The following is a 144,179-nucleotide window of genomic DNA, read 5'->3' on the forward strand; positions in this document are numbered from 1 at the left end:
GAGGCAGACAAACTGATGGGCAGTGGGCACATGGCTTCCTGGTGGGCACATGGCATGAAGAGTGTATTGGAGAAGTGAAGCTGGAAAGCTGAACTGCAGGATGGAGTGGTGTAAGAGGCATTTGATGATTTCATGGGACTAAGCCTGTGCTGCAGCTGTGCAACCTACAGAAAGCCTACTGCTTGCATTTTGCAAGAAGCTGCATCTCTCTTAGTGAAAGCCTACAGATTGTTATTTTTCCTCTCTTTCCTTATTCTGTTTCTTATTTTATCTTAGTCTTTTCACTTTTCCTTAAAAAAAAAAAACCAAAGAAAAACAACAAAATCTTAAATGCCATTCAGTCTGGCAGCCCGAAGATGACACTACCAAAATCACCTTGGCAAGCTCTGCTGGGTTACAGAGACACATTTGGCAGCTTTTTGCTGCTTTTCTAAAGCAAAGGCTGTCCTTTTGGGTTTGTTAAGCACCTAAAATGATTGGATGAGATTGCAACACTTTCTTTTAATGATTCCATTGGAGGCTGATACAGTTTTCCAAGGCATATGCTACCCATGATGTAACTGGTAGTAGATGATAGACATGCAAGTGTCTCATTTGGGGGAAATTGCAAATTACAATAGTTACGATGCTGCAAATTAAAGAGAGATGACATAGCTCATTATTCCTGGTCCTGCTTGTATGACATCAGGCACTGCTGAGGCATGAATATCATTGAGGCACTGCAAGTAACATCTTCAAGTCTCCCCTGTCTGCAGCTAGAAGCTGTGTGTGAGAGGCTTGGTCTGGTCTACAGGCTTCATACACGGCTGTGTCAGCCCAGAAGAGCGGAACTGTATTAGCTTCAGAAGGGGAAGTGAGGTGCAGCTTTTGCTCCCCATCTTGGCTGTCCATCAAGAAGAAAAACAAGTGCTTGAAGCTAAAGGGCAAGGCTCAGAAGAAAAGAGGACACCTAGTTTGAGGGAGCTCTGGAGCAGGCTGCCACAAAGCCCTGAGCATTTGGGTGGGTCTCGATGGACTGATTCCTCAGGAATTGGGGTCCCCACAGTAGTAACAGGTTGGGTCCATGGAGCCAAAAGTTCCCACAGGACACTTCTATGACCGCTAATGCTCACAGTGGCCCCATCAGGGCATGAACAGACTCAATGGCATTGGCTAAGAGCTGTAATCACACTGGGAACAAAATTCTTGGCAGCGGAAGGGGGACTTTTAGACGCCTGTTCTGCCAAGCAGAATCCATAGGCTTCCTTTTGGCTAGTGCTGATCTCTTCTCATGCTAAATCTCCTCTCCTATTAAGAGTTTAAGCCTAATTCCTCATTTAAGTTTATCTAGCATCTGCTTGAAGCTGCTGTTCCATTTTATGCCTTTGTGTGTGAGATTAAGACATCTTTTCACCACAGAGTATTTTCTCCCTGTGAAAGTATTCATGCAGTCTAATCAACTCCCCTTTCCTCTTCCTTTCTGACAAGTGAAAGCTCGGTCTTTCTGAGTGTCTTCTCTAATGCACTCCCCCAAATGTTTAATCATTTTGGTAGCTCTTTTCTACATTGCCTTTGAATTTTCCATGCTTCCTTCCATCTCCAGATGCCAAAAAGCTGAATAGTATCCCAGGACTTGTCTCCTTGTCACAGCACGAAAAGTCATAGTCATGTGTCTGTTATAGCAGTATTGTACTTCTTTGCCAAACCCTCACTCTGGGAGGTCACATTCAGTCCTTTGGCTTTTATGACACCCATTTGCTAAGTCAGTACTCCCTTCTGGGTGCAGTCCCTGTCCTATGTGTTTCTTCTCTCTAGACACATGGTTTTGCATGTTCAAGCAGACTTTGTATGAGCAGGCCTGGCTCTCTCAGTGATCCAAACTACTTTGTACAGCAGCTTCATCCTCATCAGTCTGCTAGGCTGCCAGTGTGTGTATCACCTGCCAATTTTATCTGTGTCGACTTGCAGATTGCAGCTGAAAATAGCAAACCATTCTGGGCATGGTCCCGCTTCTTGTGCCACCTCAGTAGAATCAGTCCTTTTTAGTGCTGATTTGCCATGAGTGGTTGCTGCTTGATATCTGTCAGGTAGTCAGTGCTTAATCTGTTTAGTGCAAGCTTTATTGAGGTCATACAGTACGAATTTTTTCTTGAAACCAAATGACATTCAATACTGAGTCAAAAGCCTTCCAAATATCTAAGCCTATTACATCTAGACAATTTCCTTTATCAACCAAATTTGTAATCTCATCACAGACTGAAATAAGATTTGTTTGACAAGCTCTATTTTCCATAAAATCAGATTGATTGACTTTATGGTATGCCTATCTTTAATTTTTTAGAGAATGAATCCTGTATGGAGATGTTCACAAATTTATTGTGGATTGATATCATCCTGCCTGCTGTTCTGGAATACTTGCAAGACGTTACTACTCTCTGAGGGCCACCTCTGCATGGGCTATATTGCTCTGTGATGACAAAAAGAGGAGTTTTCAGAAACTAGGCTCCTAACTGTGTCTCAGACCAGAGGAGCAGGGAATCCCATGGAAGGGGGCAGTCTGAAGGGCAAAGGAGCTCAGGAAAGACCTTCAAGGACAGTATCCTTGGGGTAATGGCTTTCCTGGGACAACCTTAGGTGGCCAGAGCAAGGATTCTGGTCTCTGACTGTGTTATTGGAGCTCCTCTGCCTGCTGCTGTGCTCCTCGTGTGTGAGGAGAGATGAGCTTTTGATAGGCTGGTCCTTCTCCTGTTGTACGTCTGGGAGGAGCTGGGACTGGGTCACATTTGGGTTGCCCAAAATGCTGCTGTTCCTCTGTACCTGAAGATGAACTTTTTGTCATATAACCCCCACATGATACATGTGAAGACAAACAGATACATTAGGAAATTGGCTTAGCTAAGCAAGGAACTTAGCGTCAGCATTAATACTTGTTTCATTTCTACCAAAAATAGGATGGAACCAAATTGTCGTTTTGCAGGAAGTGCAAATTCAAAGCTATGTTTTTATGGGACCTAGCACTCCTGTGCTTTGGGCTGAGATAGGAATATTAGGTTTTTGCTGCAGTTATAGACAGTTCATTGACTTGCCTAGTTTATAGCAGTCCTGTGATCTCCTAGAATGGGTGAAAAAGGAAACCCAGATGAAGGTGCTCCCGCACTTTGGACCTTGACATGAGGCACTGTATCTGGCTTCTTGCCATCCTTGCCTTTGTTATCTGCCCAGAGTAAAGCAAAAACAAACACATTAACAGTGGTATTGGGAAGCCAATCTTAAAGAGCCCCACTCTTCTAAGAGCTGTCAATAAAGATTGCCTTTTGTAAGCTTCACAGGTAATCTGCTCCCTGCCTGTCTGCAGGATGGTATGGCAGCATATGGAAGAGCACAGCATATGAGAAATTAATTCCTCAAACAATGCAGATTGCCTAGCTGTTTGATGCAGGCAGTATAGGGAGGCTTGGTGAGAGTGCATATCCCTGTGTTTTTGTACCAACTTCTTTAAGAGCAAGAGACTTCTTTTTTCCAGCTTTCCCTGGAAATCTCTTGTTATCCCAACCTATTCCAATGTGCTATCTGGTTTACATGTGACATTTTCCTCTTGGAATTCTATATAAAAAGCAGTCAGAAAGGCATGTCCATCTTGCAGGCAGAGCATGGCAAAAGGTGCTATGGGGGACATGGAAGCCTGGGTAGGGATGTCTCCCATGGAGGAACCTCATATTCTATTTTTCTTGTTTATTTGTTTGTTTTCCAGAAGAAGGTTAGGTTCTGCCTATCTTATTTAATGGAATGATAATATATATGTTAAAACCTTTTTGCATTCCTAGTGAGCTGCCAGCAAGACAGCTTAGGGAAGGAATAAGGATCATGGTGGAGGAGACATTGGAGAGCAACACATCGCAGCAATGCTGCACTAGATGCTAGGGCACAGCAGCCACAGGCTGCATACTTGTTGGTGCTGGAGCCAAATGCTTGGCTGTTCAACAGCTCAGTTACTCCTGAGCTGGGCAGCTCACCATGCTGCCAATGGTCTTGGCTATGTCTAACTCTGAGCAGAAAGGTTAAGACCTCAAAGCCTGTGCAAGAAGGAGCTAGAAAGCAGCAAAGCTTCCCGCAGGGCCTGGGGAGAGGCTGAGGGAGAAGAAAGGTACTTGACTGGTGCAGAGGACACCTTCTCTGTAGCATGAGACATAACTTGACTATGACCGATTACTCTTCATCACTGATGAACATGGCCTAAATTACTGTTGGACAGTTTATATTGATGACAGTGAGCTGAGTTTCAATGACTTGCTCTTAATAACTTCAGAAGTCAGCAGCTGCAAACATCAGAGCCATTCTTAAGTTAGAGGACATGTGAGAGGAAAACACACTGCCAAGAAAATCTAGGATGGGGTAGCAGCCCCTGAACCACAGGACATTTTACTTCCCGGGCCATCTGTGCTTGCCTCCACCTCCAGAAGCTGTAGCATCATCCCTTCCAGCAGCATGATGCTTCACAACTTCTACCTCAGCCTCAGCCCAGGGTTTAAAAACTCATATCCATCATATTCATCCTTGTTTGTTGATATTACTGAAAATCACAGGGTCAGCAGTTATTCCAGCTAGCTAACTCTGTAACGTACCCATTCACATCCAGGTTTCTTCTTTGGGCTTGTGGGGGGCTGGCGCTCTCTTGCCCAGCAGAAATATATCTTGCAGGAAGAACCAAGCTGAAGGGAGGAGAACAAGCTGATGTTTGTACACGAGACCTCTGAAGCCACCTACCTTCAATCTTAGAAGTCTTATTTTTTTGACACATTAACTGTAAGTTTAGCCACCTACCTACCTACACTAATTAGTCACCTACACTAATTTAGGAAAGGGGGCTGGAGGTGAATAAAACTCCTTGGATGACCTCTTTTTCTCAGCTCACTCCAAATCTCCAATCTTTTCCTAGCAGTAAATGCTTCATAAAATCATAGAATCAGTAAGGTTGGAAAGGACCTCTGGAGATCATCTAGTCCAACCTCCCATGTCTGTTTTCAGCCAGCCTTGGTACATGTCAAAGCTGAGTGTCACCACCACAGAGGGCACAGGTTTTCTCCTTAACACTCAGGCAGTGTGTGTGGGAAGGGGTCAGCCTGGACTAGCTAAGATGTGTTCTGTGTTGATATCTACATCTATATCTCTGTCTCTCTCTATATAGCTATCTATAATGATTATATGATATCTACCTCTGGACACATCTGGTGAATGCACTTGCTTGAGTAAGTCCCTCTGTAGTGATGGGCTTCCTTCCTCTGCACTGATTTGCCACAGCCCTTCCAGCTACTGCTGATGCACATTAGCTAACTTGTATTTTCTGAAGTGTTTTGTCTTTTTTAGTAACATTGACAGAGGGTCTATTCCTTGTTGTGTTTATGTACAGCAGCTGAACAATTACTGTGAAAAGCTGGAAGGGCTCCAGCTAGTCTGTATTATCTAAAATATTCCCAGAACCTCACCTGGTGCTTGAGCTAGCTCCATTTGGCTCTTGTCTTCCCACAATATTTATCTGCCAAACATCTTTTTCAGGTAGCTGGAATTGCTCATAGAGATCTCACTGGAGTTGAAAAATTGATATAAATTTCCTCTGAATGAGGCTTAGCTAATCTGCAGTGTCTTTTGGCATCGACAAGGCATGGTTTAACCAAAACAACAGCAGTTCTTGTTCCCCTGGCAGCAATATCCAGAACCTGGGTACTGGAGCAAGTCCTTGACTGAATTTGCATGATCAGACCTTTGTGACCTATCAGCAGAGCCAAGGAAAGGTGGGGGAATATATCAGTGCATGTGAGTGTGTGTTCAAAATGTATTTTCTTGTTTTTAGAAGTGGAGTTGTTTTGATTGGGAGTTTTCACAAAATGTATAAAGCAGAGAAGGAAAACCTGGGGGTAATGTTTTCGAGCAGAGTATAACTGACTTTGGAGACTCTTCCTGAGTCTGAGAGTGCCTCAGGGGTGTCCAAGTATCGAAGGAGGTAACTAGACACACAGGAGTCTTTTGAAAGTACATACAAAAAATTCTCAAGCCCACTGGATGCCTCATCCGGATAGACTTTTGGCTCTTGAAGAACTTAATATGACCCTAATGTGCTTAGGAACAGCTGAAAATACCAGTGGGAATTGAGCTGCATCCGTAAGTCCCCACAGCATTCAAAGAATTAGCTGCTATTTGCTGCAGGAACGGCGACAGAGGTGTCACTTGGGTGTTCTTTGAAACTACCTCCTGTTGGGAAAAACAAGTCTTTGGTTTCTAACTTACATATTTCTGAAAAATATATCTGTGACTGCTGCCTCCATGCTCTAGCTACAAAGTATGGGTGCTAAATCCCTGGATTTGTCACTATTTTGCCTTGCTTGTCTATTTAGAGGAAGAGATGGTCTCTACTTTACACATATACAGCTCAAGCACTCAGATCTTGGGCATTTCTGTCCACACTCCTCTCTCTCCTCTGCTGGTCTAAGCAACCAGGGAAGTTTGCAGATTTTCATATAGTTTGAAGTTTGGCAGCAAAACCACAATGAACTGTAGTATTCCAAGTATCTAAACTTTGAACAGTTACGTAACATTGAGAACATCATTGTTACTTTGACAGTCCCAAGGTCAGATATAGCTTGGCTAAAATTTGGGAAATACGTTATTATTTTTGGCAGGCTTTTGAGAAATATAACTTTTGGACAATATGGAATTACTGCAAAGATGACAGAGAAGAAATAGATAAGGATGTGAAATGTCCCTTTTTATTTAAAGGAACCCCAAGGCAGCTTTGACAGGCCCTTTGCTGGACTCTGCGTATTTTGTTCTGCATTTTCTGTTCATTCAGCTTCCCTTCAAGATTTATCCTCAGTACCTTCATTTACCTATTTTTTTTTCTTTCAAGAAGCAAAACACAGAAGAACTGAGATAAAACCAGACCTTCCATGTCTTCCTAGTTTTAGGAACTTTTGAAGTTCAGAATTTTGAATAACTCCTAACATACAACCCCTTAACACTCCTTTGCCATTTCAAAATAAAATTAAATATCAAAATATGAGAATTGCACTTGTAGCTTGAAATGGAGTTAGAAAACTTATTGTCACTTTTGGGGGCTAGCTTTTCAGCCAATTTAAAATGCTCTACCACAGTCAAAGCTATGCTAATTAGCAGTAGATGAAAAGCTCTATCTCTACATAAAACCTTGCCTGGAACTGATCATTGATTTTTAATGCTGCTACACTGATTTTTTAATTAACTTTGTCATTTCTGTTTCATTAGTTAAAAATATATACATAAATATATATATACATACATACAGAGATGCTTTCAAGAGAATAAATTAATTTCTTTATGGCTTTATCACTGTCAAGCAAAACCTATGTATCCTAGGAGATAAGAAGATTCTTCATATGACAGAATTTTTACAAAATAGTATTGGGATGAATAGCCATTATCTTAAAGAGAAAAAACACTCAGCACAAGTGCATGAAAATAAAAATGAGCATTTCAAAGTCCTCTGCAAGCGTGGGCTGTTTAAGATTTGGGATTTGCAGCAACCAACTCCTTCGTAGTCTTCAGTGCACTTGTCCTTGAACAGGTCTGGGAGATAGGGGAGAATTATCCAGAGCTGGAGGGCATGGAGAGACTGAACCCACAAACTGCAGATGTATGTAAATACTCAGCTCCCAACTATCTATGCATTGGGCCCTCTTTTGCTGTGCACCTCGCACAACCCAGAGTTGACCACTGTGTGTGCGTCAAAGTGCTGCAAGTAACCCAGCAGCGCGAAGAGCTTGACTGCAACCTCTGGATATTTCGGGGGAGGAGAGGGAAGGGAAGGTTGTGCCTTGAAACACGCACCTTGTGTGCCTGGCCCAGGAACCCATATTGCAGTAAGAAGTCAGTGCGTGGAGGAGTGCTCTTCCTCTTTCAAGTGGCACTAAAAGGCATCTGATCAAAATGTGTGCTTTTTCCTGTAGCTTCCCTAACCCTCCTCCCTTTCCCACTCCCTTATGTGTTGCACTTTCCTCCTGCAAATATGCATATGTGCTTTCCCAGCCAGGCATCTGCTTTTAAAGATGGTCATGAGTAAGGATACTCAAAAGAGTATTACAGCTATCCCTGTGCCTAGCATTAGATGGTTTACTCAGAGCTCCCAGAGCCCTGCTGTTCCATGGCAGTCTTTTAAATTCCCTCCCCCCCCCCAATGATACTTTGGGGTTCTGTGAAGTGGACTAGATTATATGTCCAAAGTTAAAAACCCAGAGGCAAAGTGATGTTTGTTATTTTTATTAGATTGACATGTGTACTTTTCAGGTTGATGTGTGGCAGAGCACCCATCCTTGTGGGTTTGCAGTTGGCAATCCTGAAAGTGCGGGGAAAAATGTAGGGAAGAGACCAAAGTGCAGAGATGGCTAAACGTTTTTTTTGGCAGCAAGCCTTAGTTTACTTTGGCCATGCTCAGGACTCCTTTCATGTGTTAGCATCTCATCCAAACTGAAACAAATGTAAAAGAGCCTCTAGTATTTCAGGTTGGTGGTGGGAGTGTGAAACTAATGCAAGCTAATGGCTTTCCAGCTAAGTGGGTACTGCTCAAGAAATACTCTGTTTTTATAACAAAAGAACATTATTTTTTGCCCGAAGGAAAATAAACTGCAGAGAAAAATGTTATTACAAAGAAAATCCTCTTCAGACCAAAGAAAACAAAGTATCATGGTTGATACACACTTATGCACAGCAAAATACTTCATGCCAGGCACGTGCATCCCACAGATACCTTGGTTTGAGGGTTTGGCTCTCAGAGCTCCGTACTGGTAGATTCAAAGCTTCCTTGATGATATGACTCACGTCAGCAATAGTGGCAGAAACCAACAGCCACAAAGGAAGAAAGAAAAAAATGAATTCTGGAGGAAGGAGCAAGGTACAGAAAGCGATAGGAGATGCTGATATTTCAAGTCCTGCCTGTGCTTGAGCTTTTTGAAATTCATAAGGATTTGGGCTGACACTCTACAAACAAAAGTACATTTCCCTTCACTCAATTTTTAAATTCTCCAGAGGTAAAAAGTGTTGCAAACAGACAGTTCTTACTATTAGGTCTATTGTACATGGTGAGTGCATATAGCGCTCCCACGCTTGTGGAGAAAAATTGAACAGTCAAAGCATAATTTAGTTATACATTCCAGATATATCTACTACTCAGTTCAATATATTCATTACCTGGTATTGTTCCATGGCTACTTTCATCAATATGCATGAACAGCCCAATATACAGTAAAGGTAAATTTGTGTTCATATTGTTATGTAGATTTGATAACTCCCTAAATAAAATGTTGACGTCTGTAGCTGGAAAGGACAAGTTTCCATGCTTCTCAGTTGGTAGGGTACAGATGGGGTTGGAGTGTTGTAAAGCCTGACCCTAGCACTGGGACAAACCGGGAGCCTGCTTTAGCTCTTCCTCTGGCTCCTGGGCTTAGGTCCAAAAAGTGCAGTTGGGAAGGGAGTCACTGAACTGCCCCAGTCTGAATGGTGGAAGACAGCTACTCAGCCAGCTGGTCCCATGCATGGGTTGCAATGTAGACCAGAAAAGAGGAGCCTCGCCCTAAGAACTGTTGCTGGCTACCTGCAAACAGGTAAGAAAGATACTCTCACCCACACCCTTGTTTTCAGCACTCAAGTGTTATTCAGTCCTGCAGGCCAGCCTGCCTATCATCTCCCCCATGCAAACCTTGCTACTGGCCTCACTACTGGGAAGTCTCTTCTAGAGATCTTTCTCCTGTATCTAAATAGGTGTACCATGAGTCCATTGTCTGCAGCTCTGTCTTTGCTATAACCCCACTAGGTAGCTGTAGACAACAATAACATCTCCCCTTCACCTTCTTTTCTCCAGGTTGAGCCAACCTAGCTCCCTCAACCTCTCTTCAAACTCAGTAGGCTCCAGCCCCCAGCCACTGTAGTGGCCTCCATTGGACTCGCTTCAGCTTGTCTGTATCTGTCTTGTACTGGGGAACCCCAATCTGAAAACAGCACTCCAGATGAGGCCTGAGAAGTACCAAAGAGTAATGATGTTGCCTTGCAGTGTGAGAGGAGGAGTATTCTGGCATATCCTCTCATCAGCTCTAGTCCTTCTGCAGCCACACCAGAGACCTTTGGCACCAGCACACCCTGACTAACACACACACACCTCTCATGACAGGCCTTACAAGCAGCTAGAAAGGTGGATTCAATCTGGCTCTGTCCTGCTGTCCCTCCAGCTTAGGCATCAGCCTGGCTGTTTTATTGCAGATGTTTCTGAAAGAAAAAAAGTACATGCAGAGCTCACACCAGGAAAAGCAATGAAGTCACCTCCTAGGCAAGGTCTAGCATTTATAACTTCCTCCACCCCAGGTCAGGAAAGCCTGCACTGGTCTTTGGTGGAGCTGTACCTTGTAATAAGATGTTTGACTTTTATATTTTAAAATAGGGAAAAAACTAACCAGTTCAAAAAGGCAACTTGATTTTGAGTGATGAGGGAGGGGAAAACAGGTGAAAACCCAGCTGGCCTTTGGGCAGCCAGCCAAAATGTTTAGATTACCCACCAGCCTTTATTAAGCTCAGACCTGCATCCCTAGTTCCTTCCTGAGCTATGCCGTAGGAATGTCTGCCTCTGGGCATGCCTCTTAACCCTAAGTTTGGGTGGTGTCAGAGGTGCTTGCAAATTATCGCAAACCCTGGTTGTGTAGTTTCAAAATCCAGTGTTCTCTATTGTGTGTTTCAGTCTACAATGTTGAAGTGAGATGTACTACGCAATGGAAGAGATCAAGGTTCCCTGATATTATTAGGAGCTTCAGATACTGTCCAGGATGTTCAAAGGATCAAGTGACTTACGGATTTTAATGAAATGAAACAAATAAACAGACCACTACACAAGGCAGAAAAAGAAAAGAAAGCTGCTGTCCTAGAATCATAAATAAGTCCACGCATGAAGTAGATCTGAGATTTATATCAGTATTGTTCCATTTCCCATGTACTATTGCTGCTTGATCGCTCTTCAGTGCAGAGGAGGTAGGATTGTTTAGTAATAGGTTCTGTGCTCTCTGAAACTTGTCTATGCTTTAGGAAAGGTTGTACCAACTTCGACTGTAATTTCTGGGAAAAATCTTTTTTTCCTTAAAAGAAGGAGTCAAGGATTCTGGTTGTTTCCAGACAGGCACAGAAAAAATATTTATAAGGCTTTCAAATAATCTGATAGCTAGCAAAACTAGCTACCCTTTTTGAAAACTGTTAATAAAGAGTAAGAGCCCATATCACAAACAGTGTGACAGTGGTTCTGCCATTTGCTATGTGGTACATCTTGGACTCGATCTAAAACTGTGTATGTTTCATGGAAAGGGATAATTGCCTGTTAGCTTTTATTCTTCTCATTTTGGATTCATGTTTTGTCTTTGCACATTCTGACTTTATTTTCTTCTCTATCTAGTCTTTTCAATATGCCCTAGGGTGCCATTCCTAGTCTCAGCTCCTGCCACTGTAGCAGTAAAAGCATTACAGTCTTGCCTGCCACAAATTAGGTCTGCTACAACTTGGAGAAAACCATAAGCAGGCAGTCTGCCTTCAACTTGGGTGGTGGAAGGGGGGACAGGTGAGGAGAGAGGACCTGGCTGAGCGCTCAGCTGCAGTACTGTTTTGTGATCGCTAATGAGCTATGATGGTGGGATAAGAGCTGCAAAAGGTGAGGAAGATGTCAGCTCCACAGTCCCAAGCAGTGATGGGGAAAGATTACTTCACTCACTGAGTAATATAGTTTTATGGCATCACATAGCAGTCGAAGAAATGAGTCTCGAGCAAACGGTGCTTCTTTGGTAGGCTTGATGTATGCCAGATATCCTTTCTTTAGAGTTTGTTTGTTTTTTCTTTAGCTTGCCAGTATATCAGTGGCTTTTAGCTGTCCTGCAGGAGCATTTCCACAGTTATGTGGGAAGAAATCTGTAGATATTTACATTTCCATTGTGGCAAAGCAAACCAGAAATCTGTCTTGCTCCAAAGATGCAACTGTTATTTTCTTTCACTTCATAAACTGTGACAAGAACAAGGTGGACAGATCTGCAGTACTGAAACAGTTCTGCTCCTCCTCTCTTGCAAAGACTCAGAAAGGCAGATGAAGCCGCAGAACAGCTACTGCACAAAGAAAAAGCCAACTTATATAGATCTCTTCAGCCTGGAAAAAAATATTTGAGAGAAGACCATCCTAGAGGTTTGACGAATGAGGCATGGCAAAGAGAGGGTGTGTAGGGAAAGGCTTATGCTTTTACTTCTAACAAAAACCTAGCTGTTATATGGAGCAAAATGAACAGAAAGAGTTGATTCTTCACAGATCAGATAGTTGAACTATGTGCTGCAAGATATTGTAGAGCTTAAACGGCGTACAATCACAGCTTTTCTTGTAAAAAAAAAAGAAAAGAAAAAAAAAAGAAAAGCCACCTTTACAGAAAGAATTCTTCTTAAATGTGCCCATGCTTGGGAACTGTGAACCTCTTTCCTCCATCTGATTTGGGAGAACTGCACATCTCTCGCTATGGAATGGCCTGGATCAACAGCTTTGCTCTCCTCCAAGCTTGACAGCTTAGACTACTGAAAATGGAAACCAGGCTCATATTAAAATGTGAGCATTTTAGTTTATGCATCAGATTGATATTATGCTGTAATTGAATTATATTCCCATGGTGCATATAAGATCAGGCTTGTAGTAATACAAATAATTAGCAATTAAATCTAATCAGATCAGTTAGCACATGGCAGACTCCACATGAAGAAGCTGGCCAAGCCTGTATGTGGTAGGAAAATCCAAGGAAGAATGAAAAAAAGCTAATATGTGTGGATGGAGAGGGAAGAAGTGGAAATAATAGGAAATTCATTTTCAAGGGACTCCCTCCCACAAAAAAAAATAAGAATGTTGTCTTAATCAAAGATCCTCTATGCAATATTCATCACTCTGCAGCTCGGTTCTTGCAAGATGCTCCATCTTGACCTGTCACAACCTGCCCTGAGTCCATCTCAAATACTTTTACTCATCTTCTTTTCATGAGAGGGTAATGCAGTGAGTGAAAGGCCAGTACCATAGCATATATAGAGATGCAACTTCAGCCAAAGGGACCTCCCTTAGCTGCCTCCCAGCTGACAACTGACAAACCCTTGCTGATGACACAGACACTTCAGCGTGCCAGTAGCATGCTGGCGTGGGTTCCTAAACTGGTACTCCCACTAAGCTCTAAGTAACTGCAGTGCTGTAGAGGCAACTTTGGATTGTAGAAATGTCTGTAACAGGAAGGTCCATGCATGTGTATTGGGAAGAGTGGCCTGAAAATGCACCCGGGCATGGGGCTCAGAAGGACTACAACACATGTCACAGGAAATGACAGTAAGTATCTTAATGGAGCTACAGACACTCAGAGCCTAGTAACTACTGCAGGAGTCAAGAGAGACTAGCGCTCCTCAGCTGAAGCTGACTGTCAGGAATCCCTTTCCTTGAATGAGTCCAGTGGACTTGTACTGTAGTTGTACAGGCCCCAGGGATACAGGCACAATCTTCTTATCTATTCTGAGGATGCTGAGCTGGCCCTTGAGTAACATCAGAGCTTGGCAAAAAATTGCAAGTGTTTATGTTTCAGGGGCTGGAGAGATCCCGAAGGCAAGGAAAAGGGTGCTGCCTGTCAGCCTAGGAGAGCTGGATTAGCTGAGGCTGTCATGCCTAGCCTTCAAGGCAAGATTGATTTCAGGACTGGATGGGAGCCAAGGGCTTGGGCAGCAGGAGCTGCAAAGAGGCAGGGTATGTCTTGGTGCCCACAGCCTTCCTTCTGAGAGCATCAATGTGGAACTGCTTCGCTGTGCCCGAAAGGGACTGCTGCTGTCCTTGTGCTGTGAGGTCCCTCCTTTGGGCCTTGTCATTGCAGAGTCTTTTGACTGACACTGAGGTCTTGTTTCTCTGAAATTGTCTTCACTCCTGACGTGTGGGAACAGCCTCTGTGGAGGGAGGCCAGTAAGTAAGGGGGTTGTAAATGAAGACAAGGATATAGTCAAAAGGACTTGATTCAGACGGGAGCCTTTCTCCCAGATCCAGGAACAGACATACAGATAGACTTCAGGCCCCTGCCGGCAGGGCTAGATCCTGCCCTTCAATCTTTGGTAGCCTTTAGAGCAGGGGAATTTTATGCAGGGAGTATGAGAGCAGGCAAAGAGGTCCTGCTATTGCATGTACCAATGAGTCTTTCCCAACAGAAGTAAATACTCCTTCAGCACAGGTAGCAGAGGCAAAATCTTTGCACAAGAAGCCTTCTCAGCCTCCCTCACACTGCTGCTGAATGGAGTCAGTAGATGTTGCCTAAAAATATGCTTGGGGTGGAAATAGCCTGATTCTTCTTCACATCTGCTAACTGAAAAGGTTACCCTATGGCGATTTCTTTCCCCTTAGACCCTGCCTGTCTCTCCACTGGGTGCGGGCTGAGCCTGGGCAATGTGGCTTGGACCCAACTGAAGTAACTGCTTCCAGGGATAGATTACTCAATGCATAGGGCTTAGGACAGCTATTCTTCATGTACTGTGGAGAATTTCTCTTCATACCAAGGAGAGGTAAAAGATGTGGAGATGGAAATTGCTGTGTGATAGGTAATACCACAGTCTGAACATCTGTCTCTGGCTCAAAATTGAGCAAAATACTGCGTTTTGGCACTTCCCTCAAAAACAAAACAAAATGTTTTTAATAATTTCAGTTTGGATCTGTCAAAACAAGATAACAAATAAAAGAAAATTCAAGATGTGCTTTTGCCAGCTGGACTTCGGTCTGATCAGTATCAGATATTCTGGAGACAAAACAATTCAAAATCAAAATAGTCTATGTTACATCTCAAAAAGGTCAGTGTGAAATATTCTGCTGCTGTGAAATGGTTTTACTTTTTATTTTCTCAATTATAAAATGTCCTTGAAACTGCAGCCAAGTTTTCCTCTTGATGGAATGGCATTTTCTGATGGAAAATGTTCTAAGGAAACATAAAGAAGATTTAAAAAATGTGACCAGCTCTAATTGCTGCTGTATGCAAAGAGTATGCTGACAGATCCTTTTTTTCCAAGGGAGCAGGAAAGGGGAGATTGCCTGGGCTTCCTTTTTTAATTTGATGATTCAAGAAGCTGCTCAAAAGTTACTGGTATGAATCACTGGCAAGATCCCAGAAATGGTCAAATGAACCAAGTGGTCAGATGAAATAGTAAAGCAAGGTGAGGATGGGTTTTGATGGATAGACTCTGATTTAAACCCTAATCTACACTGAGGTAATGTTCTCCATCTGAGCACCCACTCTTCAGGTCTGGTGTATGTCACAAAGGAGGTTGACTGGGACACACAGCATCTGGCTGTGTCCCACAGACATCCTATGAGGTTTAACTACCAGTGACTCAGCTGGCAGGGCACTGGCTCTGGGGTGCTTCTCATTTTATCTAAATAAGCTGTTTAGCTGATGTCAGTCGCTGTCCCTCAAAAGGCTTGAGAGGAGGAGGGAAATGTTCTTTTTCCCATGCCATGAGCTAAGGAGTTTGCACCATCAGTGACACCTAGACACACAGAATGGGCGAGTTGTTTCTACAGACCATTTTATTTTAAGTTCTAGTATGAAGTTTTTATATTTGACTGGCAGATCTCAGCCGGTCCTGGCTGGGGACACCCCTGAAGTGCTTGTTGCAGACCAAGGAATCACTGAACATACCACTGTGTGGCCAACTCCATGTTCTACTGACCTCAGCCAGAGCCCCCAGAGCCCCTGCTGCTTGTTGTGACTGTACAGCAGCATTTTTGTATGCATAGGGACACATACAGCTTCCTTTATGTCAATGTAGCAGTTGTATCTATGTCCTTTCTAGTTTCCGTGGTGGCTCATTTCCTTGATTAGACTATTATTCTCTCACAACCATAAGTTACTCATAATCAAAACACCTTAGTAATAATGCAAGCTATTGCTTTATGAATCTATTTTTGAAAGAAAATCCATATTACTTAACCTGCATATTGGCTCATTTGGACATTTCTTTTTTTGTGTGTAGACAGTCTTATATCTTAGGTATGTCTCAAATGAATAAAAGTAGTGAATGTGCCAGGACTATTGTAGGGGCCTTCAAAATACAATGAATAAACCATTTCTAGGACAATATGAAGAATGGAGACCCCAGTTCTAAATTTCAGGCAAACTCCTCTGAGTAGGCTGGTGAGCAAAGCTTTTCAAATAAACCTGGACAGGGTGGAAAAAAAGGACTGCCAGGAACCTCAATAAGCTCAGCAAAAGCAAATGCTAAGTCCTGCACCTGGGACCGTGTGAACCAGAACAGGCTGATGGCTAACTCACTAAGGAGCATCCATACTGGAAGAGACTTCCAGTGGGGTGAGTTAATGGGAAGTCTGCAGTGTGCTCCTGCAACACAGAAGGCTGACTGCATCCTAGGAGATATTAGCAAGATAGTGGCTAGCAGCAGGAAGTGAATGACCAGGCCTTTACATGGTCCTGGTGAGAGACCATCTGGAGTGCTGTGTCCAGTCTGGAGCTCCCCAGTACAAGAGAGAGAACAACAAACTAGAGTGAGTCTAGCGCAGGCCACCGAGCTGACTGGAGGCTGAAGCAAAGGATGTATGAGAAGAGGCTGAGGAAACTGATTCAGTTGATCTGGAAGAAGAGAAGCTGAAGGGTAGATTTTGTTGCCTATAGCTACCTAATGTGAGCGTGCGGAGAAGATGGAGCAGGATGAGAGAAGCGCCAGCAGGTAGAGGAAGGTAATCCCCCCCACCCCCGCCTTTCCTCAGCCCTGGTGAGGCCACATCTATAGTACTATGTTCAATTCTGGGCTCCCCAGTACAAGAGAGACATGACAGACTGGAGCAAGTCCAGTGGAGGGCTACTAAAATGATGAAGAGACTGGAGCATCTCTCATCTGAGGAAAGGGTGAGATAACTGGGATTGAATGCAGTAGGAGCAACAGAGCTACTCATAATCGATCAGTACAAGAGGTGTTGTCTTCACCATGTCACCACACACTTCAACAGTACTGGCAACTCCTGTCCACATTCCCTTGACATGACTGTGATCCTGGTGGCTGCAACACTGATTCCTGCCTGTGAGGTCTGAAGCAAAACCCAGTGTTCTGGATCACGCAGGAGAAAAAGGAGCGTCAACTGCAATAATCAGCCACTGGAACAGCACAACATTAATAGACAGAGGCTGTTAGCAAAACCACACAGCAGGCAAAGAGCATCTTTTCAATCAACATATAAGGAGAGCATAGGGCTGAAGGCCTCATGGGGAGAAAACTGGCAGAAGAGCAGCTTGAATTTAATTCTAGAAGGAAAAGCGTTCCTATTTTTTAATTAATTCATTCATTTGTCCAACCTCATTTCAACTCAAGATGAAAATTTTAAAAGCTATCTCAACCCTCCCTCTCTCCCCGCCCCCAGTGCTGAACCAATGTGGAAAGCATAGCTCACGCACAATACTGGGTTGGTTTAGTCAAAAGAACTGCCACTGTTCTTGTTTCTTCCTCTTCATCTCCATTTGATGCCTCTTGTCTTGGATTTGAAGCTCTCTGAGCTCAGGACTATCTATTCAGACAGCATCTTGCCCTGAAGAAGCCAGGCACATAGTGAGGTCTCCTAGGTACTACCCTAGTGCAAATATTATGGAATCACAGAATAGTTGCGGTTGGAAGGGACCTCTGGAGATCATCTAGTCCAACCCCCTTGCTCCAGCAGGGTTACCTACAGTGTTTTGCAGAGGGCTGTGTCTAGATGAGTTCTGAATATCCTCAAGGAAGGAGACTTCACAACCTCTCTGGGCCATTTGTCCCAGTGCTCTGTCACTCTCACACTAAAAGGGGTTTTCCCTCATGTTCAGATAGGGCTTCTTGTGTTTCAGTTTGTGCTTGTTGCCTCCCTTCCTGTCACTGAAAAGAGTCTGGCCCCATCCTCTCTACACCCTCCCTTCAGATTCTTATATGGATTGATAAGATCCACTGTCAGTCTTGTCTTCTCCAGACTGAGGAGTCCCAGTTATCTCACCCTTTCCTCACATGAGAGATTCTCCAGTCCATTGATCACCTTAGTAGCCTGTAGTGCTGCTACCAGGCAATTTTAACAAATTCTGGGACTAAAGAAGCCTGGTTTCCTACAGATGGTGTGTGTCACAGCTGGTTGTGCACTCTGAAACATTCCCACCAGTTGGGTCTTTTGGCAGCATGGGCATGGACTTTGTAACATGCGCTGGGCTCACTCTGTGCCCTGTCTTTGCAGGCAGAGATGAGGTGTCTCTCTTCTAACCCACTGGTTATTTTTATGAAGCTCGTAGGCACTGCACTGTATTAAAGATGTCTACACCTCTGTCACATTTGCTTGAAATTGGTTACTGAATTAAAAAGTCACCAAAGCACACAGGTCTCTCTTACAAACACCCTCCAGCCAGTCATCACTCTAAGTGCGGATGCAGGAAGAAGTAAGGGGAGATTATAGAGCTGTTGATTGCTGACTGCCTGCAAATTTCCTTTGCAGCTCACCAGCTGGCATTTCCAGAGTGATGCATGGCTGCGTGCCCAGGGAAGGTAGCTGTCTCTGCTATGTGCAGACAGGCTTGAGTCTGCCCCGATCTGTTCCAGCCTCAGTGTACACTGATGCTTCCAAGCATCCTGCTTGCCCTCTGTGTGCCTCAGCGGGGAGCTCCTGCAAGCTGACCGCATGTCAGTCCACATGCATGGGCAATGGGGGACATTCATCTGAGACTGACAGAGCAATAAAAATGCTACATTCCCAAATGAAGTCACCGAGAATCAATGGAGGCATCAAGGGGTTATGAAATCCCATCAGATGGCAGAAGTAATATGTAATTAGTCTCTGACCTAGCCTATGATTTGCTGTTTCCTTGAGCTCTGAGACTTTCACAAAGAGTTTTCTTTTTTTTTTCTTTTTTTTTTCCCCTTTCTTCTCTGTGAGTCTCTCCAGGGCTCTCAATGCATCTTTTGAGGCTAATCCACACTGACACCCTACATTATAGGATTAAGTTGGAGCATTCATGCTCTGAACTTTACAGGTTGATATTTTCCTAGTAGTGAATCTTGCTTGTTACTATAGCCTGTCATCTGCTAAGAATATCAGTGTCACTTCTTTGACACTTCCTGATTGAGTCAATGTGAGGTGAAGGTTTCACTTCAGAGAAGGAGGGAAGCAGTGAGGTAGCTGCAGTCTTTGGGAGAAGGGCTTTTCCTTCCTTTCTGGGATGGTAGAACCCTTTTACAAACTGAATAAGTGGCCAAAATTCAGGAGGAAAGAGCAACTTGTTACCCCAAAAGTGAAGCTTATTAGAAATGAAGCCTCTTTTAAACCTGGAGAGAACATAAAGGGACTAATGACTTCTGAATAACAGGTACATTCATGCTGAACTGAATGATAGTTTCAAAAAGCTGCTTTAAAAAACACCTGTAGTCATTTTCCTAGCATCCTTCTATAGATAAGAAAACTTCCAAGAATCTATCTTTGCTGAGGAGCTTCCTGTTGGTACTTTTTCCAGACTTCTGATCCATCATTCACAGCAGACTTATAATTCCTACCGCTTCTCCCAGCTCTCACAACCATTCCTTTCCCAAGGTAGGGATTAGACACAGCAAAAAGCAACTGTGTCTAACAATGAACTTGCATAGGGTGTTTTTGTAGTTCAGCATTTGGGCTGAAATATAAAGAGCTGAGAATATTTCATAGCCAGTCTTGAATGGTATAGCTCTAAACAGTGGGAATCATTTCAACAGTAATTTATGAAGATATTTCTCTGATTATGATTTCACCGTTCATATAAGTTTGTACACTGCAGTACTACCTAGAAATACTACCTTAATCTGAGTAAGGCAGGAACATAGAATAGGATTTCTGCCAAATTAGCCAGAGCACACAATAGGAAGTTTATGCCAGCTATATTCTGGCTTGTGGAGGACAGATGGTACCTGGTCTGACACAGAGCTTGCAGGTGGAAAGATAACATGTTGGCATATTTTTGAATGCATCTGAACCGGTGGAGTATTTGACAGATCATCCTCCTCTCAGCTCTTTCTAGCCGGGCTTGTCAGGACAGCAGGCCTTTACACATCTCCCAAACTGCTGGGGGAAAGAGGTATTGGTAGGCAGTAGAGGCCTGGCAAAAATTGTTTCCACATCTGGCATCTTTCAGGAGCATCACTGCAGATGGTGATATATAGTCACAGCACAACAAAAAATGAGGTGAGCCCCTCTTTCTCCTCCCAGAGAGGCCGTACAAGCAGGCAAACATGTTTTTTTGTTGTTCTTGATGTGCAGGCTTGATGTTCCTTGTGTGTGAATGTGCACTGACTTCTTGTGAAGCCATATAACTTTCTAAGTGTACCCCAGTCACTGTGTCTCCTCATCCAGCTGTGCAAGGAGGATCCTGCCTCTCTCAGCCGGACTGACCCTGCAGGCATGCTTGCCCAGAGCTGCAGGTCCATGACAAGCCACTAATGTAGAAGAAATTTGTTTGAGTTGTATACGACAAGCAAAGATAGACCCTCTGGTTTGTTTCTGCAACAAGCTGCTTCAGTTTCTTGGATAGGTAGTAGTTTATAGCTGCCTCCTTAATCTGGTTTGATGAGGTGACTTGGACACTGTTTTGAGAAGCAGTATGAAGTTCTATCTGTCCAGAAAGCGGACAGCAACAGCTTAAATGCTGTACAAGCTCTTCTCAGCCCACTGAAGACCGAACAGAGGAAGATGTTTTTGCAGGAAGAGAATCCTCCTTCCAAGGTAGATGTAAGCCATGAGACAGCCTCAGAGCACCTCATGCAGTCCTTCTTGCTCTTCCACCAGCTGCCAATATTCAAAGGAGCTCTCCTTAGATGTTTCCTCTGTCTCAGCCACATCACAGTGTGTGGCTACACTGAAGCCTGAGTCAAGAAAACCTTGAGTCAGATACTACTTTCACAGCAGTTCCTCTCAGATTTCTCCTTCCTTTATCAAAACTTCCCTGACATTGCGGAACCAACCCGTCCTCTGGAGCTTCAGAGGTCCTTTCTCAGCAGAAGCTCAGACTGTAGCATTTGTGTCAGTGCCACGAATGACTCGGTGTGAGTCCCTTTGGCCAGCACGCACCCCTAGGTAAGCACTTGTGCTGCAGATACTCAGAAAGTGAACCAAAACTAACACATAAAGCTATCAACAGGACTTTGATTCCCATCTTTGGGCTGCAGTGACGATCTCTCCCTGGGATGCAAGCCCCCTTTAGCTTCCCTGCTCGTCCTCCCAGTGTGGAACCTTGATTGCCATGCAATGTCCCAGCCCCGTGTTGCATCACGGGCTGCTCCAGCAAGCTCAGCACAGACATATCCTCACTTTTGAGCCAGGCAATGCTCCCAGAGCTGCTTCTGCTGAGCAGGTCTTTCCTACAGTACTGCACCCGTTTACAACCCCTTGGGGCTTTCTGGAGATATCAAAGCTTCCCCCCATTGGGGATGCTGTTTTTAAGGCTAGGTGTGAAGGCCTCTATGAGATTTTTAAGGCCCCTCCCCCCCCCCCGTGCCCCTGGGAAAGTTTCTTTTGGCTCCAGAAGAGGCTTTTTCCTGTGAGGTCAACATTCAGCCTGTACAGTCATCATCAAAAATCATAAGGCAGACCTTTCATCTGCAAGACTGATTTAAAAACAATGTAATTCTTATTATTTTTAGTAATATGAAATGATTCTGGAGTCTCTATACTTATTTTCTAATTTTTTAATTTCCATGTGAAACTCATGTAAGGGCCAGGAAAGACTGCTTTATTTTTAAAGAAAATTTGGAGTTTCTTCTTCAGTAGCAAATTAAAACAAAAGAACTCCAGTAGTAAAACCAGTATCTTTTTGTGCTAGATACAATACGGGATGGTCCATGCTTCTTCTGCAATTAGGTGAATCAGTGTACTGGGGCAAGTTTCACTCTAATGCCTCACATCCATCCAAATAAAGTATCACACAGAGCATCAGCAGCTGTATACCATGTGTTTTAATAAACTGTATAACTAGCAGAAAAATAGTTTTGGATGTGTTAGTCCTCCTCCCCCCTAAAAAAAAAAAATCAAACTGAAAATCAAAATAATGCCAACACCAAAACAGAAAGAAAAACTTATCCCAGAGCAAAATAGACACAAAATACAGAATTAGAACAAAAGGTCTTTGATGACATTCTTGGGTAAAGAAATTATATTGATAAAACACAAGGTAGTGAATAATAAAGTCCTCATTGTTTTGATCGTTTTTTTTTTTTCCTTTCTATATATGTATATACATACATACATATTTCTTCTGATAAACCCTTGGTAGGATGAAATGGTAGATCCAGAAGACAACAAAATGAAAGGAGCGACTGTGGGGAAGAAGTAAAGAAGAAAATAAGTGTGTCATTGCAATCTGTGAAATAAGAACAACGTTCAGCTCTCTTTCTTACAATATTCCATTATGGGGCAGCACAGCAAGATAATGTCACATATTATCCTTCCATGGCTACGCTAAGAATCTCTGGTCCATGTCTGAGCTGTGAGTTTGTAATCTGAGTGATCTCATTCACTGCTCTGTATCTAAGCAGTACTTCAAAATGGAGGAAGCATTCCTTCCTCTGGTTAATTCCCATGCTTTTCCGTGATTTTAAATTTTAAGTTGATTAGAATTTCAGTTTGCATTTTTTTCTTCTAGGTTTCTTGTATTTACTTCTGCGCAGGTCTCCACAGTAAGGTGGAACAACCCAAATAAGCAACGTGCCACAGGATGTGCCTTTATCATGGTGTGACTGGATGGAGAAATTCATTTCGCAACAGATCCCATGCTACTTTGACCTCACACTCAGTCTGTGGAGCCAAGTCATGCAGTAACCCCTGCTGTTCTGCTTTGAGTGGGCCTGTGGGTCACATCTTAATCCAAAAACAGGGAAAGGAAAGAAAAATATTTTTCTTTTCCTTTTCTTGTTCCATGGAAACCTACTAACACAAGAAGAGTAGGCAATACCATTCTATGCTGAGGTCTCTGCTTCACCTTTAGTAATTGAGTCCTGCATTCAAAAAAAAAAAAAAAAAAAAAAAAAGAAAAAAGAAAAGAAAAGAAAAAAGAAAGAAAAGAGAAAAAAAGAAAATATACTCTTCCTCCTGTTGTTGTATTGGTCTTTCAGAGAATGAGCCACCGTCCATGCTTTTCCAGATCTTGGTGCTGTGCTTAAGATGCAAACTAAGCACAAGCTCATGCTGGCTGTAAAGTTCAGGTCACTGAGAAGGTATTCAGAGAACAGCTAGGATGCCAGCTTCTTGTAAACTCCATATTGCAAAGAAAGCAAAGCCAAACCACCCCTCCCAAACACAAAACTTTCTTTCTTTCTTTTCTCTTTCTCTTTCTTTCTTTCTTTCTTTCGTCTTGTAGAGGTGTTCACGAAAAGATGCAAGACTTGTGCATCAGAAAAAGTGGAACTATCCTCACCCCAGCCTACCTTCCCACCCTACAACAACACACAAGACCATTTTATCCAGTACCTGCCCCCGGAAGGTGTGTGTTTGTCTCTTAATTATTTTGGAAAACCATACAGTCTGATCTGCTGGGAAATTCTGTAGTATGGGCACCAGATGGTTGGTTCTCCCCTTTCCTGAGGCTCATAAATGGTTGTTTTTGGATAGATAGGCAATAAGAGCCACAGCCACCCCAACGTAGATGCCAGTTCCAATTGTGATGGACAGCACAGCCAGGAAGAGTGCCCGCCGGGAGTTGGAGCTTGCATGGTGGAAGTCCCCCTTGGCTACTGCTTTGTTTGTCTGCAAGATATACAACAACAACACATTATATTTATTTGTTTCATCTGGAAATGAAGATGAGACACACATTTGGCTGAAACATGCTCCAGGGATATGACAGTAAACTAGTTGGAAATCTTTTTTGTCAACTTTTTTGGTTGAATTCGGTTGCCTGCCTCATTCGGATGATGACAGAAACAATGGCAAGCATCTAAAGTGGCTTTAAACTGCCTTTCAAGTTACATATATCCTAGTATTTAATACTACACTTTATGATGATTCTTCAGTATGTGGACAGATGGATCATAAGACAAGTGGTCTGAAGGGTCTGTCACCTTCAGGCACATCTGCAGCCCTGCTTCTGTGAGAGATGGAATCCTTATTCCAGCCTGACTGGAAAAGATACCACGAGAAAAGACCTTTAAAAATGTCACTAGGATCCAAATACTCCTCCAAGTCAACTGAAATGTTGGATATGTTCTTACATGCAAAAGAACAAGAGAAGCTGAACCTTTTCTTGCAGTGTGCTGTTCCTGAACATAGTGCGTAGGTAGAACAACTAGCCCAGGATAACCACCACAGAGAAGACAGATAGACAGCACCAATTGCCTTGCATCCACCTTGGATCTGAACTTCAGTACAGGACACCAAACACTTAGGAAGCCAGAGCTAGGAGACACTGTTTCAGCCTTTACTCAACTGAACACTTACGCATATGAGCAGGGCACTCCCCTTGATTGCCAGAGTGATGATGCATATGCTTAAGTGCCACTCTGAAGTGGGGCCACTAATGTTGGAGCCCGTCTTCTGCTTGGGAGGTGGTACATTTGACTGGATATGTCAACTGGAGGAGGAGGAGGTTCTATTTTGATGATGTCAAAGAGGATTTGGTGTCTCTTGCTCTGGTACTCAGTAGCTTATAAATGTTTCAGAAAGAAACAATGTCAAACAATACATGTTATGAGAGAAGGAACAGGCTGCAGGAGGGAGGGAAAAGATCATTTCCAAACAGCAACATGCAAAAAAACTCTCAGGTTTACACCTAGTGTCATGTCCCTTAATTTAGATGCGGAAGACATCCTATTTACTTTGCAAAGGATGTCAGACCAGGCTTTTTATCAAGGATGAACTGTGATTTCATGAGCTTCTTGTCTGGAATCTCCAGACAAACAAACAAACAAACAAACAAAAAAAAAAAAAATGCAGAGCACTTTCTGGAAAAAATCCAGAGGCTTTAGGTTTATGGACACATTTGTTAGGGCATCTTAAAAGTCTTGGCAAGGAAACCAGAGAAAGCTTTGCAAAGAGTTAGTCTTTCAGCCTTCCTCAAAGATTTTCTCCAAGCATCTGCTATCCAAAGCTCCTATTCACTGAAGTTAGGTTGGATTTATTAGACAAAGAGTAAATTCACAGGACAGGAGCTATTTGTGCCTTTGGATAAAGAGAGGTAAACAATTTCAACTCCCAAAATGGAGGGAAAGTTTGAAAATATTGTAATATTTCAGTTTGTCATTTCTGAAATATCAGGTTATAGTATGGAAAATTCTGTAATATTTTGAGCTGACCTCTTTTAAGTGAAATTTTGTATAGTTGTAAAACAGTGTTTTTCCCCTCAAAAATTGACCTAAATTCAAAATGAAAACAAATCATTAGCCAAAATGTCAAATAATATGAAAACCTGACAGTATATCTTGATTGGATTTAATAAAACAGATTCTATCTACCCAAAATGATGTGTTGAGCAACCCATAGGGATTCAGAAGGCTGTTTTGTTGAGCACTAATGGCTTCTTTCTCAGAGGATGTTCTGCCTAGGAATAAATCTCACAAAAACAGCTCTTTCCTTGATGAGCTCTTGAGGATGGTCCTGACTTTCGCGAAAAGATTGTAGCTCTGGTGAAAATCCAGCTTCTCATTAAAACACTCAGACCAGCGAAAGATAGATTTCATGTATTAACCATGTGTTGCCATAGAATTACTGAATTTTGCAGCTTCTGTCATTATGATACAGTTTGAATTTGGCCAGCCCTTTCCTGGAATTTCTCATTTCCCACAAATTACTGAACCCAAGATTTTTTTATTTTGGCCTAATGCATACTTTGTGATCTAGAAAAATCAAATTCCCAGTGGATTTAATTCAGGAGGCAGAGACCGTCAGCAAGGGCACAAAGGAAAGACAATTTGATATTCCTCCTTTAATCCATTTGAAAAGGCTTCCACTGAGATGGAGAAATCACAAATGCAGAAACCATTCTCCATCAGTGTAACTCCAGTCTGAAAGAGTTCACTTATGATTCGGAAAAATCTTTACTGCTGTTTCCTCATTAGTAAAACAATCCCGTTACTCTCAGATGACAGCATATGCAAATTATGGCCTTTTCTGCCGGTTTATGCTAGACAGATCTGGAAAATAGTTGGAATACAAAATGTAACTAACTGTGGCCAGTTATAAAGGACTAGCATTTGGCAACTATTCAAGAAGACATATTCAAGACATCATGGAAAAAGATATGAATTGCTTTATAGTTTTCCCTCAGTTTCTGATGACCAGGTGTATGTCTTTGTCTGGAAGTTGCTTTAATGGATGGATGATATCACCTGGCCACACACTTTTAGCCAATGGCTTCAGTGGAAGGAAACTGGCTTCTCTATGTCTCAGTGTGAACAGTTAGCCATTTTTTTTAACAAAACAGGGATCAGATCTTCAGTATATCAGTGCACTTTGAGAAAGTCCCTTGCTTGTGATAACCATCCAACAGCTTCTGTCCCAGCCCTTCTGATGCCTGGCTCAGAGAAGTGACACTGAGTTTTGGGGGCTTCTGCAGTGTGGATGCCTGTGCTCTAGCAAACACCATGTGGGAAATGAGGACAAGAAATGTCTCGTGTATATCAGAGAACTGAGTGAAAACCACTACCACTTCCTTTTTCTATAAAGAGCAGATCGTGGCATGGTGGAGAAGGTGAAAACAGTGGTCATTACACTTGAAAAGAAATGAAGACATCTACATGCAGACAGTGGTCAGGCTGTTCACTTGTCTTCATAGGGTCTGTGTCTCAGATATGTGTAGCTGAAAATTAAAACTTCTCTACTTAAAAGGCTTTTCCACCTAATCCCAGAATCAAACACCATAGGAGGACAGCAAGATGCAGTCATTCTAATCTCTGACATCTAAAAAAGATAGGAGTGCAGAGAGAAATATCTGCTGCAAACACTACTAGGATTTTGCTGCCAGCCAAAATATTGGGACTTCATGCACAAAACCAAATCAACCCTCCCCTTCTGAAACATATTTTTGCCTCAAAAGCATGATTTTTTTTTTTCACAATGCTACTTCTTGTAATTTTACACATCTGATTAAAATTACCCCAGAAAAAAAGACTGATGCTGTCTCCACTTTCATTAAACAGCCTCATCTTGGACACTCGCAGCACCTGTGATGGACATCCCTCGGCACCAAAGGCACCTCTGTTCAGAAGCCTTTTCTAAGATGACAAGTCTGTAAATCCATCCAGGAGTTTCTGCTCAATTAAAGGTGGAGATTGGGTAAAGTGCACCACTAGGGCCTTGCTAAGCCCCTGGGGATGAAGTGACAAATGGTAAAAGGCAGTGTTTGTCCAATCATTCATACCCGCTCTGGAGGTGCATTTGTGTGAACTCCTCATTGCAAACTCAGCTCTGGCCTCACTGAGTGAATGAGACAATAACTTGTTTTTCCTTTCCCCTGAAAAACAAAGCCCCACCTATGAAAATTCCTGGGCTGAATCCTTAGCAGGTATTAACTAGCCTAGCACAGTTGACTCTGGAGGGTAGTGCAGCAAGGACTTGTGCAAGAATAAAGATGCAAATGCTCTACTAACAAAGGCCTTGATTCACTAAAGCATCTCCAAGCTAAGCGCTTTAGTTTAAGAAAGTAAGGAATCCAAGCATCCATACCGATGGGTTAAAAGTGGGCACAGAAGTAAATGCTTTACCTAATCAGAATTATATCTGTGGATCTATTATTCCATCCATTTACTTCTTTCCTACATTGGCAAGATTGTGGCTGGCAGTCAGATGATTGATGAACCAATTTAATACCATCTTTGAGCAGCAGGACCAACAGGCTTGATAAACAGAGCAGGTGACAAGTGCAAGACATTGGATGAATTACAAGTGGGGAATAATTCATCATATCAGCATGAGGCAAGCTCTGCCACCGTGCAGCCAGAAGATGACATACATTTTCTACAAAGGGTTCATCTCCATCTGCCACCACTGCCTCTTCTGCCACCACTGCCTCTTGGTAGTCCTTTGGTCTGTGTCCCCTGGAAGCCCAGATATGACCATCAACTTGCCAACTACAGGCACAGGCTTTGATGAAGAGACTCCAAGACTGAAAGCAAGGGATAGAGCAAAGACTAGCCTTCTATCAATCCTGTCTTCTGGAGGCTTTGGAAGTGGAAAGGCTGTTCTCTTTTCTCTCAAGCCAGGGAAGCAAGGGAAGGGGAAGGATACCTGAAAAGGCTTTCTTACTTGGTTTAACTAACAAAATGAAGGTCTTCTTGTTTTGAAACACTTTCAAGGAACTCCTCTAGAATTTCCACTTGAGCTTCTGCAAAACGTGTTCATCATGTCTCTGGGTATGTTTTATGGGCTACGAGAAGTTAAATACTGTACCTCCATAGCTGCAAAGGTTAAAAAACACCTGCTACATCCCACAATGACTCATATATCATACCCACAAAATACCTTCTGGCAGGCTGTCTCAGGAAACAAGAAACATATTGGTCACAATTATTAATCCTACCTCATCTCCCTGAGACTAGGGAGCATGAGTTCCCCCATGCAGTGGGAACATAGAATCCTGCACCATTTGGTCAGTGATAGAAAAGTTTATTTTCATTCCATGGGAAGAAATGGCTAGCAGAAAGCAGGGATGCACAGGCTCCATACAGCTATGACCCCAAATCTTACTTCTTCAAGTGGCAGGCAACAAATGCCACAGGATGAGGTGTAACTCATGCAGAAACTGCTTCTGCTCCCATCTTCTCTCCTGCCTTTCTGCCAGGCAAGAAATTGGCCTTGCTTGGAATTTGTCCAACACGTACTTCTGCTGGCATCAAATTTCTGGGTGATGAAACCTTCCCCCTTCTGGCCTGTGCCACTTACTTTCATTAAGCAAAAGGACTCCAGAGCCTTTGCTAAACATGCAAGCGGCAGAAGGGTGAAATTGGGATTTGCCTCTGGGTCCTGAAGACAGAAGGGATGTGCCAGTCAGCAGGGAAAGTCATGGGACTGGCCAGCACTAGACACAGGGAAACAGACTAGGATGTGGCAGGAGTGTTTTCAGCCCTGAGGAGAGCTCTATGGCATCTGGAGGAGGGCTGTTCCAGTTCCATTAGACAGCTCTGCAGGCAGAAATATTGCTCCAAACAAATGGCAAACGGTCCTTCTATTTGTTGAACATTTGCAAATTCCATTATGTCTGTAGTATAATAAAAATGTCAGCCTGTTGTAACTTGCCTTTCAGGCACTGAAGAGCTCTTTTGCAGATTTTCACCATTTCTGCTGTGAAGTTAGCCCAAGAGATAGACATGATTCTCATGTGACCATTCCCTGTCTGGAACTTATTGTGGAAACAGTGGGGATCAGATATCACATGAAATGCAGACATTCCTAAATAGACCAAGATACATAAACCTCTCAGACTCAGTCCTGGACTTAATCTCTGCTGATACTTAAGTTTCTTTTCTTCCTCAAGAGAAGGCATCTGGTCTAGTCTAGCCTGGCCTTCTGAATGTGGTGTCCAAAACCAATTGCAGGATCATCTTCAGGAAATCCACACTCCAGTGCTGTTAGGTAGAGATTAGATATCTAAATTGGAATTTTTGTCTTTCCTGTAGAGAGGGATCAGCCCTGTCCTGAGCATTTAGAAGACAAAAAACATAAGAACTTGACCATGACCTGCTCTCACTGTCTGATAAGCTCTGAGATCCAGTTAGATGGCTTAGCATGTTGCTAAAAGGACTGTGTTGCAATAGATTTTCCCCTAAGGTGATGCTGAGATACCATGAGAGCTTCGGGAAGCGATGACAAGAAGGTGATACAGACGTGTCACCAGAGTTTCCTTGGCTCCTGAAACAGGGAAAAAATGGTATGTGCAACTGATGCTGCTGCTTTGCTCAAGAGCTAAGTGCTCTGCTGCACTGCAGAGTGACAAAACACAGTCTGGCATGAAAACTTACCCCTCAGGGATTTCTTTCTACAGTGAATCCTCCTTCTAGTGTATGGATTTGTGCCTTTAGTGGCCAGAATGTAGCAGTGTGCAATGTGAGTGCATTTCAGTGGGCGTTTGTTACTTCCAACTAACAGTCCCTCTAACCTGCCTCGCCCTTTTCCTGACTCTGACTGCACAGCAAGGCAATGCAATGAAAGAGCAGGCTTATCACAGTGAAGGCAGGAGCAGCTACCTGCATGCAGGCAGTGAAAGAGGACAGGCTGGTAACTGTCTTGTGTTTTGGAGCAGTCTCTTTTCTTGCACTTCAAATCTAAGTGCTTTTAATCAAATCTTTCTCCAGCCAAATCTTCAAGTTACACTCTTCTTTGAGTGAGTATCGCCTTCCCTGCCCTGCAACAGATAGGAACTTTCAGAAGAATACTACCAAGTTCCTGAACAGTAACGAGGCATGTGGAAACGAGTGGCCTGTGTAAAGGAATTTGTACTACTGCCTAATTAGCTGATGCTCTGTTGGTGGGAGGGGGTATACTGGGAATAATATGTATTTCTGGAAGCCCAGAAAAGGCTCAAAAGAAGAAGGTATGACTGGAGAGAAGAGGATGTGAATGGAGACCAGTGTGAGCCTGCTTCTACATGACCAACTTTCATAACATCTGGGTTTCAGCTGTCTGATCATTTTGATATCCATGTTTTCTGCTGGAATCTGAAAATATGACATAAACTAGGACATGACTCAGCCTCCAGATGGCACTGACTGTGGCGTTCGATTGTGTATTCAAGTGAAGATAAAACCATAAATGTCCGAGTGAGATTTTGACACTTGGAAAAACAAGAGAATAATAATGAGAAAGGCAGGCGTAAAAGGCCTGAAAGAGCAGAATGCAGAGAGATGTTTTTAGGTAAGTTCCACAGCAACAGTAGTTCATTTGATTGTGCTTGAGAGAATGAGGTCTCAGCCTGTGATATGGGGACATTTTTTTTTTTTTTGACAGATAAAGGAATTTGAATTCTTTGATGCTTATAGTGAAGAAATTTTCCCTCCTCCACTTTGCCTCTAGCCCTAAGCACAATTTTATGTTTAGTGATGAAAGAGAAGAAAATCTGGGAAAAGTGACATGTGGTGGATCTTACTTTTGACATACAGGCATGTGCTCATACAGACTTACACACAGTAGACAGGGGTTTGTGCCTGGACACATAGATGTGTACACAATCTGTCCAGAATTGGATGCAGCTACTCAGGTACCAAGTCCATTGAACAATTATTAATGACCAGTTTGGTCCCTTTATAGATTTGGACTCTTCTACCATCTGCCCACATATAACCCTGCTGCCCCATGACTGTTTAAGTGCACTGAACATTTGTATGAAAGTGAAGTGCATGGTCCCATCCTGGGTAACTGTGGATCCCAGATCTCATCCCTGGGAGCTTCTCTGCACATGAACCTGTGCCAGCCCATGTGGGCATGCCTCTTGCGTTGAGTGGTGGCAGCAACCCCCAGCCCAAAGCCAACTCTGAGAAGTGGCAGTGGAAGCTTCTTTATGCTGCTTTCATCCAACTGAGGACTCCTCATTTCAGCCCACTTCATTATCCCTTGTGGAAAATGAACAGGTCATTATGTGGGATTATTGTCAATCAAAATGTCTGTAGTACTAAGTGAGAGGGACATTATGAGAAACAATCTCTGTGCCATTTGGCATGATCTATCTTGATTTTGCACGAGTTGCTTCTGTCTGCTTATGGCCCGCTTCTTGATTTGTGGTGGGTGGAAGAGCATGTTGGTGGATACTTTATGTTCACTGCAATGGCCCTAGTCTCTCTCCCAGCCAACATGGGCCTTACCGTGGAAGAAGGAGCAGAAAATGCTGTGCAGCACAGCCAGAGAAGATCCTAACCCCTGACCCCCACATCTCACCCTGGGAAGAGATATGAAAGGGGGTAGTGGGGCAGGGAGAAAATGGGGGGTTCTGCCTTGAGCACAACAAAGTCTTTGTTCTTTACATAAATTATAAATTTCCTAGCTAACTGTTTAAGATTTTTAGAGGTAAGCTTAAAAACTTTTAATTCACCCTTTCTCTTTTAGTTGATATGAGTAGTATTCTCAGCTTTGTGTCACAACCATCTATTATTTCTTCATGTGTTATCCTATCCTTTATCTACTCCTTAGCTGACATTGCTAGAACATTTCCTCTTTCCATGATCTCCCTACCCAAGGCAATAATCTTTGGGCCCTTCATTCCCGTGCTTGCTCATGTTGTTTTGACATGCCAGTTTGTCCAGGGAGTGGGCAGTGACTGTCAGCTTGTGTGTCCATGCAGCTTGTCACATGGGGGAGAGCTGCCCAGCATGAAGACTGGCTGAGCAATGCTTTCCTCCCCTCGCTGGTGGCAGGGATTAATTGGGATTTTTCTCCCCTATTTATCTGAATGCTGGATGGACTGGTGAGAGCTAGACTCCTTCACAAAGAAAATAGGCCAACTGGTTCAAACCTTATCAGTGAGAACTGATGGACAAGAAGACAGACAATTACAAAGACCTCCCAAAACTAATTCAATCTGTAAATGTTACTAGTATATGGATTGAGAGATGTGCGTATTTTAACAGCAAGGAAATGTCCAGCCTTGGTTTGTTACTGATTGCACAGAGAAGGCTCTCACATACAATCAAGTGGTAAGATAGCTAAACAGCAGCAAGCTGTAAACTCAGTTCCTGAGAAATGCTGGTAGCTTGATTTTCCAAGGAAAAGTATGAAGTGCCAAGAAAGCCCTATAGAGCCCAGCTGCCTGGCAAAAAAAAAAAAAAAAAAAAAAAAAAAAGAGAACCCAAACTTCCATCTCCTTTTTCTCTGCCGTACCACTTCCTGACACTGGTGGCAACTCTCTACTGCAGTTGTCAGCACCTTCCTGTCTTCTTCCTGTAGCTCCAGACCAGGGTGACAGCAGCAAAACCTGTGGGGTGGTGTGAAAGCCACCACACCTGAGTATTTGTTTCAGGTCTCTCAAAGCTCTAGGATCTCTTGTGAGCAGCGACAGAGTTATAAGTAGCCCTAGACAAAATGAGTTCTTTCTGGCAGTTCTCAAGTGTCTTGCTTTGGTTTTCAAAATTTGATTTCAAAATCTAATGTTTATAATTTTCTTCCAATTAATTGTAACTCTCCTCTGCCCCAGTATAGATGTTCATAGAATGATAAGGTTGGAAGGGACCTCTGGAGATCATCTAGTCCAACCCTCAGCATAGCCCCATACAGGGATTGAACCCGTGACCTTCGCATTAGCAGCACCACACTCTACCCAACTGAGTATAAAATATTTTGGTTTGGTTACATAAAACATTTAATTTAATTATAAAGACTTGATACTCAATTCTCAGAAATGTTGAAGACCACTTCAAATTAACCCCAGATTTTTTTTTTTTTTTTTTTTTTTTTTTTTTTGGTAATAATCTTTTGAAACACTGCAGAAATGGAAGGAGTAGTTATTCACAGAGCTTCAGTACAAGATCCTCAGACTAAGCCCTACTTCCCAGTTCACATCTGTACAATGCCTGGTGCAGAATGGTCTCATTTATAGGATGTAAAGTACGTTAGTCCAGAGACTTTGAGAACCGAGTAACAAGGCACACCAAGGTGCTCAGGGGGAGCTCTACAGTCACTTTTAGTTATTCAGCAAAGTGCTTCATTTAGCAGCAAGGAAATAAGGAGTCAAGGACAGCATCTCTACCCTTCCACTTGCTAAATAAATGAACAGAGGGGACCAGATCAGATCATTGGATTTTGAGCTGCATTTGATATTAAAAATGATGGCCTTTTGCACAAAATAGTGAACAAGATGAATAGAAATATTAATTTCATTGAGTGTAAAGGAGTGCCATCCCCTTACATCGCTAACTCTGACAGAGGTGTTATGAAGCTGTACGTATTTTTCCTTTTGATCTCAGTAGCAAAGTGTTTTCCTACAAGGGGCATTTTCAAAGGTGAAATCTTATAAGAAGTGAATTCTTGAATTTTTAATAATTCAATTACTGTGGATATTATTGAAGAACAATATTATGAAAGTAATACAGAAGTATATGTCTGCCCTCCACATGTGTCTGCTCATGGAACTACTGGAGTGAGGATATTGAATTGGATGGATCCTTGATCTGAACCAAAACATGCACCTGCTCTTATGAGTGCTCAGCATTATGGATTTATAATAAAGGTTGATATGCTGAGTTAACCCATTATATATCCATATATTTCTTTAACAAAAGACCACTTATTTTGTGTCTCTGGGTTGACAAAAATGGAGCTTATTTAGAGTCAGAGATAAAGTCATCATATAGTAATCAAAACCCAACTCTTTTCTGAAATATATACCTATATAAATACATATAGTCTTCACAAATCAACAGAACTTTGGTGGACAAATTCTCATTTGGCTCTAGCATCGGTCATGGTGCATCTAACCTTAAACTGACTTTCAGTAATTAACACATGTTGCTTCTTCAGAAATTTAGGTCTTTCTGAGGAAGCTGTTCTCCTCATCACGGCTGGAATGGCCTGTTCCTCAAATGAACCAATTCCTGGGAGGTAGTGACTGCTCTTGAGAAGGGATGGTTGGGGCCTATGAGATATTTTGTGCCTGTTGCCAGATGCAAACCTAAAGTTGTCTCTGTCATCTTGGAAAACACCTGGGAGGGGAATAATAAGAAAAATTTTTCTGATTGGCAGCTGATATTGTGGTGGAGACTTGGGAACTGCATCAGGTGATGTGCTCACTGCAGCTCAGAGAAGACACTCTCTATCCCTCATGCTCTAAAACATCCTGTGGTGGAGAAAGAAAGAGTAAGAAAGAAAGAAAAAAAAGTGCGGTAAGACAGTCACCCTATCCTGATACCCATCAGCATCCTGATATCCTGATATCCTGATACTAATGCCAGCAAGGCACACCTATCCACAGGCTGAAGAAACTGGAGGGCATGCTCATTTCTTGTCCCAACTCCATACTCAGTAGAGGACAACTCAGTAAGTTCTCATTTTTAATACAGGGAAAGCTCATCAGATGACTTGGAACAATTCATTTGTATTTGTTACTGATGCTGTCAGTGTGGAAATAGGGGGCTTAACCTTCTATTAAGCTGTAAACACCCTGACACGACTGCTCTGTCTTTCCTATGACTCAACGTCTGCAAGAGAACTCCATGTTCTTCAGCAATAACATATCTCAGCGTTGTCATACCAGCCCTACTCTCCCACAAACACAAGTCCTCTCCTGCAATTACCGTGTTCCTAGGCAGACAATCCTCTGCTTCATGATATAGTGGCTTACGTGTGTGTTGTCTGTGAAATGGCTGTACCTCAGCCCCTGCTCTTCCGCTGTTGACTTCTTCCCCTTCAACCTCCTGTAGCTCATTTTTAGTCCTCTTATTGCCCTTTTGCTCCCAGTTCCCTCTCTCTTGCTTCCTCTTTTTAAACAGTGGCCCTGCCCTCGTCTTTTGGGGGCTTTATCTGCACCCCTTTAAATGGGTGCAAGCTGGTCTGAAGGGTGGAGGAGAGGGTACATTGCGTTATTATCCATACCATGTGTTTGAACAGGAAAAAGAGCTGTCTGAGAAACTGGGGTGTGGGTGTCTAAGAGGTGACCAGAAAGCAGCAGTCTCTTGCCAGGGATGGGCAGCTAGAAGAAGCCCAACAGCACCCAAAGAAAGCTGGAGAGAGTTGTCTCATCCTTTTGCCACATGGTGAAGAGGGTAGAAAATCAGTGAGATATCAGGGGAGTTTTTGCAGAAAAGCTGCTGCTAAGGAGTGAGTTTGCTGTCTAACACAGTTTCCTGACCACGGCTGCTGGTCCCACACCTGCAGTGCCTTAAGCAAAAGATTGACAGTAGCTGTTGGGCCTCTGTGGGCTGTCCAGCACAGCACAAGCTGCTGGTTTTCACCTCTATAAAGGTGAGAGCATCTTCATTATGTCTGAGTCAGCTTTCATTCCTGCCTGAAGAGATAAGGAAACTGGCTCGATATGTCATTCCCAAGCATTCTCCAGGTTTGGTACTCTTTTCTCCCCGGCATCTTACTAATGCCTAGTGTAACTAATTTATTAATTTGCCTCCTTAGCTGCAGGTTTGCTCCCTGAATCTCCTGGTACCAGACTAAGAGATAGCAGCTTCTGGCTTCCTGAGACGAGCAGAGCTGCAGCAATTCTTACACTGACATGCAGGGACAATTTTAGTTTTGAATCATGGGGCCCCCAGTCAGATGATTTGCTGCTTTGCTGATAAGTGGTGGAATGAAGAAGCCATCCCAAAGCTCTCTTTAACAAATTACTCTGCAGGCATGAGGCTCTTCCTCAGCAGAGATCCATTAACATACAAGTGTAAGTCTGGATTGTCTAACTGGGGCAGCACAAATTACTAATAAGGATCTTTCTTAGTGGCTCTAAGGGGTCATCAGCAACCTGGCGAAGTTTTTTAGGATCAAATTATTGCACAACATACAAACAAGAACATGAAGCGGGCCCACTCCTTCTGTCTAGTACATACATATAGCAAATACTTTGCTACCAGCCATTTAATTGGCACTGTTGTGTCTAACAAAAATAATGAAAAATGAAAATCAGACACTCCCCTCTCCAGCCATTTGGCTTGTTTGGCAAAAGGCAGGCCAAGCTTGAGCAATGGTTGCTGCATAAATCAGAGGGCAGCATATCTGCATGTGTAGCCCTGTCTACATTTCCCATGCTGAGTAGAGACGCCGTGGAGAGGCAGGGGATGCACACGTTCGCTGTGGGAGGATGTGACCATATGCCACTGTCTTTCAGTGGTGAAGCATAAAAGCCTCGGCAGGATGCCCTGGCTGAACAAAGGACTTGCTCTGTGAAATACCAGCCTTAAAAGTCAGAGCAGATTCCCTTTGGTTTGAAAGGACTTTGCCGCTTGCTCTCCAGTCTCTTCTCTGTAAGGGGCTGGGAACAGGGTATGTTACCTGAGCTTCTGGCAGCGTGACAGCCATTACAGAGAAAAATTCCTTTCACATGTAAATATGTTGAACTTGGCCAGCTCATGCCCAGGATTACTCTGTAACATACAGGCAAGCAGAGGAAAGCTATAAGTCCGCCCTAGCTTTTTCAGCAAAACCCAGCGGAAAACCCATCATGCTTATTAAATACAGGATGTCACTTTTCATAGTAGGAGTCAGCGCACTCTGCTATGACATGAGTTACCAACCATCAGCTGAGCATTGACAATATACAAGTGGCAGCAAGTGAGCAGGGTTAAGGACTGGATACAGAGATATAAACTGGGTGGATGCTGAAATACACAGTGCAATGGTGGAGCCATGAGAGGATGACAGCACTACTGAGGCACAAAACCTCTCCTAGCCTGAAATTCTTGTTGCATTTATCTATTAGAAGATTTCAGTAGCAAGTCACTCAGGTGGGGAAGGACTAGATAATAAATTATTTCAGAGTGCTATCTCTCTCTTTCTTTCTTTCTTTTGTCTCTTTACCCCACTGGGCAAAAAACATGGTTCATGATTCAAATACATCCTTTGTGAAAACATTCCAATAAAATATTCATGAACAACTGTTTTCATTATTTGCTCACTGCTAAATGACTTCACAATAGTTAAGCAGCCAGAATTCTAAAGCAACTGCCTGTGGTGGTGACCAACACTCCCACGCCGTCTCCTTCTGCTCCCTCTCCCTCACTTTCCTAACCCTTGGGGGCAGGCTCTCTCATTTTTCTTAGAAGTTTCAAGGTTCTGACTTTGATTTATACAGTACCTGGCTCAAGGGCGATCCTTGTCCTGGACAAGTGCCAATGGCAGTAATAAAAGTACAGACAATATCAAGAGCATCCTAGTGACACTAAGTTAACTGCACGTACTCTTCTCCTCCATTAGAAACCAGTGCAAGATCAGGATCTAACCCCTTTTAAAGTAGGATAAATGTTATTACAGGGTACTATCAGAACCTTTTTGTTCTTTCAATTCAGAGATGAGGGTCTTTGAGCAGCAACGATGCTAACAGAAGAAAAAGCACTGAGTATAAGGCAATTTATGTTACACCTTTGCTAATCTTTCTATCTCCCACTACAGAAAAACCACCTGCTGATGCAGGAAATATTTCTTTCTTGTATAATGGTAGGTAGAGCTATTCCTGCTCAGTGGTGTTACCTGATGGTTCCTCATCCAAACAACAACATCATATGGAAAACTTTTGAGATTGGGAAATTATTGTAACAGGGCACAAATCCGCCACTTATGGTGTGAGTGGATACCTGATTTTGTTCCTGACTGTCCCAGCAAGTGTCCCTGTGACATGTTCAGACCTCCAGCTTAGACAGATTTAGACATGCTCTGCTGTGTGTATATGTACACTCTTGAGGGTGAAAAGTAGTTGAGAGAAGCAGTAGCTTGAAGTAGTCCTTCCAGGGAGTGGGATCAAATATATCCTCAGGCTGATACTTGGCAGAAAGAGGGACTTTAAGTATCCAAAGGCCTCTAGGATGATGGAGAGGAAGCCCAGCAGGGAAATAACAGTGAAGTCAGCTCCCTACTGCCAACAGATGAGTTTCTTGTGCCTATACTTGACCCAGGTACACAGGGATGTGCAGATGATGAGGGGCCAGCAGTCCACTTCCTGGGAAATGAACAAAGTCAAGTAGAGACTGCCCTCCTCAGTGTTGAGGAGGGAGATGCATCTCCAGTTGTGGTTTCACAACACAATGCAGGAGGAGCTTTGGGCACATCTTCACAAGAAAGGGAACTTTGCCTTTTTCCCAGCATGGGTCCTGGCTCAGATGCAAACCTCCCCGCTCAAGTTCTGTGATGCCTTTAAATCAGGCTAGCTGCTGAAGCTGTCAAACTATTAATGTGTGGTTGCTAACATAATTTCTATTGCTTTTTCTTCTGAGAGGACTTGGGGGATGAGGGGTACATGTTTCCCTACTGGGAAAGATGTGTCTGGAGGTTTATCTTAGCAGGACATAAGGGATCAGAGGAAGTTCTCCCCAAGCTTATGGGCATGCGGACAGGATACTAAGCCCCAGAGAAGACCAGGGATGTAGCAATGGGCATGCATGATCAAGGTTTATAGATAACATCTGTTGGATGAAAAAATGTACACACTACTGGACACGTGGAATTTTCATGGGGAACAAGAGAGCACATGAGCATAGTTGGACTAGACGATCTCCAGAGGTCCCTTCCAACCTTACTGATTCTATGATTCTATGATTTTGTGAATCAGCTAGGTAGTGAAGAGACAATTCTAAGTTGTCTCTGGAGTGATAAATGATGAATGGTACAGCTTGAACCCCACATAAGTACCAAAGGAAGGCAGTCAGTTTTTGGCACACCTAGGTGGGCACTTTTCTGGCTTCCCCCACTTTTTGACTGGACAGGAATCTGCTGTGTGAAGTGTCAGTCAGCTGAGAGAGAGGCAGTAGCATGACTCCACAGACAGAAAAACCTATCAGGACTAAAAATGGAAGAAGCTGTGTCACCGATCTGGAAAGAGTTGGATTTCAAAGGTGCACTTCTCCAGGGAGATGGAGAGGTTTTATTATTTACAGGAGGTTGCTTGGAACAAAGTACCAGGTCACGACAGGAATCTTAGAGCGTGTTTCACTTGTCATCACTGCTGTAGGAGAACATAGGCTGAGTCATCTCAGTGCTATTTAAAAATCATCTTGCCCTCTCTTTAACCTCATGTGAGAGATAGCAAAGGCTCTGGGTCCTTGCCCACAGTAGTGAAAGTGATGGCTTCAGCAGTTTGAGGCTACCTCATTCTTAACTTTCAAATTCCCAATGCTTTTGGGTAGCCCTATATTATTTCCAGAGAAAAACACTGTTTTTCTGGAACATTAGCATGCCAATTCAGGAGCGTATCTTTTCAGACAGTTTTTAATTCTGTTTCTCTGTTTGGTCTCTAAAGGTGTTGATCTTGAAAGAACAATATTGAGAAGATAAAGCAAGGAAGCTGTGCTTATTTGAGTGGAACAAGACTGATGTACATCCACCATGGTGTTATCTCATCACCTTTGATGCAGCATCAGCTGACATCCCTATGATATTGTGGCTCTGTGAGTCGAATGGAAGGATGTGAATTTATACCATCACCCTCATGGCCTTTGAAGAAGGGTTGCTGTCCCGCAGATATCCTTTTCAGTTCTGGCTTGTCTGAGGTCTGATCTGAAACCAGCTGAAGCAGATGGGAAGCTTCCTAGTGATTTGGGAAACTTTGAACTGACTGCCTAGGGAGGCCCTTCAGATCTGATTTCTTTTACCTTCATTTGGGGCCTACTCTGTTGACTTTTCCTAGCTTCAGTGTGAAGCATTACTGTCTGGCAGGGAGCTATACATAGGAAATGATAATCCTCTTGAAGCACTCGTCCTCCATGCATGACTTCCTACAGTCTGGGATTATATGTCAATGGGAATACTTTGGCCTTCATCTCTAATGCTGATTTCTTCCTTCTTTAGTGCAGCTGCTCCTTTCTAACACTGGATTTCCTACTTCAGCAAACACAGAAGCAAATAAACTAATTCAGTTATAGAAGAGAGTAGAACTCACTCTCAGTTTTTCCCTTTCTTCTGAAGCTACTTTCTGTATGCTTTCCTTTCAAGGTAGCAAGGACAATACAAAGGTTAGCCATGGCTAAGCCTTACTAGAAAGGCTATTCAAGAAGGATGTTGACACTTTCATGTCATACAGATATTCCTCTAGAGATAACAGTTCTCATGCCCAATTTTTTTCAATACTTCCATTAGCACTTTCCTGTGATTTGCTTTGTGTTTGCAACTTCCAATTAAAATTCTGAGATATTCAATGCCTTGATGTTTGAGCAGATGGGGGACAGGGAGGAAGGAAGTCAGGACCTGACACATTTTCATGAACTCCTCCATTGGATTGGAAACGATGAAGATTTTTCTAGGCTGAACACTTCTGGTCATCACTTAGCTGACCTATTCCTTTTTGTGTCTGGCAAGAAAATGATTGCCTGAAGTACAGTAAGTACATCCATTCTTTGTGTATTAACTATGTGAAGACAGATGAAATTTAAACACAAAAAATGCAGAAAAGACACCTGAGCCTTTGTTCTAGTAAGGACCTGTGCTGTGAAGAGAAGGAGGTTATAGACCAGATACATTCTGCTTCCCTAGACCCCCACATAGTGGGGGCATACAGACTAATGACTGCACAGAAACATCAGTTCTAAAAGCAGTGTTTTTTAAGAAGAGAGAAGAGTTTATGATTCAAATTGTGATGCGTGACTACAATTTCAAGAATTTATTTTATCTTTTTTCTTTTTTTTTGTAGAGTTGTGGCTTTCAAGGGTAGAAGACATTTTTAATCAATGCTTGGTTTGAAGTGATAGAGTTTGCATGTTATAGACTATAGAATTCAGGCCAGCTACACACAAGATGAAATTTAGAAATATTCCTTGATCTGTATCTTACTTAAGGATCACAGTTTTGATACTCACTTTTATTACGTTGAAATGAGTGATGTACCTATGGAAAGAAGGCACAATGTAGATACCTCTAAAGGCAGTGATTTTCTTTCAATGAGTAGATGAATGATAGATTTATCACCAGTGTAAAACTAGAGTCATTGTAAATATTAGGCTGTAGCTTTAATAATATTTGATACATTGCTGCTATGACTTGAGTACAATTGATTTCCTTCTGCAAAAAGATATAATTATTTATTATACTTATATTACTATACTTATATTACTATTACTGTTACTACTAAAATTTTTAATTGTTCTAATTTCTTTATTAATTCCAGGTAAGCTCTCCTGTAGGTTGTAATGGGCCAGAGCATGAGATGTACTTTTCTTTACATGCTGCTGGAGCACAGGTAAGCAAGTGAGCAGTCTGTTGGAAAGGTTCCCGAGATTGTGTAAAGGTACACAATCTGTCAACTTTCAAAACTTCTGCTATTGAAAATAATGGTAAATCACCTCAGTAATAAGTTATTTTGCATGCCAAGTGCCACAAGGTTGCTGAAGAATATAAAGTAAGTGGCATTTTTGGAAGACCTTCCAAAGACCCTATGCCTTCCTTGCCTTTCAGCAAGTAAGTCATTTTGTCAACTTCTGAAAGCAGAGGTATGAAGTCATGATTCAGCGACAAAGCCTACTCATGCGGAACAGAGATCTGCAAAATCAAATTATGTGAAGGTCCTCCAAAGAAGTTCAGGGATTTATCAGCTAGAAATCAAGGCAGATATCCTGACATGGAAAAGCAGTGCCTTTTCCTATTCACAGAAGTTCTACTTCTAAAGTAGATGGGCCAGTTAATAAGGCAGATGGGTAGTAGTTACTGCTTTGGATCATTGGCTTGAACCCTAAGGTGCTTAAAACCTGTTGCCTATAAGCATGTGAAGCTTTTTCTGCTGCACAGGGATACCCACCTATCTAAGTTAGTGAGGTGGGTGACTGGAGAGCAGCTTCATCGTGACAGTGTGAAACATCTCTCAGACTGAGATCTCTGCCTTGCCAGTCCTTGAGTGGATCTGGGTTAATCAGTCCCCATATGTCAAGCCTGGATATCACCTATGTTTCTTGTAAGTAAAGAGTGGAAAGGCAAGGTTGGAAATCTTGCTGACAGATGTCTAACTAACTTATTGGCGGGCTTGCACTGTTGACTCCACTCTTCTGGGACAAATGGTGGCTGGACCTGAGTCTGTAGAAGGAGTAGAACTACTGAGCAAGAGAAGTCAAGGATGCCTGAAGACCAGGTCTGCATTTATAACAATCATTCAGGAGGTCAATTACACCTCACCTTTATATGCAGATGGTTAGGATAGCATTGATATTCTCATTTTATTTGTAGCTGTTCATCTGCGAGTTGAACTGTGTCAAATGCAGAGAGGCCAGAGGTGGCTAATTGCTTATGTCAGTCAAGCTTTTAGCGAAGGAGAGAGAAAGTGAGTGTGAGAGATAGAGATCAGTTTATGAACCACTGCACTGGGGAAGTTCTGTAATGGTAGGAGACTGAAAAAATTAAAAAGCCTCCCTGCAACTAAGCACCTAAGCAGGTGAATGCAGTAGCTCTCTTTGGTGGCCCCTTACTACTCTGGAGTTTGAAATTTATTGCTATTTGTATACCCTATCAAAAAATCTTCTACCAGCACATTCAATATTCTTGTTGGGAAGATCTCCACATTGTATAGCAGACTGGCAAGTGTGCTTTGATTCAGACAAACACTAAGCACTTGGTCATCTCTGACTTCTATCCTGCCTTATAGCATCCTTCCCAAGTGGTGGTTATACCAGTGCTAAGTCTGTCTCACTGGAGCCAGCAGCAGGGATGTTATCCCTGCTTGCCTCATTTCTGCTTCATTGATGCATCTGAAGGCGGAGAGGAAAGAAAAGCATGTGAAACTGGGTAAGAGCACACAGATAAATTAAGGTATCACACAGTGATGACAAACTGCTCTAAGAGCTACCTACTGACCGGCAAGCGATGAGGGCACCATCATGAAGATCTATGTAAGGGCAACAGCAGCCAGATACCCAATGATATGCATCTGTAATAGCATTAAATTGTTCTTGCTAATGTTCCTGGCCCTGGAAATTGACTGTTGACACTGTTAGATTAACAGAAAAGTCCTTGGCATGGTTTTAGCTGTGCCAGCCATCAATGTGCCAAATGTTGCCTGGGCATGGTGAAGGAGTTAGAACAGAGCAGGAAGACTCCAAATATTCATTTCTGATGCAACGACCTGATGGAAGAAAAAACACTATGGACACATGCCATTCATGTCCATAGGCTTTAGGGCCAAAGAGCAGCCCTGGATATATTTAATTTATTAGCAAAGGTATAGCCAGTATGGTCTAATTCACTGGTTTCCACTCCACTGGACCATGGATGACCACCCATCCTCAGACTTTTTGCGAAAGCTCCACATTAGACACAATGGTCATGACTGGTGTTGTGGGCAGAGTGGTCTGGGAGACGCAGGGCATGCATGCCAGGTTCAGCAGCCACTGAACTTGTGGGGAATTCCCTTCTGCTCTTCCTGTACTTAACTGTTGAGGCTGGAGCATGGGGTACTTCCAACCCTTATCTACATTAATTGAAATTTTGGATGCACACATGTCTATGCATACTTGACACATGTATATAATAGCTGATGTAAATAAAATGACTGTAAATCAGATGCCAGCCCTGAAAAAAGTTCAAAATCCTTTTCATCAAGTTTTGAGTGAGGATCATTCTTGTTTATAGAGAAAAAATTACAGCTTTCCTGCCAGTGTCAGCTGATCTCTATGTCAAGTGGAGGTGGCATTCGTATTTTGAAAATGGGCCTGGGTTATTTGCATGAAACTGCAGCTCTTCCTGCTGTTGTTAAGCTTCCTTTGAAACTTTCCGAATGAGTTTTTTTACACCCGCCCACACAGAGAATGACACACTCCCAGGGCTGTTTGGGGAACTTAGCAACACACTTCTGCCTGGAAGCATTAGCAGCATAGCAGCATGATCTGAGACATCTCTTCTTCTCTGCACCAGCTCTTCCCTAGTTTTCCATTAGACAACTGCAAGGGCACTAACACACCTTGTTATAGGACTTCCCTCAAACGACAGGATCTAGCCTTCACATCAATAATCTTAGAGTCCAGTGCACAGCAGGATTGGAAAGAAAAATCTAAGATCACACAGGATCTTAGGACCAACAGCCTTGGTCCCTTAGCATGCTCCCTATGCTGGGGCTAGCCTATTCTTGGACATGAACAGCTGAAGCTAGAGGCTTCTCAGAGCAAGAACACTTAGTAATGAGACACAGCTGTAGCCACGATAAGACACAATTGTGCCTTTAGGCATCAGCCTAAAGAGTCTAGTCTTTTGTGTGTAGCACTACTCCCCCTTGCCACAGAGGCATATGGCGGGTTTCCCATGTGCAGAGGTTAGACTTCTAGGTGGGGAAGGGAGGTGGAGGTCCAATATACCTCAAGTCTTTGAACAGGTTTGGTAAAGCCAAAGAGAGAGTTAGCATCCCCTGAGTTTAAATGATATTGGTAGACACATACAGAACAGATCTCTGTCATGGTCCATGCTAAGGGAAAGCATTAGCTGAATCCTTGTGGGGTAACAGAAGAACTATAAGGTGTTTGGGGCAGAGGGAGCTAAGATAGGCAGGTAGACTTTATAGATGCACCAGCCAGGACAAACCTCTTCACCCAGGCTGTGCCATAGACTTTCCTTTGCCTTCCCCTCACCCAGTTTTCATAGCTGATCAAGTGGGTGCCTGCTCCTTCTGAGGGCAACTGCCCTCAGACCTTTGCCAGAAGTCCCACATTCCCTGGTGGTAAATGTGGAAAGTGTCATCTGCAGGGCACACCAGAGATGGCCTAAGGACAGGTCACCAGGCAAGTTTGTTTCTGTGGTTCCATCTTGGTGCAAGCTGTTTTTTCTTTTTTTCTTTTTTTTTTTTGGCTCAAACAAATATCTGAAAGGTTATAAGAGGCAAGGAAAGACCTTAGAGATGGTGGGAAGCAGAAAGTTAGAGGCCTAAAAGGCTACCTGTTCTGCTAACTCTGACAGGGGACTGGATATGTTGTATCTTTCTTAGTCTCAGAGCCTGGAGTCATTTGACAAAATTTGACATAGCATCCTACTCTGCCCTTTCAAAAAGTCCTTATTTAGACACCTGTTGGTGGGAAAAGGATTGAAATGGGGAGTCCTAAAGCTTGAAAAAATGGGCACAAATGAAACAAATTACAAATCGTGTTCAGGCTGTTTCTTCAGTACCGAAGTACCAAGTACTAAAGGAACTGGATGCTAAATTTACCAGGACTGAATGTAGTGGTCTCATATGTGTTGGTTTGAATCCTTGGAAATGTCTTCTCTTGTGTTGCCATGTTTGGAGGAGAGACCACTCTTTGATTTTTAAGATATGAAAAAAATGGAGATTACTGCTTGCTCCATCAGTAGCACTGCTTTCCCCTCAATAGATATGAAACCAGGAAAAAACTAAGAGCTTACATAATATGAAAGAACAGACACACCAAATGAGGTAAGGCTCACCTAGTCCCATACCCAGTTTAGAGCAGTAAACAACAGATGCCTTGGGATGCATAAAAGGACAGGGCAAGGATAACATGCTATTTCCTCTGAATAGTCTCCCAGTCTTCAAAGAAGGCTGCTTGGAAGGTTGCTATGGAACAGAAATGGTGTAGGCATCTCTGATGCCTTTATTTATTTTGTTCCATTGTTCATTTCTTTTTTGACTGTGAAGATCTCAGCAGAAACATCAGCCTAGCTAATAGAGTTACTGACAGATCTTAAATATTAATAAACATATCTGCCTTCTGTAATATTAAGTAATGTTTCACTGTAATTTTAAGTAATGTTTCAGATAAGAGTGCTGTAAAAGCAGCTGCTTGCTTACAAGATCTGATTGAAGAGGATGTGCACTTCAAAGGGTGTGTGTGCGCAGTATGCAGAATTTGCAAAAGAGAATGACGAAAATAGCTGTGACTGTTAGTGCAGCATGCAGCAAAACTGCTTCTGTTTTGCACGGGTAAGTCACGAAGGAGGATATAGTTGTCAGCTGCACAGACATAGTCCCAATAGCCCAAGAACGTGGACCTGAAGTAGATTTCTCCATAGCACATTCTTCATTAGCGAACTTGCAAGGCTCACAGGAGCAAACAGCAGAGCCTGACTGAGAATTTTCTTTCAGTGGGTTTTGTGTTTGTTTGCTTGTTTATTCAGTTTGACAGAACATGATTACTCTCTCTGAAGATTTTGCTGGAGATGTATAAAAAAGTGTTGAGAAATGGAAATGCTTCAGTTACAGTACTCTACTGCAGTGCTCCAAGAGAGCTGCAGTTTGTCTGCCATATATCTCCTTATCAAAGGACCAACGTCCCCACCTAAATTGTCTCTCCATCATGATGCACTGTGACCAGGAGCTCCGTGGATGCACCTACAGGTAATCTTGCTAACACTCAGGAACAGCAGCATAAAACAGGGTAGTATTTCTGTATGGAGACATGTAGCTCTTTCAGGCTGCAAACATGGTTTTCAATTGTTTTGCTTTGCCTAGTGCCTTCTCACCATAGCATTTTTTCTTCTTCTTCAACTCTTTCTCACAGGGAGGGACAAAACAAAAAACCCAAATGTTCTGCTTTTGGACTAGCTGTCAAATCCTTTTTGACACAGTCTACTGGTATGAACTGATAATTATTCTTAATCATTCAGTATGGATTTACTCAAGAAAAATCCACATGACCAAACAGTTTTTCTCCTGCTGTTAAAAACTTTTTTCTTGTCTAATTATAGTGGGTTAACAAAATAAAACACCAAATAAGTAAATACTACTTCAAAAGAACACAGCCTTGAACTCAGTAATCCTTCAAAAACAGTTAGCTTGCCCTCTAGGAAAGACAGGAACATAGTATGTTATATACAAATCTTACATGATACCAGACCAAGCAAACCGGAACAAGTTACATATATGATTGAGCTGTTTTATCAGTTTGGTGAGATTACCTCCACTGATCAAAGTATACAAAGAGCAGAAGGAACAAAAGAAACATAGAGTATCCCGCAATACTAACACTATATCTGAAAGCAAGGAAATCAAATAATATCTGGCTGTGTAAACAGCACAAAAAATGATTGCAGATAATGAGAACTATTCAGAAGAAACCAACCCAGCAGCCTATTTCATCCCACTACTTAGAAATATTATATACAGGAAATAACCAGAAATCATCTCATCTTATAGTGGCAGTCTTTACACTTTCTATATCAGGTTACAATCATTTCCACTTTCCCTTACATCATTCCTAATTTTGTGGGCCACTGATTTGTTAAGAAACGCTCTCCTCCATAAACAAAACTCCATCTTTGAAAAGAGAAGGGAAATTATTTTGCCAGCTCTTTGTATTATTGCATAGTTCATTCCTATTGCTTCTTACAAAGTTCCAGCTAGAAGCAGAATGTACCTCAGCTTCTGGAAGCAATACAGAGGCCAGAAATTTCATTTCCAGGGGACTGTGAGAGTCAGATTCTGCTATAGCAAGGTGAACATGTCTTTCATGATTCTCCAAGTAGAACTCTACATTTAGGTGGAAACTTAGGCAAAATCCAAATATTCTATCAGTTCAGCTTTTTTACATTTTGTATCATAGTGTACAGTGAAAATGAAAACCTTTAGAAGTTTTTAATGCACTCTTTTTTTGCAAAGGGAGAAATCTCACATATCATTTTCTGGAAAAACTAGGTCTTCTGACTTGCAAATCAATTTTTAAACTGTCAGACCCATCTCTTTCTCATCCCCTCAAAAGCATTGAAATTTCAGAAATGGAATTTCATCCTAAGGCAGATTTTTGAAGTTCTGAAAAATCCCTCTGGATGCAAAATCATTTGTTGCTCAAGTGGATGGATAACCTGCTGGTGGAAAGTGGCAGGCACTGAGCGTGTACTGCAAACTCTGCCCTGGTCCTTGAAGAAATGAACTACTTTTCAGTCTCATTCACTTGCCCCTGTAGGTGGAAAGAGTGTTAGTATTCTGCTTTCTAATAAAGTTATCTAGCAACTCTGACAGGAGAGCCAGTAGTAACCCTCTCCAAGATTTGTGACTGGACTGGCTCAGAAAAAGCTGCAAACATACCAACATCAGGTAGTCAGTAAACTAATTCAAGATCGAGACAGATTGCTACTGTGGGGAATTATTTATTGGTATGTTTTTTCCTAAACTATGCTGAAATCAGTTACAGAGCACAGAGCAAAGGCACAATAACAGATCAGTTCAAGGTATATCAAACTGGCATCAGAGAGGATGTTACCAAAACTGATGATAAGGCTGCAGAAATCTCAAGGTTCTTTCAGCTTTCTATATGAATGCTACAAAGCCATTTCTGACTGTTCATCTAAACTGCTCACCATCCCCAACCTTGGTAAGTACAGCATTTCACTTTCTTTACCTCTAGAAGGCTTTTCCTAAAGTTTCACCTAAAGCCATCTCACTCAGTCTTGGGCCAAGGTTTTTTAACCATCCTGCAGTAGATAAGGGAAAGAGTTTATTCCTGCCTTGTTTGCATTTGCCTTTTACTTGGTAATTCTTTCTGCATTTCTCCCTGCTCATCTCTTCTCCAGAATTTTTTTCTACTCTGCTCTAAAATAGTGAGGAGTTGGCAGAATGTATAAGGCATTCAGGAGCTGATAACACTGCCACACACCAAAAATGCAGGCAACAGTAAGAAGGGAGGGCTGGCGCAGGCAGAGATAATCATATGTATTATGCTGAATTTTATGTCAGGACCAGAAGGCTCTTTATTACATGATTTTCTTCTTTACTGTTCCCAACAGAGCAGCAAATGCATATACTAGACTGTAAACCTCTACAATGCAATCTATGTAAATCACAAATATAAGGCCATGTAATGCTCTCTCATGGTGGTCCAACATCAGCATCATCAGCATTATCAAAACCAAGGGGGGCATTATTGCCTTTGCTGGCATAGCTTTGCTAAAAGAGCAGGAAGGACTTTTTTCCTTGCATGCGTTGCAACCCTTCCCCCTCCGCCAAACTCAGCCACCCTGGAGAGCCACTACTTGCTAAATGGCTAGCAGCTCATTTTATCGCAGAGATGCTGACATGAAAGCTGACCCACTGGGGCTTTCTAAGCAATGACCCTGTAAAGTCATCCTGAAAAGTTTCCTCTGTTCTCTCACGCTGAAGGTACCTTGGAGCAGTGAGGTTGAGCTAAGCCCTAGGGAGCACGATCCATACAATGGCTTCTGCTCAGAAATGTCCTTGCAGTTAGGGGAAACTGAAATGGATTTAGTGAAAGGGATTTTCTGAGAATGGGGCATAGCTGGTGGAAAGGGCCAGGTGAATCTCAGGGTATAGCCCTTTCCAACTTCAGGAGACTTACTCAAGAAATTTTAGAAGATGAACACAGGAAGTGTCAAGACAAGTGTTAGCCATAAAGCAGACACTCTACTCTCATACTCCACGGAGAATGGATTTAACAGTCCCAGAGGAATTGCCTTCTTCCTAGGCAGGATTTTGCATCAAAAATGAGCTCCCTGCTTCTAACCTGTACCTGCCCAGTGCAACTGTGTCAAAACCACTATGGGACTGTTGGAGCAGCTGCTGAAGTTCATCACTGCAGCTTTGGTTTCTCCTCTAGGTGGTTGGTTATCATAATCCGGTCTTGAGTGGAGGGCTGAACTGTCCTTTAGCCCATTTCTTGCCCATTGCCCCTTCAGAAGTTTCCAGGAAGGCGTGCTGGAGGCAAAACTCTGCTACACATACCATAGCACGGGAATACTTGCAGTCCAGGATGTAGCTGGTATTTTCTGGCCTTGGGAATCTTTGTGCCTCTTTCATCTCCCTGTGGAAACTGCTCACAGACAACTTTCCTCATGCCTGCCTCTGAGGAAGGGGGGATTTACTTGCCGTGAAACACACTGTTTAAAAAAGTTCCTCTAGAAGAAAACTAGTTTATGAACTGATCAGGAGCCCTCATTGGTAAAATGATCAGTAGTGCATAATTTCACATTAAAAGGCATTTGCCTCCTAAGGGCCATGTTAATGGAGTCTGACTGGGCTTTGATTTGGTTGTCCTTAGCTTCTAGGTATACAGCGATCATCTGCCACAGGAAGGCAGGCTGCATGTTAATGATCCTGCCGTGCAGGGAATCGAATGCAGCGAGCTCTCGCAAAGATCACCATGACAGACAGCTAATCAGAAAATTTAGTGCATCGCTGTAGAGGACCATGCCTCACCACGCCACTCTGCCAAACCATAAGAGACACGAGTAAATTTAGATAACTGCAGGGCTGTGGCTGAAGTTGCAGACCTAATAGCTTGTCTTTTCAGTTCTTCAAGTTGCTGGCCTGCTGAGATGGAGAGCAGCTCTCAGATTCACTAGCTACAGAGAGAAGGCTTCGCCCATATTCATGTGCTGCTAAGGCCATAGGAAAAGTGAACCTAGGAGCTGAGGAGTGAACTGCTCAAATGTGCTGAAAGCAGAATAAATGCCAGATGCAGAAGAAGATGTCAGCAGAATAGCTGACAGAGATCTCTTAGGCCTTCACATGGTCTCCCATGGATAATGATCCTTAGTGGATTCTCATGACATCAGCTATCATTTGGGGCCAGAAAACACCAAGTTGAAAAGGTTACTGTTGAAATGGATATGGTGATGCAAAGCTGTATTGCCAAGTCTTACACTCCTGCAAAAATATGCTCCAGAAAGCAGCCAGAGGACTGAGGCTTGTGGTCAGTAGCAACAGCAGAGAGGTGGAACAGCAGGAACACTTGTATATGGAGTGAAGGCAGAAGACGGAGGGAGTACAAATGGCTTGGGTGTGATTTCAATGCCTAACCGGGATGTATGGATGTACTGCCCCTAACTGGGGCAATGTATGGGCTGAGTAAATACATCACTCGCTTGTATTGCGTTTAGTATGCCAGTAGTGAGCTGGTATGCCAAAACTCTATTGCACTTACTCTTCCCCAGAGAAAGGTAATGATTTGGCAAGCATTCCTCAGACTTGTTGCAAGGGCATTAAGGTCCAGTTACGCTAGATTCTGTGCAAAGATGCAGTAACAAACCATTTCTCCTCTGTCAGCTTTTGTTTCAAGGAGTGTTCTTCATGTTGTTGATTTCCAGCAGATCAGCTTTCATTCCAGCAGCCAACCAGAAATAAGCTCTTTATTCTTAGAAACACTCTTTCAGCCCCAAAAGGCCCGAATCTGTTACAGCCTGATTTGACACACATAAGTGAGTCTAAGAAATACCTTACTACTACTCCTCATTCTTTCAGAGAACATTGTGTCTGTCTCTAACATGGTTTTCTTATTTACCATTCTAAATAAAAACGCAATGCTGGCAGACAGATGGACGAGATGAACTTAAAGGTCTTTTCCATGCCTGATATCTACGACTTTATGAGTCATTTCAGTTAAAAGGAGATGAAATGTTTGAATGAAGCTAAAAAGGCATGACATCATGGCTCTATTTTCCTTCCTTGGAATTATTAATAAATAGAATTATGCTGAACCACTTATCGTTTAACGAGAAATCTTTAATTTGCTTTTCCCCAAATACTTCCCTTCCCTCTTAAATCAATTCACTAGAGAAAAGCAGGTGGCTTTCTGTTACACACATGAAACAGAACAACTTGGTCATTGAACAAATGGAATTTCAGGCATCACAAATGAATCAGCAATGTCTCAGCCATACATACATCTCAACAGCAATATTTAACTGCAGCCTTTAGCAGCATTTTTTGTTCTGGCTGCTTAGTTGAACATTCTGTACTGCTGGGGTTGGCTAAAATGCCTTAGTGAAATTCTCTTGACACTAATGTTTATGCCTTTCAGAGTACCGCTTTCTCTAGCGTATTTCGTTATGAAGTGAGAAGTCAGGACTTTTCTCAACAGTGAAACTCTCAGTAGCACACAGTTTCACAAAACGACTGATATTCACCTGCTAAGGGACCTGAGATGGTTCTAGAACTCCCTATGGTTCATGAGTCTTCCATGGATATGGACTTCACTCCTCTCCCATCACCTACCTCTCCCTTCCCCACTGTCTTGCAACACAGGACCTCTTTCTTTGAATACAGCCCTCCTAACCTCAACCCTGCTCCAGGTGTTTACTGTGGAAAAGCAGACTCACAATGTGCCAGAGCAAAGGAAGAAGAGCATTACCCACCTTCTGCCTCTCCCACTCTTTGATGCTCCTTGTAGCACTGCCCAGTTATGAGAAGGTGTTTAAGACACGGACTCAACAGCAGAAGATGGTAACTGGCTACGAACTAACTATGAACTGCCATTTCATTGCTTGCTATGATGCTACAGGGATATTGTAGTATAATTCATTGCCTCTAGAAAGCCTACCTCTGCACTTTGGACAGCTCAGTGACCACTGAGAGTCTATATGAAGAGAAAGGAAGTCTCCCAATTCAAACTTAGGCTGGCATGAATTGGCTTGCCCCTTCTACAGTGGTTGAAGTGCTGGCAATGAGGAGTTTCCCAGATTGTTTCAAGGCTGCTCCTTTTATTTCCATTTTCTGTTTGTTTCCCAAGTCTGGGACTCCAAGGTTCTACTCTGCACATGGTGCAGAGAATAAATAACAAGGGTAATTATACGCAAGTATAACTGGGCATCTGTTTTTATTACAGCAGGTCTGTAAACCCAACCCTAGAAATGTCTCACCTAGACACTATACTTTACTTGGGCTTACTCTCTTTCCTATACTGCTTTCTTCCTGACTTTCCTCCTTCATCAAAATGGACATAAATCCTTTCCACATACATGGCTGAATTTAACTTTCTCTCTTTAGGTTTCCTTTGTCCTTGCTGCTTTACAACACCCACATCAACACCCTTCAGACAGACTTCCAACTCTGGTCCCTAAATGTCCCTGATCATTTAGTTACTGCACTGTCTGACCCTACCTTCTTCAGATTTTCTACCATAAACTCTCACACTTAAGCTAGAAGTGCAGTTTATTTTGGATGCCCACAAGTGGAGACTAAGGGTGAAAAAGCAGGTGCCAGACACTAAACTCTTCAAGGCATCATTTTAATCTTTCCCTGTGAAAGAGATCAAGTATGAGGACATGGCAAAGTGGCTATCTAGCAAGTAGATCTCTTGTTTACAAGAACTGCATGACCCTTTGCTCCTGCTCCTAAATAACTCTTCTGAGGGCAGCAACAGTTTTTCATGGGAACATCCTTTCATTTGACAGTAGAAATGATGAATAGAATTATTTTCTATTAAGAAAATCCTATGAGAGCTCAAAAGACCAAAATAGGATGACCTTTATGTAGACAGGATCTGTCCATTCGATGCTGCACTGCTTGGGGTTCCCAGCCCCAACTGATGTAAGATTATCTATCCTAATCCTTAGTGTTTGCTCCAATAAATGGCATTTTAAGGGATACTTCACACAGCTTGAGTGTCCTGTTTCATGGGATGATAATGAAGCAGCATCCCCTGGTGCAAAACACCCCCTTCTCAGGGTCTGGCTACCTGCGTTTAAGGTTAGCTCCAATATGATGCAGCTTTGATCGAATTGCTAGGAAAACAGCTAAGTTGTGAGAAAGAGCTATGTTTAAAAGAGTTGCGATAAGCTTTCTGTGGAGCCTCCATCCCTTGGCTCAGGATTTGTGTTTCAGCTCAGGATCTTGCCTGGTCTTTCCTTGTGCTATATTGTAGATAGGCCCGTGCCTGGCCCTGTAATTTGCTGATACTGACCTTGCCTTGCTGACTCTACCTTGGACCTGCCTCATCACTCCAGACTCGTCTGGTGATCTCTGGATTGTGGTTGATCCAGGTTACCATCACCGGCATGCTCTGCTGTCCTTGCTGGCTTGCTGAAGGACTGCTCTCAGTCATGGCCAAGACATTGCCCTGCCTTGCTCTTACCCTTGGCTCCCAGCTCCCCTCCTCTTGTGGCGTTGCCCTTATCTTGCTGTCCCTGACACCTCTGAGTAAGGGAGCTAGATCACTCAGAAATGGTTTTCACAGGATGAATGGAAATTTATGTGGGAAAAGGGTGCTGTCTGGTCTGCTGGAGTTTCATGAGAATTACCCATGCTAATGACAAAGATTGGAGGTTATTTTTGGTACTGAGACATTAGTATAATTCTCTGCTCCATCTGGCTACCCTAAAATGAAAGCTCTGGTATCTCTGATCTGGAATGCCTAAGACCCAATCTAGACAACATTTTTATTTTTATTCAGCAAAAGAAGTACAAGACAGAGTAGCTAGCCATCACCACTTGTAGTAGCACCACTCCCTTCAATGTCCCCATTAGTGATTAATCATGCAGCAATGCAGTGTGAAAATGGTTGTTCCCAGCAACCCCACAGGGGCACCAGTGTCCCTGCTGATAGCAGAGAAAGAGCACACCCTCCTGACTCTTATAACAAATGTCCCCAGTTTGAGCACCTCATACAAGAAGCAGCTAACATAATTACCAGGGTTTACAAATCGTGGCATTTGTACATTTTACCCTTGAACCTCAGTGCAGCAGTTGCTAGGAACAATGATCTTATTTGCTTTCCTAACAAATGTAATAATGTATGGTGAAGACTCCATATTGATAAGGTGCAAGCTGGTCGATTTGGAGAAAAGCTGAACACACTGGAAGGGTAATTTTATGCTAAAAATACTGTCACCACCCTGTGCTCATACTGGAGATAGCAGATGATGCACATTCTGCCAAAGAGATTTCACAGAGGTTGCAATTTTCCCTTGCACAGAGATATGACAGCAATCTCTCAGCTTAATTAGTGATTGCCAAAATATGTCACACTTGGTAGGAGGTAAATTATTTTGGCCTTATCAAATCATTTTCAAACATGCTGTTTCCTTTGTGGTCACAAAACATTACAGCCTCAAATCAGCATGGAAGCTGTTACAGAGAGAAAAAAAAGTTCTTGTGATAGTAATAGGGCTCTGTAACAGAACACTGCATGCAGGAAAAAAAAAAAGAATTTCTGCTCCAGGTTTCACTGTCATATTGCTCACTATGAGACTGTTCAGGTCTGGTGGACTTTCCAAAATGAGCAGAAGCAGCTGTTTGCCCCAAATCATGATACAGAAAGCAGCAGGTCAACGTAATCTTCACTCATATCTTATTTGAAAAGTGATATGGAAGTTCTCCTGTTCCAACCAGAGCTACAAGTATGAGCTGCAATGAGAAAAGTTCAGATTCCTACCACTTGACCCTTTTTTTCCAAAAGACATCTTGAATTCATGCCCTTGGTGCCAAACACTGACATCTTAAACATTTAAAGTGAAAAACCTCAGATATGGTGGACTGATCTATGTAAGAGCTGTGGGGGTAATAGGAAAGTTCTGCCTCCTCAGGAAGATGCTCTGGCACAGCCTCAATGAGCTGACCTTGTATTCAGAAAACCAACACTGTACTCTTGCCAATACCCCCACTCAGTCCTTCCCTCTCCCAGTGGCCTGGTTGCCAAGGAGGAGATGACACCACAGGCTTTGTCAGTAAATTGTTTCTAGTTACACAGAGTAAAGTGTCCTGGGATTATTTGGCTGGATGCAACAACTCAACTAACCAGTGAGTATGTTTGAAACTGGCTGAATCATTTAGTCTACATGATTTCCCATATTCTGCAAACTCTCCATGGAGGTAAATAGCCACTTTATCCCTTTGTAAGGAACCTTGTATATGTGACTTAAACATACTTATTCCTCATGAAGAAAACAGTTTGAAGCCTTGAATACCTTTGCTATGAATAAACTTTCCTGAATTCATATGAAATATGACACCACTGACTGGTTCTTTCCTCCTGCTTTTCTTAAGGTCCCTCTGTGCTATGCCAAGAGAGCAGAGAGAATAAAATTTCTCATTCTCAGCGAATTTGGCTTTGGAACTTTTTGTCTATGAACCAGCTGATGAATACAAGGCTACTTTTCCAGTGTTGATAAATAACTTAGAAACTCGAATCCTACTGGCTTTTAATGTGATTTGTGCTCTTGTGCACTTCTGGGGTTTAAAGAAAAGCTGGAAGGTCCCTGACATAAAATGACAAGCTTTGGTCTCAGCACTGCAAGAGCACAGGTCTGTTCATATGCCCTACAGTGACTGCTGCTCGTGGGGCAGCTCAGCTCCACAGGGCCAGTCTATGCGTTTCCTTTGAGAAAAACAAGGTCCTGTTCGCAACACACCATGGAAAGCAGGTTTATTTCGCTTCATAACCCAGCCACACTCTGGTGTCCTCATTTTGGTTCTTCAAATACCGAAATTTATATGATTCTCACCCATCACCCCAGTAACATCCAGGACAACACAAGGGGAAAGTAAGTTTGACCTAGAGATCGGTAGTGGTGTAACTGCACCCAGTAAGGCACATGTTTCTTTTCCAAGCCAATTGCAACAGTGTGCCAGTACATTTGTGTTTTCTTCAGGGGAGATTATTCCCTTCTGTACTTTCTCTTATATTTGGGAAGATCTTTTTTGGTATAAAACATATTGATATCAAATGACATTAGAGAGAGAATCTTTCTGAACTATACTGTTTTAATTAAAACAGTATAACTTCTGCTTGTAATTTATCCTTGATGGATTTTGAAAATTGTATCATTCATTTATCCTGGGCCATGGGAAATAGAAAATTTCCGGCTGAAGGAACACTAGGCAAAAGAAGCAGAGAGCAACTCCAAAGGATTCAGAGACTTACAGCAAAGTTAGCAAAGCAGGAAAAGAAAGGCTCTAGAAATGGCCAGGGCTTCTTAATCATGGTCCCCTTCCGACAGCCACCCTGTAAGATGCTCCTCTCTGCAAATCAGTAGGAAACAAGGCTCTATTTCAGCCCGTTTTGAACAAAATCACCTCAATGCTGAATCCAAGAGGCACCTGCAGCCTTCAAACATACTTACTGCTGCTTTATGCACTGACCATTAAAGCAAATGTAACTGAACCCTGTGCCATCATGAAATATATTAAAGGTCAAATCACCCTATAAATCTAGGAGAGTACTGTTCATTCCAGCAGTGAGTGAGTATAGTTTTTACAGTACTCCTAACACAGCTTGCTCTTGCAACCAGGAGGAGCAGTGAATCTCTCAACATAATGTCAAAAGTGCTTGATGAAGGAAGAAACCTCCAGAAAAGTTTGCTAGCTTTACTCAACTTACTCTTCTTAAATATTGGCACTGGTCATCTGCTCAAACACAAGGTGTTGTGTATGTCCTGCTGTTAAGGATGTGAGCTCTCACGGAGAGAGGCATCACCCATAGAGAGCTGAATCACCAGCAGGTGAGTGAAGGTCTTTCTGCTCCTGAGATCACCTGTTCCTTCAATGGAGGGTAGCCACTGTGGTGCCTCAACTATATGTAGCATGGATGAAACAATAACTGAGTAGGGCCTCATGTTCACAAAGGAATCCTGAACAGAGATACTCTGCGTTTCATCCCATGTCACAAGTAGAAGTCCCTTCTTGACCATGACTGTTGCTTATATGACACTTCATTCTTTCCTGTTTTCAATATTTCTACTAAGTGACTTTAAAAAACATATGGGGAACATAAATCTCTGCTTGCAATTCATGAGCAGAAAATAACCAAATAATATTATCTGTTCCTCTGGCTGAATCTAATGCCCTGAAATATTTCAAGATTTCTTGTTGTTAATAAAAAAATGAAGGGGAACTAATGCTGTTCATTCTTGTTCCAGACAGAGTGCATACATATGCTGGAAACCTCTAACATGATCCACCTACCAATTAATAAAAAGATGAAATATGTGTTATGGTTGGTTGTTATTATACAACAAAGTAGTTATTAGAAATGGGAGAAGGAGTCATAAGGCATCACTTTTACTGCCCTATGAGAATTTCTGAAGTCCTGAAACAAACTTCTGGAGGTTGAGAGGAGGAAAATTCTTAAAGCGTTGACAGAATAAAGTGAGATACAGTAATAATAAGAGCCAATGCCTATATGATTTAAATATTCATCATCCTAATGGAAATACTGCAGGCTCTGGCAAACAAGAAATTTATTTCCACCACAATTTACGAATAATCACTGCATGACATGTGGCAAGAACGTCTTCCCCAAGTTTAACTAAGGAAAGCTTTCCAAAGTAGGTGAGATGTCCTGAAGATGTATCAGGAAAGGGGTAGGGGATGCTCATAGTCAGTCCAGCCTAACCTGTCACAGCTGTGGCTCAGTGGATGCACTGAAACTTTAGCAAAGACAATTTGGAGAATATTTTGACCCATGCTGTGTCAAGGTCCCATAAGGTCACTTAAATGATTGCTTTACAAGAGCTTCTGTGTAAGTGCAAGCTCTTAATTAATTGCTTCATTAATTGTAGTCTGCAGAAGCCTGCTTAGAACAATGGCATATGTGCTACAAGGTCAAAGAATGAGGACACATTCAGAAGAGTTATTGAGTGTGGTGTCTTGAATGAAATCCAGAAAACTCAGACTGGGAAGATTAGTATTTAGTTAGTTCAAAGTCCCAGGTGTCTCTGGAGATCAAATCCCATTTTCTGGGATATCACACCCAGGGGCATTTGGAAATTACTCTGTCTGCCATTATCAGCCCAAGGACCATTCTCAAGTTTTGCAGCATGCCCTTGCCATAGGGAAGGAAAATGGTAGGAGTAGTTACGAAGCCTGGAACTGTGAACAGAGAATTCTCCTCTGACTTTTGGTCCCCACTGTGGGGAGTGGGCATGCTTCCTACCAGAGATTCCCCCAGTGGATCAGTGAGCAAGGAAATAGCCAGATCCCATGAAGAACCCTGGAAAGGAGAAAAAAAATTGGTCTTCCTGCTCCCACCATCACCTCTAGTCATTTCTATGCTTCTTGCCAGGGACAGAAGACTAAAGGAAAGGGTTCTCAGGGTAATGTACCTTATATGGGAATCCTGATGAAACTCTCCCTTCTTCTCAGGGAAAAGGAAGTTAGTGACTAGACAGGGAGATTGTTGCAGCTTGATTCTCCTGGGCATTAAATCCTTTTTGCATCTACACAACACTTTGGAGTGTTGGAGCCATATAACAAAAGCAAATCTACTGAGGGAACTGCCTGTACTGACCATCCTATAACTCCCTAGTGCCTTCATTCATGAGCAAATAAAGTGCTATTGCCATTTGGAGCATTTTAAAGTTGAGAAGGAACTCAAAGAGGACACAGAATGAACTAAAGGTATATGCCTATGCCTATGGTATCACCCCATCATTTATTCTCCATGGGTGATCTAGGGCACTTGGGCCTAGCAATTCTGGGTAACAGCTAGTTTGAACTGTGTCCTTATTCTTGGACTTCATGATGGCAAAGCATTCGGTACATCCAAGGTAGGCAGGATAAGGGATGCAGCGGAGCAGGGGTTCCCAACTGCATCCCTCCTGTCTTGTGCCAGGAGCCCTACTCTTTCATATCTGCTCTCTTCCACTCTCTTTGGAGGAAGCTGAGTCCCTCTGAGAATGAAAATGAATTTGCATTCACTCAACCAACCCTGACTCTTTCACACTTTTGGAAATAATACAAGAAATTACCTGTTGTGGAAATGTCATTCATAATCCATTGCTGATCATTCCACATAATAATACCACTCTGGCATGGGAAAAGTAAGGAGAAGAAAGATTTCCATGATATGAAAAGGTTGTTCCCCCCCCCATCATATAAAATATTGAATTAGTTTTACTGCCAACAGTACATTCAGACTATGTGTATTGATAGGTGCGCTTTAATGCCCTACCTCTGTGGATACACCTGAAAGAAAAGCATCCAACAAATGCGAGAGTTGTTTGTATTAGGAAATGACTCTTTGGGAACATTGCAGTAACATTAGATAATGAACTAATCTTTCACTTCTCAGTGAAAAATTCAACCACATTAGGCACAAGTGAACCAAGGGCTAGGAACAGGGTACTCCAGAGACAGGTAAGAGGTAGTATGAAGATTGTTTCAGACCAAGACCAGAGGTATTGAAGGAGGAACATATTTGTCTGTCTGAACACTCTTGGCAGCCTGAATTTCTAGTGGTGGCATCAGAGCATCAGTGGCTCAGTATTTTGTCCAGAGTTGTGGGAACAAAAAACAATCTCTCCATCTACTTTAATGGGATAGGTTTATCTCCTGTTGGCCTTGTGGCTCTCAATCTTTCTGGCTGACAGGAGTATAATTTTGTAGAAGTCCCCCTGGACAGTGCCACTAGCAACAGAAATCTGTCTTCTGTCATGTTGCCTCCCAGGGGCCCATGGTATGATTCTTCTTCTACGTCTCAGTTTTCACTTGAAGAAACCCTTGCGCTCAAAGGAAGAGTCTATAGGCTCACTGGGGGAACAGCGATAACAAGCATTTGCACTGCAGTAAAACCTCAGAGCGTAACCACTCTGGGGATGCATGTTGCTCAGGCACAATGGCTTAGAAAAGTGGCAGCCCTGAGGAATCTCTTCTTCTTTCAAATAGTGTAGGAGTTTATATGACAGCTGCCTGCCCCTCTTTAAGATTCTGCCCTGCAGTGGGCCTTAGATCCATCTACTTTGAATCAACAGGTAATCCAGTATTTATTTTAGGCTGGAGAGTCATTGCTCTTGAAAATGCAGTGTGGCATTTTAGGTGCAAATTGCACATCTGCAGGAAGATCTTAGTCTCTTCCTTTTTGACTTCCTTGTATTTTATACCAAAATATATAAAAAACATCGCTTCTGCTAATGGAAAGTCAGACAATCCAATGAGGAGTTAGAATTGTCTACTAGGCATCTTTGGAAAGAACAGTTTACTAGATTCAAGTAGAAGTGTTTTTCTGCAGCCCATTTGGAACAGATATGTAGATTGTAATCACAAGTGATCAATTCACTTTGCTGTACATCCAAACAAAGTAGTAATCCTGTAGCCCTCTTCAGAATAGCAGCTGAGAGATAGCAGGCTGCTTATTCAAGATTAGAATATAGCCCAGGGTCTCTGGTACACAATGTTGATTTTTCTGAGAGGAGAAAAATAAAACTGAGCATTCTGCAGACTGCCAAAGAAGTTAACCTTAAAAATCTTTGCTGTTGAAAACATCCCTTAATTTTACTGCTGCATGTATTAAACATCAAACATGCAAGCCTCCTTTCTTTTTTCTTTTCTTTTTTTTTTTTTTTTTTGAAAAGGAACCTGTCACTATGCAAGATGAAAGAAAACTCTGTTATATGAACAGCACCCAAAGAATTACTCCAGAAATACAGTCTGATTTCTTTATCATAGGAGAATTCAAGGAACATCACCTATCACCTTGGATGAGAGAACATTCTTCACTTTGCCTTGCCTTCTGATACAGCTGTTCAAGCAGCATCCAAAGTTGGATTTTTTTTGACTCCCCCAACAAGTGGTATGGGCAGAATGGGGTGGTGGGAGTTGGGGAATGGACCATGTTCCCTTCCCAGATTTGTAACTGATCTTTTTTCACCCTTGTTTTTGCAGGGAAACTGACTGGGGTGAAAATAACTGTCCAAACCCAATACAATGGGTTGTTTTGAGACCCATTGCTCTTCTGTGTAATATAGGTAAGCCCATTGAAAATTTATCAACAGATTATGATGTTTTCTATGGAAGCATAACATGGCATTTTTAGGCTTCGAACTGAAACAATGGTCACAGATAGGACTGAGATGCCATTTCATTCTGTGCATAGCCTCCAAGCATGGGAAGCTGTGCTCCTGAAAGTACAGAAGCCAGCAGCGACTTCTTCAGAACATCTCAAGCCAGTCTTTAGGAAAACTGCCTATCTTTTCATTTTGTGATGAATCCTTGGCATATGAAGTGTCTAAGATGGAATCAGTTATCAAAAAACATTGGAGAGCTCTGCTGGCAATAATTTTGCATTTCCCTCCACTTAGAAAAGCAAAGTATGAAAGCACAGAGTGGGCTGAATCTCTGTTGAAGCTGTCTGTCATAGCACCATTAACTTCTCGATCAGTAACCACTGACAGTAGCTAGGGAGCTGCCTTCTTGATTCCAGCTGCACTAGTGGTTGCAAAAAAATAAGGGCTGAACGACATTTCAAAAAAACACCTGAGGTGCTCAAAATACATTATCCCATCCATAAATCTGTCTGGATCTAAAGGTTAGGTATCTCAGACTTTTGCAGGGCTGGAAAGAGGTGCTTTTGTTTTCCAGGAGGAAACCAGTAACTGTTACTCCACAACTCCACAACCACACTCTCCTGGAGGGTACAAAATGTGCCCTATTCTTTTCCTTGGTCTGGAAGCATACTTCTTCTGCACCCTCTGGAATACCTGAGCCTACTAAAAAAAAGCCTGTGTTGATAGGATATCCCTGCTAATAGAATGCATCTTCACTGCCTAAGATTAAAAAAATGCAGGCCTAGACTAAAAGGTTGTTTAAACTCAGTGAGAGGTAAGTACCTAAACATCAGGGTGTCTGAACTCCCTAATTAATTGCTGTGGAAGATTTGTTACTCTTTAGATGACTCCACCAGAAATGGGAAAAAAAAGGCCTCTAAATGATTATGTCAGTTGTACAGACACACTAGGCTTACTGGTAAGAGCACAAGTAACCTGCTGAAGTTACATTATTCTGCACTGAAATAATCCTCACCATCTGTGAAATAATGAGCCAATACATGAACAACAAAAAGTACTGTCAGGACAAGAATAGGATGCCAAGAGGAGGTAATGTTTTACACTCTTGAAGCATGACTGCATTGACACATTCTGTAGCCCTGGCTGTCTCAGCATAATGTGCGAGGCATAAGTGTCTGATACAGAACAATTCAACCTAAAAAGTTTGACACTGGGCATGATGTTCTTATTAATAAAAAAGACCCCTCAACTCCTCAAGCATTTCAAATTGGTTTCATTTCTGGCCCAACAACTTCCTTGTAATTAAACACCTACATAATGAGCTGAACCCTCCTGAGAGTGTTACCTTTCCAATTATTTAAGATCAGCTTAAGGGCTAAAGTAATCAGGCCATTCATTAATCTAACCCCCTTTTGTATCTGTGATTTGTGACTTGGAAATGTGACGACAAGATCAAAGGGACAAAGAGAAGGAAGAGGAAATTATACAGGATATTTATAAAGTCTCATGACCCAAGACATCACCAAAAGCATGCTGAAATCAGCAACTGCTGACATGCAACACACTGCAGATCACCATTTTCAATGTGCACAAACCTCTTGCTTCTCAGGACATATCTACCCTAAAGGGAAGAGTTGGCAGAAGTAAAGTCTACTTGCACTGTAAGTGCTGTCTGGGAGCCAGCTCTAGCCTGGAAAGCAGCGAATTGGATGAGGTGACAGTTGGTAATCACCACTTCTCCATGGTTATAATAGTCTGAAGCAGCACTGCTTCCGGCAGCCCCTTAAGAGTCAAAGGACAATGAGAAAGACTCTGCAACTCCATTCTGGCTAGTTTTTCCTTCTCTGAAAGGAGCAGAAGTTGTAAACTTTGAATGTACTGGACCGTGTGATAACCTTTTGGCAAAGCCAAGGAATGTCACCCAAATGTCCTGAATCCAGGGCCAGGGATATCCATTGCAGAGCTGCTCTTCCAAGAATGAGAGACCCAGCACTTTCACATCATGACATATGTTCTTGGTACTCTCAGCAGATTTCTGTCTGCATCACTAATGAAAACAGCAGCTGCGTTTTTTAATGTTGGCACTGGCCGTGCTGTTCACCACCAACCTATGCCCAACAAGTCTGCCATCTGCATTATGGGAACAAGGGGAGGAGTGTGGACAAGTGGTCAGCAGTGACATCCTGCAGACCTGCTCCTTTGAATGAAGCCTTGTCCATGTCCTGGCCATGCAAATCCTCTGCTCCCTGCACGGTCTCTGCAGGCTAAGGCATGGAGCATTATGCTCTGAACACCTGCCTTTCAACCTGAGCCTTGCCCTTGCCCTTGCCTTACCCTTCAGGCAAGACCTAACTATAAGGGTAGGATGGCCTTATACAGGCTATCTCATTCCGTAACCTGCTCCTAAATTAATTCCGATAATCCTAACCTTCCTCCCCTCTGTTTCCCCACTCTAACCCAGCAGAGAGAAACTTCCTTCTCATTGATGCCATTTGTCCTTCCTAGTCTTTCAAAGCTTGTTGGATCCCCATACTTGCTTCTGCTAAACACCGTGAGATTGAAGCATCTTCACATGAGAAAGAGCCTGGACCTTGCTGCTGCAAAAGTGAGTGACCTGGCCCCATGGCTAATACTGAAGGGATAAGGGAGCACCATGATGCCACTTCTGTGCTGTCAGCCCTTGCTCTACAGTGTCAGCTCCCCACTAGGCTAGCTTCCAGAGAGGGCTTGAATCCATCACTGGATTCAAGTTACAGAGGTATCTCCGTGACTGCTGAGCACATTCTTTCACAGTCCTTTTCACAAGGACCAGGTCCCAAGAGTGTTATGTTGGACAAGTTGTAACTGTGGCCTGCTCTCAGACAAAAACCTGGTTAAATGCAATAACCATGTAGAAGTGAGCAGAAAGGGGGCAATTCACACCAGCTGAGAAGGTACTCTTAGGGATTTCAAGAAAGGGCCCCAGAAACTAGGAGTTGGATGGTCAATAAATAATAAGTATTAACTAAATAGAATCAATATTAATCAACTATTATGCTTGAAAGAGGCTCAGAGAAACCCACAAGTCAAGATATTGGTCATCTTTCTAGTGGCTAGGAAACAACTTGTAAGCATCAAATCTCCCAGGACCAGGGCCTCTCATGCAAGTACAGCAGATGTACCAAGGCCCTTGGCTGCTATGGCAAGGGACCTGCACAGAGCTCGGCTGGGAAGGTTTCTGCCACAGAATTCCTAAGCTCCTCTCACAGGATTTTGACTCGTGGATAATTTCAACTCCTTCCCAAAATAAAAGAGAGTTTGGTTGTCCAGAGGTTTTCTCATAACCTTTTACAGTTGCGCAACTTCCAAACCTGTTTCTTTGTTACTAGGATGCATGCATATGCATGCCCTAACATGCACACCCAAAGCCAACCAAACAATACAGGGATTCACTTTTGAATTATCAGGACAGATAGCTCAATGGTTTGTGTGACTGAAGGCAAAGAAAAGGCTGGGTAGCCCCAGAAAGAACATACAAGCGATTCTACATCCAAACAGTCTGACTGAGAGCAGCAGCCCTGCTTTACACCAGGAATTGTGTGATTTGATTATCTTAGTCCAAGACACCAGAAAAGGGCTTTCTCATATAAAGTTTAAGAAGGTTAAAGCTCAAATTTCTTTGAAAGTCAGCTTCTTTGTATAAGTGTCACTACTTAATCCAGGAAATGACACAACACTAAAAATCAAAAATTCTTTTTGAAAATATAAGAGCCTGGTGTCTGCTCATTAGCTATTCTCTTGCCTTAGCTATATTAAGGCACATCTTGCAAGTAAAGCTTGGCCTATTGGCTCATATATAGCAATTAAAGCAAAATACTTCAGGTTAATTTACTCTTTGCATGTGCCGTTCCACCTCACATACAAGGGAATGAAGCACCATACCTTACAGCCTTACTGTGTACGTAGTCTCATGGCCATGGATGCTGGCTTCTTGGCCATTCTCTGTCTTCCAACTCAGAAGCATGGAGCAGAGAGGATAAAAAGCCAGGATGGACTAGTAGAACACACACAGGTCTTACTAGCACCACCAGCTATTTGGTGGAATGTGGCAAGTCGCACCACTGTCCTGTATTGGTTTTCACACTTGGGTTGGGGTCCAAAAGTCAGATTTATAAAGAATAAAGAACAGATAACACCTGGCTGTTATTTCAATGTTATTTTCAGCAGTGGTTAGATGTCAAATTTTGAAGCAGGCAATCAAAGAAAGTGAAATACGTTAATGTGTCCTGAAATTACAGTCTCGGGTCTCTAATAAATGTTGAGGTCATACTGTCTTCCTCCTTCCAGTGGGGACACAAAGATTATCTCTCTGTTCTACCTTGTGATTGCCAAAACAGGTCAAAATACAATTTTTTAGAAGTGTCTCTCTCTGAAATTTGGTAGAAAGTAATGAAGAGGTTCAGAAGTTATCATGAGGAAAGACAAGCTACTGTTATGATCTGCATCCATAAGAAAGTAAGAAAAACTCTTTTCACCATTGCACAATCCCTACTTTTCCTTAAAGTCAAGCAATGATTTTTGGCACTTTGCCCACTTGAGAAATGCATGGGTGGTGGAAATAATTACAGAGCAGCGCACCCCTCAATCACTGTGTGAGGGGAGTAATTACCACGTAGAATAAGCACAGCAGACAGGAAGTGATTGCTTTCGTGCATTTGGATGCAGTGTGCTGCCTGAAAGATTTCACGTTCTGCCAGAGAGGAAAGTGGGACTGGATTTTGAAAGCTATTTAGGCACCTAAGCATGCAGAGAAATCCAGTGGGATTTTCAAGTGCATGTCTATGCCTTTTGAAAAACCCACTAAACCTGTCTCGGTCTCAGAAAGCCAGAGGAAATCTGGCTTCTGCTGCTTGCAAAAAATGCGAAGAGGGAGAAGCCTGTGAAAATTTACATTGCCACAGGCAGTGAGGTTAAGCAGGAAGGATTTGGGGATGACAAAAAAGTTACACTATCTGCAGGTTAGGAAGGACTTCCTGCTGGTCTGACACAGCTCTGGGGAGATTATATGGAAGCTGGATGGATGAAGTGTTACATGTTGCTGTTTCTGTTTCGGCCAAGCTGGCATCTCAGACTCTGTGGGGAGGACTCAGGAGGGGTAGAGGGCTCCAGAGGACCACCTTCACCCTTCAGGAGAGCAGATACAAAATAAACTCTAGTCCGCACAGGTAGACCCTCTACAGCTGTGTTGTTCAATACAGATGGGCTCCAGGAAGCCTTAAGTCAGCAGCACATCACTGAGAGCCTTGATGGAAACACTAAGTCCTATACAGAGTGGAAATAGCCACTACAAGAAGTACATTACTTTTGTGGAGCACAGGGAAAATTATTTTTTTAGTTCATAAGAGCATCTGTGAAGCCTTATGGCATCAATCCTCATGCAGTTCTTTTGCACCGTGACACAGATGTATGCAACATAACTGTATCGCCAGGTGCTGCGAGGTTTGAACTGAGAACACCTGTTCCTTTGGAGTGATGTGCACTGCAAATATATCTTCTGCAAATTAGGTCTAGATCTGTAAATGCATTGGGGTCCTAAAGAAGATCAGATTTTTGAAAAGAATTTGCCACAAATGCTAAGTTCTGGCCAAAAGAATCCAGCTAGTGCGGTTGCCTTTGCAATTCCTATGTGGTATTATTTTTCCCAGACTGGAATTTCCTATAGAACTACCCAAGAGATTTCTTGAAAACTTAAAATTTAATAGAGCTCCAGCAACAGCAAAAAAAAAAAAAAAAACCAACAAAAAAAAAAACAAAAAAAAAAAACTTTGAATGCAAATGCTAAGCTTTTATCATTAATTATAGCTCTGACTTTTGACAAAGGATGAGGAATGTTAGGCTACCCCTTTGTGTTAACAGGGGATCTCAAATACTATTCAGGAATTCAAGCTAAAAGATCTATATAAATAGAAATCACATGCTAATAAGACATAATATTTTACTACCTCACATATAAAAGATCATTCTGAACGCTACCTCATTTCATCAAGTCTCTCACCTTGTTTTCTAAAAGCGGAAATTAAATGCTTAGAACTGTCTTAATCCATCATTTTATCTGACAGTTTTAGAAATGTCCATTAAAACTTTGCTATATAGCAGTCATTGCCAAAACATAGGAAATTCCAGGAATTGAATGAGTGAATTACTGATTCTGACACTTTATTTGTGAGATGCCAACATCAAATACTACAAAGGCAGGCTGTCCTCTTTCTGGCCTACCTGACCTCCATAATGATTAATTATTCAAATATATTTCCTGGAGGCTGTTTCTTCATAACCCTGTAAAATTACTGTCAGGTTTATGGGTCAAAGTATGAATTTGTATGACTGTTAGTATTAGTCTAGTTGGGTGCAGGATTTTGTCTTATTTTAGGGATTTCTCAGCAATACAAGGTTTTGGTCTTAATTTGAGCTCACTAGCCTCTTCCACTGAAATGATCTTCCACTGGAAAATGCTGATTTTTTGAATGTGGGGCTTTGCAGTACTACCAGTTTCAGTGAAGCCTCATGGTTTCTCAAGGCCTTGATGGACTTTCCAGAGGGGAAGACACACAGCAAAGATACCTGCCTGGGAACTTTGGGAACAGACAGACTAATATGCTTGTGCTGGACCAGACTGAGTAAGGATTTGACCACCTTTCTGTACAAGATTTGAGAAATGACTTCTCAGCCTACTGACCCACTGCAGGGTCTCAGAGAGATGGGAGGAAAGGAGCACGCAGGGGTGGGATGACGATGACGACTATCTTTTTGTTGAGAAGGGAAAAGATTTCTACTTGCAATGCAAAAACAGAAATAGAAGTCAAAGTTTCTCAAAAAAGCAGTACCTTTTCCTCACTGGATCTAGCCAAAGCCTACCTTGGTGAATCCAAGGGGTCAGTTAATAGAGATTTATTCACTGTCTTGCAAACAAATATAAGCAAAGCACCTGCCTGACCTTTCTTGCTGATGGCTTCTAATTTTAAGCAACTACATTCAGCAGTTCCCCATCATTAGGCTAAACTAATCCAACTGTACATTTCCATTTTTTTTCAGTGCCTAAAACCTTCAGCACAATAAGATGATCTTTCCCGGCTCTCTTGTGACCTTTACCACCTTCAGTACGTTGCTACCAAGGTCTTCCAGATTCATGCAGCCACCGGGAACAGTTCACAGCTATTGCACGTGTCCTGTGCATAGCTTAGCCAACACACTAGGTCTCAGCGCATTTGACTTCTCAGCCATAATGCTTTTTAGTACTTTATTATGTTGTTTGTTTTCCTTTTAGTGGATTATGTTGTGTTCTTATTATCTAGATAAAACTAGCTAGCAATCTCTAGGCCTTCTGAAGGACACTACTTCAGGAAATCAATGAATGCACTATTTTTACCAACACAAAGCACATACAAACATTGTATTAATAGTGTCAGGCTCAGAACTCTTTTTTCCCTGCAGTATCAGTAAAAAATCCTGCCTAGCCCACATGTGCAAAAGGCATGGCCATTAAAACTGCTGATGAATAGCTCTGCCTGAAGGACCAAACTGCAGAATACCAAAGTGCATGGACTTCTCATCTATTTTTTTACTTGTTATTTTCATCCTTATCAGGCAAATATGACCCAAACCTTGAGAAGTAAATGGCACTCAGATAAGGAAATTTGTTATTTTCTACTGGACAAACTTTAATTGTCTCAGAAGCTTGGAAGTTCAATGAAAGACATTTCCTTTAAAGTAAAAAATGGTAGTACTATACCTCTTTGATATTAAAGACTAGCTTTCCTCTGATCTAAGTGCCTGGTCTGGCTTGACAAATACGCGGTGCTGGTAAATGTTTAGAGCAGGCAGATTAGAAAGGCAGGTTAGAAAGTTAATGATTTTGGTGCGGTGGAGTACAGACTGTAGCTTCCAATAGGCCCTGCCACTATCAGTAAATAGAAATATAAGTGAACATTTCCTTGCAGCCACTGATGAGACTATCAGATGAGACTCCTTTTCTGTCATGTTATGCTATCTGCCATGCTGAGAAAGAAACTCAATAATTACTCTGCAGGCACTGATGAAGACATACTTGTCGAAACAAATGATGAGGCATTATGTGGTTGTTAGGCAGAGGCTGGAAATCAGCAAGCTCTTCTTAGGAAGGAAACAAACTAAAGCACTTGTGATGGTGCCCTCCCTCCCGTCAATGTCTTCCTACTTCCTGCTCTTCCTACTCTTCTTCCTACTTTGCCATGGTCCTTCCCTCCCGCCCCCATAACCTCTCTCATAGAGAGGCCGTCAACTACCACTTCTCTTGTTAGAAGTATTTCTGTATTAAAATTGGACGAGAGGAACAAACTGAGTAATTTTTCACAGAGAAAGGTTTTCCTGGAAAACAAATCCACTTCTGCAGAACAACGTTTTTTCTGCTCCTGGAAGGACATTAACTGGTTTACTTTTCCAAATCATCAGCTCAGGAAATAACAGATTAATTTTTCCCAGTGAGAAACCTGAGCATTTAATATAGCAAGGTGTTTTCCACTAGAAAATCATGCCCACAGAAAATGCCTGGCTGGACATTGTATAAAGTGACATAGAACCAGACCATTGCAAATTAAAGCCTAAAATATTTTGTAGCTTTCTCTGTCAGTAAAATATCTCACAAGACAAGCACCATTATCATGGAAACATATCAAGCAGGGGACAGAATCACACAGAGGTCACCCTGCTTAGCCACGTCCTACCACCCTGAGAGAGTGTGTCTCCCATGTTTGGGTCTTGGTTTGGGTCTTGGTGAGCTTTCCTTGCTGTTGCGGAGTCATAGCCACTGCTTGGATGTAAAGCTCTGAATTAGCAGGAGACATTTTTGCATTACCTCATGAGACAGGTAAAAGGCAGCAATTCCCAGTGGCCAGAAGCAGCAGAGCATGGAGAATACAGTGAGGCCGAGATGGTCTCTTGGTGGCATCATCAGGAAATTGTCTTCACTCTCAGTGTCACTTGAGTAATCACTCTGGAATAGCAAGGGAGAGAGAAATGTAAGGGTGCTGGTTAATGATATTATTACTTCTCTGCCACAGGGAAAGGCTGTGATCACCTGTGCATAAAATTCTGTCCAGTCACTCTATGGTGTTTCTTCCACTGAGTCTCCAGTCCTCCTCTAATACTAACAGTGGAAGTCTTCTGGTGCCTTACTTATGACAACCTCACCCTGGGGTCTCTACCATGCAGGGCTCTTTAGATGGGTCCAGTTCTGGCCATTTTTATCCCTTTTTGGCAGAGGCTGCACACCCATTCTGCTCTGCTATGGCCCCACAGAAGAATGACGGGACCACAAGAGTCTCTGTGGAGACTACCTGTCTGATATTTCAAACTATCTTTTCTTTTAGATGAAGATGAAATGGAGCAAAGATTTTCTAGATAACTTTAATCGAGTGATGAACCAGAAAATTACCAGTTATGTTGCTTTCTAAAGGGATTAAATACTCTCAAGTTGGTGGAATCATGACATTTTTGAGAGTTTTCATGTAGACTTGAGAGATGTTTATCAGATTGCAAGAGAATAATAACAGGAGTTTTCCTAATTATGTCAACATAAAAACTCTGATCAGGAAAGATGAAGTCATCATAGTAATATTCTAATTTAATAGTAGAGTCACACTGTGAACCCAATTTCAATGGTTGAAGTCCTCACAGGAACAGGAGGAACAGGTACATAATTGATCAGATGACTTGACTGTCAATCACCAACAGTGACAGAATAATTTTGGTCAGAGGGATCTGGATTTTGTAGCTTAGAAAGAAACCAGAAGAGCTACCCCCCCACCAAAAAAAAAAAAAAAAGAAAAAAAAAAAAAAGAAAGAAAAAAGAAAAGAAAAGAAAAAAAGAAAAAAAATCATAAATCTCAAATCAAATAGCAAAAGGTACATCTTACTCCTTCCAGCTAAACATTCATTCCTTCAATCCAACCTTCCTCCCTAATGTTCTCTCTCTTACAACATGCCCCTTGCTACTCCCAAGCCTGAGCTTTTCTAATGGTCTTCCCTTTCCAGAAACCTTTGTAATATAGGGAAATTTTCAACAATTTGGCTAGCTAGTTGGCTGTCTTCACTTGCTCTTGGTTCTGTAATAGCTGTACCATGACACTGGCACAGGATTGGATGTTAGGCATGTTGAGGAGGCAGAATTACTGTTAGCAGTTACAGTCACCTCGGTTTAATCAACTAATCTAGCATAATCAGTGATATTCTTGTTCATAGCAGTGTTCTTTTGATGTTTAACAGCCTCCATATAAATTTACCTGGAACTTTTCATAGTTATGTCACAATTTCATTAACCTGACTGAAAGCTTTTAACCATTGCAGAATAAGCTAGAGAATATCATGACTAATAATTTTCAAGGTTCAGGTGGTGAGCAAAATTATACAGACAACTTCTTCTTTATTTATGTTGGTTTAGAGAAGTTTAAGCAATCTGAAATACCAAACTGATGCTTTCTAGACACCCACAGCCAGCCTATCCATGGCTCGTCATTAACTTGCAATCAGCATGTTGCTTCTGGAAGGGGATTACTGCAGAGAGCAATAAAGAAATCCATGCTAGACCAGGTGATCTGCCACATTCTCCTAAATTGCATTCTTTCTTTCAGAGAATAGTAATCAACAATATAAAGTAAATATTCCTTATCTTTATGCGAGTGACAAGGCTCCCAACAATCCCCTGAATTCATGTGAAAGGCACGTGTGTAATCACAGCATATTCATGCCTTGGCAGATGGGCAGCTGCAACAAAGTGGCTCTCAGCGGCTTATGCTGTGAACTGTTAAGAAGGGTGAAGCTGCTGCTAATGCAACGTACTTTGGTATCATTATTCATCATGTCAGCAGGGTGCTCACTGGGCCTTACTTTATAGCCCCTAGTCAGGGAGTGGAGTATTTCCACAGCAAGTAGACATCAAATTCATGCAAGGAGCTGTTCACAGCAGGAGCACAGCAGGTGTTCTCCACCCCACCTTCTGGAGGAGATGGTCTCACCGTTGTCTACTAAGGAAGAGTAGGGAAATAAGCCTCTTTCCTGAGATAATTTAGCTAGAAGAATAATAGTACACAGCTCAAGCTAGGGGTGGTGACCCTTAAAGCCCACTTGGGCTTTGAGTAACAACAATAAAGCAGAAGGTCTCTCAACATAGCTGAAAGATTGTTCTTTGTTTTATAGCTTACTTGCCTTTCTTTGTGCTTCAGGCTTCAAAGCAGTGTGCCCCTATCCCCACCTTTTGCAAATGGTACCACGCAGTTCATCCACAGTCCCTACCACTTACATGCTGTAGCCTGGGAATATCACTGTACCATGTCAGAGTGACAACTCAGAGGAGTCATGATAGAGAAAGGGAATTGTTCTAGATCCTGGCTATAATTAACAAGATTCATTGAAAGGCATTTGGAGGCTATAGAAGGTAACTTCCCAGCCATGCTCCCTCACCAAGGTCTGGATAATAAAGGTTAATATCCCTTGGCATGGCTCAGTATCTCTAGACTCCAGTGGCTTCTCCTTTAAGGGAGAAAAATAAATCAAATACTAATGAAGCATAATCACTCATGTAATGCATTAATATTGTGTCTACTGAGGAATATAGAGACATAAAGCATGTCCTATGAGATCAAACCAATGATCCATTGAACCCAGTGTTATGCCTCTAACAGCAGCAGCAGGACATGGCAAGTAAAAAAAGCACATGTGAACATGGTCACTTTGCCTGCAGCACATCCCCTGTGCTCGCCAAACATCCAAAACTCTTGTGTGAAAGATGTTAGAAAGAACAGCCTTGCCAATTCCTTTTGATATCTGCTTGTGGACTCCTTCTCCATGAATTTAAACCCCTTTGAACCTACTGATCCTTCACGACCTCCTGTGCAACAAGTTCACCAAATTTCACTACCTGCTGTGTAAAGAGTGATTTTCTGTTATTTGTGTTAAGCCAATCTGTTACTAGTTTCCCTGAATGTTTCCTGGTTCTACCTGGAGCAGGTTCGGTGAACAACAGTTCTGAATTCATTCTAACCTTCACCTTTTGTATTTTGTCAAACTGGCTCATGCGTCTCTTGGCCTTCCAAAATGGAGAGTTCTAACCTTTTTCACCACTCTTTTTGTAAGTGGACTGCTATATCCCTTTGATCATTTGTAGCTGCCCTTTTCTAACTCCACTATGTCCTTAAGAAGCAGGGACCACAACTGCACATGCCACTCACAATGTGGGTGCGCCTAGCTTTTATATAGTGGCAAAATGATGCTTGCCCTCTATATTGTTCTTAGTACAATTCTTCATGACACTCCCCATTTTGTTGGATTGTTAGCTCGCTCTGAACACTGTTCTCTGAGATTTCACAGAACCACCAATGATTTCTCTATAGTCTCTTTCTTGAGTTGTAGCTCCCAGTTACAAGCTCAGCATCGTGTCCACATGGATTATTTTTCCATAAATGTATTACTTTCCATTTATTTACAGTGGGACTCAACTGCCACCACTTTGCCTACTCAGTTTTGTGCAGTCTTTTGAGAGTTGTTCTCCACTGCCATGGCATCTGAATACCTAAAAGCTTAATAAAATCTGCAAACCCAGATATTTTTTTGACCACTCCCTCGCCAGGTTATTGATGAAACTGTTGAATAAAATCAGCCCTAGCAACAGCTCCCACTGCTGCCTCTTCTGTTTTCAGAAATGACCATTAAATCCTATCCTCCTCTGGAAGGAACTCTTTAAAAGAAGAAATTACTAAATCCAGAAACCTTTGGGCACTAGTAGATCACCTCTCCATGTGCAAATTTCATGGCCTTGCATAAGCCACATGCCTCCATCATGCCACACCTTTCACAGAGCACTGTTGTGACCAGATCCCCACAGCAAGATGTCTGAGCAGCTGCTGCTGAAAGAACCATTGCAGTAAAGCTTCTCCCTTGGCTCCATCCTGCTTGTGTACTTTCATGTCACTGTGGAGAGCAACTGGGAAAAAAGAGATCACCCAACCTTGGCCTGGGATGCTGAAAGCTGTATGAAGGGATCAGAACCATTGTATCCAAGTTTTAATTACTAGTCTCATCAGTTTTGATCTTCTAAGATACATGTGACTGCAAAAGTCTACAACTCATCATCAACTTACAAAACTGCAAAATTTTAAAGCAAAGCTAGTAGGGGGCACAAGAGGAATCCAGTGCTGCCTCTGGAATCAAAAAAGAATAAAATACCTCTAAATAAAAGGAAAAAATGTTGGAATGCCAAACATCTAGAAAAGAAAACTTCATTTCTCATGTGAGAGAACTAATGACAAGAAGGAACCATGACAACCAAATTGCAACTCAGAAGAATATAAGGATTCTGAACGAAGACTGAGAAGAATGAAATACTGCACAATTTGTTGTTCTGCAATGAAACTAGGCTTAGAAACCATCATATATAGCTGGGGAGTAATGTTATGCCTCGTAATTTTTGCTGGATCAAGCCTGTGTGTTTTGTGCACTCCTGTTTTACATTACTTTCCAGGAAATAAAACATCCTAGAGACTGCAGACTCCTGCTTCCAGCAGGTATTCTATTGCAATTTCAGCTGTCCAGAATTCCACTCAGATGTGGTTGTTTAGAAAGTCCCTTCCAAAATGGGATCTTCATGTCTGAATTTTATTTCTGCATAAGCATTACAGGAACATAAATGTAGCTCTATACAGTGTTCCATGCTTTATTAGTTAAAGTCCATTTTTCCCTGTCAGAGAAAAAAGGTGATTTCCCTACCTCAGACCAGTGGGTACTTCACTGTAACTGCTTCCAGAGGAAAGCTGTTGCTGGTTTGTTCTGGGCACGCACTGCCCAGACCATTGGCTCTTCCAGTAATGTCGCATGTTTATCCCAGCTTGCTCTTTGTCCACACTGCAGAGCTGTGCAGAAGCGGAACCCCACCATGTTCAGCACCCCAAGGGATGTTCAAGAAGTCTTTCTGGATGACTGGACCCTGGGGGGAGGTTTGGGACACAACAGCTCTGCTCTTCTCAGTACAAAGCAGGATATTGTAAGTCTATGCAAGACTTACAGCTGCTGGCATTAGAATAAAATATGCCTGTCGTGGGACTCAATGTGCACAAAGCCCCTTCAGGACCCTTTTTTCAAATTGCAGAAGAGACACAGCCAAGAGGTCCTTGAGAATGCTGAGAAGAGGGGTTAAATGGAAGAGAAAAAGGCTTAGGATCCACCTTCTGTTTCTTTGTATTCTTAGGCTCAGGCTGGAGCAGTGAGTTTCACAGCAGCATGAAGCTCTTTGCAGGGGAAAAAAAAGAAGGGAGGTTTAGCTTGAAAGCACTACATTTCCTTTCTTCTTTTACTTCCCAGAACATTCTGTTTACTTCATTCTGCAGAGGTTGTTTCAGACATTGCTCAGGAAAAGAAATAGGTTTTTAAGAGAGAACTCTGATGTATTCTTTTGTGCCACACACATGAATAATTCACCTTGTTGCAGTCCTGCATGTCATCAATAGCTTGGGTTTCTCTAAACAAGCCAGCTCTCTAGGGGTTAGGAGGACTAGCAGGAGTGTAGTATGACAAATGATATTTCTGGATACATGATGGCAGTGCATTTACACATGAACTCTAATAGGGTGGTATTTCAGCTAGGAACTCACATAATATTTCACTGGCATCACATTTGACAAGTTGTCTATCTATTAGTAGTGGCATAAAGAACTCATAAGATATTTATATGCATTCCAGCAATATCTAAATAGGGAATCATTTGATTCCAGGGATGGGCACAGAAAGGATAAGTTTAAACCTTTGACAGAATGTGCAGCCTTCTTCTTTCATCCCTGGTAATTGCTGGAGCAAAGTGGGGCAGGATATGCTAATGAGAGCTGTTTCAGAAATGTTCTTCCCTCTAGACAATTATAATTTTCATAGGCAGCCTGAATAACATTACACCAGGACCTGAAAAACACTGCTGGTAAAAACCATCAAGAAGTTAAACATGGTTAAACAGTTGTAGTAATGGGTAGGACACTTAGTTTGGACGTCTCCTGTTCCTCTGCCACATCTCCCAGGATTTTTTCGGGTCCCCAGGCTTGGAAAGGGAAGAAGATGTTTTCCTGCAAGCTCTAGTAACTTACTGAAGCACTGCTGAGCTGAGCAGAGCCATCCCGAAGGCAATGAGAGATAACAGAGCAGCAACCCCTACAAGGTGGCTGGGGGGCTATTCAAAGCCAAACCAAATCACTGTCAGTCAAAATAGCTGCTGTTCTCCAGAAACTTTCTCTGCAGCAGTTTTCTGCAAGAAAACAATTTTTTCTGGTTATAAACAGCCCAATTGTCTTCAAACAAAACTTTGGAAGAAACACATGACTGGCAGGGTCCATAAAAGTTGTTCCCTGCATGTGGTCATGGCTCCCCGTAAGTATTACATAGTGGAAATCTTACAAATGGGTGAATTATATTTTTCGCCATATCTTAAGAAATTAAAAATCCAGTCCTGAAAATCTGTGGGCAGGTGCTTGGCACTAACAAGTGCACTGTTAGGGAGAGAGAAAAAAGGCAAGAATGGGTACAGCTCACAACCCCAGGGTCTCATAGAGGGCATTTTATTGAAATGCATGAGTTGGTAATTCACTTGCCCTGCCCTGATGCACACATAATAGGAGGTGGCCTTAGGCTTTTGAAAGACAGTAGCTTTTCTGTACAAAGCTCCCTGCTTTTGCTAAGATTTACAAAGATATTCTTACTTCTTGCTTTTCCCAGTCAAAATTAAACCACTGTCATCACATTTGAGGTTGGACTAGATGATCTCCAGAGGTCCCTTCCAACCTTACTGATTCTATGATTCTATGATCACACAGCTCCCAGACCAACATGGGGCACTCAGAGGCACCCAAAGTCTTCCCGTCATTATCTGAATCCTCTGGTTTCACAGTGGCCTCAAGTCATCACTGCTCACAGCAAAAGTTTACACAGCAAAGAGCTACACTGTCTGAGGGAGCTGCTCTTCTTCAGCTGGTCACTCATTGCTGGCCTTCTCTCAAATGACCAGCAGATCCAAATATGGTACCACGCCCCAGCTCCTATCCAGAACAACAAACTTGTTCAGACCCTTCAAAAAGGGACCTGTTTTTACAATTTTCTCCCCCAAAGAAGTCCCAAAGCAGATAGGGATAAAGGCAGAAAAGCCTTACAAGAATTGAGCCTTGATCTGCTGTTACACTATGCGGCTCCCATCCTTCTATGAGCTGTGGTGTGGCAGGCAAAAAAACAAGATATTCAGCAATGTGCTGTGAATCCTGGATGGCAAAATCATTTTTTTTAAGTGTCTCATACTATGGATGCAAAAATTTGTATTACCTTCTCTTGCTGTTCTCTTTCAAAACACTTGATGAAGTCAATTTCCTCACACCTCCAGTTTTACAGGTAGTTTTTTAGGAGCACATGTTCTCTGTGGAAAGCTGACCCAAACCTCCTGTAGTACACCTTTGAAGAGGTACCCTGATTTAAGACCCTACTTTGTAAAGACTACTTAAAAAATCTCGCAGAGAAAAGGGAAAAAAATTTTGATAGGAAACTTTTTATTTCTCCTTGTCCTGCCTATTTTTCTGACCTTACTAGCTCATCCTCTGGCAGTTATTACAAACACCTTGCTGGATTTGGATTGACTAGAGCGAGACATTTTTTTAGCTGCCAAAATGTCAGGCCAATGTGTCAACAACACCATTAAGCAATTATATGCTTGCTGTGGTCACTCTCATGAAAACTACCGTGTGGGAGAAGCTAGAGTAAAAAGGCAGCATTTAGGCATTTTGTTTCAGTTAAAAAAAAAAAAAAAAAAAAAGAGGAAGCTTTTAACAGCCACTTCTGAAGTGTTGTAGAAAGGTGTGATTTGAGTCAACACCATCACAGGCCTTGTAGACAAACTTTTGGCTTTCTGTGAAGATATTGAGTACTGCATTAGTGGTACAAACTGGGAAAAACACTTCTCTCTCCCTACCTTATCAAAACAGAGAGAAAAGAGAATAAAAGAAACGTCAGGCTTTTGTGCTGCCCCTGTGCTGATCACAGGGTGAGATATCAGTATTATATGAGGTGAAAACAGAAGCTTTAAGTCTTGTTATGTCTCATTAGAGAAAATTCCTGCAAGAGTGAAACACAAGAAAATAGCCTCTTGATCTTGGACATTCAAACTACAATTTTCCTTCAGACAGGTGACTGGGTCTTTTCTAAGTTAGGAGCCTGTGACTAGTGTTGGACAAAGTTTGGGGATTAGCAGTATTATATATACCCTCCATCCCTACATACAATGCCAATGATAAATCTGTACAATAGTTGGGCATCTGGTTTCAATCAAAAAGCAAAAGATTTTTTTAAGTTAAGAATGTATCATTTAAGAAAGAATGAAATTGATTTCCACAGTGTGCACCATTTGGAAAACAAAATATGTCTTACTTTAGTGTGAACAATTAATGAAGCACAGAAAGCTAAAAAGAAACATTGCATTTGGGGTCTAATGAAGTGTTTCACTTCATCAGAACCAATTTTTTGATTTCAGAGGGAAGGGATTCATTGTGGCAAGAAACCCAAAGACTTTTGGTTGTGTTTTCATTCAAAGACAGAAATGTCTCACGGTTGAGCCAGTAAGCAGAACAACCAGCTTTATGCCCAACTCAGTTCAAGAGAAAGTAACAGATGATGTTGGTCTGCTATGTTAAGACATGCTCCATGTATGTGGACAGATCCTCCTGGCCCTGGCCTTAGGAAGCATTTAAGCACAAGTCTTTTTCCGATTGTGAACAGTCCTTTCAGAAGCAGGAGGGAAATGCTCATCCCCATTAGGGTAAGTGGGAATTTTGTCCTTAGTATTGGGAGAGTCAGGACTTTACCCAACAAGTAATGATCAGCACTCATTCGCTGTCCTGGCCAGAGGAGAGAGTTATATAGCTGATCCCATTCAGATCAGCATTTGGAAGCAGCACGTGTAACAACAGATTTTTCCTCCCCACCTGCCTTTCCCACAGATTCCAAATAACATCTGACCTCTAGCTCTTGGAAATCTTCTTCTTCCTCCACATCGTAGGAGAGAGTGTGAATCTTGATGTCATCTGCTGAGAGGTCAATGAATTTGCCATCTGGGTACTCCAAGCTGTCTTTGGTAGGGGAGTGGTCTTCAATGAAGGTGGTTTCACAGCACTCAGAGCTGATGTTCTCCCCCCACGAGCGCAGCATATTCTCCGAGTAGAGGATAATGTTGGGCCGGTAGTGAGACTCCACGGTGTGCTGCAGCATGTTGGGATCCAGGAGCTGTTGCACAGGGTCATTCCTGCCATTCTCCAGGCAGCTCTGTGAGGAAAGGCTCCCCACTCGGTGGCCTTGGTACTGGGGGGTTGGGTACACAGAGACCAGACCATCCCGACTCTCTGCCACTAAGTTCCTTGTATTAATTAAACCATTCCTCTTCCCGGTTTCAGCTATCTTATTGTGCGTTAGCACACTGTTCTGTTCAATCAAACCATCCATACTGGGAGATGTCTCAGGGAATGGGACGGGTTGTCCTTATTTCTTGTACCTTAGAAGCAGGTCACGCTGGAGCAGTGGCTCCCATTTTCCTAAGGAAGAAAGGAAATACATACTAAGGTGAGAACATAAGTGCTAAATAACGTATCAGGGCACCCAAATCAGCTTCTCTATGGTATCATCTCATGAGGAAATACCTCCCCACCTATGCACACACACTGCTCTATTCTCCAAATATATCCCCACTTACAGAGGTGAAAAAAAAATCCATGAGCTAGACTAGAGCAGATGACAACATATGGTGACAGAGGACTTCCTGAGATGCATTGCTAATGGGGGGGGGGCACTGCTAGAGAGCAGGTTTGATACCTCCTCCATCCTTCCACACATACAACACTGTCATTTTGGGGACAATCTCCCCTTCTCCTAAGCACTCAAAGGGGAGAAGTTTTTCTTTTAAAAAAGTTAAAAGGATAAAAGGACCATTTTCAGTTCTCTGAGAGCTGCAATTACAAAGGCCAGGCTGCTGATGTCTTTAACCATCAGTTTCTGTGGCTCAGGTTTCCTCTTGGCAAGTACTTTACTATCCTTTGAAAATCCAGCTAAAGGAAAAACAAGAAACCAGCTTTCTCTAAATTAACCGAAAAAAACACTATCTGAGGGCAACATCAGATCTGACCCAGAGGAATTAAAACTCTTCTGAATATGGCTTCAAATCCTCACTGCTGCTCTGCTTGTGCTACTTCCACCAAGGCCTCTGAGGCTGCTGTATGGTGACAGATTAAAGGGCTGTGATGGGGCTTGTTTGCGTGATCATCCCCACACAGATCCACTTAGAAAAAATGAATGCATGAACAGGTCTTGCCTGAGCCCTGAGACCTCTTCCTATCCTTGCTCACAGGAACAACAATTGTTTTCTGTCCCACCTGGCTCTGTTTTGTGTGACTTGCACTGAGGCATGAGAAATCAAAGGGATAACTCAGGCTAAAAGTACTTATATCTAGCCCAAATAACTTCTCCCCAGGACACCAGTTTTGCCCTCATGAAGCGAAATGAAACTGCTTTTTGAAGTATGGATGTATCTGTCATACCAACAATGAGCTCAGGATCTTGTTTCTATGCCTGATCCAAATCACAGAAATGCTCCTGGCTTTAAAGAGTTTCATATTTGATTTTCTAAGGCCAAATCCTTAATACGAGGTTAAATCTCCCCAAAGTCCTGCCTGGAGGAAAAACAGAATTATATACATGTTTGTATAATTTTATATATGTGTATGTAAACACATACGTATATAATATATGCACATATATGTATTGATATACATGTATGTATGTATGTTTATAATTTTGACTTGGTGCTTCTCTCTAATCTCTCTTCATATCAGAGATCCTTTTACACAGCAATGGCTAGTACAAGCCTGACTTCATTTCCTCTGGTTTTCCATTTGGCCCGCAGAAGATATTTAAACCATTGCTAAGATCTGGCCTTCTGTCCTTACTCTGGGAAGGAAGTTGGAAGCTTGTCTACTGTTCAAGAATGTTTATCTAAGTATATTCCAGTGTTTGTATTCACAGCACTTGGTTTAACATGAAGCAAAAACATTTTATGCTTTGGGCAAATAGCTCAGAGCATGTCCTAAGTGAACTGGGAGAAAAGCTGCACAAGTAAAAACCACCATGGTGGAATCCCAGGGAATTTACACTGTACTAGTCTAAGCCCTCAACCTGGGAAACCTGCTGACAAAATTAAACTAATTTGCAGATTCACTAGAAAGCTTGGACTCACCATAGGATTAGTTTTGATACCTTAAATCCCTTTGCAGTAGATACAAGGTTGAGAGCAGATGTCTTATCTTTCCAGTGAAAACTCATTTACGTATGCAATTACGCCTATGCTAAATGAACAGAGGACCACGTCTTTCCTCCCTCTGCTCCAAAAGAAACCAAACAAAAGTAGACCACTGACATGAGAAAGGTACAAGCTGAGGAAAACTAACGGGTATCCAGCAATCAAAGTTGTTTCCAGATTTTGCTCAGTTCTCACAAGCTGGCTAGAAAACATGCAATGGCATAAGCCCGCCTGCCATGTAGGACAATCTGTTGACGCCACTGAAGTCAGAGAGATATCACTCCGAACTGTAAGCTGCCTCAGAAGCATTCTTGGCCCTGACATTTGTCCAAGCAAACTGAGGTGGTCAATAGAAATGCCTTATGGGCCTGCTGCAGATATGGTAAGAATTGGTAGGAGATGTGCAAACCAAGCAGGTCCCTTCCCAGAAAAACAACTGAAGACATCAAGATTTAGTCACTACATCAATGGCTGCAGCAAAGCATGGGTCAGGCCTTCCACTTCAATGCAGTCACATCGCACCAACAATGGAATATTGTTTGGTTTGAATGGCACTCAGGAAAACACAAATTTATGCAGTTTTGTCTCTTGTCTTCAAGTGTGCTGTCAGAGTCACTTCACATTGTCTCTATACTCTTCTATTATCTGGATAACATTTGGTTCTGAAATTGCAGGTCTCATCCTAGGCATTTCATTGACAGCTGTGCTGCCTTAATGGAGAACGCTCACTTTGAATGAGTGCAAATGAGACTCCACAGACATGACACTCAAACTACCTCTTCAGGTATCTGAAGGGAGGCTGTCAAGGCGATGGGGACAAACTCTCTTCAGTAGTGCCTTTCAATGGGACAAGAGGAAATGGGCACAAGCTGAAACACAGGAAGTGCCCCCTGAATATGAGGAGGAATTTCTTCACTGTGAGAGTGACGGAGCACTGGAATAGGCTGCCCAGAGAGGTTGTGGAGTCTCCTTCTCTGGAGATTTTCAAAGTCTGCCTGGATGCAACCCTGTCTAACATGTTCTAGGTGACCCTGCTTGAGCAGGGAGGGGGTTGGACTAGATGATCTCCAGAGGTCCCTTCCAACCTTAATGATTCTGTGATTCAGCGAACTGGTGCTTGTTCTTCATGTAGTTTTGGGTGGTCATCTTGTTGACTTTGAAAGGGCTGGATTATGAGAAAGTATAATTCCAATCTCCTAGCCCCCTTTAAAGGTGTCTTGCAATGGGACAATTCAAAATCATGAGAAATTAAAGTTATCCTTCAGTCCTTCCCACAGAGGAACAAGAGGAGGAAAGTAAATAGAGGGAAAAATGCTTTAGTATATCTCAGTGACTTAAAACTTTACATAAAGTCCCTTAGATGACAGTGTGGCCAGGACTGCATCAAACAATCCCTTGCTCCCATTTGTTCACCAGCCTAAGTGACACGGGAGCCAATGTCTTGGAAAAGATTGACTGAAAGGAGGCCTGAGATTCAATGACATTTGAAAAGGTGATTTGGCTCCAAATTCTTTGGAGCACTGGCAGATAAGATCCTGCAAAATCCTGAACTTCAACTTCTCATGATGACTTTGGGTCTCTAGGACTGCTATCTCTACCAAGGAATTAAGGACAACTAGGTTGCAGGCTCAAGTATTCTCTCTAATCACCCACACTGCTAAGGTGTTAACACACTCTACAATATGACTTCAGCCTGTGCTCTCTCCCAGCAATATCTAGGCATAGTTTGGAGCAAAGAGGTGCCATAAATGTTCCTGAGAGGCATGATGTGCAAAGCAACCTTATTTTGGTGGGTAAGAGAGTTTAGCTGCATGGACATGGTCTACGTTTTACCATTCAGCCTGTGGGCAATAGGATGAACACTGGTTTGATTTATTTCCTAGAGAAGTCAGAGCCTGAGTTATTTACTTAGCCCTGCCATGGATCTAAGCATCTGTCTGGCTAGTGCCTACCTGCTGTACATTTAAACCAATCTTGTAAACCAGATCTTGCATAATCTTTTTGCAGATTATGAGTGACATCATCCCCTCAAGATGGGGGAGAGAGGAAAAAAAATCATCCAAAATGAGGCAAGGACAAGACAGGTAGCATCTTTCCCATAGCATGCTCCTTCAATAATTGGGCTAATAAGGTTCAAGACACCTTCTCCATAGTCCCACACAGCAGTGCAGCTCGTGTGCCTTGGGGAAGGTCAACCAAGAAAGAAGCAAATGGCCACATGCAATTGAGGAAATCTGTTTAACTCTAGTGTCATTTCAATCTGCAGCTGGCTGGCTGGTTACCTTATCGCAGCCTGATCCAACGTTCTCAGCCCTGCAAGTGTATTTCAGAGAGACCTGGACAGGCTGGAGAGCTGGGTGGAGAGGAACCTCCTGAGGTTCAACGAGGGCAAGTGCAGAGTCCTGCACCTAGGGAGAAATAACCCTAGGCACCAGTACAAACTGGGGGCTGACCTTGTGGAGAGCAGCTCTGCAGAGAAGGACCTGGGAGTGCTGGTGGATGACAAGATGACCATGAGGCAGCAATGTGCCTTGTGGCCAAGAAGGCCAAAGTATCCTGGGGTGCATTAGGAAGAGTATTCTCAGCAGGTGGAGGGAGGTGATCCTTCTCCTCTACTCAGCCTTGGAGAGGCCTGATCTCGAGTACTGTGTCCAGTTCTGGGCTCCCCAGTACAAGAGAGACATGGAGCTACTGGAGAGAGTCCAGCCTAGGGCTACAAAGATGATCAGAGGGCTGGAGCATCTGCCCTATGAGGAACGGCTGCAAGAGCTGGGCCTCTTCAGCCTGGGGAAGAGAAGACTGAGGGGGGATCTGATCAATGTGTACAAGTACCTGAAGGGAGGGTGTCAAGGGAATAGGGCTAAACTCTTTTCAGTTGTCTCATGTGACAGGACAAGAGGAAATGGGCACAAACTGAAACACAGGAAGTGCCCCCTGAATATGAGGAGGAATTTCTTCCCTGTGAGAGTGACAGAGCACTGGAAGAGGTTGCCCAGAGAGGCTGTGGAGTCTCCTTCTCTGGAGATATTCAAAAGCAGCCTGTATGTAACCCTGTCTAACGTGCTCTAGGTGACCCTGCTGAGCAGGGGGGTTGGACTAGATGATCTCTAGAGGTCCCTTCCAACCTTACCAATTCTGTGATTCTATGATTCTATTGCTTAATGGTAAGGAGTTGGTGAGACTCTGATGCCTTTTCATTGTAACAACTTAACAGCAGAAAATAATAATAATAATAATAATAACAACAACATCATCAACAACAAAGTAGCATTGATTTCTCTTTTCCAGGTGAAATCCCCAAGTGGCTTGGCCATTAGGCTTAAATCAACAGCTCCTTGATTACCAGTGCATTTTGATGCATAGCTGAAACAAGGTCAATTGCTGTCTGGAGAAACTGAGAAATCTTTGAGACACCCAGAGAGTTTTCATCAATAAGACCACAGACACCTAAGGATGTTTGTTTGGAACTGGATGTGTAGGATGGATGAGGTCAGTCTCCTTGCGGAGTAACACTGTACCTGTAAACCTCAGACATGAACTGCTTGATATTAACTTTTAGGTGAATAAAGCAAGTGAAATGAATCCCCTCAGGTTCAGCTGGAGGAACAGCAGACACAAGCGTGTGGTGGTGTGTGATGCTTAGGGGCCAAAAAAATGTAAAATTCTACACTATGCCTCAGAGCCTGAATCCTGCCTGGAAGGACTTGTTGGAGGATAGCGCAGTTGGTTAAAGTGTGGTGCTAATATGCCAAGGTCACGGGTTCGATCCCATACAGGCCACTCGATTGAAGGTTGGACTAGATGATCTCCAGAAGTCCCTTCCAACCTTACCAATTCTATGAGAAGGAGGTTGATCCAGTCACTACATTCCTGTCCATAAGTGAAGGTTCAGGTCAGAGTCACATGTTTGGGACTTCCAGGCAGATTTTAAAATGAACATTGACCCATTTTCAAGGCCAAACAGCAGCCTGGAGGATCCTGGGTGGCCACAGGACTGAGCGGATAACCTCTGACAGACAACTTGAGGCAAATGCGGGATGCTTTCCCAGCAGGGAGCTGACATTCAAAGAAAAAAAGAGTCACTCTTATTCCCTAGGACTCATAAGGACTCATTTCAAAATGATTCTGACAGGAAAATGAAACTCATCAGAGGTTCAGCCCTTTAAATAAGAGAACTATTCAGTCTGTTCCAAGATGGGGAGCTAATTTAACTGGTTTAATTCAGGTTTTATTTGTCCTGATGCAACTTGAATTACTCCCGACAAATTGCTCAGTGGTACTCAGGGTAACCTGAAGTAATTCTGCTCTTTCCAACTTGCAGCTGGAACAAGAAGGGAAGCCTAAGTTCAAACTACTGACAAATGCTAGATCCAGTTTGACCTATATTCTTCTCTGGGGATAAGACCCAAGTCCCTGTCATTAAAAGTGGAGTTATTCATTATTAGAATATTCATTATCCCCCTATTTCCTTCTCTCTCTCTCTCTCTCTCTTTTAATAAAAAGCTGCAACCAGTGCCAAGATATCTAGCCTGAGCTGCTGTGGTTTATTAAGCTATTGCTTGTGTTACAGCAGAGCCCAGATACTGTAGCTGAAATCAGGGTTGTGCTCTGCAGGGTATTCTGCAGACTCCTGCTACAGTGACAGCAGCTGACAAATTAATTAAGCAAAGGGTGTGAGAGAGATACATACAAGTTTTAGAGAGGGCAAGGAGAGAAGAGCTAAATGCTATGCCCCAGGCTCTAGGAGACAAGGAGCAGAAGCCAGCTCTGCTACTCCCCATCATTTTGCAATTCCTTTGGTCTTCTACAACCAGGTAGGATGCTGTTGTCCTCCTGCATCCATGGAGCTCTTTGCTTCCTACAGCTCTAGCACAGCCCCAGGTGTTTCAGCCTTTGGGGTGTCCATGTGAGGGACCAAAAGGTCTGTGTGAAGCAGTTCAGTTGCCTTTGAAATACCTTTCTGCACAACAGATCAGAAAAACACTAATTCAGGTAGAGTTACAACCTAAAGGCTCTCACCTGGCCATGTCAGACATCACTGCTCCACAGATACGGTTTATTTGTAGGGAAGCTTGGAGAGGAAGGCAAGCTATGGTGAAGGTAGAGCCTCCACCATAGGCTGTATCCCTTGCCATCCCCTGTAATTCAGGCAGAGCGTCAGCTGGGAGAAAGGGCTCAGAGCTGGTATTCCCCTATGTGGAGATCTACCCTGAATATAGGGAGAAACTTCTTCCCCATGAGGACAGTTGAGCACTAGGAGAGGCTACCCAAGGAGCCTGTGCAGTCTCCATCTTTGAAGTTTTCAAGATCCAACTGGATAAAGCTGGATAAAGGCCTGTGGGACCCCATAGATGACCCTGCTTTGAGCAGGAATTTGCAGTAGAGACCTCCTGAGGTTCCTTCAGTTTGAATTATCCTGTGATCCAAACCTCTATTCCTAGCAGACTCCCCCTTGCCTCCCATGCTTGCAACAAGACATTTACTGCCCCCTACCCTCCTGCCAACCCCACGGTGATTCCAAACCTAACACCAACAAGGCAGGAAGGGACAAGCACTACCCTTTGCAGGGCTGCTCCATCAGCAGAAACCAATAAGTCCTCATGAGCAACAGATTCAACAGACTGCTGCTGGGTTTGATGCCAGAATGCAGAAATCAGAAATGAGAAAGCTTTCTTAAAAAAATGAGCAAGACGAATGATGATGGCTGCAGCCTGATAAAAACCACAGTGTGAGAGCTCTAGACAGAGCTTTGGAGGCTGCAGGTTTCCTGCTGCAATCTCTCAGGTGTGAGGGTTTTTTTTAATGGATAACACAATAGGCTTCAATGTGGTTTAAGGTCTTTCAGACATCCAGAAATTGCATTATCACAGATAGACCTTTTGCTTGAGAGAAATCACAGACAATGTATGGATCTGGAGAGAGCATTACGACATACAATATTTAAGGAAAGGAAGGAAGAAACCTTTCCCACTTGTATTTTTCTCCTTTGATTTAGCTGTGCTCATTAAAAAATTCTGTTTAAAGGAAATGCTGCTATTTCAGCAGCTGAAATTCCTTTTGACCTATAAAGTAAACTACAGGGAGTTTCATAAGGCAGTTCAACTAATTCACACTGGGAAAGTTAGGAATGCATGCATTAGTGGCAGTTAAATGTTTAATTGCAAACAGTGGAGCTAAAATGACTTCCATGCTATTTTAGCATTACCAATAAGCATCAAATCCAGTGTGAGACATGGGCTTGTCCTGCCCTGAAAAGATATTATCATCTAAAGGGGGGATGGACTCACAGTGCAGTGAAGTGCCCAAGGTCACATCGCAGGCAGTAGCAGAGTTGCAAATAAAATCCAGGTCTCTTGATTGCCGACTCAGGGGTATATTTAAATGTGGAAACAATTACCATATGTAAAATAAGCCTGTCTGAATAACTGACTGCTTGGTCCATTAGCTGAATCAAAGAATGGGAGGGAGAAAAGGAGGAACCTTGTGTTGACCTAAACCAAAAAAAAAAAAAAAAAAGTTATACCCATGCAACAAAATATTTCCTTCTGGGCAGATGGAAGCATCTTATTTGAGCAAAAATGAAGTGTTATGTTTCATTTCTTTATTTTTAATCAAATGAACTGACTCTTAGTTCAATTTGCCTCAAGTTGTTTCCAGCAAAAACTCAGGTTTTTCTAGCAATACTCCTTCCCAACTGATTTTGCCAGTAACAGCTCTTTGCTGAGTTCAGTCTGAAATCACAATTCTTTTCATTCGATGATAAAACTGTGCTTTCTAGCTAATAAATGACTGACCTGAAAAACAGCACCTGGCTGTAATGTAAATAACCCTGCCTGGTGTGGAAGGCACCAGTATAAAAAACACCTTGCCATCTGCACAACTTACGGCAATTGCTTTGCAAAGTGAATGCAGTCCAAAATCAGGCTCCGTGCCTTTTTAAGAGAGAAATTCATTTCACCAGCTAATCAGGAAAGCCTCACTGTCAGACAGCTATTATCAACTACCTAACTGTATCTAGACATGTGAATGCTGCGAATCAGCTTTGACTAAGAATCTGGTGAGTTCATTGCGAGTGTACAAAAAGCATTGGATCCTGTCCTAACTCTGTACCTCCACATTAGCCATCCTCAAGAGCTGTTCTGTGCAATTCTCAGATTATGTCCAGCCCAGAAAAACTAACCTTCGTGAGACCAGAAATAGAAGCAAATGCAATGAAATAGCTCAGATCACTACCTTCACCAGTGCAGCCAGGCTGAAGGATATGTTTGTTAACTCTTAAGAGCAGAAAATTGTGCTGCCTTCTGCTTTTAAAGCAAGTGAATATAGCTGTTCTATGGGGTGTATAATTGCAGCCTTAATTGTCTGGAGTGCCCTCACTGCAAAAAAAAAAAAAAAAAAAAAAAAAAAAAAAAAAAAAAACTAATACAAAGTGAATTTCACAACTCCCCTACATGCAATGAAGAGCATTCCCAGCCTCTGCTTAAGAGCTGCTCCAAAGTATGGAGAAAGCTTGATGACCTCAGCTCCACCTTTATCAGACCAAGTTTGGGGCTGGAGCAGTTCCTCTTGCAGATTTAACCAGGACTCATGCTTTACATAGTGGAAACACGCACAGCTGAACTGCTTGTTTCACAACATGTGATTATTTATTTGGAGGATGGGTCATATTCTCAGGTGAAAATATACAATATCTCAGCCCGCATGGTTCCTACACCTCAATCTAGATGGTTTCTGAGAATCAGTCTAGTTTAAAAGGTCTGAGGAGGACTGAGTTACCCGCTGCCTAGTTTCTGTGATGCCTGATGTTGCAATAAATCCAGAACACTCCAGCCTAGAAGAAGCAACCTGATGTTATGGCCTGTAGAAACCCGCAGCATGGCAAGTAGCCTGGAGCAGAGCATCTAAATGAACCCAGAGAAGATAATCTGTCTTCACTCAAGAATATCAACCATATCATGATTTCCAGGCATGCGGATGAATTGCAGGAGCAATTTAACCCCAGACACCTGCATCCTGCCTCTTTTCCCATTTACTTTGATATCGACAGAGTAGCTTCAAAATTACCACTGCTGCCTCACAGGATCACCTGCCTATGGGCTGAGTCCGGTGCCTCTCCTCAAAATAAAATCTCTGGTTAACTGTATTTGTAACCAGGCTGGCCCATAGACAGAAACACCCAGATGGGGCTCCTGAGGTGGCTCGACTGATTCACGCAAAGCTGATTCCTCACCGGCAGCTGAGCCCCCGCAGAACCCTAGTCCTTGTTCACGCAGCTCCTCGGTCTCTGTTGCCCATGTATTCAGGCAGCAGGGCAGGATAAAACACATATTCAGTGCTTATTCTACAGGTAACACACCAAAGCTATGCTCTAGGCTGGGATTTAAGGTACTCCTAAAGCAAGAATGATAAATAAAGAGAGGATAGAGCAAGAAAGCAGTCTGGTGGTACAAACTTCACACAAAACTAAAGTGTCCTCATCTCCTGCCCCAAGCAAAGCACCCCAGAGTTAGAAGTCACTTTCTCAGCAAAACACCTTAGTGGTACTGTAAAATCGCTAGTGCCAGTTCATCAGGGTGAGCATGATTAGATTAAGCAGCCAGTGCTGGGGCAATAAAATCAAGCTCACTTCCTCAGGATCTAGAAGAATTGCAGAGACAAGAACACACTGTGGGACAAAAGCTTTGTGGAAGAAGTGATTTCAACATCGTGAGTCTGTACCTGAGGGCTGACTGGACAAGCAGGAAAATATTGGAAAGTAGTATTGGTGGGTTTAGATCAACCTTGAAAGTCCTTTTTAACCCCATATTCATCCCTTCCCTAGAAATCAGAGTTGAGATGACACTTGGGGCCCATTATGCTCAGGGCATTTCCAGAGTTTGAAAAAAAAAAGGACATACAGCCTGTTTTTCCAGGACTGGAAGGGGCAGAGGAGCTAGGGGGTCTCTATACAGGAGGTGCAGACATTTGGCTGCAGCAGATCCACTCAGCATCACCTCAGTAATCTCACAAGCAAAATGCAGTGGAGAGAAGGGAGATAATTTTGTTGAAGAGAGCACAAGTGTAGGAAGAGCAGGGTAGATGGGATGGTTGGGACACTACACATTGAGAAGTGACAGCATCTCCTAGGACTGAATCAGCTGTTGCATGTTGCAGCCAGCTGCTCTGAGAGATGTCCTGAAGGATCATGCTCTGCACAGACGTCCTACAGGACTGAATGTGGTCTGAATATCTCATGGGATCTAGGACGAGCGGGTCTCATCTCAAGGAGCTGAACTCTTCACTTATCCCATAATTGTCTTCCAAGAAAATTATTCAGTTGCAAGAGCAACTTCAGAGATTTTTCTGTTCCCTCTATGGATTTTTAAGGGGCCTGAGCTTTCCTCAATCAAAGCACATAAACCTAGATAAACCCCATCAAACCTGTACTCAAATTCCACCAACTTGATGTGAATGATCAGTTTATTTTTCCATATCTCAGTGAATAAGTCTCAGAGCTTAAGCACAAAAATACTTTACAGCAAGGATTTGGGCGGATGGTTAATGAGAGACCTTCACACATTCCTATTTTGTACAGATTCATATATACAGATACACATTAACAGAGATGTTGTGCTTAAAATTAGGAGTGCTAAAGGCATGCATGGACTCACACCCCTCATGTACTACATCACTATTTTAAAATGCAGTCTTTGCTGATGCAATGAAAATAACCATAGTCCATCACTTTTCCTATATTATGACACCAGACTTGCAGCATGAAATCCTTTGGGCCAGATTCTTAGATGGCATAAGCTGGATGGGATCTATCTAAATCCTTAGAGTCACAGCCAGGTATCTCTGCTAAGGAACAACATTTTGCGGTGATCTCATTGATCAAAGTAGTTTCCAAGTTCTACCAGAGAAAGGCTGTTCAGGAATGTTTGCTTTTATGGCCAGAGGATGTGTATTCAGGCAAGAGTGGACACACATTTACACACCCCCAGACACCATTCACTTTTGTAAAAGCAAAGTCATTGCACATGCAGAGTATTTTCCTCTTATTTAAATCTCTGCATTCTTTTCTTTTTTTTTCCCCCCAGTGGCAGATAATGACTTGTAAAAAGTCTAATCTCCAAATTGAAGAACCCCAAATTTGCAAGTCCGGATATTTAATTTGCACTTTAATTTAATACTAAAAGAATAACCGGTATTAAAAGCTCTCCTGGGCAGAGATCTTTATGGCTGATTTACAAATGTCTGCAGATAGGAATTTACAGTGGAAAGAAAGATAAAAAATCTTGCCTAGCTAGGCTGCACCTTTTCTCTACTATTATCTTTAGAAGCCAAAACATTTTAAATTCTGAAAGCAGCATTCATCAAGTTAAATGTGTGTGGTGGTACCCACACACACTAGTACTGCATTACATCCGCATTTGTATATTAGAGAGCCTTGCTGTATGAGTGAATTATTCCAGAGCGTATGGTGCCAGTAGTGTTGTGATGCTTGCTTGCCCACTTAAAAAGAGAAAACTTCATTTAATTCCTACATATGCATTCATCTTACATACATCCTGGCATGAACTGTAGTTACCAAACTGCCAATAAAATGTCACCTTGGCCAGTAAATGAGAAGTGGCTTATTCTTTGGAGTGAGGAAATTTGAAATTAATACAGAGAACATCTAAATGCAGCTACTTTGAAGATGATAGCTCATTAACTATAATTAAGAGCAAGTCATTTAAATACATGAATGTAGAAAAGTGTGTTCTCTGTGCTGACTGCATTTTGTAATACGCAAGAATCCCCCAGAAAGTACCATTTAACTCATCTGCTCGACTTTAAGAATATCAAAGCATCTTTTAATTGTTGTTAATGCCCTGTTTATGAGGGATTAATGTCTAATTATTTTTGATTTGAATATTTAATGTCTCTGGAAAGTTTAGATCTTCTTTCCTGGCTTCTTTCTTTCTAATTACATGCTAAAGCTGCAGCCTCTCCTCTAGTGATTTTGAACACACATTTCAACAGATTGCTCTCCAAAGCAACTCCTGCCACTAGGTAGCTCCATGTTTTTAGGGGTGAGAAAAGCCACCAGCACTGCAAGTCCTGGACAAACCTCTTCGTCTACAATGCACTTTGGACCTGAGATAGCAACTGGTTCTGTTTTGGGAAGGCTTGCAATCCTGTGGTGCCAGTTCCAGAAAGGTCTCAAAGCATTTGCCAGCCTCTTCCTACTTAAGGGTCCTCCTCCATCTCTTGCAGGATGCTTTGGTGATACCCTAACCAGGCAGGGTCAGGCAGGGGGGAATTGCCCAAGGTCACCCCTCTCTGCCACTGAATGGCAGGGACCTCTTACATCCCCACTCATGTCTCCTCACCTTAACCATCTTTCTCTCCAACTTAGTAGTCACTGCCTGAAAATTAAAGACAGGGGAGGGATGAGGAGAGAAGGAAAGGAGATTCATTCTGATGCCTCTTGGGCAGGGTAGTGAGGGGAGTGGGCAGCTATGACTGCGAGGGGCCCAGCCTGTTCCAGCCCCCCTATCCTCCATCTCAAGCTCTGCTCTGGGACCCCACATGGGGACCATGCATCTCCACACAGCCTCTCTTCCCCCTGCCCAGGGCATCGGGAGGGGTGATCGGGTGTGCTCGGAAGGGAGGATCACCTAATACAGTGAGTTGGAGGGGATTTCTCCTGGGCAAGGGAAGAAAAGGGAAAGATGGGTCCCACGCGCAGTTTTCCTTGCAGAAACCCCGACGGTCCTCCCAACCCAGACCTTGCCACGGTCTCGGGAAAAGCCCGCTCCCTCTCAGCGGCACCGCCGCTGCGGCTCCCCCGGGTGCCCCCCGCACGCCGCTGCCGGGGCCGCCCGGCGCGGGGAGGCTCGCAGCAGGCCACCGGCTGCGCCCCCCGGGTCCCCCCTGTACCCCCTTCTCCCCCCCCCCCCCTCCCCCCGGCTTGGCTGCGGCAGCCGCGGGGCCCCTCTGCGCCCGGCCCCGCTCCTGGCAGCCCTGCACACGCGGCGGGGGCAGAGGGGGACACGGATTTTGGTTCGTCTCCTCCTGTCCCCCCCCAACACATACACAAACACCGGGAGGGGATTGGGGGGGGGGGTCACTCACCTCCCTGCAAGGTGACCGCAGCGTGATGCGCCCTCCGGGGGCTGCAGGAGGGGCTCCGGCTCCGGCGGCGGCTCAGCGCCCGGGCGCGGCGCCCGGCAGCATCCCGACGGCGGGGGCAGCCGGGGGGCTGCGGGGCCGGGGGGAGCCCGCAGGAGCCGGGGTTGGGGGGAGCCCGGACAAGCCGGGCAGGGCGAGCGGCCGGCGGGGCTGCGCCGCCCGCACCGCCGGGCTGCACTGTGCGCTCCGCTCGCGGGGAGGAGGAGGAGGAGGAGAAAGGGGAGGAGGAGGAGGAGGAGGAGGGAGGCAGAGGAAGCCAGCCCTGCGTGGCGGAGCGGGCCAACTTTCCTCCTGCAGCAGGAGCAGCCTCAATCCCTTCCCTCACAGCGCCCGTGCCCAACCCCTGTCCCCAGTCGCCTCCTCCTCCTCCTCCCACCGGGGCCTTCCTCCCGCGGGGGGGGGGGGGGGGGGGTCTCTGCTGGCCTCTTTCCCCGGCACTCAGCACCCCTCTGAGGGGCACTGGCTTTTCCCCCTGCCTCCCTCCGGGAACCAGGCTACCTCCCTCCGCTCCTCTCCACTGGCCGCAGAGGCACCCTGGCAGCGGCACAGCCTCCTGCGAGCCCTGGGCTGGACACAGCCGCTCTCCAGGGAGCAGGGGAAGGCTCCGGCACGTTTAATGAACTTTGCGTTATTTACTTATTTTGCTTTTTGGTATAATGACAAGCATACTGCACAGCATGCCGTGGCAGTGAGAGGGTGTTCCCTGCTTTCCTGGTAAGCGTAAATAATACAGGGAAGCAGGGTTCATTCATTTCTTTTCGCATCCCTAGCACGCCTGCTAGCCAAGTCATTTGCCTAAAAGGTTCTCTGTCACTATTTCTTTCTAGATGCTTCAACATCTATGGCTTAAAATGCTATCAGAAGATCACAAGTCCAGTTTAGATCACTGTTCTCCTTTGCCACTGCAGAGAGAGGGACACAAAGCCTTATATTTGCTGTGCTTTTTTTGTTATCTCCACCTCTTCACTTGGGGTAAGGCTGTTTTCTCTCCTTGCTTGCTTATTGCTTGTTATTTGTATTCCCCAAATAATCCATGCCAAATCTTTGCCAAAGGTGAATGTTTAAGTTTTAAAACAAATAACTTGTGCCCGTCTTGGAGATTTTCAACAGAAAATCCCCCAACCCCGTTTTTCCCTCTTTCACAACTTTTAATTCTTTTCCATTGTGCTTACTCTTCAGCTTGAGCAAAGATAATTTCCCTTCTTCTTTAGCCAGCAGAGCCCACTCCCTAGTATATTTCAGTTTCATGCCAGAAGCAAAAAACAAAACAAAACAAAAACCCCTCAAAACTTTGTCTCTTTTGGAGCAACAAAACGTCCAGAATAATATCTGAATGTTCAGAAGAATTCAAATGTTTTCCTCTTTTTTTTTTTTTTTTTTTTGTTTTCTATAAGTTAATATCAGTTGTGACTTGATAGATTGATTTTGATATGCCTCTGAAAACAGTAGTGATTGGTCCTTTCGTTCAGCAGACAATCCTTTTGATAGAGCTCTGTTTCCCTGATGGAAAGATAAAAATGACCTCCTAAAATGTTTTCTTCTGCCTGCCCCCAAAACCTGTGTAGCTGAAAGGATCATGGCATCCAGGATCCTCTCTTGCACAAGGGACACCCTCATCTGCATCATTTCCACTAACATTAAAAATAAATAAATAAATAAATCTCTTTCCAAGCATGGGCCATGGAAATCAATAACCCCTTCCCCTGCCTGGTGAGATACCTTCCCTATAGCTGACAAGATGAAATCAACTCTGAAGCTGATGTGGCTCTTCTTCCAAACTCTCATTTTGTTTTTGGTATATCCCATGGTGCTCACAGAAAGGTTTTGTCTGTCTAAATATCTGGACCCTTGTTGGTTCCTGACTTGGTCTGGGCTTCAGCGAGATTTTGAGTCTTCCTCAATATAATACATGCCTCTAGTTTGTGAGATCAGCTCTTTACAATAGATACTTGGCACTAGGGCAGGATAAGTATTTAAGCAGTAGAACTTATAGCCCCAAAGTATGATCACCATGACTCCAAAATTCTTTTTACTTTCCCTTTCTTGGGAACAAAAACCTGCAAGTTACATTTGTTATGCCTCTACTAAGTAAGACTTTTAGGAAAAAAAACATCTTTCTGTTCTACCAGTACAGTAACAAAACTGGAAGGAGTGCTTGCATGCAACAAATAGCTACTGCAATGCACATTCTTACTGCCAGACATTAGTGGTCCTGGTTGGAGCTATCAGCTGGCTTGGACACCTAGTGAATTCCTAGTGAAATATGATTTCTTAGTGACTACATGTATTTTTGAAACAGGAGGAAATGCAGCAAAATTTTGAAAAGGGTTTGTTAGTTTCTTCCTTGAAAGAGAAAAATAGCATTTTCACAGAATGGAGCAGAGGAGGTATTTCTGGGTCATCAAAGGCCACCTGTTTCAGGCAACCCTATCCTGCGTCCTGTTTATTTCCTTCTGATGCTTCCAAAATGAAATGTTTTCCATGAATTTATCAAGCTGATGTTTGCTGATGTCATGGAACTAATCATTTTCAGTAACATTGTTTCCCCACCTTTCCCATTCTTCCTGCACCAAAATATGAGCATTCTTCATTCAGTTCAGAAAGACCTTTGGCCTTTGTTTAAGTGAAGAAATCAAGCCTAGTAGGGTTTAGTTGAGTTTGGTAGCAGAACCGAGAAAATGCAAGTAGTGGAGGAATCATGACCCAACAATCTTAATGGTTGTGACTATTGCTACAGGAGAGACTTCACCCTCTCTTCTCTGGTCAATCTGACCAAAAAAAAAAAAAAAAAAAAAACACCAAGGGAAGGGTCTACCATTACTCCAACTAGTGTTAATCATGCCACACCTCTATTTGCACTAAGCTTGCCATGAATTGTCTGTTCCTGACACTGGGAATCTAGAAATATATCTAGTCTGTTTTTTTCTAATTTTAACTCTTACTGTCCGCTCAGTGTGCTGCAAAAGGGCAATACATTTTGTGTTGCCTTGTCTCCTTTGCGGGAGGACTTTCAAAGATTAATGGAAAGGGACTTGTGGTGATACAAATAGCAGCAGACTAGTTTTATTGTTTGGGTGTTTCTCATCATGTTTAACAACATTGCTGAAAGTCCCTTTCAACACTAGCATGTTTACACCAGGCATGTGCCCCTACATCCTTCATGCATTTTGCTAACACATTTCACTGGCTCCTTGGTAGGTGCTGTGGACAGGAACAAATTGGGAAGCTTCATGTTGTGTGTCTAGGAATGGAAACTAACCCTTTCTTTCTGCTTTTAAGGGCACCTTTCATCCCTCCAGGGCTGATGCAGATGGGCCTGAGCAGGAGAGCTGCTGTGGCATGTCTCCCTTGTAGACAGAGGCACATAGCACTGAGGTGAAAGTGAGAAGGGTGAAGAGCTGTTTGAAAGGAACAAAGAGGGGAGAAAAAACCCACCTCCCTCAGTTGTGGTTTTTTGAAGCTCACTGCAGCTGCTCGCTAGTTTAAGTTTATGCCAGCATCCTGCTAGGATGAACTACTTGCCAGCCAGTGTATCCCACCCTGCTTTGAGAACAGGGCTCTGATTGGTTGCTCCCCAGGGCCTCTGAGCAGGGCTCAGCTATGGCCTGAGCTCCTGAGGACTGAGTAGTCCAAAGACTTGAGGAATAAAAAGAATAAGTAAACAGAGTGGAAAACAAGGCCATGGAGAGCAGGGGGAGAGAGATGGGGAAGGATGCAGGGCAGACCAGGTTGGCATGGGAGACTCCATGGATGCTGAAGTCCCCTGCTGGCCATGAGGGGTTAGAAATTTGGGATCTATCAAAGCAGGCTGTAAAGAGAAAATGCTACCTGGAAGCAGAGATTACAAGAGACACACAAGCAGCTTTTCCTATCACAGGTTTTCTTTTGCAGAAGGTAAGGAAGGGATGACCTTTTCGAGACATAGCTCCAGGTAAATCAGTTCACTACTGTTTGCTCTTATCAGGGCTGTTGCAAAGAATTGTACTGACTAAGCATCTGAACAAAAGCTTTGGTGAAATCATCCTGGATTATACTGCCTGAAGCACAGGTTCCTGACCAAAGTCACACTGTGCTGATTAATTGCTCACTCTTTGTGCCTCCAGATGCTCTGTACCACCGTTAGCAGTCACTCTGCAAGAGTTCTTGGAGATAGAGTTGCTCTTAAATCTGTCTGGGAAAATCCAAGAGAAAATTCACCAGGGAGGTATCACAGTGTGGGAGCTGGGGTGAGTCCCTCTGCAGAAACCACGTGATGAGTGCTGCAGGACAGGAGGGCAAACTTTGGGACAGTTGTAAACATTTTGAGAACATCATTAGCTGATACAGCTGTTGAACTGCTCGTAGGAGCTGGTGGGAGAAGTGTTAGTTTGTCGTTCTCGGCTCACCAAGAAAAGTCAGACGCTTCCAGGGTGGTGAGTGCTCTGGTAGAGATGCAGGACACCCCCTGTAGGAAAGTGGAAAGAGAGAGTCCTGAAAGTGCATCCCTGAACTCTAAGCAGAGCAACAGCACCACCTACCACCAGAGACAGAAGACAGAGGACAAACAAAATACTGCTCCTCCACACACAAGGTTGGAGGGTAGGTCTTCTTATTGGCCAAAGGGAAACATCATTCTTCAAGTAGGAGAAGCTAGCTCATAACCTCTCTTGCAAACTCTTTCTTGAAAGCTGCTACTGACTCAGTGGCTGACTCTTTAATTTGTCTATGATCAAGCATACTTCAGTGCAGAGAAAATAAAATGTCACTTACTGCCTCTAGAGCAACAGTTGGGTGGTAGACTGCCCCCCCCAAGTTATCTCAAACTCAACAGAAACAGAACCCAGCTAACATGGCAGTGCTAACTGTTTTAAACGAGGTAGCCTGGCTGATATGCTCAGGATTAGCAAATCAGACCTGTGGTTGTGGGATGATCTCACTGGATCCCACTAGAGACGAGAGATAGATGGAAGGGATGGAAAGGAGAATGCTTGGAAGAGAAGGGCTAGAGGGTGGTATTTAGAGTGATAATGACTCAGTAAAAATTAAAACAAGGCTGCAAAATTGCAAGATTTGTTCACTGTGTAGGGGACATAGTCTGAGACCTGTGCTTAATGTCAAAGTCCTACACCCTGTTTGCTTCGTCTTCCTACCAGATGACAGAAATGTGCAAGATCTGTGACTTGCAGATCAGCACCTAAGAGTTCTGCCTACCCAAAACCCTGACACAATAGATAGTGCTGGGTGCTGAAACATGTTTTAGCTTGATTATAATTCAGAGTGATAGTACAGAGTGGATAGTGTTTGGGAAGTAGCCCAAAATCTGGAATCTATTCCTGCCAAAGGCAACAAGAATCTCTCAATTTAATTGGATCAGACCCCAAAGGTGTAGGCAAAAGTTCTTTTAACTTTATGAGGAAGGAAAAAGGATTAGCTCAGATGGAGCTGAGCTGTGGGGGTGCTGAATTTTGTGTTGGTTTGTTTGCCAGTAGTTCAAAAAGAAAAATGGAATTTGTCTTGGGTCAACGCAAACAAAGCATTTTTCTTTTATTATGTATTTATGACAAGTAAAATGTAAAGTAAAATATATAATTTTTTGATTGAGTGAACAATTTAGATTGGCCCAAAATGGAATATATCATTGCTCTTTTGAACTCTTTTTTTACTTTTTTAAAAAATGGACATGCACACTTACATACAACGGAAGAAAAGTCAGAAAGAAAGTCACAAAGAATCACTGCCAATCTGTGCGTAACCTTCACCAAGAAAATACGGCTGCTGGATGTCATCTGATAGGAAGATGAAGCAAGCAGGGTGTAGGACTTTACCACTGACATTAAATTGATTTGAGAAGACCTTTCACCTCAAGTCCTCAGCCCGCTCTCTGGAAGAGGTTATCTGTATCTCTTTTGCTCTTGATGAGTTACATGAATTCTAGTGAAATGGCCTAGTTTCTCAGAAGTCTGGGAGCTGAGAGACTCATAGGGTCAGAAATATTTCACTCCTTTTACTTTGTCATCTGTGCTTTGTCTTACTGCCTGTAATTCTTACACTGGAATTCTCTGGGATTGTTATGGAAAGCCTCGCAGTAGGTACCGGCACAAATGTTTCTCTGTTCATAAGACAGCTCCTTGATGAGCAAGAATGGTTCCCAGGGAGAGGGATTTGTACCATTTCTGAGCCTTCTTGCATTGTTGGTCTGTGCGCTGAGATAGCTGGGAAAGGCATTTGTTAGTGCTAATTAAAATGTGGCCATTTGCCAGATAGAACCCCTGCCAAGGCCACCTTTTGATTTATTATAAACGAAGGAGCCAGTCACTGGTGACAGTATGTGGGTGCTACAGACCTTGAACAGAGTCAAACAGATATGTGAGATGATATAAGTTCCCCTTGGACATGATTAGGGATCTTCTGTGTTGTTCACATTAAAATACCTTTTCATCCACTGGGGAACTGTGGCATAACAACCTTGGCAATTCTGATCTAAGATGAGGACCAGGCCCTTTTCTTGCTGCCTGGAGGCTACACAGTGTGGAGCTATCTACATGGTCTGAAAACCTCAACAGTAAACATACACAAAGGTCACAATAGTTTCTGAATTCTCCATGGTCCTGTGGATTTAAACTAGTCACTGCCCGTCCTGAAGTGCTTCAGGGGTGGCAAGAAACAAACAAAAAGCCCTTTCCTTTCTGTAGTTAAAATCGATAAAAAGAAAGAGGTCCAGATTCCTGCTCCCATCTCATGCTGTAGCTCCAGTGGACTTGGTCCCCTTGCTCTTCAGGATGACTGTCAAGAGCTTACCACAGATGAGGTTGGTTAAGGTACACAGGCAGGTGACTAGGTATGGCTTCAGATTTAGCTAGCTGGGCAGACTGTGAGAAACTGAGAGACATGACAACAGAAGAAGCTGAACATAAGAAATGACTGAGTAAGAGGCTGACAAAAATTACAGGCAACTCGGTTAAGTCATGTGAGAGACAGCTTTGCTTCACAGATAATCGAAGGAGAGCACTGGAGGTGTTTTGGGGAGTAGGGTCTTGCAAGGACAGTGATGCCTAGGAGACCTTATTAGTAATACAGGTAAGGCCTAGCTATCCAGCTGTGCATGTTGGGACATCTGAGGCTAGCCACTGAATGGACCAGGTGTTTAGAGCCTCTCAGGAAACTCTTATCTTGCTTAGCCAAACAGGAGGAATAGAATCAAATCATTTATGCAGTTCATGTCTATGTGAGCGCTGTTGGTGTGTGTGTGGGTGTCACTAGAGGCTCCTGTGGTGGTCTGTGTAACTGGCCATGTTTGTGTTGTGTGTATCTGCCTCTTTGGGATATGTGATCAGACTCTCTGCTGGCTGGAGTTGCAAATGGAAGCAGAAGCAACTGCATGCATTGCACTGAGGCAGGAGCAACCTCCTGTCTCTTAGAGACCACAAAGATGAGTAATAGTGTATGGGGAAGGAGAAATCCCCTGGGGCTCACGGTGCACTGGATTTGGCTAGTCCTTAACCAGGTTGATTCATGCAAATGAGAGTCAGGGCCATGATTTCATCTTCCAAGGCCAAATACAAGGGAGGAACTCTTGCATTTCAGCTGGTATACATGGATTCAAGTAAGGAAGAAAGCAATGCTGTTATGAAAATTGGCGCAAACATGAGGAGAAAGGGCAAAATAATAGAACATTATGTTTTCTAAGCATTATAGCCATGAGGAGATAGTTTCAATAGTCCTTGATGAATGATCCCACAAACTTTTCACTAGACTCACTAAGGGAATTAATCTATCCAGCTAACAAATATCTAGTTGCCTGGAATGCTTGTTGAATTAACCGATGCCACCTTAAAATGCAGAGGAGAATGTAAATTTATCTTGCTCATGAATTTCCAATGCTTACCTGCCTTTTATGTATGAGGAGGATTTTTCTTCTCTTGAAGTGGCAATTAAACAGTGAAGACAGCTTGTCACAAAGATAATATCCTAACAAAAACCTGGGCAGTGCAGAAAGTCTGTGAGGGACTCACCAACATGCTGTGTTAAGACTGCTGTAGAAAACTCCCTGACTTGCGACTTGGCTCATGTGGGACCCTGCTTTGATTATGGAGCAGCTTGCAAGGTGCACATACTCCACTTGTCCTAAGCTAGCCAGTGCTTGCAGGCCCAATGCACCTAAGGATGGATGGGTGAGCTGTTCAGGAAATCCTTTCCCTCAAAGACCCCTCTCATCCAGGGCAAAAACAATCTCAAAAAGACATGTGCTTAACTAATTGTCATCTGCCCTGTTGGCTTACCCATGTGGGTCTGTAGACCAAACTACTTTTGTACTTTTCAGCTTGCTCATCAATGTCCCTGGAAATCAGATTTTTTTTCTCCCATTGTAGTGGGGGAATCACCTGCAGCCTGTGGCTCTCTACTGGAATCTTTGTATGGTCTTATAGGCAGCAGGAGTTTTGGTATCCCTTCTCACAAAACAGAAGATATGTAATGGAAAAGGAAAACATTTTCCATGTAAATACAATGTTATAGGTTGTCAGGGTGTTCAAGGAAAAACTCCCATCAGAAATCAATGAAGAGTTGTGCTTCCAGATTAATTGCACGCTTCTGTCTTTAGCATCTGGGCATGGAATCAAAAATGATAATCCAACAAAGCAGCGCTGAGCTGCTCCTGCAAACAGTCACCATCAATAATGAGAAATACTAGGAGAAGTACTCTTTGAAATTCAAATCAGAGGAAGCATCTTTTAAAAGGGAACTCAAGAGAAGCAGAACTATCACGCACCACACATTAACTGTCAGGCATGTGACAAAATTCTGTGTATTGCTGTTTTTTAGGAGCATTAAATTTATTCCCACGTTATTAATGCCATACCTGGGATGAAGTAATTAAACTGGCAACCCATTTCTTCTGAACTAGGGGCCAGATCTTCAGCTTCTGTAAATCAGAACAGCTCCACTGCAGAGACTTGAATTTACAACCAGCTGGGGATCTGAGCCATTGGTTCTATAAAGGGAGACCTGAAAAAAACAGTCATCATTGTTCCTTCTGCTCCAGAGTAAGGGGAAGTAGGACTAAAGTTCCTGCTGTCCTGGAACTGCTCCCAGAGTACTCTGCAAGCAATCTGAAAACATCTCCCAGCAGATTTAACAAATTAAATTTGAAAGGTTAAATATTTAACAGTTTGCTACTGATTTGTTCCAAATGGGCAAACATAGTAGCTATCATATCCTATTTCTTTTATAACTAAATTCATCAGCAATATTTGTAGATCTGTTTTGACAGAAATGCCCTGTTATGCGTGCAAGAAAAAAGTTGATGTAGAGTGCATCACCGTGTCCTCCCCTTTCAAGCTTTCTAACAATATCTGGTTTTTGCTCACATTCCAGGATGATTTCCAACAATCACAGCTGACATCAAATGAAGCTAGGAAGTGCCAAGATTCAAAACAGAGAAGGAAGTGGTTCTCCATGCAGCAGGCTGCAGAGCTGTAGAGCTTCTCGCTGAAGGATGCCATGGATGTGACAGTTTACATGAGCACAGGAGGACATGGAAGAGGTATATGGAGGAGCAATTCAGTGAGTAATGTTGAATAGATAGAAACTGTGTCTGGTTCATGAAACCCTGCAGCTGCAAAGGGCTGGAGGATAGCAGAGGATCAGAAGTGTCACCATGTTTGCCCTGTTCTTGTAGTTTTCCCTCAGCATCAGCTTTTGGCCACTGTTGGAGATGGACTGACTTTCGGTCTGACCTGGGAGGCTTGGCGAGGTGGTGGGAAGGATTACGCTGTAGTTTTATGACTTACACTTAAGCTTTCTCTGATAGGTAAAGACTATTTTCATTTGGGAGGTCTAACAGCACTGTTCCCAAATTCTCCTTGGTAAGTTTGAACAGCTCTGTCTAAACTCATATCCTCCTCACCCAGATGTAGCACTTCTGGGAAGGAGAAAACAGAGGTTTTATTGGCATGTATAAAACACAATGAACAAACTCCATAAACCAGTAAAAAGCACTCCATTTCTGCACAGTGGCAAGCATGGAGAGCTATATACGAGCTAGTATTTAATTTGGTAAGGAAATCAACCCTTCTTCAATAATGCCCTTAAAATTCATCAAGTATGGTATGTCCCAGCAGATTAGCAGTCTCCTGCCCTGAAAGGTTACTAACAATGAGAGAACATCTCTTTTAAATCCTAGTCAGACAGCAGCCTGTCACACTCCCTGGCTCTTCATAACCTGTAAAACAACACATGCTCCAGCAGAATGAACACACAGCAAGCCAAAGATTTTGCATTTTATGCCACTCTCCCTCAAAACTGGATCCCAAGAACTCCAGATTCAAAGTTTACATTGGCTTATCTTCAAGTTATACAACAGAGCTAAATCTTCCCTGGGCATGCTATAGATCCATGAGCTGGGAACACGCACTGCAGAAGAGGTTCAAATCATGATGGTCAAGGGTGAAAATTACCATTTTCTCAGTTTTATATCTCCAGGTAGCGACATTAGTGACAGGTAGAAACCTGGAGCTATGGAAGGCAGAGGAAGTTCTGCTACTGACCTTCCCACTCACCTTGCGTCAGTATTAATCTGCCTGTATATTTAGGGTTACATCAAAGAACAAATGCTCCTTGCTAGAGGTGTAGGACTGACTTTAATTCCTGCCGTTATCTCCAAATCTCTTACACAGGAGGAGAAGATGGGCTAGGCTAGAGATAATAAATTTGCCTTAGAATTAAAATAAGGGTGTCTAGTTCTTGTATATACTGAGACATGGCTTGCCAGTGCAAAGGGAAGACTCGATCACTGGACATGACCTAGATATGTTGATATGAACTCCCTAGACCTTCTGTGAATGGTGTGGTGAGCCAAAGTGTGATTATGGGCTCCTTTTTAGCCTGGCCCTATTAGGATCAGATGCAGATGATCAGTCTATTCAGCTTAAAATCCACAGGAGACCAAGAGAGAGAGAGAGACTCCCTTCTGCATGATGCCATTCCTCCTTTGGTTGTTATCAGGAAGCCTGATGGAGGCTTGGAAGCAGAGGAGACAGTTGTTTAAAATCATGCCTTACCCAGATGAGTCCCTTCAGGGTCTGGTAAGGAGTGAGATCCTTAGGAGAAGATTTGAATGGTAGTATCTTCTTTGTTTCATCCCTTAAGTGCTAAGGAGTTTCTTCCTCCTGTATATCAGTAGACTAAGGGTTTGCCTCATGGGACTGCAGTTATAAATGCAGTTCATAATCAACACTCTAAATAAGGGGCATTGGGATGGAGTCTTCTCTACGTCAGGCAGTATTTTCTGAAATATCCTAGTAAGTGAGAAGCAGGGCTAGGCAAAGCACATCTGTTGAAACTTTATTAGGCAGAAAAGTAACTGTTGCAAGATGAAAACTTCTCTTGAAATCTGTTTACTTGCTTGTGTATCTATTACTTTGCAAACAATGCTGCAGAACTCTTGTTTTTCAGGTGGTAGACCTTGTTTTCGGGGAGTTAGGGTTTCTGTAAAAAAAAAAAAAAGTAGAAATTTTCTACTTTCCTTTTTTTTTTTTTTTTTTTTTTTTTTTTCCCCAAACCTCATGATTTCATCTCGGTGACTCTGCAAAACCTTAGGCTCCTACAGGATGTAAGGATGTGGTTACCCAGTGCTTTTGCCTACATGCTATTGCATACACCCTAAAAACCCGAGACAGGCAAACTGCTCTTCCTTCTTCTGTTTTAGGTTGATTAAGATGTGTAGATCCCTGGATATGGGCATTCACACCCCCAAGGTAATGAAGAGGGATTGTTCAACTTTATGAGTTTTGACACAAGTATTCCTGAAATAGCCACTTAGGCAAGATTTAAATCTCTTTATGCCATCTCTTGCAATGGGAATTTAAAAGTTGCTTAAAGAATGAGATCTGTTTAGTCTTAACTAAATTTGAGCGACTTCATTTTACCATATGAGTGGACTTTAAGTTCCAGCGGTCTCTCCTGGTGACTCTTTTTCACTTCATGGCCAAGCATCTGAGATTACTGATATTTTGGGAGTATAGATGAGGTGGTTGTGTAGGTACTCCCTTAAAATCCAGTCCTTTCAGTTTGAATAGTACCAAGACTGGCGTGTGTTTGTGGGAGGGGGACAGTCACCGGCCATATGTCAATGTTGGAGGCTATATCATGCAACTGACTGTGACAGCAATTTGCAATGTATGCTGCACAGTCAGCTTGAGGACTTCAGTGCCCTAAGTGAATATATTTATGCACTAGAGATGATAGTAGAATATGCTCACAGGTTTATTTTTCTTACTTTTCAGAAGGTGACTGTTGTATTCCAGTGGTTTCCTTAGCACTGGATATCATCTGTGGTCTCTTTGCTGTGGGACAAAGCCAGGAAAATTAACTGCTGCACTATGCATGGGACAAAAGCAGTGGACTTTGACTGAGGAGAGGAGCTCCTGCCACATCACCTGGTTATAAATGAAGGCACACACTCATGATGCTTCTGCAGAGCCTGGGGGACCATTCTCTTCTCCTTCTTCATAGGTTAGAGGAGATTCTGACATACCAAGGCAGGATAAGGAGGCCAATATCTAGGAAAAAGTTAAGAAGTGGGTCTATGTCTTGTGCAGTGGATAAGCATCACTAGAAAGCCTGTCCCTTTGGGAACTTCCTCTAGGGAAGGAAGGTCTTCTGCTTTCTGGACTAGGTCAGTGAGCTCCTGTGCCTGTAGGAGGCTTTAGCAGGAACCTTTGAGTGTAAAACCAAACTCAAATGCGATGTCAAATGAAATACGCTTGGGTGCAGAGGCCTCCCAGAAACTACAGCCAACTTCTCCCAGAATGGCAAAGTTTGTGGCTGATGCAGTCTCCACCAAGGCTTAGCAATGCATTTCTTTTCTTCTTCACACTTCTCCACCAGAGGTTCCACAGCTGAAATCCAGTTATGTAGCTCTATAGCAGAACCTATTATGGTTAATCTATCACAGAGTAAAAAAGATACACACTAATGTAAAAAGTAGGTGGGGACTGCAACTATTAGAGGGAACCCAGTGGTACTAAAACCCTTTTTAGAGCATTTTGGTACACCTTAGGATGCTTCAAAAATTTTAGGCTTTGTAAGTTTTAGGCTTATTAAGTTAGAACTTTCTGCTTCACTTAGGCCAAAGAAGGAGAAATCAAGAAAAAAAGGATTGAAAGAAAATGCCTTCTTAGGCAAGAATCCACAGAAGTAATCAACTTATCATGTCCAGTGCTTGAACAAGGTACAGAACATGATAAGTTCAAGTAGCCATAGTGTATGAAAAATAAAGACAAATTCAGATCTACTCAATCTGGACATAAGGCTTCTGCTTTCTTTATTTGTAAAAATGAAACTTTCTTCTAGAGGTGGAGTAATCAGAGGAAGACTCTGCCCTGGAACAGAGTTCCTCTGGCACTGAACTCTTATTTCTGATGAGTTTGAAGTTTAACTTTTGCATCTTGGTGAGAAATCTGCCTGAAATGCTGCACTTCTGAGTGTTTCTTTGAATTTATAAGAATTTCAGTACTGAGATTGTTTCCTTTCTATTGAAGTTTGTTTAAAAATTGCTGCATATTTATTTTATTCTTTCAATATTTATGTTATGTTTCTAAAATCACATGCTGTAGTCAACAATCAATATTTTCAGTGAAATTATTTTCAAATAAGTTCTTTGGAACATTTGCTTTTTGTGGAGCTCATTCATTCAGCTCTCTTGGTTTCCAGCTCATGTCTGAGGGTCAAGATATATCAGATGCTTCAGTACTTCTTTGGAAGGTGATTACCCCCATGCAAAGCTATTGCTTGGGAGTGACAGGGGCTCCTGGCATAGAAAAGATTCAGTATTTTAAATAGCAGGTTTGTACTGATTGGAAGATCTGGTGAGGGTTTCTGCTCCTTAGGGATGGTGTTAGAAATATGGCTGAATAGTTTCTTTCTCTGTGTAGCAGTCTGCTGTGGAGAAACCAGGAGGTCTCTCTGGGTCCTGCAGGCATGGGGGTAGCAACTTCTTTACAGCTCAAAATCTGCTGTGAATCATCCATAAAGAATCAGGCTGAGGCTTGATTCTTGGCTCCCTCAGTACCTAGGAAGGGTCTTCAACTGTTCTCTGATTCTGTTCTGAACTGTTCTTCCCAGGCTTTGGGAAGATTTTCAGGAGGAGGGAAAAGAAAACCTATTAGTTTATTCTATTAACTATTTTAACAATAATTCTATTAACTTAACAATAAATCTATTAACAATAAATCTATTAACTGTTCCCATCACATTCAGTTCCATGAGGTAGGCATTATTCGTTATTTTAGTATTAAAGATTAAATGTATTTTAAAAAACTTATTCGGACGGTTGAAAATACCAGGAATATACACTTCTGCAAAGGATGCTTTTCACAGACTTTCCATAAAGATGTTACAATTTGCACTTAGCTGCAGGACTCGCATGACTGAAGCTAATGGCTAACGTGACCCAGTTTACTAAAGCAGGTAGTATCCTCTGAAATATCTCTTACACTTTTATTTTACATATTAACTATTTTCAGTGAGTATTAAGATATTATTTACATCTTCTTTGTATCTTAGACAAAAGTTCTCTAACCCAAAGTAGGCTGTGTACACTTTTGGTATGAATCTAGTCCAGTCCTGCAGAGTTTACCCTGCACATCAGCAGGATACGGGCACCATGACTGACTGAGGTGAATACTTGACATGACTAATGGAAGGAGAAAACAGACGTGACCAACCAAAACAAAATCTTGCTGTCCCTGGTGGAGGAAACAGGCTCACACACTGACTTTGGCGTCTGATTGATCTGCCTGCTTGACCTGAGTAATAGAGAGATAACCAAGGGTTATCTTGGCTGAGTGATGTGACTCACTGAACAGAGGGAGGTGATGAAGTGATCTAGCTGGAAGGCTTCTTGCCCCAAGCTACCCCATCAACCCTGCTCAGCTGGTGCCTGAGATGATCTATGCCAAAAAGAAAACCCAGAGCCATTTTTTACATGTAGAGACATGGAGTAACCAGCTCAAATTCAACAGTTAGTATTGTACGTTTTTGAATATATTGAAATCTAAATCATATTAATTGGTTATTTTCATTCTTTATTTATTATATCAGATGTTATTATTATATATATTATATTATCTGATTATATCAGATAAGAATCAGATGGAATCCACCCAAAAGTTATAAAAGTACTAAAATATGAAAGTGCTGAACTACTCTACTGTACTCTGACTTCATGAACCAGACTTAGATTAGAGGAATGGAAGGGGCAAATGTGATCTTGGCAAATGTGGTCTTCCACCAGTTACATGGGGATCATTGGAGCTATAGCACAGAGTAAGAGTACTAGACACAAGAACAGATATGATACATCAGAGAAGAGTTAACAAAGCTTCATATCATCAGATCTATTAGCATTCTTTGGAGGACTCTAGATAACAGTGAGTCTTACCCAGTCTATGCTTCTTACAAAATGTAGTAGGCATGATCCATCATAAAAACTATGAAAACAAAAGTGGGTCAGGCTTGCTGGAGATTCATAGGCAACTCAGGACAGGGAGCACAAGGAGGTTACAGCAGATTTTTCATCGTTGACCTAAGAGACTTAAGAAAAAAAAGAGAAGAGAAATAGCCAAGACTGCAGATGATACATAATTACCCAGGATGGTCAAATCTTAATTGTAGTTAAGTGAAGAGTGGCAGAAGACTCTCATGGTACTAAGTGTTTTACAAAACAGTAAAGAAAATTCAGTGTCAATAACTGAAAAGAAACAATAGCACGGGCAAGTAATCCTTAAAACACATGTTTAATGGTACTAATGGTAGCCTGGCTATTAACACTCACAATGCAAATCTGGAGTTGCTCTAAATAGGGCAATTTTCTGAAAATACCAGACTGGTACCTGGATACCTCTGCATTGCTTTCTTCATGGCCTGGATTAGACTGCTCAGTCTGCTCCAGGCCCAGGTGTGGGTCTGGGAGCAGGGCAGCGAGCTAGAATTTCCACACTGCTCTAGCTGGGGAGAGCGGTATACAAGTTATTGCTGAGGGGTTTCTTGCTTTTCCCCACATGAGATGACAAACCAACCCAGTCTATTATAGGGAAGGATTTTGGAAACAGTGGATTCTGTTACATGTCTGTGCTTTGTCCCCTCTGCTGTTTCTGTGGGGTTTTCAACAGTTCTCCTGGTCACAGACTCACAGAATCACAGAACGGTGGAGGCTGGAAGAGACCTCTGGAGATCATCTAGTCCAACCCTCCTCCTCAAGCAGGGTCACCTAAAACACATTGCACAGCTACTTTCCAATAGCTCTGGTCAACCCCCAAGCTGTAGTGGTGCATGCAGTTATTCCTCCCTAGATGTAGGACCCTTGTGCAATTTACTGATGAGAGCCTGTGAGACCCCTCTTTTGCACAAATCTTCCAAGAACATAAAACATCTCATCCTTTTGATGCTGGGACTTGGCCTCCTTAGCTTGATCTGTCACCCCATATTTCTTAGGTCTACAAGTCCCTAGCTTGATCTTTGATATGCTGGTGAAGGGAGAAGCTTTCCAAAAGAGGAGCATGAGAAGCAGTGTGTTTTGTCTGTATCACTGCACACTGAACGGCATTTGATTTCAAGAAGTTGAACTAAGAAAGACCAAGCTTAATTAAGAAGTCGCTTTGTTTCCTCCTGCTGGTGTGATTTCTCTGTTGGCAGATGGCACTATTCTCTTCAGCACCCAGAGCCTCATTCAGGGTTTTCCATCTTCTTCTTGAGAATTTTTCTAAAGAAGTCCAAACTTTTCTTGTGACATTCTCTTTTTCCAACTATTCTTCACCATCTACCTCATCTGTTGCCTGTCTAATGTATCTCAGCAGCAGGATCATGTTTCTTCACTAGAGATTTAGCCAGTCCGTCCTTTATTGTTTAAATAGTTGTCATTATATGTTTCTGTCCCATCTTTACTGTTTTTCTCTCCAACTTTCCCAGCAATGTGCAACCAGACCTTGCTTGACTACATGGTCATTAACATACGCTGCACGGCTGGGTGGTGCTGTTGTTATTCTCATTATTTCCATAATGGCTGGAGCCAGAAGAGAGAAGCAGCTTTAGGCATTATACAAACAAAGACAATCTCTGATGTACACAAAAAGCTCTAGCATTGTTCAAAATAATCCTGAAATCATTTTTATAGGTAACCTACTCTTCCTTTAAAATATTCATTTAGACTATCAGAGCGATCCTACCAAATGGGATGTGCTCAGCCCAGCACAGTTTTTGACAGAGCTGACTATTTTGTGTTAGCTCTTTCCCATCACCTCATTTTCCAGCTAATTTTTTGGGGCTACATTTCAGCTACAGCACATGAATCTCCAGAAAGCTTCCACTTGTCAGAGGATTCCTGTGTGCTTTGGGGAATCTAGCCACATATTTCAGTACTTCAATAGCAGCATATATGTTCTCAGCTTTTTAAGAACTCTAGCCTCCATTTCACAGTTCATAGACATCCTTCCCCTCCCCCCCCCCCGAAAAAAATCCACGTGAATTGGCCTTTCTGTTTATGATCATTTTGTTCTTGAGATCTGCTGTTCTCAAGCATTACTCCAGCACCTTGGAAATGTGTTTACCTTCAGCCAGCCACTGCTGACCAGTGCAGTGCAATAAATCAGCAAGTTAACGTCATGCACTCATTTTGCTTGATCCGTTGTCAGCACAGGGACATAGTGCTGAGCCCCAGCAAACATGGTGTAGTTTGCATTTTGACATAGCGCCAGCACTCATCTGCATAGAATATCAAAGGCTGAAACATAGGAACAGCTTGTAAACAATTGGGCTGTGCTCATTAATACTGATTATATTGTTTTCTTTCTGCTCAATTCGTTAGGGAGATTGACCATATTAAGCCATCGCATGGAAGATGGCTGTGCCACTGGGCCACAGATAACGTAACACCAGGGTAAGGGCTAGGGCAGATGTGTAGGCAGTATCAACAGGACTACTGTTGATCAACAGTGCGATCAACAAAGCATCAAATACAGCTGTTGCATGTTTTCTAAGCTTTCATGTCAGAGGATGAAAAGCTGGACTCCTGACTGGTGAAATCTCAGGGTTTGGTGTTTCCAAAACCTGGGCTCTGTTCCTGGCCTAGCCAGCTGGGAGGGTATTCTCTGGTCAACATGCTGCTTTCCACATCTGTAAAACAGTGATAATACTCCCAGCTGGTTCTGGAAGGCTTAGTTGATTAATATATGGAAGACATTATATTGATGCAATGTTATCATCACCAGAAAATAAGTGGAGGCTAAAAATAGTATAGTACATTTTGACAGAGCTTTTGTTATTTTCTTTTGATGTTCAGTTCTTCTGAGTCTGTCTTTTTCCCTGTTAAAGAATCCTAATTAACATTTTCATTATCATTTCATTATTGGGTCCAACTTTTGGCACTCTGTGGGCAGCCTCTAATCATTCAGTCCCAAATGTGATGAATATTTCTTGGTGCTAGGTGCACTACAAATATATTGAGAAACAGACCCTGCCCTCAATATTCTGAACAGAGGCAGAAGAGGGGAAAGAACTGGGCCACAGTCATGTAGTTTGACATGATCTGAGTCTCATAACCCCTATTCTCTATTCCATCCATCTAGTGGAGAGCAGACACACTCCCACCTGGGGCCTGGCATGGAAGCAGTTAGAAGATCCTAACCTAAAGCTATCCCTCCCATCATTATAACAAGAAATGTCTGGGCAACAAGCTTTTTGTGGCTGTGGCAAGGCAGAACTTTGGGATTCTGGCCATAAAATAAGGCTCGACATTGCTGATACAGTTTCCCCAGCTTTTTAATGCTAAAACTGTTCAGCAGTTTGGACCAGACTTCCTAAACTGCTTTGACTTGCTATGACTCTGGGGTTGAAAAAGTACACCCAGTTCTGCCTCCCCAAACTTTACAGTCCTTACCTTCATAGGTTCCCATATTGCTGTGATTATCAGAGCAGCTGTATGGAGGCACGATAGAAACAGATTGAGTAAATTGAACATTTTGATGTGCCTCCTTAAGTTTCTATTCATAGAATAAGAATTAAGACCATGATAACAAGCATTAGGGATCAACACAAAACATCAGACTTGGTACCTTGGCTCTGATAGTGCCAAGGTTTGATGTTTATTGAAAAGTATACAGATAGGGTAAATGTGGAGCAATACTTTCCCAAATATATTAGTTTTATATAAAATGGCTCTGAATGCCTGTGCGTGCGTTGGTTGCAGTGGAAGAAGGGATATTTAGGGAACAGGACTGTGGTCTTCAGATTGAGGAGTGATGTGAGTAAGTGTGCAAATGTGGGGAGAGGAATGAGGGCTTCAAGAGCAATATCCATCAGTATTCATTGTGCCATCCTGTTTTGGAGGGAAGGAGGTTTTAGCAGTATGGGCAGTAACCATGCACTACCACTTGCCCTTTGGGCCAGAGAACAGATGAGGACCCTGTTTTTTAACTTAAGATGTAGCCCTAGGGACTGCCATGATCATAAAGATAACAAGACTCAGAAGATGGTCCTTATTTCAGTAGCTGGACATCCTCCCCAAATTTGTTACAGCAAGTACCTCCTGATTTTGAAGTGCCAAGCACAGCTTTGGGCAACACCTGAGATAAAGGAGATTGCGGGGCAGGTTTCTTCTACTCATTTTTTGCTAAATGTTGAGAGTGACAGTGCTAGAATTTGCATGAATGACCTGACCATCTTAATAAGACACACAACAACATGAAAATTTTAACAATACCATTAATAATTATATGTGGCATGACTTATATCAGAGCTGCTCATGTCACACACTCTATGTTGAAGGAGGTATGTGAAGCAGGATTGTCTTTATATGAATTAATCATGGCATGAACCTCTGTGGCTGGCTTTGTTCCACATGTGGTGTCACACACTAGCTGCTTATTGAAAGGCTGAAAACTTTTCTCTCTCCCCTCCATATTTCTGTAACTCACTTGACGATAAGGTAGAATATTAATGTAGTGTTCAGCTGTCACCTGATATTCTTGAAACATCTGAAGATTCTTGCACTGAAGTACAGAACTCCTCAGGGAATGGAAGGATGAATGGGTAGATAAAGACAATCATGGAATAGGTAATTCACATATTTGTTCATGATTTGAAGCAGATTCTCTTTTTTCTTGCTTTGCTCTCCATAGACATTTGTAAAGATACTGGATTTTTCTGAAAATCAAACCTGCTTTGACACCTCTGAAAGCTACCTGTCCCTGAGTTCTGTTCCTTATTTTCTAAAGTGAACCTCAACTATGCTACAAATGAACAGATATATAGATGTCTCAAATGAACTGAGCTTTAAACCTAAAAGCCCTTTGGGATGAACTTAAATGTTTTACCATGTCCCAAAATTGGCTTTTGCAGGAACAGCCAAAGATGATGGGATTGTCCAAGCCCAGATATGTATTATAGTGATGAAACAAATTACTTTCTAGTACCCATTTAGCTTCAATGGCTGTTGAAGCTCAAACTGAAGGGGGCTATTGGTCTCTGGAATCTGGTCTGCATCCTTGAGGCTCAGAGGTGGTCTTCAACTCAGTGACAAGGCTTGTCTTAACTTTGATATATGCAGAATCAACCCCAGAAGTATGATGAAATAATAATAAAAAAATCCTATATATCATCTTTTGCTTAATAGAGCCTTCCAGTACATCTCCTTCTTCATAGCCTGGGTGTTTTAAGGGAGGAGCAAATTAAAGTAGAGCTGAGTGAACTGAAGGGAAGTGAATTCTAGGTTTTACCAGCCTCTGGCAGCAGAGATAACAGGCTCTCTGTATTTTTTGATTACTGTACACTTTATATCCTGGGAAGGAGTATTCAGAGCTAAGGGTGGGTGTATTTGTTATGTCTGGTTCAGAAACCAGAATGAATAAATGATAAACAGTGGAATGCAACTGGACTGCTAATAAGTTATTCTACTTTTCTTGGATGCAAGAGAAAGAGAGAGGATAGGAGCCAAGCACAGCTGCATGCCTTGCACAGGTGCAGAAGAGCTGAGGACACAGGGAAGAGTATGTTGGACTTGGACACCAGAGCCATGAGTTGAGCAACTGACTGCACAGATGTCTGTGGGCAGCCAGTCTGTTAGTGGGGAAGCACGATAGGTTTACTACTATCCATGCCTAGAAGAATGAATATCCAGAGCATCTAGGAACAAGATCCTTTTCAGTGATAATTTTCCGTTGAATTTTGGCTCTCAAAGAGAAGATGAACATCTTTACCCTTGCCTTCAGCCATTCTGCTAAAGTGAGCATCTTTCACTTATCTCTTCCCTACCTGAATACCAGATCAAGATTGGTTAGACATTTTACTGACTTAATGTTCCATGTAGACTTCCTTCAACATGATTATTTATCAATGTATTGAATAATTAACTTTATAGCCATGGGGAATTTCATTTTTACTGTGTTTTGTTTATTTGTTTGGTTTTTTTCAGCATTTTTCCCCAGAAAAGAAATAACCAAACTGTAAATACAGAAAAGTTGGAATGGAGTCCAAATTATTTTTTCATTAGTTTGCCTAACATGAACAACAAGCCCCCACCCCCCCCCGCCCCGCCTTACATTTGGATCACAAGCCTGATTTTTATTCTTTCATTCTACAATGGAAGGATTTGCATGGGAATACAGAAAACTGTTATGTCTACTGTTTGTGATAAATTTAACCCTCTCCCTAGCAGCAGCATTAGGAGTCTGATTTGCATTTACAACAAAGCCTAGATACCAGTTCTGTTACTGCACTAGCGGAAACAGCTCTTCATGTTAATGAGAATCAGACCCAGTGTGTCCCTGTAAATATTGAAAGACACTTGTGAGAACTGAGAATTTTGCTCTAGCTCCATTTTTATTAAGGGAGTACAGTGACATTAGTCTTATCACACTGGAAATTGGAAGGAAGACAGTACTTCCACCCTAAAACAATCCATGAAACTCTGCAATCCAAAAGATGATCCCAATGTTTTTGTAAAAAGAAAGGCGACAAAGGCATGTTATTCTTTCTCTGTGAGCTACCATTACCATTCTGTGTTTCATATATCCAGGAAAAGTGCAGGACACCCCCTGAAAAATATTGTAGAGCTCATTTGATCACATACTCTGTTGAGGAGGCCAAGATCAACAAGTCCAGGTGAGCCTTGCAGCAGCTGTTCAAGGCCTGGTATCTCAGCTCTCCACCATGAGTGACTACCTACAGCACAAAGTCCCTAGAGGGACCACATACCGGCCCCTTGGCCCTTCCAGCTCACAAATCACAAGCAACAGGGGTGGCAGTGGTGAAATTTGCACTACAGATACAGTGGCAGTGCAGGTAGTAGGTGGTAGGGATGATTAAGTAGTTTCAGCTGTTTTCTTCAACACAAGCAAGGCAGAGCTCAAGACACCCACAGACTCCTCATTCATGCAGCATCCAAGCACAGATCCTTACTGGAGAAGCCTCACAAGGAAAAGTAGTGCTACCTACTGGATTTTAGTAAACAGGAGAATGGTGGGTGACCACTGGAAAGGTGAATTGAAGTTTCTAGAGTCCTAAGAGCACAGGAGGGAGTAAGTTTTCTCTGGGGCTAATGAAGGTAGAGTGGAAGAAAATGGCCATGTTTGTGATAGGAGGTTTTAAAGCTAGCCATAAAGTAGTTTGGGATATGGAAATGCACTGGAAGAAGAGGCCCCCAAAGCACTTCATTGGAGCTGGCTGCACAAAATTCTCCTGGAATTGTCCAGATAGATTGTATTTTCCCTCAGAACAGAAGGAAGTAGGTGCTATAGGCTGGAATTCAGTGTGTCTCAGCTTAGCAAACCAGCAAGATTGTGCAAAACCATGCAGGAGTCCTGTGTGATGGTTTTGCTATGTAAGAGTGGGGCCCTGAGACGATAATCTGTGATGAGACCTGAAATACGTTAAGAACAACAACATTTTTTTCCTAGTCAGTCTCAAAAACCTAATCTGGAGATGCTCCAAATCCATTGCACACATCTCCTGAGTCAGGACCCCTGTCTGACACCCAGCTGCCTTAAGAGAATCCCTGGGAAAAGGTCTGTGGGGAAATTGCAGCAGCTAAGAGAAAAATAACATTTTTGAAATATACAATGACGCTTCTATCTGATATGCCAACTCCTGCCTAAGTATGTGTAAAAAACTCACAGGCCAACATAATTGAAAACTCACTTGTGAACAATAGAAGCATAGAAAATCTGGGACATGCTTATGGGCTGACACCAGCACATACCAGAACACTGCCCGTGCTGACAGTTTGAACCTCTGCAGATCAACCTCCACAGCCCATCAAATTGATTGTGAGCATCTCTTTACCTTCTAGGTAGGAAAGACATAATGCACATTGACCTCCAGGCAGCATTTAGGAGGGAGCTGAGCCTTCCCCACGACTGTTTTTTGTTGCCCTTTGCGACAAGCCTCTCAGCTAGAAGACCGAGTGCTACAAAAGATTACCTCTTTCTGCTCCCTGTCTTTCATCTCTGACTCATGGAGAAACCCCTTGCCTGTCCTGCTGGAAAAAAACCAGCTTGCACTCATGCCTGCCTGAGGTGCTGATCCTACCTGGTGATTCTAATGACTGTAGTGATACCCCTACCCATTAGCCTGAGCTCCAGGGGTCATATGGTTGAATGAGAGCAATAGCTTTTATTTCCTTACAGTATTACATTTCTAGCTCATTTGGCTGCAGGCAGCAGCTTGACACAAAAGCCCTAAGGAAATGAGAAGATACCAACAATTGTTCTGTATTTCAGCTGTTTTTAAGCTAATTGAATCTTGGAGACCTGACTTCTGGGTTTGAACTCCTGAGGATAGTAATTTCATGACAGTCTTTGTGCCTTGTTTTACAGCGGACGTCCTTCAGTAGAGCTCTCTCCAAAGTAGAGTGATGAAAGGCAGCACTAAAGGACAGCCTGGCTCCAAGTCTCTGATCATCCTGCAAGGTGCCTTTCTTGCTGAGGAAAGGTCTTGGGAAAAAGCAAGGTCATGCATTGAACCAGAGATACCCACTTGGCTCAGATAAAGCACCGCAAGGTCAGATGGGCTTAGTGCTAAATTCAAATATTTTCCTGTCCACAGAAAAAGACAGACCTCTGTACCTGTCATCAGTTTAATAAGGTCTGGCAGTTTTACTGCTTTGAATATCAGACTTTTTCACTTACAGTCTTTCTCTCTTGTTCTCTCTGGAAAAAAAAAAGAAAAAAAGAAAAAGAAAAATGTATCTCCCTATGTTATAATTACTTCATATAGGATATTTTCTGCTTTGACTTTCATTTTTGCCAGGAACTCACAGAAAGTGTGTCACTCTCAGCAAGCCGGAAAAAGGACAAGGGCAGGCCAGGAAGTGGGATGTTTTCCTTGCTGTGGCAGAGCCCTTAAGCCATACCACCAGTGGTAAGCACTGCTTTTGGCTCTAGTGCAAGGCCATATGGTGGGAGTAGGTGGGAAAAGCCTTCCCCATGTAAAGAGAAATCCTCTTCTGCTGCATGCTCTCAGGAGGTGGCTCCCATGTGCACTGCAACTTTCATCTCCTTCAAGACAAGGCAGAGGGTCCAGATTTGGCTGCAGAGAAGCATTAGAGGGGAGAAGCATTAGAGGGGAGGAGACTAATAAATGTTCAGCTTGAAAAGTCTCCAGGACTAAAGGGACAGATGGGCAGGGTTAGAATAGTAGAGCAGGTTCCTAGGCAACAAAATGAGTTATTTAGACAACTGTGGCTGAATTCCTGTTTCTGTCATTGCCAAAGTATCTGCAGAAGGGTTTGGGAGAAAGTGCTAGAAAAAATCAACAGACAACAATAGATGAAGAAACAGAATCTGCAGCCAAGATGGACTGTGCTGGAAAGTGGGACTGTGGCTCTGGATGCCTGAAGGCCTGGGCTTATACAACCACCAGTTTCTGCTGCTTAACTGCACAAATCTTACAGAAAAGTGAACATTTTCCCTGCCTTCTGGCTGCAGGCTGGCCAAAGGCCACACAAACTGCTGGGAAAATGGGTAAACTCCACCACCTTCCTGCATCACTTTCACCATCTCAGCTTGCTCACCTCCAGAGAAAAAAAAAAGGAGCAGCTGAATTTAACATGAGAGCATTGACTTAGTCCTGTATGGAGAACGTGACAGGCAAGATTTGCCAGGAGAGGTAACACTTTTTGTGGGGGCAATTCACGGAAGTGGATAAAAGGTGCAAGCTTTAGAGGTCCCAGGTCCTTCTTCATATCTGAAAAAGGAGCAGCATGACAAAGGCTGGAAAACTAAGCTACCTAACTCTGGATATTAAACATCATGGGCTCTATAGAAATATTGGTTTTATGGCACTTTATAATTCTTATTGCCTCCTCTCAGCTAACATCTTCACGTTCCACAGTCAATAAAATACCTGTCTCTCTTTTTTCTCTCTCTTTTTCCCAACAGTTCTTTACCTCTTGCTGTGCCAAAACTTCTGTCCCCCATTTCCTGAGTACCATCTACCTTTTCTTTCCAAAGGTGTCACTAAGTTAATTAACTTAAAATTTGAGCAATCATTCTCAGTTTGAGATTTAGCCCTGCAGAGTGCACCTGTATCTCAGATCCAAAGACAGGTGCGTGCATGCATGCGTGCATGCGTGTGTGTGAAAAACAGCTCATTCCGTGCTGACTATACCAGTAGGTTTAATAAAAGCATATAGTGATTAAATTGAGTCAGCTCTGGTCCTGCTGTGTGAAGTGGGCACGATTCCTGCAGACTGAGTGAATTTGCAATCATATTTGAAGCTTTTTTCTGGCATGCAGAGCTGCTCTGCAACGTTTGAGCTGTGGACTTCGGGAGTTCTGGTAAAAATGACTTTTCTATCAACTGAGAGGCAGGGAGCTGGTCCTGCATGGCAAACAGCATGTGTACAGAGGCTCATTTTGAAACTCAGGCACTTTGAACCACAGTGTTCACAGCCAGTGCCTGGCTCACTGAATTGCACTATTAGAATTAATCACCTACATATGGAGGCTGTACCAGTTGAGGTCCCTGCCCAACCTCTATGAATCTCTATGTCTTTGGTGCTATGAACGCTGTTGGGGGAAATGCTAAGGGGAAGAGAGAACAGGAGAGCGAGAAGAGTGAGAAGAGAATGAGTAGAGCAGATAGAAATGAATCATGTTAAAAGATGAAAAAACACATTTTCAAGGGCCAAGAATGAGGGTTGGGCAGCCATAAAAACATTGCTGCATCACACAATACACCAGTATTACACCAGCATACTAATGTTGGGTTGATGCTGGCCCATGGACAGCATCCAGTCTCCCAGTAGATCCACAACTATGCTTCCACTGAGGGCCACAACTATGGGCTGGACTCAGCCAAAAGAGCGGCTTGCCTCTGAATTTTTGTTGGACCTGGTAATACATGTTTTTCCAAATATGGTCAATATAAGTTGAGGATGAACTGGGGAAGTTTGAGAAGGCATTCTTATGATGTGATTTCTGCATTATATTAAAACAGTAAAGATAATTCCTTCACAAAGAAAGTCAGACCTCTGGAGCAGGGTTTTCTGTCATCAACATCTCACAGTTTCAAATTGCCTCTCCAATTTATTTGTCTTGCCATATCTCTTACTCACCACACTTTTGCACACCTTCTGGATTTAGCTGGTTCAGCAGTATTTTTGTGAAAGCATTTTAGGGAAACTTTAGGCACAGCTGGATGACAGTTGTTTTAGAATAGCTCATTTAGCTGCCAGAGAATGCCAGTTTTGAGTGCTCATACTCAGTGTCAATTTGGTGGTAAGATTAAGCCAGAAAACAAGAAAAGAAATAGAATAGGCAGAAATGTTCATTTGAACATTTCTTTTAAGAATTGTTCTGATTTTTCCCTTCAAAACAAATTTTTAAGGACAAATTTAGCTCTATGTGTTTAAAATAAACAGAGAGCTATTAAAATGAAGAATCATCATCTCATTTCAGCTTAAATCAAATATTTATGTTCACTGAAATTATCCGAGGAAACCTGAAGATTCATTTCAGACAACTTAAAAAAGTTCTACAATTATTATTATTTTGGTTAAACTACTGAACAGAAAAATGATTTATTTGCACAGCTCTGATTAAGGCAGAGAGAAACTTATTTAAGCACTTTGATTAATTAGGCTTCTATTCCCAGGTGAGCAGAAGTGGGAATTCCAAGTCACAGGAAAGTATTGCTTCTCTTTTCATTACTTCAGTAAATGGCTTTAGACACACACAGGTATTCCCATCCGCTAGGATGTGCATGCTGCTAGGGGCCAATTCATGACATACAGAGTCATTTTTTGTCTGTCATTTTTGTCAAATCTATTTTTTGTCTACACCAAACTTACCATGATGGAGGCAGAGTGACTTGTTTCTGGGTCTCAATGTCATTTTAATGTTAAATAAAAATAACAGTGCCGATCCTCCATATTCACCAGACTGTTTTCCATGCTTCTGACTTGCATTTCAAAATATTTTATTAGAGCTGGTGATCTAGGGGAAGGGGGTAATAAAAGGAGAGTGAAAATGTGAATACTAAGAGCATTTCAGAAATGTTTTGCTTGAAAACTAACGTATTCCTACTTGAAAACAACTCTCTGTGCTTCTGTTCTCTCTGCTGAGGTTACAGTCTTTACCCTTGTTTCTCTTCTCGAGAAGGAGCAGGAGTGAACCTCTCGCAGTAGTGCATCATAGGACATGTAGTCTGGGGATGCTGGGCCAAGGAGAACCTGTGAGGAAATCAATTTATGACACCTCCAAAGTATTAAGGCAACCTCACCATAATGGGAAAAAATCAGCAGAAAGTGAATAGATTTGGGAGGGTGAGGTGGGGGAGGGGGAGATGAAGGAATACAAATATTAAATTTCAAAAATGTTGATGGAAATATTTTGACCAGCTCTTGATATTATTGCTTGTCTTGGCAGTCATTCTGCCTGAAAGTATTGTCAGCGCTCCAACAGGAGCCTGAGATCATTTGAGAAATAAACATTCATTTCCCCTACATGAGTGCTAAGGATACTCATGTCTCTCCACTTTCTTTAACACGTTTCATATGATAAATCACCAATCGATACAGTTATAACTCTTCTTTTTTTGCTCAGAATGTTGATCAATAGATGTTGCAGCTGTGTTCTATCAAAGATTTGATTCACTGTGATCTTATGAAAGCCAAACCATACTGAAGTCTTTTCTACTCGCTTTAAATTGCTTGCCTCAAAACAGCTGTTTGATGCTGCGCAGGGTTTGGCTCTATTTCTCACAACCAAAGTTTTCTCCAACAAGGAAGAAAATTGTTTTAAAACCTTGCAATTCCTTCTGACTCTGGTCTTCCTGAAACCCTAGAATATGCGTAATTCTGTATTTCTAGTGACTGGCTTCAGAAGAAGTGTGTTGTCACAGAAAGCAGCGTATCACCACGACTTCTATTTTGCTGCTGACCAAACAAAAGATTTTGGCTGGCATACAAGAACATAGATTCCTCACAAATTTTAGTACCCCTGGGACCATATCAAGAGGGCAGATTCACTTCTTACTGTCAAGCAATCAGCTGTTTAGATGCTCATGGGTGCAGAAATGTGTTTTCCTTGAGACTGTTGAAAATAGTCAGTGGTAAGTACTTTACAAGAAAAATATAGCTTTGTTTTCTGGAAAGGACTGACAGAGGGTGACTTACAATAATCCTTAGCTCTTCTCAAAGAGAGATGCCCTGTAATTTTGGAAATGTGATGAAAATAAGGCAAAAAAAATGACAGAAACAGGCATTAGCACATCCCATGTGATTAACTCAAAAATCCTCCTGATCCATTCCTTTATCAGCCAAATTACAAATATAAGGTGCCTGGTCAATAAGGCACCTTGTGGCATTGAGCACCTTTAAACTTTTGTCTCAGAAAAGGGCATCAAGAAAACTGCAAACTCATAATAGTTCAATAAACAATTTGCTGCTTGCATAAAGTCATGACTAGCTAGGCTTCTAAGATGAACTGGGCTGCCTAGGGTGTGAATACCAAGTTTGGCTCAGCATCTCCATGCCCTGGGGTGGTTTATGTAGTGGCTTGAGTCTGTTCTGGAGACGATGCAGACAGAGATGATCTTTGGACTGAGAACAGCAGCTCTCTGTAGGTCCCTGTATGCTCAATGCAGAGACAAGTGTCTCCAGGATACTATTTGGAGCAGGGCAGCAACTTAAATGTTCTGATGCAGCTACAAAGGAGGACAGGGAGATACTTTCTGGTGGAGACTGCCCTCTGGCTGGGCTCCTTCCTCTGCCACTGCTAATTATCTGCAGTGACATCCCATCAAAGTGGAGCTGCTGGAAGCTCAATGTCTGGGAATCTCGAAGGCTGTGCTGAACATGACTGCACAAAAAAATATTAGACACTGTCTCACACACTCATTGGTTGTGTGACCTCCGCAGTTATGCTCTTAAGAAGAACATCATGATGGTTTTTGAACATATAGATGATTTTCCAGAGAATGCCAGGACACCTCTGACATAACAGCTGTGGTCCCACATTTCATTCAACACCAGACTGCAAACTGGCCACTCTAATCTCTCCTCCAGCTGTTGATATGTTAGAGCCAGCAGAGGTAGGTAGCAAAGGGATGCTTGCTTCCTTTAGAATATGCACAGAGCAGAAAAATATTTGAAGGAAAAGAAATTTCCAAGAACATCCAAAACCAGGATGTGACAACTGTTCTTTTCAATCAGTAAAATACAGCAATGTAGAGTCAAAGGAAAAATATTGTTGGAAGGAAATCTGATAATCTAGTTCACAGCTAGATGTGCCAGAAGATATAAAATGCATATATTATAAAGGCTAAGAGTTGTTTGATAAAACTATGTCCCAATATGTGAAGAGCTCTGATGCTCCTCTGAGTTCTTCTGGGTTCCCTAGGTTTAGAGACATAGAGTTCTCCTGGCTTGTTCAGCTGAAGCATTTAATCTTTGGACTTTCAATTAGGCTTCCTAATGTACGAGAGAATCATGCCTTCATTCCCAGGAGTACCCATAAGATTAAGTTTCATTAAGACAGGGCACTGTTATTTCCTTTGACTTTAATTGAAGTTGAACAGCACAGAAGTCACTTACATGGGAAGTCTGAAGATTTCAGAGAGAAGTGTAGGATCCTCAGCTGTACAAAGAGAGGGGGCAAGCAGGTTGATCTTGGGGAATAGCAGCAATTCCCTCCTGCATCATGGGGAGGCTGTGGAGAGGTGTGACAGAACCAAGCCTTTCTATGCTGAACCCACAGACTGGAAAAGCCATCTACTTTGAAAAGGCAGATGATGGAGAGGCCTCTCCAGCAGCCCCTGCCAAGTAGAGTCAGCTCTGTCCTCAGCTGTGTTCTCGTTGCCTTGGAAACACCTCTAGATGCCTTCCTCTAGGATTATGCACCTCTGCAGGCCGTGACCCACTGACATTTCCATTTTCTCTCTTCCCCTCCTTCTCTTTGCCAAAATGTCACAGGCCTGTCCCTCTAGCCAACACATCCCTCTCCACCTGTTCACAGCATGTCCCATGGCAAAGTCCCACTGTTAAGAATCTAGGATTGATGGTATCTACCTTAAGGATATTGGAGTCCATGGTAGTGCCAGCAGAGAGATAGATGTCCCAATTCTAGAGTCACAGTCTTGCCATTGAAGGGAAACACAATGATGCAGAAAGACCCACAAATCCATATGGGATGGCAATCTGGGCAAATAAGGCCAGCTTTTCATCCATTGCTGGGCTACTCATGTCCTCTCTTCTTCTAGGGAAGAAGTAAAGTGCTGTGTTTGCTGTTGAGGTGCCCAAGCAATAGAGTATTGGGGATTTAGCTGCTAATATCCCACTGGGAAAGAAGATCAATAAATTTATATCAAAAAGCTCACCAATAGATCCAGTTCCCCTTCCTATGTATAACAGTCCTATGTATAAACTGGCAAACACTTTGGGCAACCAGAGAAATATGTCTGTCTGTTCCTTTTTTCAATATGCAGTGATCTTGGACTTCAAAACATTCAGTATGTTTTAGATATGCACCTGTTAATTGTCATGCCTGTGATTACAGAGATGCTCTGAGAATTTATAACAATTTATACCCCGTAGGATTAAACTGGCCCCAGTCTGAGATATGTACCTCATGTTTCTGCTGGTCTGCTTCAGCTGTCAGAATTGGGAATGTAAATAGGTTGAAATGTGAATAGACAAATAATTTTGAATTCTATACTGATCCCTCTAGGTCTTTGTCCTGGTGATACATAGATGGACTGACCGATAATTTCAGGTGAAGACTAGTCTCTGTAGACCTTCATCATCCAGCTAACAACATAAATAATTTCAGTTTCTCTGCTGATCCTTCTGAGTAAACAGATATTTTCAGATTCTGGCCCAAACCCTCTAGAAGACCAGCAGATAAACAGACAGAGGGACAATTCAGATTCTACTCTGAATGCTCATGTACTTCCAAATATGGATTAATGAGAGGTTTCTCATCTCTCTTTTTTTCCCCTGTTACCCCTTTATCTGGTTTCTGGTTTGCACTGCAGTCTCATGAGAGGTGGGTTACAACTGAAATCAGGTTCCTAGGACAGAAAAACTTCAGAGCAGGTTGTGACATGTCCTCTGCCCTACACCCCTGTAACTCTGTGCTGCAAATGCCTGCAATGAATCAGAAAAAGGACTCTGGATGGGAGAAGTGGGCCCAGACACAAATATGTGACTTACAAGCCCCACTCATGAGCTCCCTAGTACTCAGGATGCTCAGCTATGCTGCAGCAAACAGCAGAGAGTGAGCATGCGGATAACAGCCAAAGCTTAGCTGTGTTTGCCCTCGGCTTCATTTGCCTAAGCCCCCTCTTCATCTCTGTTCTACCTACAAACTGGTGACTTTTTTCATGCTATCCCTCAATGCCATCCAAGATACCCCAGGGGTTCCCTCCCACAGCTTCTTCCCTCCTCCTCTTACCGTGTCCATCCTTGCAAAGGTGTTAGCAGCTGTGCCCAGACTGATGCTGCTGAGACAGCAGCTCTTGTTCTGTGTCACTGTCACCAGAGTTGACCATGAGACTGTGGAGAGGTTAGAAAGGTAGGATCTGATGGAGACCTGAATAACAGGGGCAAAGAACCTTGGGAACAACCCTTCCTCCTTGGGGCAGTTACAAGAGAGAGCCTCATGTGTAGAGGGAAAGTGATGGTCTGGATACGAGCAGGTCTTGCCCTTAACTTTGTTTTCATGCTGTGGAGGGACTCCTTGGCCCTCTCTGATGTCCCATCCAGGCTCCACAGCCCAGGTTGCTTGAATCTATCTCCTTGTCCCCCAAAGTCTGGCTCAGGATTCCTGGCAGGACTTGTGGTACATGCAGTTCTGGTTTGGAGCGGAGCCTGCAGGCACTGCAGTGTAGCTACAATTTGGGACTGATGAATCCAACCAGATTCATGATTTGAGGGTGTCACGGTTGTCATCTTGTGATGAGGATCTGTGACTCAAATTTACAGCTATCTTTGAGCTTTGTGGTTATTTTACATGATCAGCATCTCCTTTAGCCCTGTCTCCCTCACTTGAGACTGCTAGCACAGTGGGAAGCAGGGTCCAGTGGTCATAATATATTTCTCTCATAATGGTTTTGGTTTGACCAGACCTTTAGGTTATTTCAGGGCTTTTGAAAGGTTTTAGTGTCAGAATATACTTTATTTAGCCTGGCTTCAATTTTTCCTGAGATCTCTCCAAGTAAGTATGGAGCTCTCCTAAACCTCCCTGGAGGACTCATAACCACAATAATGACCATAATAAAAGTGTGTCAGCCACCCAACTAGTCAGGTTAACTTAATCAATTACGAGATGCAAAATAAATACATAGAAAATCTAAGGACTTTTCATGCATCTTTTGGGATTTGTGGCCTTGAAGGAACCTTCTTTTCATGCATGATTGACTAGCCAAAAGCTGGAAACGTATTTAGTTAACAAAAGGTGAATTACTTCTGTCATATCTTGACTCTGGGGACTGTGTCTTTATGAGAGACACTAACAATCAGATGAGTTTATTACATGGCAGTGGTGCAGTGAAATTCAATTAATGTTTGCTATGCTTCCCAGATTGAGACATAGACATGCCATAAATGTGAAGGATACCATTGGTCTTGTTCTGTACCAGTAAACAAATATAATTTGATGATGTTTTGAAGCCTAACTATCCTTTCTTGAACATCCCTGGTCCCCTGGGGCTCCAGGCAAGATGAAAGAACACTACACAGACAAATTCTTTCTGGTGCAGTGACACAGACCCTGCCTTAGCATTGCAACCACATATGATTTTGTAGTGAAGAACTGGAAAGAAGGACCTGCCTGGCAAAGAAGTTCTTTGCTGGCTAGTTTGCCTTCCCAATTGCTTCATTTCCATAGATTCAGGAGCCAGCAAGGATGCTGCAAGAAGTCGGAGAAACTTCCACAGGTCAGAAGTGCAACAAAGCTCACCAAAGACAGTGCAGAAATCACTTCAAAGCACTGACATTGTGGCAGCCTGATGGTGTCTGGACTCTTTGCCTCTGTATAGGCTCTTCCACAGGACTATCTTTACAAAAGCAGGCTGAGTAACTTTCCTCTCCTCATAGGCACAGGAAGGGCTTTACTCTGGTATGGCAAGGTTGTGTGCTGGAGTGCTGAGGTACTGCACGTCAGCTAAAGGGGGCCATCAGGTCTGAAGCAAGAGTAGGTAGGAATCCACTCCACTTCCTGCCTCCCATCCAAAGCCTCACTCTGTTCCAGTGTTGGTGGGAAAGCAAAGTTCATTTCAGTCAGCACTGTGGTCTTTCCTGCACTGAACACACTTCTCCTGAGTGCATGAGAATGGGAGAGACTCTCTGCTCTCTTCTTTTCCCCTAGTATCAGCCTGCATGACTCCATTTACTTCGCTTGTAAAACAGCAGGTCTATATCTGTGGCATGGATCACACACTATGAACTTTGGCATATGGCCTTGATCTAGACTTTGGGTCAGCACGTCTTGGAGAGAGAGATGGTCCCTCTACCTTTTCCCAGATAATTTACAGGAATGAATGAGGGAGCATGGAGTGGAAATTCTGCAGGTTGCTATGTCCTTGCTTAAGGATTTTTTGGGGGCTCAGCAGGATCAGGTTCTGCCTGGTAACACAGGATTGATGTGTTACTGGTGTGAGGACATAGAGAGACAGGGATCTTAAAAGGAGAATCCCCAGGAGTAATCAGGTGAGAAACGTGGGGACTTAAATTGTTTTATTACACCCAGCAAATTCTCCTCAGAAAAATATCTAGTAATTTTCCCAGAAGAGTGGAAACCTTTGTCCTTATATTCATCCTAAGTGGAAAAAGAGCAAAATATTTAATATCTTTGAGAATTGTATTCCATAGGCCATGAGTGCTGAGGGAACTTGCCAATTGAGGCCACTCTCAATCATCTTGGAAAGGTCATGGTGATCAGGAGAAGTGCCTAAGGACTGGAAAAAAACCAGTGTTGCTCCAGTCTTCTAAAAGGGCAGGAAAGAGGACTCAGGGAACTACAAGCCAGTCAGCCTCACCTCAGCCCCTGGGAAGGTGATGGAACAGCTCATCCTGGAGACCATTTCCAGGCACATGAAGACAAGAAGGTGATCAGGAGTAGTGAGTATGGATTCACCAAAGGGAAAGCATGCTTAACCAACCTGATAGCCTTCTACAATAGGATGACTAGCTGGGTAGATGAAGGACATGGATGTTGTCTTCCTTGACTTCAGGAAGGCTTTTGACACTCTCCCATAACATTCTCATAGGCAAGCTGATGAAGTATAGGCCAGAAGATCATAAAGTGAGGTGGACTGAAAACTAGCTGAACTGCTGAGCTCAGAGGCTTGTGCTCAGTGGCACAAGTCTAGTTTGAGACTAGCAGTCTCCAATAACTAGCAGTGTCCCCCAGGGGTCAATACTGGCTCCAACCCTGGTCAGCTTATTCTTCAACGAACGACTGATGATCGGACTGACTACACCCTCACTGCAAGTTTGCAGATGACACAAAACTGGGCAGAGCAGCTGGTACACCAAGTTGCTGTGCTACCATTCAGAGGGACCTTGACAGGCTGGAGAGATGGGCAGAGAGGAACCTCGTGAAGTTCAACAATGGGAAGTGCGGAGTCCTACACCTCCAGAGAAATAACTCCATGCACCGGTACAAGCTGGGAACCAACCTGCTGGAAAGCAGCTCTGCAGAAAAGGACCTGGGAGTCCTGGTGAGCACAAGGGACACAGGCCAGCAGCATTTGTTCTCAGGAAAGAAGGCCAATGGGCTTCTGCCTAGGTTGCATGAGGAAGAGTATTGCCAGCAGGTCAGAGGGGGCTGATGCTGACCCTCAACTCAGCCCTGGTGAGGGCACACATGAAGGACCATGTCCACTTCTGGGCTTTCCAGGACAAGAGAGCTAACGAGCTACTGGAGCGAGTCCAGCAAAGGGCTGTGAAGATGATGAAGGGATTGGAGCCTCTTTCCTGTGAGGAAAGGCTGAGAGAGCTGGGAGAGTTCAGTCTGGAGAAGAGAAGGCTGAGGGGGGAAATCTTATCAATGCATTTAAATATCTGATGGGTAGGTGTCAAGGAGATGGAGCCAGACCCTTCTCAGTGATGGCCAGTGACAGCATGAGAGGCAATGGGCACCAACTGAGACACTGGAAGCTCTGTCTGAACATCAGGAAACACTTTTTTACTGGGGGGATGATGGAGTATTAGAATAGGTTGCCTGGAGAAGTTGTGGAGTCTCCATTCTTGGAGATATTCAAAACTTGACTGGACATGGTCCTGTGCAACCTGTTCTGGCTGACCTTTCTAGGACTAGATGGTTTCCAGAGATGGAAATGGACATAAACTGAGTACTGGAAGAGGTTGCCCAAGCGATTGTGGAGTCTCCATTCTCGGAGATACTCAAAAGCCATCTGGACATGGTCTTGGACAGACTGCTCTAGATGATCTTGCTTGAATGGGGGTGTTGGACTAGATGATCTCTGAAGGTTCCTTCAAAATTCAGCAATTCTACAATGCTAAGAAATACGATGTTTTCTTTTCCAGTCTCTGTTTTTAGATTTGGATTATGCTAGAAAGAATTTTATGTTTAACATACAAAGCTGGAGGATCTCTGATCCTTTTCATTTTCTAGAACTCCATAACTCCCACCCAGGTTAGAAATATCTTTGGGATGAAAATTTGAAACAAATCCTTATATACTCTCAAATCCTCTGAGTTGTTATAGAGTGTGTATAGCTGAATCTAGAAAGCACAGCCAGCAGGTTATCTGAATTTCAAAGGAATTTGGCTTTATTGTCAGTCTTCTGTCAGGAGATGACAGAGCAGTTCAGCTTTCTTAAATCTGAAATAAACTTTCATCCCTCTGTGGCAGGAGGCGAAAGCTTAAAAACAGGATTTCTGAAGGCTCAAATCCCACAAGACAAGAAGACAGACTCCACATGTTCTCTCTGAAAAATAACCTAATGCTCATCCTACCCATTTTCACATCTGATATGCAATTTTGAAATGTCTGTGAATATTCTAGGACAATTCTGTACTGAGCATAATGCAGGAGAGAAAGGAAGGAAGTAGGGAAAAAAGTGAGCAATATACTCAGCTGATCTCCCTGGTACTGCAGAAGGGTGGAAGGCTCAGACTAGGTACTTGAATGACCACCGGGGTGCAGAAGAGGTCATCTGACTTGTTTGCACCCACAAGCAGTGCTTCACAGAACTGGAGAACCTGTTTTTTTTCTCTGAGGACTTATTAGAGCAGAAGGGTACCATGGAGTACCTTGGAACACCTTGTTGAGCCCTGAGCCTTCAGCCTTACCAGAGATACTTTTACTTAGAAATAAATAGCGGTAAATGTTAACCTAAACCAATGTGGAGAATGGCGGATTAGACATTCCAAGCCCGGTAATGGGGTTTGGAGCAGAGCAAATATAATGGTTCAAGAAGGAAAAGACTGGGAACCAGGACTCTTGGGTTCTCATTTAGTCTGTTAGAGGAGGTACACGTTTTAAAATCTTGGGTGCTACTTTGAAGGATTGTGCTTTAAATAACAAATCTCATATCACACAATGGTAGACGAGGAAATCAGAAATTCTGATGGCCAGGCAGTTACCTGTTCTGTTCTATCAGTCTAGGGTAAACTCCTAAAGAAGCATACTATCAGGAAAAGAAGCTACCCCGACTCTCATAAACAATTATAGACACTTAAAATAATTCAGGTTAGAAGGAGGTCTCTTGTCCAACCCCAGTTCAAAGTACAGCCAATTTATAGCAGGTTGTTCAGCTGAGTTTTGAATATCTCAAAGGGTAGAGATCCTACTCATCTCTCTGGGCCCCTGCCCTGATGTTTGTCCTCATGATGAATTTTTTTTTCCTCATATCTAGTTGGAATTTCCCATATTCCAGCTTGCGTCTATGCACCTCCAAGAAGTTTGGTTTCATCTTCTCTATAACTTCCCATCACACAGTTGCGGACAGCAAAAAATACCCTTTTTACTTTCCCTTCTCCAGGAACCTGTTCAACCCAGATTCCTCAGCTTCTCCACATGTCATGTGCTTCAGCCTCCCCACCCCACCACCATTTTGACCACCTCATCTGCACTTGCTTCAATGTGTCCGTGTCTGTTTTGTACTGGGGAGCCTAAACTAGACAGAGATGGTCTCACCAGTGTCAAGTAGAGGGGAAGAATCCTTTCCCACACTTTCTGACTGCACCATTGCTAATATAGCCTGGGATGTTGTTGGCCTCCTTTGCTGCAAGGACACACAGCTGTGCAAGTTCATCATGTTATCCACCATGACCTACAAGGCTTTTCTGCAAAGCTAGTTTCTGATCAGTCAGTCCCAGCCTATCTTGTTCCCTGTGGATTAGTCCACCCTGGATGCAGGACTCTGCATCTGCCTCTGTTGAACTTCGTAAGGTTTCTGTCAGGCCATTTCTCCACCTTGCCGAGCTCCCTCTAACATAGTATTTGTGCTGTAAGTCACAGCTTTGTTTTCTCTGTGAAATATGAAATAGTAGAAAGAGAGTTCTGAAGTCCTAGCTCCTTGTCACTTTTTCTCAAAGTACTATGTCTCACATTCTGCTCCGAAAACAACCCTTCCCCTCCCCAGAGTCTGAGCTTATTGGTGGTATGAGAAAAGAAGTGAGGTAGCAAGACCCTGATGTCCGGAGGTACAGCTCCAAATTCCCTTTTATTAATAAGGATCAGTAAGGATTGATAAGTACCGTAAGCCCTGCTGAACACAGATGGGAGATATCAAGTGCTGTGGACAGTCCAAAAAATGAGAACAGTTGTGAACTGCAGTGGTTATGTCTACTTTTGTGGAAAAAGAGGTATGCCCAGATGCCAGGGACAAAGAGGAGGGATCAATGGTCAGCAGAGAAGGGACGGAGGTGGGTGGGACAGAGAAAGAAAAGGAAGACCAGACTAAATAACAGACGTGTCACAGAGCTAGGGGCCTGCACCAGATTTCGAGGACAGTATCTGAGAGAGCCTGCAACCACAGAAGCGCAAGTGGTTACTTATCCACAGCAAAGAGTGCTCTGAAATCTAAGAAAAATTGACAGTAAGATGCTGACATGGCTGCCCTTCAGGAACAGAAATACTCTTCGGAAAGCTTTTGATGGATCATCTAGCAACTCTGAGTTAACGGTGTTACAAAGCATCTGCTTCCACTGGCTTGCCTCTCATGGGCTAGAGTACAGAAAAACCTGGTCCTCTCACTTCCCTTAACTAGTACACTCACACATCCTACTGCTGCCCCTGGTTAGAATAACACACTCTTCTTCGCTTTAGTCTTAGCTGTCTTTCTTGCCAAAATAGCACTCTATTTTTCTCAGGCTCAGGCAGAGCTGCGATGGTGAAATTCATCAGAGCTCTACATTTATGGAGGAGGAGTAAGGCAAACTTCCTCGTGTGGAGGATCCTGGAGACTTCCCTGCTCCTCACATGGAGCACCTTAGAGAGCTCTCTTATAACAGCGTCTATTAAGGAAATCCTGTGTAAACCTCTGAGATTTTTCATTTTACAAATAAAGCAATAGCCTTTCCCTGCTGCCTGGATTCTAACAGCGCATCATCCCTTTTAAGGGAGTCTTTTGTTCTCTCTAATAGTCCAGTTGTCTAAGTATGAGATGAGAGTGTGAGAATGGCTTTGACACCCTGAAACTTACTATCACCTTCAAAAGGCATGCCTGAAAGATCATTTCTTGGTATATCTGTTAGGGAGTTACCAAAGCTGGCAGCCCAACAGTGGCAAGGTGGCTGCAGCTCCATGCTCGTAGGTCCAGTCAGTGGTGTGGCTGAGCATGTATCCCAGTAGATACACACACAAATACTTGTATACAATACACTTATGCACATGCTAAGCCACACAGGGAGAAATACTCAGCACTTGTGCAAACACAAACAGCACCAAGGGCCTCATACTGTATTTCTCTCTGGCTTATCAGGATGAAGGTCCATTAGCAAGAAATATAAGTACAATATGGATCCTTTCAGTCACTGTGCTTACTCCACTTACTTGTACTTGTACTCACTTACACTGAGTGCTTACTCCTGGATCCTCACTCCTGCATCCTCACTCTCCCCAGTTGTCTCCTAGACACAGATACACACTCATGCAAATGGTGTTGCCCCTGGCCTTCCCCAATCAGCCCTGCTTTGTTTGTACTCATGAGGTCCAGCAGAATACTTCTCTTCATTGGCTCCTCTGTCACCTTGATCAAGAGGTTGTCACTGATGCTCTCCAGGAACTTCCTACACTGCTTGTGCCTTGCTGTGTTGTGTCTCCAGTAGATACTGGAGTACCTAAAGTCCCCCATGAGACCCAGGGCCTTCAAACAAGAATTTACTTCTAGTTGACTGTAGCAGACCTCATCCACTTCAACTTCCCGATCAGGTGGCCTGTAGCAAACACCCACAACTGTGCTACCCGTATTAGTCTGCCCCTTATCATTGGTCTACCCATATATTAGTCTGCTCATATATTAGTCTACCTATAAGCTCTCAGTCAGTCCATCATCCACCCCCATGCAGAGCTTTGTGCATTCCAGCTGCTCTCCGACGTAAAGGGTGACTCTTCCTCCTCACCTTTCTGGTCTGTCCTTCCTAAACAGCCTGTATACACCCACAGCAGAATTCTAGTTATGTGAGCTATCCCACCACATCTCGCTGATCCCAGAGCCCTGCAACTACACACACATCTCTGATTTCTCCTGTTTACTCCCCAAGCTGTATGTGTTTGTGTACAGGCACTTCAGAGAGGCACTGAAGCATGCTAATTTCCTGGGAAGGGTGCAAGAAGTTTCCCCATAGTGTTATCCTGCAATCATTTCCTTGCCTACATGCAAATGCCTGAGATACTTGCTCTGAGACAGACAACAAAAGGCTGAAAGAGACAGGATTGATAAGATTGCAGATATAACTCTATATTTTCCTGCTCTTTCTCTAAACAGTCTAAAAATGGGGAGATAGCCCCTCTCTTTCTCTGGCTGCCTTTCTTGTCCTCTCCAAGCCCAGTCAGGTGCAGCCCACATCTTCGCCATCAAATGGAAGGTGATGCCCTCTGTGTAAATATCCAGCATCTGCATTTCTCTATGGTTCTGGGATCCTCACACTAAAAGTCATTTCTTAAATGTCATGATTCACCCACCAGAGTGTCCCACTTGGCCTCAAGCTCCCTAGAAGTGGGAGAAGTGAGGACACCCTACTCACCCTGTGCCAGGGCTTGGCAAGGTCACAGCCTACTCCAGCTTGTATCAGCAGTGTCACTTCAATGTCAGACCTCCTCAGCCAGTGCATAGCCTCTCTCGCTGAGATATTATTAGTAGGTAGCATAGGATTTTTCAGGCTAGAAGCAACACGATAGGAGTGTGAATGGAGAGTGACAAAGGTCTGGCAAATCATAAAAGTGTGAGTACAGATTGGTTGTTTATCTCTTAATTTTCAGATTGGAAAAGCAGTAAGAAATGAAGCTAAAAGGAGCCAGACTCATAAGTAAGCAGCAGGAGGTGGGCCTTCATTCAATGTGTGCTTTGTCAGTGGAGCTCCTTGCTGCAGGACATTGTGAAAGCTGCCTGCTTGCATGGATTCAAGAGAAAACTGAGCAAGTTGGTGGAACAGAAATCCTTTGAAGGTAATTAAAATATGCAGAAGTTATATATGTCTCAGGAAGTGTTGGCAAATTAATGGAGGCTGGCAGGAAACATCATAACTCCTTGCCCTGTTCTTGCACCCTTCCCAAGTATCTACTTTTGGCCACTGCTGGGGTAAGGGAATTGACTTGGGTGATCTGGGCACTTCTCCAACCTGGCTACTCTTGTGTTCATACTGCCCAAGAGAATCAGAAGAAGAGGCTGGTAGAGGTAGGCATATGGTCCAAAGCACAGTCCCACTGAGGCTTGGTATGTTCAGCACCTTTGGGAACCAAGCCAGGAACTCACCAAAGAGGGCCTGGGGCAAAGTAAGAACCTGAGATCCAGAATGGATGTTGCTGTTTTTCAGCTGGCCTCCATTGACTCCATTCTCTGTGAATGTTTCGGTGCTCTCTGGGCTCGTTGCCAGTGCTGTTGTTGTACTCTAGGAGGACTGGGCCTCAAGACTTACAGCTGTCCTTGCAAATTGGAGGAGGCAGATTGGCATTTGGTGGATTTGATGGATTTCTGAGACTGTGGGGAGTGTGCTGCCACATTTCCAGCAGGCTTACATGAGCCACTGCCTCTAATCACACTAACCTCACCAAGAAGAGTGTGGTAGAAGTTGGCAGTTCCAGTCACTCACTGCTCTGACCACCAGGCTGTACTCTGCCTCTCCAAAAGCAACTGTCTTGCCTGTCTTGGAAAGAATGACTGAGACGATGCCTTCATGCAACTGTAACATTTTGGAATATAATGGAAGTAAAGCTTTGGGAGTTGTCTTCTGATGCAGGGCTCACTTCCAGGAGATGGGAAATGCACTCATCAGGAAGTGCAGTTCCTGGGAGATAAGCCAACTCTGGTTGCAGATAAGCCTTTTGTGGTTATTAGCCCACAGCAAAAATTTAACAGTAAAATATACTGGGAAAATAATAGAATGCTGAGAGGAAGAAATGAACTGCTGTGATTTAACTTATCCAAGAAATTAACTTAGTGTAGAAGCTACAGGTGACTGTTCCAGGAAAGCTGCCAGAAAGTAATGAAAGCAAATAGGGATCTTGTAAAAAAGAGTAAATTCTCTGATACCTGAGAGAGGAAATGGAATCAATTTAGAAAAGAATGACAGAAGATCTTTTTATATCTAACCTCCAAAAGCCTTGGAGTGTATTAGCTAAAGAAGATTTAATTGTGTGCAAGCAACACTACTGGTAGACAGCTAAGAACTTTCACCTGGATTTAATGGAACTTTTATGAAAGCTTAAAGATAAATATTTTAAAAAAAAAAAAAACAGAATGATGTGTTTCTAGAATAGACTGTAACACAATCATAGCAGAAAACAGTGTGACTCCCAAATCTACTTTGCTTTAATCAAATTACAAGAAAAATTATATTAATTGTGCAGAATAAATTGATAAGATGGGGGATTGCCTAAACTGCTAGAGTTAAGAATTCAGGCTATATTTCATTGCTTGTCAATAGAGAATGAACTGTTGGTAGAGACAATCCAGAGAGGACAATGGATGATTACATTTGCTTTAATTTGTTTCAAGAAATCTTAATTGAAATTAAAAACCAGGTGCAGTGAAAAAGCTGTTGTGTTAGCTCAGAAAGTAGAACTATTTTGATAGTGATTTAAAAATAACAGGGCAGGTTGAGAGACCCTGACAGCTTATCAAGTTTGTCAGTTTAGTTCAAACTGAAGGCAGCCTTTATGCAAGCTGCAATCCAAGCAGTGTCTCTCAGACTGAGGTTCAAGCATTGCTTAAAGAGGAAAACTGATGCTGAGATACATCTTAAGGTCCTTTTTTTTTTTCACTAGACATGCAACCAAATCTATAATCAGTTCTCCAGGAGTGCACAAGTTCAAAGGTCTTGATCTAAGCCAGGATAAATGTGTCGTGGTTCATCTGGATCTCTCAAATTTAGACTATAAATTAAACTATATTTCATAAAGTCATTAGGTAAGATGCAAACAAAAGCTCAATCTCTTTTCGTTGGACTAGGCGCTAATTCATTACTTTGTTAATTCACTAATTCACACATTAAGAGCAAAGTAGTTATCTAGACAACTGTTCAGGTAACCCCTGAATGACAGCCGGAAGCACGAGATTCTCAACATGGATAGATCTGCTAAGGGATCTACTTCAGGATGGATCTGCTTGGGTGAGCTGACGTATTTGTACCTTCTAGCTCTGAAGTTTGGTTTATATTATCCCATTGGTCATTTCAGCTACTGGGTAAGAACTTACTTAATTCTGAAGAGTTTTGGTCTTATCAGATGTTAATGAGTAGCTACTTATAGAAATGCAAGGATAGCAGAACACGTTCTTTCTGTCCTTGAGTGTTTAGCATACATGTTGCTCTCGCTTTAGCCTAATATTGCTTCTTCCAAGAGACACCAGACCTTAGCATAAGGTGTGTGTTTGGCCCAAAGCCTGAGCAGGAGTTGAGTGAGCAGTCACAGTAGTGTTTAGTTCAAAAGACGTAAATTTGCCTACAACATGACTTGATTTTGCTCTGCAAAAAAAAAAAAAAAAAAAAAAAAAAAAAAAGAGAGAGAGAGAGAAGAAAAATCCGTAAATGATGAGGCAAATAAATGATCAGATATATGAGGAGAAAGTACTTGCTTGGGAAATAACACGAACACAGAATAGAGGCTAGAAACTGATGCCAGCCTTTTTCACAAAGGAAAAGTCTTCCTTAAAGGAAATACACCGAAGAAGATATCGTAGGAACTAGAGGCAAACCAGCACTGATTCAGTCAGCAGTGCGAAGTCTTGACTTGGCATGTTAAAAACACACTGATCACACAGGCAATAGAAGTAGTAGTGATAACGACATGAGGAATCATGACTCAGACAGCCACAGTAAAGTGTAAATTTTGTAGGAGGTCTGCTGAGAGCGGCATTTGTGGTCATGCTTTCAGACATGAAGGGAAAGAATGGTACTGCTTGCGATGGTGTGCAATGAAGATCACAGAAGAGGCTGGTCTGAAGGACAGAAGTCCCTCCAGAGCTATACTGGTGGTGAGTGATGAGAGAGCAAAGGCAAAGATGAGAGCTCTGCAAGCAAGAGCTCTGCCAGCACTGAGCTTTTATTTTTTTTTTTCCATTTAAACAGGAAATGAGAGCATATAACTCAGTTGGAGAGAGAAACTTGTCATGGTGCTTCCTCTGTAAAATAAAAGATTAAGACTTTCAGAAGGCACTGGAACAAGGTATTTATGGTCTTAAATCAGCAGTTAATTTACCTTACAAAAACTGCTTTGGGGTATTCATTAGCCAGCAGGAGCAAATACAAGAAATAAAAGTTATGCTTGATATTAAAGTTGCCACTGGAATGAAAAATCCCTTGGCAAAGATTGGAGGTAAGCGCAGTTTCAAGTAAATAAAAATGGTGAATTCTTTAATGTTCCCATATCAGTCCAGTCAAGCAGACTAAAGAGAATTGGATCACTGGCTATGATACTACTGAGGAGAGCTAAACACCACTGCAGCATTCACTTCACAGGATAGTGATATCTCACTTCATTAACAGTGGTATGTGTACTTTTCATTATGCTGCTGCGCCAAAAATGGAAGTGCTCATTAATTTCACTGGAAATAAGATGCTCCTTCTGGATAAATATGCCTGTCAGAGCTCCACGAGATCATTATATTATAAGGGGGATGAGCTGTCCTGGCAAATTTGCAGCAAATTAAAATTGAAACTAGAGTGGGTATTCAAGTGATAAAATCTTTACAAATAAAGTCATTGTCAAAAGCAAGGCAGAATGGTTGAAGGGTCATGGACTAAACCTGCAGGGCAGATGGCAATCTATGAGCAGAAGGAGCGATCTGCATCTCTTGGAGCCATGATGAACCATTTATCAGAGAAACACAGACAGTAGCCTCGCAGATACGTATCAAGGCCCATAGATGATGCAAATAATATAACAGAACTCTCCTTTCCAGCTACTTTTCAGGTAAACAAATATCCTCATTTTTGCACCTTTGATAAAGAGACAGCTGGATCTGTGGCTGAAGATAGTCACAGTACTCCTTCAGTATGCCACGAGATTTTTATGCTCTAGTTTATGAATTTTGAAAGAGTGCTTTGCAGAAATCTGAAGGCAGCTAGAGGTTTTCCTTATATAGAACATATGACCGGAGGGAAGGTACAGAAGACTATGCCAGACTAACTTCTGTCTGCAGAAGTTGTAAGTATCTCTGACCCACATGGCGGCTATTTGTATGGCTATTTTGCAGAGAAACCATCAAGCTACAGTGGATAATTTGGCTAGCTCCATTAATTCCTTATGTCAGGACTTTCCAGAGCTAATAATGCCATTCCCTGAGAGGATGGCTATCAAATGGGAATAGAGAAACTGGATTCCAGAAAATAAAATCCAAAGGCTGAATCAGAACACCGGAGAGACATCCCAAGGGTTGGTTGTGTGGTTGCTATGTTATTAGAAGGCTTGGGCAAGCTCATGACGTCCAGGTATAGTCACAAGAAATAAATAACCTGATTCCATCTTGCCCCTTTCCTTTTGTCATACATATAGATCTTCTAAGAAACCAGGCTTACCAAGCAAAAAATATGAAAATAATAATAATTATTAACTGGTGAGGAATCTAACAGCTAAATTATTACCGGCATCACTCAGAAAGATGGAGTTTCTAGTGTTGAAATGGGCTGTAATTGGCAGAATGTCATGATTAATTTTATTTAGTGCATTGCTTTGTGCTTTATAGATACAGCAATGTGTGAACTGGTGCCTTCAGATTTGCAGAGCTGAATATCTACTGGACAGCTCTAGAACTGGCTGATGATTTTTAAAGGTAATTATCTAAGAGAATGGAAATGGAGCTGGAAGAAATGGAAAAGTGAGTTCCTTAGAATGCCGTTTGTCATAAAATACTAGAATTAATTGAACTAATGAACAAGAGTGCTTTTGAAATCACCATATGTTCCTTACTGGCTTTAAAAAGAGGCAGCAAAGAACTGGGGAAAATAGCTATTGACCTCAGACTGTTGGCAATATTAGCATTAACCACATAGCTTGTTTTCTGACAAGGCTCATCCACATCTGAAAAATATCTTTTAACAAATATTCTTTTAAAAAAATTACACATGAAAGACTTAAAAACATACTATGTTTTTGTTTCTTGGTTAAGAGGCTTGTGGCACTGAGGGAAAATCTCATGGTAGCGTTAGGCCCTGCAGCACTGATTAAAGCTCTGCACTGGTTTCAAGGGAAATGGAACTCTTCACCTTAAGTTCTGCTGGACATTTCAGTGTCACTTCCTACCAGTGCTGATTTTGCAAGATGATTGGATTATAATAAAATTTACCTCCAAATCACCCTGCGCACTTTGTCAGGGTAGCCAATATCATCAGAGAGTCTAAGCACAGGGGGGAAGTGATCTTGTACTTATCTCTTCCACTTTTATTCTTTGGGAGAGAGCTTACTGAGCTTCCAACAGGTAGATATAAGAAAATTCAGTCTCATATAGTGTTTATCCCCCCCCACCCTCCCTGCACACAATCTGAGATCTCACTCTGTCCGACTCCAGTGCACCCCTCAACCTTGGTGATGTGGTTTCCTTGCCTTGGGTGACCTTCTGGGAGGTGGGTCCAACTCCTTCTCTCTTGGCCAAGGTATCAAGCCCCCAGGTTGTGCAGTCAGGGTTTTATTTTCAGGTGTAGTAGGGGAACGCTCCTGTTGGAGAAGATCAAGGTCTCCCTTATCACATGCTCTGGCCGATCTCTGTTATATTACACACCTTGCTGTAGGTGGCTGGGGGAAAATAGAGGCAGTGAAACAGCTTACTAAAGCCTTGGGTAGCTTCTGCATAATGCAAGTATTTCTGTGTTTTTCCTCACCTTTCCTTACTGATCACTTGGATTATTTGCAAAAATCATTGGGCCAAGTCCTACGGCTTGTGTTACACTGGAGGTGAGAGTGGCTGTTGAAGCATCAAATGTATGGATTAACAACTCTAAATGCTGTGCGGTTTTTGTCTTTAGAAATAAAGGAACTAAAAGATTTTGTTTCAAATAGATATCTAGGTATGCTGTACCATGTCATGATGGCAATACATTATTCTGAATGTTTTTCTCTTTGAGAACTGATCTCCATTTCACTGCAGTCCTCTCTCTTACAAGTTCGTTCACTGTAAGTGATGTAAGTCCTCAACAAGTTTTGGGAACATCTGCCTCATGGATGGTTTACCCCAAAATGCATTGACTGCAGTGAAGGTTCTGAGGATCAGGATCTGATAGATCAAGATCTGATCGGTTTAATTTGAATGATTCCAAGCTATTCATAAATCCTACTGTCTTATTGTGAATGACTGATAAAAGTGGCCCAGTTACGACACTGAACTTTGAAATTGGAATCGGGCCTTTCCTAACACATGGTACCCTCCAAGGATTCAGAAAGGGCTGAATCATCTTTAGCCTCTGCAACTAGATCAAGCAGAAATGATGTTATCAAAGTCCTACATTATCTACTCTCTCTGTTGATCATCAGCAAAATCTAGCCATGGAGCATGTTAGATACCATATGAATCAGATGAACAAGCACAGGAGAAGAATAGTGACAGCTGGTAGACCACTATCTAGGAAATAGCCAGAGCACTTACATCAAGAGGTGAGGCTACTGGAGGGAAAAGCCTGTTCCCTCCCTTCATATACTCTCAATTGCTCAGTCCAGCCCACTAACACCCCAAATGATTCATTCCGAGGATTTACCTGAAGAGCTCACCACGATGTCTGAACTATGGTTATTGGGAGCTAGATTTCAACCACATAGCTGAACTTCACACAGTATTAATTATTTAAATCAAAAGATCTGGGCTAATTTGCATCAGCCAAGGATCTGACCTTTGCTTTTAACTGGTATTTTCTATATATTTTATATCAAGTCATGATTTTAGAATTTCACAGACAAATGCAGCTCCCACTAAATAAGAGACTCCCCTGGCCTTATACCTGTTAAGCAACACTTCATAGTCTTCCACTGTCATTTTGCTTAATCCATGCTCTGAGAGATGGGGTTTTTGCAAGTAAATCACAATTAATTTCAATAAACCGAAGTAATTGGAGTATCTATACGTTTAGAAGCAATTTACAGGTTTCAGCTCGTTTAACCATAGGTAAAAGTTTACTGTTCAGAAAGAATTTAACATGTGAATTTAACTTTCTTATAAATACTGAAGTGGGAGTAAAGAGGGAGAAGTCCTTCAGTCTCTCACTGTTGCTCCCAGTCAGCCCAGTGAACATGGGGCCGATCTGGCAATACACATTACACTCACTTTCTAACAGGGACATCGACGGTGATGGCAGCAATACTACAGCAGAGCAACTTCCCAGAGTGTGTGATCATCAGATGCGTTGATCTGTTGATATCAGAGCATCTGAGCACCGATCGGGCTTCATACTAGTTTGTGCATCTGGAGACAGCATTGGCTGGGGCAGGCAGTTGTGGGTTAGTAAGCGTGGATACCCACACTCTCCTATTTTACAAAAGAGCATAGGCATCTCTTAAGCTCTGACAGAAATCACAAATTGTTTCAAAAATGAGATGGCAGCCTGCTTGTAATTTTCAGATGAAATCCACTGACGTCAGTGAAGGTGATGTTTTTGTGACAATGTGGGTAAGAACAGAGCATCTTCTGTTGTCTGAATCCGACTTGTGGATATGAGGGAATCAGTTGTGTAAATGTTGTTTCTATAGAAACGAATGCACTTCACATTGTGGATGAGGGGAAACCAGGAGAAGCAAAATAAAATTATTACAAGTAGATAACAAGGTATGCTGAGTCTGTACCTTTCAGTTGTTTTTGAAGTTTTACTCACTCACTGAGGGTTGTCTCGTCTATGGCTATAAGGCAGCCTCCCTAAATACTGAAACAAAGAAGACTTAATAAATAATGTTGTACTTTCTAGAGATCACTTACTGATAATTTTCCTAGCTCCAGTGACTTCGGTAACACCAGGTTGACTTCTGTATATTCTGACATGCACCTGTGCATGAATATTATTAAAATACTGGGATAGAGTCTGATACCGAGTACAACAGCGCTTTACTTTCTTTAACTCTATTGGGAACATTTGTGAAACTAAATACTACTTCTCCTGAGAAAGGATGTGAGGGTCTGGTGCTGTAAATGCCAATTTTTGAATCTCTGTAGCAGAAAAGTTGGTCTGTAGAGCAACTTTTTTTCAGACTCAGAGCATCTAAGCAGTCAAATCTCTATTTTCAGTAATTAACTAAGGTTCTATACAACTGATTTTCAGGATGCAGAGAAGCTGTCTTGAGATATTCCAAAAGGTAACAATAGATTAGATACCAGTTCCTATGTCTGGCTCTCCTAGGAATCCCAGTCAACATTAATAGATACCTACCTATAGCTTTTGGCGTTTATGAAGCCTTTGCAAGTCTATTCATAGACTGCTTCAGAAAATGGGACTCGGGCATCTAATACACCATTTCAAAAATGTTACAATCTCTCCCAGATTCATGAAGCAGCAGA

At 42.7% G+C, this 144,179-nt stretch overlaps 1 protein-coding gene across 3 annotated transcripts; it reads right to left on the minus strand.

Moving 5' to 3' along the window:
* Positions 1–21,984: 21,984 nt before the first annotated feature.
* Positions 21,985–94,563, minus strand: SYNDIG1 (synapse differentiation inducing 1). Of its 3 annotated transcripts, none has more exons than XM_062573425.1 (4): positions 94,494–94,563; positions 80,066–80,634; positions 70,896–71,033; positions 21,985–23,788 (listed from the first exon to the last, which is right to left on the minus strand). In XM_062573425.1, the coding sequence occupies exons 2-4, from the start codon at positions 80,543–80,545 to the stop codon at positions 23,630–23,632; spliced, it is 777 nt and encodes a 258-aa protein (XP_062429409.1). In that variant the 5' UTR covers positions 80,546–80,634; positions 94,494–94,563; the 3' UTR covers positions 21,985–23,629. The 3 variants fall into 3 exon arrangements, with proteins under 3 accessions (XP_062429409.1, XP_062429410.1, XP_062429408.1); XM_062573426.1 differs by lacking the exon at positions 94,494–94,563 and adding an exon at positions 93,749–93,786; XM_062573424.1 differs by lacking the exon at positions 94,494–94,563 and adding an exon at positions 88,679–88,799.
* Between the last annotated feature and the right edge of the window lie 49,616 nt (positions 94,564–144,179).

This window comes from Rhea pennata, chromosome 3 (assembly GCF_028389875.1).
Source record: "Rhea pennata isolate bPtePen1 chromosome 3, bPtePen1.pri, whole genome shotgun sequence".
NCBI lineage: Eukaryota > Metazoa > Chordata > Aves > Rheiformes > Rheidae > Rhea > Rhea pennata.

Coding starts and splice junctions, on each gene's coding strand:
- SYNDIG1 (XM_062573425.1), bottom strand. CDS start 80,545: ATGGATGGTTTGATTGAACAGAACAGTGTGCTAACGCACAATAAGATA. Junction 71,034..80,065: donor AAGATTTCCAAGAGCTAGAG/GTCAGATGTTAT, acceptor TTGCTATTCCAG/AGTGATTACTCAAGTGACAC. Junction 23,789..70,895: donor CCTTTTACCTGTCTCATGAG/GTAATGCAAAAA, acceptor TATATCTTGCAG/ACAAACAAAGCAGTAGCCAA.